Raw genomic sequence first — 144,179 nt, forward strand, 5'->3', positions numbered from 1 at the left:
AAATCCTTTTTGGCCAGCCTCTGGAATTTAGGTCTCCTTCCCACATGCTAAGAACACTGCTATCTGCTTGATGTATCCCCTTGCAGATAACTACCATTTGTATGCATATTTCCTTTGGAGAGTATAGAGTATTTTGGAGTATGCTTAACATAACTGGTATGAAATGGCTGTGTTATTCCATAGCTTGCTTCTTTACTTGGAGTAATATGTTTCGAATTTTCCCTGTTAGTACATATAATCGACTTTATCATTTTAAGCTGTTCCTTAGTATTTTATGGAATAGATATTAAAAATGTATTTTCTCAGAGTCCACAGTCGGAAACATATCCAAATTCTTCACAACAAAACAGAATCAATAAACACCTAGAAGGGGGCGCCTGGGTGGCACAGCGGTTAAGCGTCTGCCTTCAGCTCAGGGCGTGATCCCGGCGTTATGGGATCGAGCCCCACATCAGGCTCCTCTGCTGGGAGCCTGCTTCTTCCTCTCCCACTCCCCCTGCTTGTGTTCCCTCTCTCGCTGGCTGTCTCTATCTCTGTCAAATAAATAAATAAAATCTTTTTTTAAAAAAATAAACACCTAGAAGGATTTTGTCATCTGCTTATTTTTAGAAATTGACAATATTAAATGATTCTGTTCACACTTCAAAAAAAATGTATTTTCTTTCTTTCTTCTTTTTTTTTTTTTTGATGTAGTGTTCCAAAAAAATGTATTTTCTATTCTAGTTTTCGTAGATATTTAGGTTGTTGCCATTTTGTTACAATGCGAAGTATGCCTCATTACAACTGTCAAGTCTGAGCGGGGTTCTAAACAGTCTTGCTTTCTTTTCTGAAGATTTAGTACAGCCAAGTCTAAGTCTCTTCAAGTGATACTTTTTACCCCAAGCCTCTATCAGGTATTTTCCTCAACAAAGTCCATTCTCACTCTAAGAACCATTTTGAGGATAGCTGTTAAAGTAACATTAAAAATTTCCTACCTCATTTTATGTCCTCAGTGCTTGGCACTCATAATAGCAAATAGTTGATACTTGGTAAATATTTTTGTTGATTAAATAAATGATATATTTGGGGCATCAAGAGCATTGCCCTGGGAATGGGAAGAGCTAGACTTTTGTGACTTGGGTTTGTGATCCTCGATGTGGGAAAAATTGCTTCCAGCTTTTTTTCCCTCCTCAGAAATAGGAGGTGGTTGAGCAGGAGGTTTCAAAGGTCTTGCCCATGGCTCTACCTCATGGGCGTTTTGTTTCGTTGTTTTGGTGGTGCTGGTGGTGCTGGTGCAGCTTGGGAGTGCTACGCACCATGCACTTTGTAGATGCTAAAGAGGTATTTGATTATACGGTAGTTTTATTTGATTTTCACAGTATTCAAATGCAGCAAAAATTTTAAATATATGTTTATAAATTTTTCTCAAAGACCGGGATAAAAAGAAAAAGTCAGAACTTGAGGAAATTTGTCATACTAAAAGAACATATTTATGAATCTAGGTATCAGTCCTAAATATTAAAGGCAGAAAATCTAGATCTCTAGGAATCAAAGGGAAAAAATACTTTAGGATCATTTCTGGGCAAATTATTCTATTTATTTAATATAAGGAATCTGTGGTTAAAATCCCATTTTTTTTAAAAAGTGTATTCACATGGGACTTGAGACAATCAATTGTGTTTCTTTATTCTCTTAGACTCATATATCGATTTTGATAAGAAGGTAAGTGTCTACACTGTCTTTTAAAAATCAAATGTCCCTGTCTTATTGCTATACATCAAAAGAATCTATGATACTCTCTGTTTCAAGTAAATTGATTCTTTAAGGATTGCTCTAAAATGCTCCCTGGAGCTGAAGCAGGGGAATCTATAAATATATAAATTTACAAATTTAGATTAATAATCATGAGGGGGAAAAGGGGATTTATATACATACATAAATGACTCATTTTCTAGAAAGCTCTTTCCCACCTTGTTTTGAGAGTAGAGGTCAAAACAGAGGAGGCATGCTTTACATCAATTCTTTTCCTGAAAGGAAAGACTTCAGGAATTTAAAAAACTAACAACTCAAAGATGTACAGGACTCAAAATTCTCATATCGCTGTGTAGCTGGGTAATTTATTTTTATGATCTTAAAATATTTGAACCTCGAGCATGTTAAATATTTTTACTTAAAAGGAACTCAGTTATGATTACTTAAATTACTGTTTTCTTAAAGTCAATATGGCTCTCATTGAATCACTATGGTTTTATTTGAAATTATCTGCTTATAGCTTCCCAAAGGGTATTATTCCTTCATTTTTCTTAGTGTATTCCTATTATTTAATAATATCAGTCTTTGTTTAGGACTTGTTATAAAGAGTAATACGGTAAATGTGCAAACACTCATTACTATGTTATTATTTTCCACTAAATTATTTGACTTTGGTCTTAGGTTCTCAACACTCTTTGAAAATGTTAATTTAATAAACATGTCATAATCTTTACAATTAACTATTGACTTTAGACCTGGGAAACAGAAGGATTCAACTTTTTTTGTGTTAGTACCATGATTTTGTTGCAAATGGAAAAGTATATAATAAGATTGCCTTATTCCTAAGTATTTGAAGCATAGCTACAATTTGTTGAGGGGTTACTATGTGCCAGGGCCAATGTTAAGGTAGGGTAGGCTATCAGGAGACTGAATAGTAAATGAGTGGCTTAAGGAATGTTGAGATTTATTTCTCTCTCAGGTAGGAGTCTGTGCTAGTCATTCTGCTCACAGTCTATATGGTCTTCTAAGGTCTCTCTGGTGCTGTTCCAGGCAGCGGGACCTGGAAATTCAGTGTCAAGGACTGTGTGTGCAAGGTTTATGGTCTAGGCAGTGTCATTTTGCATTTTGATTCCATTGGCTGGGTCTTGGTCACATGGTCAAACCTAGCTGCAAAGGGATCTGGGATATGTAGTCTCTGGGCAGTTATTTCCCAGCTACACCTGCACCATTATGAAAAAAAAGGGGAGCACAGTGGGTGGATTATGCCAGGGTATTTTAGATAATTATCTGATTTAATGAGTACTCTAAAGCAACAGGATTTTCTTGAAAGGATAACCAAAGCTCAGAGGCTAATTACTTATCTAAGGTCATATAGTTTGTGACAGAGTTCTCTATGCCATACAGTGTAACAAAAGCTGGACTATACCCCAATCCTTTGGTTCAATAGATTGTAAATATTCCTCTTCTTCAGCACATCTCTCATATATCCAAAATACCTACCCTATACAAAGAATGAATGATACAGCGTCGCTTGGCTTGGCATCTTCAGGTTCTCAATGCAACCACAGATCTTGCCCCAAAACAGTTAAGAACATTCTACTGTTTTTTAATTTAAGTCAGTTAATTTCATTTCCAATGCATTTGTTATACACCGTTTTGCTGAGTTAGGTTGGCTGAATCCACACCCATTCTTGGCCATCTTCCTTGCTTCCCTCTTTCCTTGCTTCCTTGCTTTACCTCAGAAGCAGAAAGCTGGAATTTTCTAGCTCAGTTTCATCCGGTGGTGGTCACCAGATACAGGCCTACCAATGAAATGGAAAGGCAAGTGTATTCTGAGAATGGCTTCCTTTCACAATTAAAAAGGCAAAGCCTCTCAAGGAGCCGGCTTTGACCTATTGGCCTTATTTTTGCCTGGAACATGGATGTGGTTTCTGGAGGTGAGTTGGCCACCTCACTACCTTGATGGTGAAGGTCTATATGCCAGGGACGCAGAGTGGGAAGATGGAATGCTTCTGCTGGACCCTGATACATCCATCCTGGACGGCTTATCTCTTGCAACCCACATACACTAAATGTCTTATCCCAAAGTCTCTCCCTCCCTTTCTTCATTCTACCCGCTCTGCCCCCCCCCCATGCCCCAACTTCTCTTAGTCTCCTCTTTTCTTCTTTTTTGACTCCAGGTAATAGCAACTTGAGGTCAATCCAGAATTTAGGATTTGCCTCTGTGTTTAAAGTGAAGCAAGTATTTCGGTGGACATGGACCAAAGGGTGGTGGTAGGGAGAGGAAACCCTACCCCATGAGAGAAACGACTCTTCTTTTCCATTTTTTTTCTTTGCAATTCTAGAGATTATATAATCTTTATATATCCAGCCATCTTTATATAATAGTTTCTTGGGAAGGGGTGGGGGCAAATTTTGGCTTTTAAGATCTGGGAAAGGCCATAAAACAGCAAATCTTCCTTCTTGTTGGTAACACATCTTCCTTTCCTCCCTGGACTTTTGTTCATGGCTATTTAATTACCTTGTGGTAAACATGAAAAAACAAAACTCACTCTCTGAGAGGATTTCTGTTAACTTCTAATTTCTAAAGGCCTCAAGTTTCTTGGAAGAGAGCAATTCTTCATGTGAAAAGAATTTGAATTTTAAAAGTGAACTTGATTCCTCTTTTTTTTTTTTTTTTTTTAACTTTCTGTTTATGAAGCCATCCTTAGAAGCCATGTAAGGATACTGGGGTGGAAGACTGAGTGGGAAGAAACAGCTAGAATCCATGGGGTGGGAAATGGTTTCTCTATGCTCTCAAGGCAGTTTGTCCTGGTGTGTTTCTGATGAGACAGAAATCAAACTCCAGGGGAAGGGAAAGGTATGATACTCGGTGCCTCTGCTTTGGTCTGTTACACAATTAGGGATTCCTTGGTTTTGGAGATGGGATCTGGACATTCCATGAGACATACTTCTGGAAAATCCTTTTTGCACCTCTCTGGACACTGTTCCTTTCTTCTAGGCTATCATACAAGAATGTCAAGCCTGGCAAGTATTCAGGCTCTTAACCTCAAGAGACTGATTTCGTCCTTGTCCAAATGTATTGTCAGTTCCTTGACTAAAAAGACCTTCATTCCCTTTAGGGAAGGTGGTTTTCCTTGTGCTCGTCTTGGGGAAGGAGCATGTTTACTAAGATACATAGTACAGAAAATGCTTTCTTATATGTGTACAAAAAGGTATTCTTTATTTTGCATTTCAGATAACACATGCTCAAATTGCTGTGCACAGCTTTTGGATACTGGAATGAAGAGGAATAGGAGAGCATGGGCCATTACAGAGTGTGATAATCACAACCAGGACCACTGTGTGAGCATGCGGGTTGTCCACTGCACAACCCTAGGGGGCGTCATTCATGCACATTTTGAAGTTGATAATGCTCCTTGGAGTTGTGCAACATGGTGGCCCCATAAACACTTCAATAGCATTGACTATAAGTCACGCTATGCTAAGAGTGGTCTATTCCTTCTTCATAATCCTACGAAGTGGATCCTAATATCTTCATTTCACAGGTGAGGAAAATTAGGAGCAAAAGGGTTCAAGGTCAAAAAAGTGGCAGAACTGGAATTTGAAATCAAATGTAGTGTCAGAGTCTGGCCTTGTAATCCTAATACCGAACTGTCCCTGAACTAGTTAGAAGTGGTCCAAGGAAAACATTCTCCGCTCACCCATTCGTCATTCCCAAACAATGTTTTGAGTGATCTGGGCATTCTGCTCAGTGCTGGAGTAAAATGGTTCAGCAACCTCATTTTTGGCCTAGTTTAAACTCAGCAACTTGTCGAATTGTCTTTTCCTAAAGTTTTTAAATAGCTGTACTGTCGTGAATTTCTGAGGTAAAATAATGAGAGGGATAGATAATGAATATATAAAACTTACAATCTCCTGGTGAAAAATGAAAGAGATTTTATGAACCCGACAGGTGAGAAAGGGAACAGCGTGGCTGATTGCTCAGAGTCCTTTGGAGATGCAAGACCGAGGCTGGGATAGTATTCAAAACATTCTAGATATTCTGGGCTGCTGCTTTCTGTGTGACTTTTCTGGATTCCTAAGTGAATACGCATGACTCTTAACCTTCCTCCTTTTCTTCCTCCTCATCCTCTTCTCCTAACACCACCTCTCTTCCCCTTCTCCTCCCCCCTCCCCAGCCGCCTCTCGGTCCATGTATTTTCTCCTTGTTGCCTGAATGGCAACTGAAGAAAATGACGCAAACCTTCCCTACTAGACAGAAACATGTTAATCGAGTAAACTTATTAGGTTTATGGAAAACAACACCAAATGACATATAGAGACAGTTTCCTTCTGAAGGTAGACGTCCAAATTGTGTTTTATAACATACATCGGGTGACCTAAATTCACTCCTTTATGGTCAAATCAGTCAAACATCAGCCAAATGAACTCACAGAGGGAAACGTAGAAAGAGGCAAGAAGCCATCTGTAATCACCGTGTTCCTTGTGTATGAGAGTCTCCGCCAAAGAACTTCTCAGGGAGCGTATTTTCCCCCTGAGGTTGATCTATATTGACTACCACCCATGGGCACTAATTTTTAAGGAGGGGACTGTGGCCTGAAGGAGGCAGGCACAAGGCTGTCCTCTATTTCACTGAAGTACCTTTGCTATGAAAATAGTATTATTGCTGCTTGCCCCTCAGTGGTCTATGCCTTTCAGTATGAATATGGGGAGGCACATAAATTCTATTTAGACCAAGTCCCTTGAAACTGTGACAAGGTAGAAGCAGGGGGCACGGGGAGGCCCATGTTGAATTCTCCCCATGTTCTGGAGTTGTTGTGAGAGGGGGAAAAAAAAAAAAGCTGAAATGGCAGGCCACACCAGGGTGCAAATGTAAGCAATATTTAACCCAGTCTGTTAATAAAGAGCACGGTTTGCTTGCTGGTGCCCCAGTAAGCCATGCCTCATAAGCATTGTGGTTTCCAAAATTATTCCAAGTTAGGCACCGCTACAAGTAAAATATGCTGCTGGCTGTGAAATAATGAGAGGGATAATAAATATATAAAACTTGGAATCTCCTGATGAAAAATGAAAGAGATTTTATGAACCCAACCAGTCAAACGCAGATGAAAAACCCCCAGTGTTCTCACCATGATTAATGCTCTGGCCTTCCATGTGAGCAGCTCAGAGTCAATTTCCTATTCTGATCTCTTGTTCTAGAGGTAGCTATGGTGGGAAGCATTACTGAGATAGTGAGTTCAGCTGGTGTCGCTAAATGTGTGGCTTTCAGGTCTTGGTGAGAGAGAATGGAAGGTCAAAGCCATGGTGTGTCAGCATGTACCCAAGAAAATGGTCATGTATCTCTATCGAACTGGGGGCAAACAGGAGAGGGAACATTTAATGACGTTGAACTCTGGTCTCCCGATGCAGAATGTTCTTGTGAAGGATCCTTCTGTTCCTTACAACCCCGGGGGCAGGTGGTTGAACAGGGCACAGAAGACACCTAACAGGTGAGGAGACAGAGGCTCAGGGAGTCTTGCCCAAGGTCACATGAATGGTAAATGGTGGAGCCTCAAGGAAAAGCCCGATCTTACCACAGCTACGGAATTTCCCTTCATCTCTTCAGTGTTACTGTTTCCCTAACCTGCTGTTACACTCTCTCTCTCTCTCTCTCTCTCTCTCTCTCTCTGTGGGGTATGAACAAACCAGGCATCCTGTCTAAATTAATTTATTTCATGAGATCATTTCTCCACACTCCATTTCACATTGCCTGTGGAGACATAAACCTAGTCTTGAGTAAAAGAATGAGGACTTTGGTCCCTAATTTGGCCCTAAATGTCATGCAGAAAATGTTTTCTTAACTCACTGTGAGCCCTGGAAAGCTTGTTTGCTTGACTTTCAAACACCGCCAGCCGGAGGACACAGCACTCTAAAAGGCTTTATAGAGAAGGCTGAGTACGGATGGAAAATTTATGCCTGGAAGGATGTTACTGTACAGAAAAGATTTGGGGGTACGGAAGGTTTGGTAAAAATTCCTCCTCAGCTGGAAATTCTGGCCCACGGTTTCCAAAACAAGCTTAATTTTGCAGACTTTAGCTTTTATGAATTACCGCGAGGGCTGAAATTGCCTCATGTCAAATTTCTTAAGGAGAGGAATGCCTCTTAATTAATCATTGAGAAAAAAAAAAGAATAAAGCAAGATGAAAATTACATGTTTGTCTTATTCTAGATAAATGTTTTAAGCTCTTTGACCCTGCTGAGCCCACAGAAACATGCCTGTGATACCGAGAAGTAAAATAAATTGCCAGCCCATTATAGTTGCTGGTATCAGACCTGTTTTCATATCTAACAAATGATGTGTGATTAGAGGCCGGCCATTAACATCTTGAGGGAGGATGTTTTAGGAGCTCTTTTTCTCCCTCTCCTGAACATTGGGGTGATGGCTGAATGCCACGGTATTCTGATCTGTCAGGAGCGCCACGCAAGATGTTCTGATGGCTTCTGGGTGTATATTCAGAAGTCCTTGTCTGAAATTCACCTCCCTGTCATCAAGTCTGCTCTCAGGGAGCTGGGAACCAGCCCGCTAGGCAGGCTGCTTTTTGATGTGCAGGAGGACACCCTCTCCCCAATTTTCACATTATACTTTTAGAATAAGACTTAAAAGTCCTCTTTAAAAAGAAGACACGTGAATCTGGAAGTGACGATTAGCTGTTATCACTCATTAATACCCAACGGCATTGTTCCTCAAGCCCAAATGTACATAAGAATCACATAAAGAGCATATAAAGACACAGATCATGACCTCAGTCTCCCACAATTCATTTGGTGGGGAACAGGCAGAGAATTCACATTTTTCTGTTTCCATGTTATGCAGATGTGGCTGGTGGGGGCATCACACTTTGAGAAGCAGCATTCTGGAATGAAGTTTTCAGACTAACCAGTTACCTAATTGAGATGTGAAAGAATGGGCAAGAGGACAGTAGGCAGTGACATGAGAACGAGAATGTGAGAACTTGGGAGTTTGGAAATATTGTTATGGAGGACAAATATAAAATATGTGGGTGACTAGAAGGGCGCTCTGGAAGCCTCCAGGAGAAGGAGGAAGAAGAATAAAGGAGAGCAGATGGAAGAGGACTTTATAAAAAAATGTCCTCTCTTCACACGTTTAGCCAGGGGTCATGCTGGGACTCACAATTGGCACCTATGTCCTTCCTGTTTCCCTCACTTACGCATGGAAGCTCTTGAGAACCTAACCAATCAGCAAGATGTGAATCAACCACGGCTCTTGAATGACTGGGAAATTCTACCTGCATTTAAAACGGAATCTATCCAAACGAATGATGGGGAGACTTTGGTGGGGAGGGGCTGTGGTGGAGGTGGGAGAGGAATTGGACACTGGGTATGGTTTGTATTGGGGCATTGGGATTCTGGATGTTGTTCCTCAGAATTGACCAAAGAAACTGACATGGATCTGCCTAGTGGGGGCTCTTGGTAAACCTTGACTGACCATGTTGCCCAGACTGGCAAAAGTTCAGAGCTGTTCTTTGTTACTTCAGAAATGGAAAGACTGAGAACAACTGCCAAGTCTTTGAAGCGTGTGCCTGTGGGGCTGGCCCTCACAGCTGCTCAAACCTGAAAATAATTAAGTGTTTTACCAGTGCAATGACTCAGCTGGGGTTAGAACCTCACCAGATTGGAGCTTGACTATTTTTACGCATGAATTTTAAAAATAGTTGAGAGGTGTGGCTCCGAATATAATGCATCCAGAAAAACTCATGTCTTCATGTAAGTTTCTGGCAACCCAAATCCCCTGGAACCCTTCACACCCACCAGTCCTATTTCTCAAGAAGCACCCAATTCTTAAGACTTTCCAGATTTCTCCCTGTTCTTCTCTCACCAAAAACTCCATTCTGTGCCTTAACCACACACTAAAATGATATATGACTGTGGTGAGGTAAGTTGATGAATACCATGGTTGACTTTTTCTTGTCATCCATGTCTTAGCTCACTAATTATCTTTTCAGAAAAGCTTCCCCTGACCACCAAACGTAACGAAGTAATTTCTTCATCATCTCACACTCCTTGTTCCCCATCACTCAGGACTCGCTGAAGCGGCCTTATATTCCTATTTACTTACTATTCCCTCCCCACCTTCAACGCAAGCTTCATGTGAGCTGAGATCTTGTTACTCTAGCATGACAGTGGTTACCTATCATTAAGTTACACATTTTATAAAGTGACAGCATTTCCAAGTTTTGTACTAAGGCAAAATGAAGTATGAGTTCCAAGTACACAAACTCTTCTCTTGGTGTAAAATGAGTCCTTTCTCATCTGTTTTAAATCGAAGACCTGCACTGTCCTGTACCTTTCCTGTCCTTTCCTGTTCCAAAAGGATCCGACAAGGGAAATAATAGAAGACAGTGATCATCATCTTCTCTAAGATTTGTGGAGATACCATGTTTTTGCTATTTGCCAGAACTCTCCACTGAGTTTGAGAAAAGAGAAAATCCAACTTTTAAAATTATTTCCCAGTGAGAGTACCTCCCCAAGAATACGGGCCAGAACAGTCATTTACAAAGCATCCTCCTGGGATCAGCAGCATCATTATGACTTATGAATTTTTTAGAAATGCACCACCCCCGACTCAAGGTTTTGTTTGGGCCAGGCTCCAGAGGAGGCTCTGAGGAGAACCCATATTGTCGTCCTTTGAGCTGTTGGTGCCTGCCAGCAGTCCTTGACTTGCAGGTGCATGGCTCTAATCTCTGCCTCTGTGATCTTATGACTCAGATGTTTGGGTGAGGGCAGCAATTTCTGTTGCGACTAGGCCTCCAGGGAATTCTAACACGCTCTGAAGCTTGAGTGCCATTCTCTAGAACCTTGCTCCTCAATATGTGGTCTGAAATCTAGAGGCATCAGTGTCACCTGGGATCTCATTAGACCTGCAGAACCACAGGCACTGCGCCCCACTTATTGAATCAGAATCAACATTTTAACAAGGTCCCCAGGGGATTATCATGAACATTAAAGCTAGAGAAACACTTGATCTATCTAGGCTGATTTGTCCTGGTAATAGATTGTATGAAAAAAATTAAGGTTATAAGGTATTGTGTCTCTTTTATACTATGTTTTGAGAAACTAAGGTTTTCATTTTTTTAAACCAAAACATCTTAAGAATAAGAGCAATCAAAATTTCTTTCTTCCAGTACAGCTATTCTTAAAGTGTGTGCTGCAGATAAATCCTCTGGAGTACTTATTAAAATTCATATTCTGTGACCATACCTCAGTTCTACTAAATTAACAATTATGGAGACATACTTTGGAATCTCCATTTTTAACAAGTATCTTGGTGATTCTTACACACTTTGGTCTAAAAGTCGGTGAAACTAGTCTTAGAGATAGTTTTTCCTCTACTTTTCATCTTCAGATTTCCCCTTGAACATTAACATTTGTTAACATCCTAATGAAGAAACTGGTATGAAAATCAACACTACTGGAAGAAAAACAGTGAGCAGATTTTATTATAAGTTAATAATAAGCTTGTAATTTTAATAACTACAAAGAGTTCCTTAAGGCTATAGTCTCTTCCTCTGATATTTCCAACAATGGCAGATCTAAAGTCAGAAAGGTAACTTTTCTGAGAAACAGAGCAACCCATAAAGGTCTCGGAGAGACCCCAACTTTCTCATGTTATTATTTTTCCCACCAAATTATTTTTCTATCAAGAATATAAAATGTCATGAAAAATTAAAAATGAGATTCAGGAGAACTCATCCCTTCATCCTTGTTCATGCCTTCCCTCCTTCATGTTGTTGAGGATGCGTGAGAGCTGCCAAGACATCCACACTGGTTAACAAATGGCTAATTGACAGTCACCCATCTGTTGGTGTGATTTTGGCTGTTTTCAGATAGAGTCAATGATCATTAGATTTTGTTTCCCCTCATGGGGGAAAGCTGTGACATACTGGTTACCTGACAGTGTTAGAAAGATTTCTGACTTATTGTTTATGTAGACTAAATAAATCTTTCTTTAGGTTAGTGGTCTTATCCTACATCTAGTTTCCATCTGAATCTATCCAGCTGAATTATGTCTACAATGGCAAACAGGGACCGCAATTTCTTTTTTTTTTTTTTTTAAGATTTTATTTATTTATTCGACAGAGATAGAGACAGCCAGCGAGAGAGGGAACACAAGCAGGGGGAGTGGGAGAGGAAGAAGCAGGCTCGTAGCAGAGGAGCCTGATGTGGGGCTCGATCCCACAACGCCGGGATCACGCCCTGAGCCGAAGGCAGACGCTTAACCGCTGTGCCACCCAGGTGCCCCGGGACTGCAATTTCTAATGGTAGTAGTGTATAAATTGTGGTTCATACTTTGAAATATTGCAGAAATAACTGGCAAAATTTGATGATTTGCCTTTCTAAGCTTAAGTAATCCTCTCCCACTCCTCCCAGACATTCTGTGTTTTCTCATCTGCCTTGTGATCTCTATGGTTTATAAAATATACAAAAGCATTTTCAGGGTGAGAGAGGGAAGATGCAAGAGTGATGCTCTCATCTTTTCATGGTTGAAAGCCTTGGCTGTACTTGGCCTAGAGAGAGTAGCCTTGAAGCAGTACATAGCCAGTGACAGCCAGGCTTTAAGGCTTGACATGAATGTAACTTTGCTCTTCAGACAGTATCTCGGCAACTTTAGGGGGGGGATATCAGAGATGTTGTGTGGTGCTATTCTCATTTCTCTTCCCTATCTTTTTGTACTTCACCAATGACCACTCCTTCTCTCTCTGAGGCTGGCCTCTTAAGATTGTGATTCATACGTAGAAATCAGTTTATGTTCTGGTAATTGTCTCTTCTTAGAAATGAACATCTAGCTCTTATCTAAGTGCATAAAGTGATTTGAGTTTATTCAAAACATTTAGGATCATTAATTCTGACCACAAAGTAGGCAAAATATGCCACATTACCATTACATTATTTTATAATTATAGCCACACATCCAACATATTTTATTGAGGACCTATTATGTCCCAGGAACTATGCTAAGTACTAGGTGTATCACACTTAGCAAACAAGATATGGACTTTGTTTCCAAGTAGCTTAGATGCTAATGGCATTGATCAAGTGGTCACATAAATATAAAGCTGTAACATGATGAATAGCAGGCTGCTTCAGAAGAGTTTCTTTGAACAAGTGATATTTGAATTGAGATGTGAAGGAAGGATAAGTGTTATTTAGGAGAGGGGGGGAGGAAGAGCAGCAGTTCAGGGTAGTGTAAGCTCTGGCTGGGATGGAGCCCTCTAGGAACTGAAAAAAGGCTAACATGGCAACAGAGTAGAGTGTGATGGGGAATGTGATAGGAGTGAGGTTGGAGAGACAGACAGGTGATGCACTGTTCAGGGTCTGCACTTCCAGTTGCAGATTTCACTTTGTATCCTAAGATTAATGGGAAGGCATTCAAGTGCTTTAGGTGAGTGATTAGGAGCAAAGACATAGACCTATTTGGGAAACCATATCAGTAATCCAAAAGAAAGATGATAGAAATTTGGTCTACAGTGTTTGTGGTGGATATCATGAAGATAAAGTAGATTTGTAAGACATTTAGGAAGTAATGTTGATGGAGTTTGATAAGGGATTTGATATGGAAAGTGACAAAGAAAGATGGTGCCTTTGTATAGGAAAAATGAATACTATGGAGCACCTAGTTTTGGTGGAGAGGGATCATGAGTTGAAATCTGAAGATGTGGAATTTGAAATGCCTTTAAGATACTTAAGAAATGATGTGAACTGGGCAGATGTCTGCACTGTTTATATAAGTTTGTGTATAATTGGCACTCAAATCGGTGAAAGCAGAAGAATTTACTTAGGGAAATTGCTAGTGTAAGTAGACAAGAGAAATTCTCACCATTTAACAGCAGAGAAGAAGGGATGAGCCAGAAAAGGGGACAGAGAAGAACTAGACAGGGAGGCAGAAGAAAAATCCAGAGAGTACATATTGGAAGTCAAGGGCACAAAATGTTTTGGGAAGGTCCAATAGAGTGAAGCATCCCCAGTAAGGTGATCATTTTAACAGAAGAGATTTGAACATATTTCATGTCAATGAGAAGAAATGAGAAGGACAGGCTGAATACATAAGTCAGAGAAACATAGCAGACAGCAAAAAGTTCCTTAGAAGATAAGAGGGGAAGAGACCCAGAGCTTAGGTTGGTAGTTAGCCTTAGAGAAGATAAAGAACAACTCTGCCATAGCAGAATTTAGCTTATTCCAGAATCATCTGGAAGGCTTGTTAAACACGGATTACTGTCCCACCCTCGCCCAGAGTTTCCGATTTAGAAGTCTGGAGAGGGACCTGAGAACTGGCATGTCTACAACTCCACAGGTTGATGCCGATGATACTGGTCCAGGCACCTCATTTTGCCCTGTGTACAGCAACTAGAGGTCAGGTTGGGTTCAGACATAGGTAGCTTCTTATGTTTTGGTTAACCGTAGATTAGGGAGCTCTTGCTGATAACTTCTGTAATCATTCTGAAGAAGGAGATAAGATCCTTTGCAGACAGTAGCAATGTTGTGGGCTTGAGGAGAGCAGAGAAACTTGAAATACCTTTCAAGCAGAGTAGTAGAGAGAACTGCCCTGCAGTGTTGAAGGTCATCTTGAGATGGGGGGGTCACAAATTCATAGTGATTTCCATCTGCCCTGTTTTGTGGTTTTCTACAACTCAATGTGACTGCTCAGAGGCAGGCCTGGAGAACGTGGATTGTTGGTCATATCTAAGGTTAGCTTGCTGCAAAGGATGTGTGATGGAAATAGGGAGGTACAAGGTACTTGCAAGAGTTCTTACAAGAGTTGTTGAATGACAAACAATGCAATCTAAGCTGAATGCAGGGGAAGAGGAGAAAGGAGAGGCCTGGTGATGTGGGAGAAAGTAGAGGCATCAAAGTAGAAGCATCAATGCTTTGGAGGCTCCAATGAGGTCAACAGGCAGTTTTAGCTGGAGTTATTGTGCAAAGGTGCTGGAAGAATGGAAATTTGTGTTTACACTGTGGGATAAATGAATAAAAAATGATGGAGGTAAAAAATCTAGGGTGAAGATAAAGAGATCTTGTGAGTGAGAAAGAAAGTGATTACAGCTGAGGAGGAACAGGAACTGAGGGCCCAGGATGTTGGGTGGACTCCTGAATATGACAAGTGAAGTAATCAGAATGATGGGGAGACTTGAGTTGGAGAACAAGATGGCGAACGACAGCCAGGGCTTTGATGACTGAGGGAGAAACCTGATGAAAACAGCAAAGACAGAAGTAGAGTGTGAAAAAGATAAATACCACAGGTCTTCGAGGATTTTTTCCATAAAAATTTGAGACTGAGGGGAGCCCTAGTCCGAGAGAAGTGTTCTCACGGGAGCCTCCCAGCCTTCATTTAAGGCCAGTGGCAGAGGGGGGCAGAAGAGCTTGAGAATTTGGGACTGTTTGCTGGCTCTGGAGTCTCGTTCAGAGAGGAAAGCAAAACAGGTACTAACATCTCTTCCTTTGCCCACGTCCGCCTCCTTTTTTTCAACACATCATAGAGGTGTAGGAGGAGTGCATGACTTTCTCTAGTCTACTGTGCTAATAGGTAGTGAAGCCAAGACAAAAAATTGGGTCCTCTGATTTCCAGCCCAATTCTCTTTCTACTCCCTCATCAAGCAGCAAAGCCAAGTTTTCTACGTCTGTGTGTCTTCCAGCCTCTCCAAAGGCATTTGTTGTTTCATTTATTCTGATTAAAGTTTGTGATGACAAAGTTTGGTTTGTTAACTATAAACCCTTTTAATAAATGTTTGCAGTGGCTCTGAATGATTCTTTGAATCTGAGCATCATTTCAAATGAGCAAATTGGAAACCAAGAACTATAATACCTATGAGGCACGTCTTGGAAAGGGAAGGGAAAGGAGAAACAAGGATAATATTTTCCCACTGAGAGTTACTTAAATTCTCCTTATTCTAGGAGCCCATGTGAACACCAGCTTAACGAAGATTTTGATGTCGTCCTCACTCCCTGACCCCCGCCCAAATGGAGAGTAAACCAAATTATAGAGAAAACAGAGGTAACTTAAATATTTTCTTGAAATAATTTATGGCTTTTTTAGAACTATCTCCAAGTGCTAGATTTAAAATATATGCTTTCATTAGCATCAATTTTATTTTACTAAAATGTATTTGGGGAATAATATATCCATGTAAAATTTGGCAGTAGACCTTGCTTTCCATAGCTAAATATCTGGAAGGATCATTAAAATGGAAAATTTTAGAATGGATTTATTCCTGATTTGGATCCTTAAGGCATGTGTATATGTGTAGTGTGTGTTTCCCAAAGCGCTTGTTTTAGTACAGTGCAAACCATCCGTGAAAAGGCTTCTCCTCTTCAAACCATTCTCCATTGATAATTAGCCATGAGTTAACTTGCAATTTGCATACTAACTTGTTCTCCACTTGTCTGAGACACTGATAGAACTCAGCTCTTATTCACAGAAGCATTTGGTGTGTTGGCATTACTGGAATGATTGAGCCGCTTCCACAGGAATACATTACTGTGTGATTATGTTTAACGGGCTCCCGACATCCATCAAACAACACAGCATGTCCCACTTTGAGGCAGAATACTCCAGACAGTGTTTCAAACTTCATTCTCCAACTGGAACAGATATCACAAACTACATTTGATACAAAGGAAGTATTGAGTTGGCAGGATTGCCGAAAAATCCTCTTTAAAGCTTGCTGGGAGAACTGGTAGTCTAACCTTCTGGAAAAGGAATTAGGTTGCTCATTAGAGGTTCAATTCTACACTCATTGTTCCTGTTAGAAGCCACGCTTCTGTCTAGCACGAAGCATGAAAAAGGCGAGAGAAACAGGACAAAGCTTTTAATTGAAAAGCCCTCACTGCTGGGTTTTATTTTAAACTGGTGATTTGGAAGCAATACATATTTTAATTTTATACCTTGCGAAAGTATAGTCGACGCCATTTCAAAGGCTGAACCAAGTGGGTAATTAAAAATTAGCAACTTTGTAAGTGGCAAGATGGTGAGACATAAGAAAAAATCAAGACTATAAAAGATGTAAGAGTTAGTGTGGCATGAGTGTGACACTCAGGAATATTTCTAGGACTTGGTTTGGATTAATTTTATTATTTCTGCAACAAAATGTTGACCCTCACTGTTGAGAACTACTTAAAATTGTATATTGTGTGTATTTATATATATCTTTTGTGGATTTTGTCCAAGGTAATCCTTTAATGAAATGTGACGATAAATTACAAATAAATGCAGAAGGATGAGTGCACCCTCCAATTCTTTAGAATTCTTTTTATCTCTTGTATATCATAAATATGGGATTTAAGAGGGTGAGATCTGAGGTCAAACACACTATATTTCTAATCTCAGCTGAATCTCTTCCTATAGGCAACCTTGACTTTTTTAAGTCTCCAGTTTTTTCATCTGGAAAATGGGGAGAACAAGGACTGCTTTCTCATCTGAATGTTGTGAGGATTGAAATGAAGTAAGTTTAGCATAGTACCCGGCACATAGTTATGTGCTCAAAGTGAATTAGATAAAAATTCCAGATCAGATAGCGATTTAAAAGCATATGATATTGAGTATTTGATTCAGTTTGGGTATAAAATATCTGAGTAGAGAAGCAAGAAGTTCTTTAATAAGCCTATGTTGTGAATGAGTTGGAACGTAGGGGTTTTAACTTGTTAGCTCATTTTCAAATAAAGCCTTTGCAAACAGGACTCCCTGAATAAAACTATTCCCCAAATGAAAAACGACACTCTCTCTACAAACCATATATGGCAGAAGTTACCCAGAAGTGTTGTATAAAGAGATTTACTTTCTGGAGCCTATTCAGCTCTAACTGTGATGCTATTTGGAGGTTGCATTCTCTCTCCTGGGCAATAGTGTTTTCATTTACATAGCATTTGACAGGGCAGTTTTACATACATTAGCTCATATTCTCTTCACACAATTCTTGAAGACATATGGAGCATGTGTGATTATCCTTATTTTGCAGGTGAGGAAAACCAAACTCTGGAGGAGTTAAGTAACTTGGCTTAGGCTTCTGAGCTCCTAAGGAGATAGAACTCACTTTTTGTCACTAGTTCGCAGAGATTTCTGCCCCCCATGTTGCCTCTGCCAACCTCAGAAATGAAAGGGTTCACAGGTAAGCATGAGATCAGAGAAGGGAAGGTGTTTGTTTTGACACTGACTATCTTCCAGGCCCTGTGTTTGGAAGGCATCACAAGAAGGGGACACAAGATAGGCAACTCACCACTTTCCCGCCCCTCTGGACTTTACCTCTATAGAGAAATGTCTCAGAATGGCAGTGGGAAGACTGAACTGGGAATGCTCAGTAGGAAAGAGGGGGCTAGATGAGGCTTCAGCATGGAGAGGCCGAGAACTGGGGTTTGCAGAAGGGGACGCGAGACTGGGGAGAACATGTCTGCCTTACCACGAAGGAACCTCTATGCCTACAATTTTGAGGCATCTGCCATTTGTTAAGGCAGCCAGCAAGTAATAATGACCTGATCCTTCTTGGAGAACTGATTTTTTCCAGGATCATTTGGAGTGAACAAAGTGTTTCAGTAAAATCTTTATCTAACTCTAGAATATAAGAATAACTAACCCAATTAAACAATGAGCAATGATATGAATGGATATTTCTCCTAAGAAGATACACAGATGGCCAAGCATGTGAAAAGAAGCTCAACATCATTAGTCATTAGAAAAATTCAAATCGAAACCCACAATGGGATACCACTTCATACTCACTATGATGGCTAAAAGGAAAAAGACAACAGTAAGCATTGGGGACATGTAGGGAAAATGGAATCCTTAGGCATTGCTAGTAAGAAGGTAAAATGTTGCAACGATTTTGGGAAACAGTTTGGCAGCTCTTCAAAACTTTAAATGTAGAGTTAGGATTTGATCCAGAAATTCTACTTTTTGGTATATACTCAAGAGAGTTGGAAACATATGTCCACACAAAAATTTGTGCATTAATGTTCATAGCAGCATTAATAGTCTGAAACTGTAAACAATCCAAAAGTCCAATCTTGGGTAAATAAAATGTATGTGGTATATCCATTCAATGGAATATTATACAGCCATAAGAAGAAAAGAAGCACTAATACATGCTACAACATGGATGAACTTTGAAAATATTATGCTAAGCAAAAGAAGCAAGTCACAAAAAGACACATGTTGTCTAATTCCATTCATACGAAACGTTCAGAATAGGAAAATCCATAGAGACAGAAAGTAGATTGGTAGTTGTCATGGGTTGGGAAAAGAGGGATGGAAAGTGACCACTAATGGTATGGGATTTCTTTTGGGGAGTGATGAAAATGTTCCAGAATTAGACAGTGGGGACAGTTGCACAACTCTGTGAATGTACTAAAACCACTGAATTACACATTTTAAGTGTGAATTTTATGATGTATGCATTTTTTTTTTTGAGAGAGAGCAAGCGAGAGAATTTTAAGCAGACTCCGCGCTGAGTGGAGAGCCCGACGTAGGGCTCGATCTTATGACTCTGAGATCATGACCTGAGCCAAGATCAAGAGTTGGACACTTAACCGACTGAGCCACCCAGGCGCCCCTTAATTATATCTTAATAAAGAACTCTCATGTAAGATGATGATAATCTCTAATATTTATTAAGGGATAGTACTAGAAACATGCTCTGAGTTTTGTGAATTATCTTATTTCATTCTCCCAAAAACCACAGGGAAATGCACTCATATTATTTTCACCTTACAGAGCAACAAAGTGAGGATTACGAAGACTCCGTAACTGGCGTCGAGTCACACGGTGTTTACCACTGTGCAGTAGAACCTCTGAGAGAAGCATGGCTAGACGTTGAATGATTTCCTGTTTTCTCTATACTGCAGTCACTGGGTTCACCTCCGATGTTTTGGGACCTTTTGGTATTTTGTTCTTTCAGGATTCAGCAATTGGATGCTCTAGTTGCCAGGAAAAGGAGTAGATCGGAGTAGTGGTCCACCCCTCACCATAATAAAGGACTTTGCTGAAGGCTGGCTCCATTCTTTGTTTGTTTGCATGCTGTGTCCTTGGAGCAGCCCTCTGATTTCCCAGTCTAAATGAAAGGCCTGCCATAGGACGCTCTCATTGAACTCTGCATCTCTTCTTATAGCACCTATTACAGCCTGGTGGAGGTTTGGTTAATATCTGCCTTCCTCCCTGGAGATTTGGTTAATATCTGCACCTATTACAGTCTGGTGGAGATTTGGTTAATATCTGCCTTCCTCCCATGATATCCCTCATGATATCAGGGACCATGACTGTTCTGCTCACCACTGTGCACTCAGCGAGCAGCCCTGAGTGCACAGTAGGCACACAAGTATCAGCTGGGTGACTCAGCACCAGTACTGATCAAGAGGATGTCTAGAGTCTTCACACTTCTGTACTGTCTCTTACTGGAGAGGGTCCCTTTTTTGGAAATTGATACATAATTCCTCTGGCTTCTGGATCCAGGGTTTAAATGGTGTAGGAATGCTTCAGAGCCGCGGCTGGCTCGTGCCACTGGAAAGTGACGCATTAGTGGAAAGCGCTGGCTTTGCTTCTAACCTCAGACTTTTCCAAAATGTTTCTTATGTGTTGTGATCCTCCGCTCTGACTGGGATTTTGGCTTTCCCCTCATTTCTTGTCTCCACTCGTCCTTCTCATAGGTCATAAGAGTATTTCCCATTAACTCCTCCAAGATCTGAAACAATTTTACACCTAAAAACCTACCACCACCACTCAAGTAGTTAAACACATATGTTGCCATATTCCCAGTATACGAACAGGTGGAGTACCCCCCCCAAACTTTACCTGCCTCAGGTTATGAAAATAAGTCATGGAGCCCGCGTGAGAAACTACTAGGTTCTAAACCCCCGAAGGCCTCAGGGTTGTATAGTTAAGCTTCCTTGCCATGCCCAGCACAATGCCTGGCACACAGGAAGAGCTCACTGAATATTTCCTGAATGAGAACCCCAAATTCTTGCTGGAGGGACTCACACCCCATTGTGAATCAGCTGGTTCCCCAAATCCCAACGAAGCTCCCCTCAACTAAACTTTCTAAGACATACACATTCTGAGTTGGAGTGTCCAAATTCCAAATGTACCTAACTAAACCCATCAAAACTATCTCCTTCTCTCATCTCTTCATATCACTTATGTTGGCACCACCTTTTTTTGTTATCTACACGCTGCTGAAATTCACCTTGCTTCTCCAATCTCATTATTAGACACAACCAGTGTCAAGTCCTATAGATTCTCCTGTCCCAGTGCCTCTGATTTCATTCGATTCCCACTGCCATCACCTCCATTCCTACTCTCATTACCTTTCAACTAGACCTATTGTACTAACGGTTTCTGACTTTCCCCACCTCTGGGCTCTCCCAATTCTGATAGTGTCGGAATACTATTTCTAGATTAATTTTTCTAATTCTGACATCCTCTTCTCAAAAATGTTCAACAACTCCCTTACACTATTTTGTCCAACTTCACATTCCTTGGAGTGCCAAGTCTTTCAAAAATGATTCCAACTTCCCTTTGCATCCATATTTTTCCCTTCTACGTACACAATTCTTTGGGCAAGCCAAAGGCAACTCCTCAGTATTCCCTGAATATAACTCATTTCCCCTCTCCGTATTATCTGTGACTTCTTCCTTATGCTCAAGTGCCTACATCTTGGCTTGACCATATCAAATGAAAGCTCTTTAGGATTTTTTGATTCCTGCCACCAGATAAAGTCTTACCCCATTTTGACTCCTCTCGAGACCTTTTCATGCCTCTTCTATGGCATATATAGCTTATATTATAGTTTTTAGTGCATGTCATCTCTAATAGACCATGAGGTCAGGGTCCACGACTTATACAACTCTGTACCCTGTACATCAAACTAGTGTTTGTTAAATATTGGGCAACTGTGGAATTAGTTCTCTTTCTTGTATCATGCATTTCTTTCTTTCACACACCAAGAAAACTACTTGTTTCCTTATATTTAACTTGTTATAAAGCTGATAAATCCAACTCAAGGATCTGAAGCTCAATGTTCTGCTCATTCATATACTCCATGTACGTGAAACTGTTTACGAACTTCTTGAAATTGAGTAATACTCGATATTTACAAGATATCAAATTTTGAGGAGGGCATACATATGGTGACTAAAAACTTCACATAGTTATACCTAGTTCCAATTAATTTTTAATAGGAAAACAACAAGAGCAAAACTCAAAGTACAACATTTAAAGGCACAGCGGCGGAGCCAATAAGACTCGTCAGCCTACCCCATGGACTGCAAGTTTCTGGCTCCTGAAAATATTTACAGTTATCTTTTTGGCTGCTTTGGAGTAGCCGTGACTGGCATAAGTGGGATTCTCCTTTCTTGGGGATGAAAAATGAAGTTTGAAAGAATGTTCATTACCACCAGGGTACATGTTGACCAAACTGATTTTTCATCTGCCAAAATGTGTATACTGGCTTCTGTCTCATCTAGAGACCTCTGGAACTAAAAGTAATTGATCAAATTAGCTCTACCATAATCCTCCATTAGTTCTGTTAGAATTGCAGCTTGTTAACTTTAGGCCACTGTTTATTTAAACCATGTGGATGACATCATGGAAACCACCCCCATTTCATCAAAGCATGATGTAGCCTAGGAAAAACAATTTGGTTTCAAACCACTGTAAGATAGGGGTTTTTTCCCCTTTCTTCCCTATATTAAACGATAAGATGCAAAACCTCATTTCTTAGTCATTTGATTTTTACTCCAGCTGGCCCTTTACCAGTAAAATGGAAGCATTTTCATGCCTTCTAGAATCAAGCAAACTGAAGATATCAAACAAGTTTGCTTCAGTCCTGGGAAAGCAGAACTGATGACAGAGTCTGTTATTTTGATTTTCCTCTTATTCTTTGTCTGCCAAGTTCATGTTGCTGTGCCATATAATGGTTTCCTCCACCACCGCCTGGCAGCTCATGCCTACAAAGATACTTCTGCTAGCACTAACCATAGGACTAGTGAGCTATTTTCCTTGGGCTGTGATTATTCTCTTCCTTGGGGTCCATATATTCCTGTATAAGCTCTGATCTGCTTTGATTTGCAAAGTTGGTGCACGTAGGTACCATTCCTACCTCCTGAGGCATGCCAAGTTCGTTGGCTTCTACAGTGTTTCCATCACATACCCAGCAGCAGACTGAAACCACAACTTTCTTTCTTTTTTAATTAAAACATTTAAAAAAATTTAATAGAAATATAGTTGTGATGTAGCAGTTTGCTTCTTACCAAAAGTATTGACATTTATGAAGCCTCATTTTTGACCATTGGTAGCAAACAAATGAATTGATAATATAGAAGGGAATTATTGTTTTAATGGTGGCACCAATATGAGACAGTCCAAAAGGAGAAATGACATACAAATAAGTAAAGAAATCAATAACAAATCTGTGGGCTCTGGAATTCTCTGCCATCTTGGGTGAAAATGGTACGCTATGAGACTGTGGGAATTCATTGAACTAAACTTCTGTAGGTCATCAAGCTTTGTTTCATGTACTGTGAGGGAGTTAAAAATGTATAAATTCACATCTATAAGAAATTGATAATTCAGTTCAACATTTCCAAAACTGTCTTCTTTGGAACACTAGTTCTAAGACATGCTCTGTGAAAAAAGAGGGGCGCCTGGGTGGCTTAGTCAGTTAAGCATCCAACTCTTGATTTCACTCAGGTCCTAATCTCAGGGTTGTGAGATTGACCCCTCATTGGGTTTGTGGTGGGTGTGGAATCTGCTTAAGAAACTCTTTTCTCTCAGGGCACCTGGGTGGCTCAGTCATTAAGCATCTGCCTTCAGCTCAGGTCATGATCCCAGGACCCTGGGATCGAGCCCTGCATCAGGCTCCCTGCTCAGCGGGAAGCCTGCTTCTCCCTCTCGCACACCCCCTGCTTGTGTTCCCTCTCTCAGTGTCTCTCTCTGTCAAATAAATAAATAAAATATTAAAAAAAAAAAGATACTCCTTTCTCTCTCGCCCTCTGCCCCTCCCCTTTTTAAAATACATGCTCTGTGAAAAAAGAATTTCATGTACAAAGGTTAACTTCCCTCTTTGAAAGTCATCACATACTAAAGGCTCTGAGAAATCCTATAGAAAAGAGATATAAAAATTTATTTGTCCTGGAGTTTACCACATTTATTGACCATGAATCACTTTTTTAAAATATAATACCTATAAACAACTCATGGAATACCTTTTGGGAAACTGGCTCAGTAAGTTTGAGCACAGGGCTTATGTACTCTTTCTTTTTTTATTACCCACAGAAATACCCACAGTAAGTTTTTAGAAATACTTGGTTAAATGAGTATATTGCCAAACCCAGGCAGTTAGAGCAGGGGCTCTCAAATTCCGGTCCAGAGACAGGGTCTGCTATCTGCATCGCATGGTGTAGGTGTTATAAACACAAATTCCTGGGCTCTGTTCCTGAAGTTTTTAATTCAGTATGTTTGAGGCTGGGACTAAGAAACTGCATTAAAAATTTCCCAGGTGATACTCAGTCATGACTAGCTCAGGAAACACTGATTAGTATATGGAAAAAAAAAAATGAGGCCAAAGTTGAACATTTGGTGTGTCTTAATTAAGGTTGTCCATTCCATGGTCACAAACTAAATGCTAGCTCTGAAAATATATTTCCTTTGTAATCTATCAAGAATGTGAATTAGGGGCACCTGGGTGGCACAGTTGGGTAAGGGTCAAACTCCTGGTTTTGGCTCAGGTTGTGATCACAGGGTCATGAGACTGAGTCCCAGGTGGGGCTCCGTGCTCAGTGCAGAGTCTGCTTGGGATTCTCTGTCTGTCTCCCTCTCCCTCTGCCCGTCCGCTTGTTCTCTCTCTCTCTCTCTCTCCCTCTCTCTCAAAAATAAATAAATCTTAAAAAAAAAAAAAAAAGAATGTGAATGAACCTGGCCGAGTCCATAGCACTGAGCCTGTAGGTAGGTCAGATTACCTTCACATACACAAAAATATTAAATTTAGCACAAACCCATGATTTTGAAAAATGTGGGCTGGGCCAAGAGAAAATGGAGATAGCATTAGTCATAGTAACTTTATTGTATTTATTGTTTTTATTGTCTTTGGTGTGGCACATAGACCCCTCCTCACCTCCCAGAGTAGTAACTTTATGTATTTAAAGAGAATCATCCCCTTTCCAGTGGACTAATACTGCTGTCAGATGCATTGCTGTTATCTACATTGCTATCTACTGGTAAACCTGGAAAGAGCTAGTGAAAAAGAGATTTGAAATGTTTCTTAAATTGAGAGCTTTATGGACTGCTCTTTAAGATTGTTGCAATCGGGGCGCCTGGGAGGCACAGCGGTTAAGCGTCTGCCTTCGGCTCAGGGTGTGATCCCGGCATTGTGGGATCGAGCCCCACATCAGGATCCTCTGCTATGAGCCTTCTTCTTCCTCTCCCGCTCCCCCTGCTTGTGTTCCCTCTCTCGCTGGCTGTCTCTATCTCTGTCAAATAAATAAATAAAATCTTAAAAAAAAAAAAAAGATTGTTGCAATAATATTGCTGGCCGTATATGTCCTTCCCAGACTATAAGAAAGTGGCTTTTAATATTGGAAAGTTGGCCTGGAAGCCTTACGTGACCATGAACTCCTATCTTGGGTGATACAACGAAGCAGATAATAAACTTTTTTCAACCACTGTAAATATTTCAAATAGTAATAAAAATTTCTGTGAGACCATCAACTTTACAGCGTTCCCCAACGAAAAAGGTTCTGTATAGAAATATGTACTGAAATGGTCTCTTTCTTTTTATAGCACAAATATCTGAGGTCAGTCTGATTTGGTCCTCTTATTAAAAGTTAGTTTATTAATAGCTGCTGTTTCTTGGTTATTTTTCATATATTGCAAATAATCAGAATAAATTAACAGTTTACCTTTTGAAGTAACCAGAAGGAAGATCTTACAGGTGGTCCAACCAGGCAAAATTAAAACGATTTTGATGAGCTTGTAAAGATTATTTCCTGGGACGCCTGAGTGGCTCAGTCAGTTAAGCATCCAACCCTTGATTTTAGTCCAGGTCATGATCTCTGGGTCGTGGGATCCAGTCCATGATGGGCTCTGTGCTCCACAGGAGTCTGCTTGAAATTCTGTCTCTCCCTCACCCTTTGCCCCTCCCCTTCACTCATGCTCATGCATGCATGTTCTCTCTCTCTCTCAAATAAATAAATAAAATCTTTTTAAAAAAAGATTACTCCTCAGGAATAATCAATAAACAATAAACAATCAGGAGCATTATAAGGATAAGAAAACAAAATTTGGTGTGAAAAGAACTCCTCGTCCATCTAACGAACACAGTAATGCAACAGATCCTCAAATAACATCGTACTAGTTTCGTCTAAACGAAACTCTTTAAGGATTGTGGATTATTTTAATATTACAGATAAGACTATAAAACTTTGCAATGGAGCAACTTCTCTAGTCAAAGATGAGTCCGTGGCAAGGAATAGTCTAGGATCTCTGAGGACCTGAATAACATTTGAAAAGTTGGATGGTGATGAATGGATGATATATTTTTTTGTATTTATTACGTTAAAGGGTCCAAGAGCACATGCCTACAAGATGGATATGCCCATGATCTGCTCCCCTCCTACACAAACTAAAACCTTTACCTTCCATCTTGCTTAGCGAGCTTCTGCTTACTGATCCCTCTGACAGTTGCTCACCGGATGACAAGAGAAAGGTCTTTAAGGTACTCTGAACTCAAGCCCCCAACTCAGATACCAACTCTAGGAAGAGGTTCTTATAAAGTGACCTCCAAAATTCACGTCATCATGTTTCACAATTGCTAATAATGTAGAAAAATAACTGTCCTATCCATATGATGGCTTTTCTGTTTTATAATGTCATTTTCAAATGAAAGAAATCCCTCCCTTCTATATATTCTATATATAGTTTTGTGTTAATTTTGTGTTTTTTCGTGTTTTGTGTTAATTCATTTGATCTAGAAAAAAACCTCTGCAAAGTATAATCTATTTCATTCTTTTAAGTAACTCATCCTAGCCCTACAGCACAGGAAAGCTCCCACGGTCACTGCAGAACGACATTTGAAGCAGTATGTACTGAGTGAGTACTATACGCATTTCTCACAGAACTGTACTAGAAGTGCTGGGGAAGGAAAAGAAACATAAATACCTGTCACTATTCTATCATTCCAATTGATTTGTTGTGTTCCACACATCAAGGGAAAGTTAGAAATCGCAATTTAGAAATTGGATGTTTCCAAATAGAGAGAAGGGAATCGTTAAGGTGACAAGTAATAATTGGGAAGTTCGGTATTAGGCAGCCTGACCTGTAGAGTCATGTTTGGTATTCTAGAAACCAGGGAAGAGAATGTAAATATGATCAAATTGAGCTTTCTTTCTTTCTTTCTTTCTTTCTTTCTTTCTTTCTTTCTTTCTTTCTTTCTTTCTTTCTTTCTCTTTCTAAGATTTATTTATTTGAAAGAGAGTCAGCATGAGCAGGAGGGGCAGAGGGAGAGAATCTCAGGCAGACTCCACATTGAGCATGGAGCCCATTTTAGGGCTCAATCAGGACCCGGAGATCATGACCTGAGCCAAAACCAAGAGTCAGATGCTTAACCAACTGAGCCACCCAGGCACACCATGTTGAGCTATTTTTCTAATTGTAAGCATAATAGGTACATTGCAAAAAAGTTAAATGATACAGGAAGATAGAAAAAAATCATACTAAATCTCAATGCTTAGAGATTAAAATGTTCTTATTTTACCGTGTCTCTGAATTTTTTTGTTACGCACATTTATTACACAAAGACGGGACCCAAACTATTTTAAAACTTGGTTTCTCACTTAATAAAATACATTGAATTTTCCTGTTATTAAATATAACTTAGCATAACCATTTTTACCCAACCAAGCCACCCAGGCATCCCTTTGTTTTTTTACTATAACAGTTTTGTTTTTTTTAAAGATTTTATTTATTTCTTTGACAGAGAGAGAGCACGAGCAGGGGGAGCAGTAGGTAGATGGAGAAGCAGGCTCCTCACTGAACAGGGAGCCCGATGTGGGGCTTGATCCCAGGACCCTAGGATCATGACCTGAGCTGAAGGCAGGGCAGGTACTTAACCAACTGAGCCACCCAGGTGTCCCCTAGCATAACCATTTTTAAACAGTTGCTCATTTCATTGTAAAAGAGTGTCATAATTAATCCTGGTGGGGGTTTTTTTTTGTTCTTTTTGCGATTTGGGTTATTTCAAGTTTTTAGGGGCATTACATACAATACTATATGCATATGCATACATGTACACATATAAATATTCATATTTATATGTTTATATTTATATGATACGTGTACCTATACTTTTTTGTTCTTTCATTTGATTATCTCCTTAGGATTAATTCCTGGAGTTGGAATTGTTGCATCAAAGGGTAGGCATATTTACATCTTTTTTTTTTTTTTTTTTTGAGAGAGAGAGAGAGAGAGTGCATATGCATGAGCGGGGAGAGGGGCAGATGGAGAGGGAGAGAGAGAATCTCAAGCAGGCTCCATGCTGATCTCACAGCTCATGACCTGAGCTGAAATCAAGAGTTGGAAGCTTAACCAACTGAGCCACCCAGGCTCTCCTAGACCTTTATTCTTTTCTTTTCTTTTCTTCCCCTCCCCCCCAAGATTATATTTCTAACTGGGGCGCCTGGGTGGCTCAGTCAGTTAAGCATCTTTCTTCAGCTCAGGTCGTGATCCCAGAGCCCTGGGATCAAGCCCCACATTGGGCTCCCTGCTCAGCGGCAAGCCTGCTTCTTCTTCTCCTGCTCCTGCTTGTGGTCTCTCTCTCTGTCAAATAAATCAAATCTTTAAAAAAAAAAAGATTTTATTTCTAAGTAATCTCTACACCCCATGTGGGGCTTGAACTCACAACCCTGAGATCAAGAATCACATGCTCTACTGTCTGAGCCAGCCGGGTGCCCCAGCATGTTTATATCTTGATACAAAACTGTTGATTGTTCTCCATAAAGGTATAGTCATTTAATTTCCTGACTCACAAAATGAGAGTGACTTGTTTTGAGACAACCCACCAATACTTGGTATTATCAAATTTTTTTACTACTTGGGACTTCTCTGGGTAAAAAAATTCTCTCCTCTTTCAAAATTAGATTTTTTTAAGGGGAGCGGGAAGGTTACAAGTAAGATTGAATTTTTTTACATGTTTACCAGTCATTTCTATTCTTTTTTGTGTGTGACTTGCAGGTTCATGGCCTTTGCCCACATGTCTACTGAGATATTTATCTTTTTCCTATAGATTTTAAATTAGTCTTTATATATTCATTATTTAGGTCTTAATTAGTCATATATGTCACATATTCTCCAGTTTGTTTTATAACTTTACTTATGTGTTTTCTTTTCTTTCACACAGGCTTAAAATTTTTTTTTGATTAGCAAAATGTTTCCCCAGGGAGCCCCTAATTGTTGTTATTGTTCTTTCTTGATTCAATTTACAGAGAACAAATCTAATATACGACCACTAATGAAATATGGGAGTGCCTATCTAGGTTGAATAATAAACATATTCAGTATTTTGTAATTGTAAGCAGATGATACTTTCTAAGCATTTAGCCACTGTTTAAAGTTGGAACTAAAATGTCTTTTCCCCCAAGAAATGTGTGTACGTAAGACACACACGCTTTGCACTTTTCTCATTTGTTTTTAATTTAGTATATATATGTGTGTGTATGTGTATATGCATATATACACATATGTATACCTCTACATTTTAGGCACTTGCCAAGAATTAACACCTGGGTCAGAACACAGACACAAAGGTTGAACAATTTGGTTTGGTAAATATTTGCATATATTTACAATATGCACATATAAGGGCTCAGGGTTGCCCGGGAGCATTTGCTGAGCTCACAGAATGTACGAACTTTAGGAAATAACATAAGCCTGACGTGGTTAATAGAAATAGAAGTTTGTTATAAGCGGTTACTACTAACGGAGCTCACATTTGCCCTTCTTTCTAAGTGTCATGAATCTGACCTTTTTATTTTGGTAACTAAAAGGTAGCAGAAAGGACAATCATTCAGCTGTGGACCAATGTATGAAGTTCTGGTGAATGCGTGCCAAAAGCCATTTTCCACGCACCCACTTGCAAAGCAAACAGTGATCTTGTTGCACAGCCTAGCTCCATGTGTTCGGTCAAATTTCCTCTGAAGAAATCACAAAGTGAGCTGCCACCCACAATTCAGGTCGGTTGTATGTTACCTCTGGCTTTTAATGAAAATGTAAAACCCATGGGCCCTATTCTCCCTACTTGGCTCTGTATGTGTAAAGGGTGAGTTGAAGAGAAATAATTAAGGACAGACCTGGAACTTTTGAAAAAAAAAAAAAAAACAACACTAAACTAGGGGTTAACTCAGATGTACTAAGAGTGGTTTAAATTCTCTTTGACCTTGTCTTATAAACACAGCCTGTTTTAGTAACCTTGACGGCTTTGCAAAGTTGACTGGTCCAACAGAGCATCTCCCTGTGAGGTAAGTTTCTAAGCATTCAATCAAACGAGAGACCGAGAGATAGAAGCAATTCTATGTCGAGTATTTGAATTACTACCTCAGGACATGTTATATAGACTCTTTAAAAGAAAAAGGGTTTTCACACTCACATTTCTGATTCAGTTGGGGGCCATACTTTTCTTGCCACATGGACTTTTAGAGACTCTAAGCTCATTTCGATCGCTGGTGCAAGGGTATAATATATTTTAGTAATTTGGCATTTGTTTATTATTATTGTCACTGAATGTGCACGTTTGAAATATATTTTGAGTTAATGAATGCTGTTGTATGGGAGCGAGCCTCTCAGATGCCAACAGGATACACCAAGACCCCACCGTCAATTACAAGTTGAGTAATGGTTTCTGTACTTTATTTATCTTTTTCTTTAAGCAAATTTTTTCTTTTAGCAAATTGAAGGATTTGGGGCAAAATCCTTCAGCATTCTAAGGTATAAACCTTTTGAGGTTATATGCAAGATGCTAGTGATTGGTAAAACATAAAATATAAATAAAATATAACTTTTCTGGTACAGCTTTTATGAAAGATTAGAATAATGCCATTGTCTTTTTACCTTATCATCAATTGATGTTTTGAAGTCTTAAAAACCAAGTATGGTCCTTAAGGTAATAGAATCTGAATTTAAGGAATGTGAAGAAGGGAATGATTCAGCATGACCAATCCCGTGAGTGGTAGGAGATTAGAATGCGTTAGGTTTTCGGTAGTACTTACTGACTTGTGCACAGCAAGGACTATCTGTTTGGTTACTATGTTGAAATTGGATCTCAGGAAGTTTCTGTGAGCACGAATGACATGACACATAATGTATCTAGCACATCACCTTGCTGGCTTCGAGCAGGGGCTCCAGAAACATTCCTCTCTCAAGTTAACAATTCAGGATTCCCCAATATTGGCACAACCACGAATTGCTACTTTCGTTGTACAGATGAGGAAATGGAGTTTTAGTGACGTTAAGGAATTTCTCAATTCACGTATTAAGTGACGGAATTGGAATTTAAACCCAGGCTTGTTGACTCTTGGGCTTAAGCACTGTGACAGTGAACGGTGTTCCTCAGACTTTGGTACCTTTACCTCTGCTAGTATGTATGAAATGATTTTAGCTGGAACACAAATGCAACTTACTTTCGTGGGGCTCGATCTCACAACCCTGAGATCATGACCTGAGCCAAAGGCAGACGCTTAACTGACTGAGCCACCCAGGCGCCCCTGAGCCTGTTTTCAAATCTTTTGGGTAATATATCGGGCGGTAATATTGCTGGGGCTTCTGGCAGCTCTACGTTTAACTTTTTGAGGAATCACCAAACTGTGCACAGTGGCTCTAACATTTTCCATTCCCATCGGCAATGTATGAGAGTTTCAATTTCTCCATATTCTCACCAACACTTGTTATTTTATTTTTTTTTTTATATTTTAGCCACCCTAATGAGTAGGAAGTAGCATACGTATTTATCTTTGTGTATATTTGAAAATACAATTATCACATTAAACTGATGATACGGTTTGTTTTCCATCTTTGGCCATGATAAGATCTCCTAAATATACTTTAAGTAGAAAAAAATGAATCATTTAAAGAAAATAAGTAGATGAATAATGTAGGACGTGAGATGTGGCTGTAGCAAACTTTGGGAAGGTGTGATCTGGGGCAACTTACTGATCTTCTTTGAGCCTCAGTTTATCTGTAACCAAAGGGGGCACTGGATTGTTATGATGATTAAATGGGCGATTGTTCATAAAGTGCTTAAAACGGTGTTCTCAATGTGTGCTAAATACATAGAGAACGTGGTGCCAAATAACTCAAGTTTGAGAAACTCTTGTAGAACTTACAGTAATGCACTTTATTAACAGGGCCTGGCCTCTCATATGGGGGTATTCAGTTAATATTTAAATAAATGGGTGGAGCGAACGGAATTGTGATGTTGAATTTCCCGGTCCATCCTGGGCTTCTACGATAAAAGATGCTATAGTAAGGGAAGATTTTTTCTGAGAATTTTCTGGAGACAGGCTGGCAACCCAGGCACAGGTGAGTGATTTGCTGACATTGGAAAAATCCAAGCGATTTGCCAGCATCAGCCGCCACTCGTGACCTGGGGCTTGCAGAAAGGTTGAAGGACACTTGTCTCTTTTCCTTTTGGATCCTTGGCTTGCTTTTCTTTTCCTTTCTTTCCTCCCTCCCTCCTGCTTTCCTCCTTCCCTTCCTCCTTTTCCCCTTCTCCCTCCTTCCCTCTCTTCCTTTCTAATAATTGTCTAAGTACTTGGTGAGGCTACACTTCATTTCTCCCTCCACAACAGAAAGGCAAATATGCTATGACCAAAAAATGAGGCTATTTCACGGAGCCTTTATGGTGGGATTTGGCCTAGGTATTGTTCTCAGGAAAGATCATGGTTGCAGTCAATAGTAGCCACTTGACCTTTTGGGAAGCGAAACATTATAAACAACTCCCTTCTCTTATCAAATTCACTCTCTCACACTTGAGTGTTAGAATTTAAACATTCGTGGGTCAAATGGCCAAGTCAAAGGGTTGTTCGACATGAGATCAGACATAAAGGACCTAGGTGAGTAGAGCAAGAGAGTTAATAAAGAAAAATATCTCCCTGATATAAAAAAAACACTTTAATTTTCATTTACAGAATTATGAGTGGTGTAATGTTCTCCGCTCAGCAGAGCCACTGTTTTATGCATCTTTACAGTTAATAACTTATTCTAGGTATTAAATCTGTCACATTCCTTTTACTTGTGCCTGAACTGAAGAATTTACAGCAGGAGACCCAGAACTGACCCAGCAATTTGAAAACATAACACAGATACGAATCCAATTATTCTCCATCTAAATGCTGACACTAATGCCCTTACATCGACACGTGACGTGTGAACCAGAACCAGTCCTATTTAGTATTTAACTCATCAGCAAAGCCAATCCGGAAATAAAAGCAAAAGGATTATTTCACACCCACTTGAGGAAGGGTTTCAACCAAAAAAAAAAAAAAAGAGAGAGAGAGAGAGAGAGAGAGAGAAGGATCATGTAAGCCTGTTTTGTGTAATTTAGATACAGACATAAAATGTATTTGCAAAAGCTGCTTAGGAACAAAGTATGTGCTCCCCCCTGGCGTGCTGGTCTTTCCTTTGTACCAACTATTTTGCCATGAAAAAGAAAGAGTTACTTTCACAAGTTCATAAAACAAAACAAATCACTTCTGNAGCAGGAATATCTCAGTGGCTTGCTGCTCTGGCCTGAGGGTTCTTGCCAAAAGCTCCGATCATTTCTGTTTTTATTCTTTGTAAAATCAGCAGCTGGAGCTGCTTAAAATGTTTTCCATATAAAAATGTCACTGGATCAAACAGTGGCCTTCTGAAGGGAATGGGGTGGCCAGGGGAGATGCCTTTGGAAAAAAAAAAATTTCAAAGTTCAGAGGTTGTGGGATAAATAAAAATTACTTTTAATAGGTGTAAAATGAAGTATTTTATTTTATCCCTCTACAATGGGGAGAAAGGGAGATGTTCTAGGACTGGCTGAGAAGGGACAAATATACAAAGATTATAAATTAGTGCTTTGGGCCAGGAGGAAAGGAGCCCTCTTTCTCGTCCTGAGTGTCGAAGGAAGCAAAAGGAATCCGATTAAGAGACACTGCCATCAGGAGAGAGCAGGGCGTGCATCGCTCATACTTAAAACACACTCATGTCCCTTTGCAAAGCTTAAAGTCAAAGCACCGGAAGCAAGCTGGTCGGTTACAAGACCTAGTTACTTCTGTTTGATCAAACCTCCATTCTAAGTGAGGGGAAAAAATAGAACCTTTCTGGGGTATGTTTGACTTTGAATGGATGACATGGTAATGAAGGGACAGATTATCCACCAACCCTCAAGAAAAAATTGCTTAGCCATCTTTTTACATCGCGTGAATTAGACTTTGGCCTTTTATTCCATTACACCTAAGAGAGATTAACTTCCAGTCTTTCGCAGTCACCAAGGGGAGCAAAGCCAACACAATATAAAGCAATCCAGAATCTTCGCAATTTGAAGGAGAAACAGAAGAGAAAGGCTGAAATTCAAAACTCCACACACAGTCGGAACAACCCTCTTCCACCAAACAAATTCTCTATTTGTACATATGCATGTTTTTAAAAATATTTGTATATATGCATATTTTAATCCTTAAAAAATATGATCTGTAAAAACACCAAGATCTTAGCAATGATTACATTTTAGGGGAGCAGCGGAATTAGAGATAGAAAAGGGTGTTTTCGAATATTATTTTCTGTATCTTCCTTCAAACACAGCGCAGAAGGTAATGTAACAAATACATACGTGCCGTTCAGAGTTAAGAATTGTTAGTATTCCGTGTTAGTCTTCTTTCTCCTTTCTGGAGGGGCTATCCCCAAGCTTCCCACGCCACTGGTGCTTTCTAACCCTGGGGTTCGGCAAATTTCCACGGCCCCCGATCCTCCAAGTGAAGGGTGGCTGATTTTCACAGACAGCGCTATGAACAACTGACCTCCCAAATCCCAGCCTCCTGGCACCAGGGAGCCTGTATATTCCACACTGACAAGACGCCTCCCTTGCCTTGCCCTATAAAGAAGCAGAAAGACCGTAGCGTATAGACTCACCCCCTCTCTGTGGGACCGTGGAGAGATGAAGACCCCCGAGGCTTCTCTTCCCGCTCCTGGTTATCTGGAAATGAGTCTTCTCTTTGCTCAGGAGCGCCGGTTTCTTAACCTGTTCCAGGTGATGGCGTAGAATTTGTGTTGAAGCCTTGTGTAGGACAGGTGGTCATCCCAATGAGACTCAACTGGCCGGGATAAGCGCCTAGAACCCACTCTGCAAAACACACAGTGTTCTTCGGTTTTGTATCCTTCTCAAATCCCCTTCCTCCCGTCCCCAGAAGCAACTGCTACTTGAAGTGGATGCGCGCTCACGTTTTCGTACTTCTAGTACATAAGAATATCTTTCCATCTTACGGATGGAATTGCTCCGTGAGTTGTTAAAATTTTACACGAGTGGTTTTATTCTCTCTGGAACTTGCTCTTTTTTTTAGATTTTATTTATTTATTTGAGAGAGAAGCAGAGATAGTGCCAGAGATAGCGATAGAGAGCACAAGCGGGGAGAAGAGGGAGAAGCAGGCTCCCTGCCAGCGGGGAGCCCAATGCGGGACTGGATCGCAGGACCCTGAGATCACGACCTGAGCAGAAGGCAGATGCTTAACCCACTGAACCACCCACGCACCTCATGCAACTTGCTCTTTTATTTAGTCATTGCACGTCTATGATCCGTATCCATGTTGGTTTTGTAGTTCACTAAATCTGAGTATCTTTAATTGAGCAAATTTAATCTGTTGACATGTATTGAGATTATTGATATGATTATTATTGTTGTGGTGGTGGTTGATGTTGGTGCTTTCAAATCCCCTCTCCTTTTTTCACTTTGCTTTCACTTGTTCACTTTTTCTGTCCTGGTTTAATGAATTTTCTTTATCCCGTTTTTAGTCTGCTCTTTTAGAAGTAACCCAAAAGCTGTTTTTAGTGGCTACTCCAAAATTTTAAAGTGTGTACTTCATTGGGCTAGGGTTGTTAATAACATAATCTTACACCATTTTTACTCTGCCTTTCTCCCTCCTGTTGTCCATGTACTGATGTCTAGTATTTTAGTGTCTCTCCTTTTTAGTTGGTATTTATCTACATTTGTCAGCATGTTACCAATTTCCTTGCTCATTACTGTTCTTGTAATCCATCCCTTCAGTTTTTTTTTTTTTTCATATCAAAGGATAATTTTCATACAGGATTTTTTACTGTAGGTCTGTATTAGTCAGGATAAGAGAAAGCAGAACCTGTAGGATGGAGTTATAGAGGAGATAGGGGATGAAGGTGGAATCTACTCTTTATTTACATTAAAGTTGACATTTGAAAAGTTTTAAAAAAGTGTATACATGCATTTAAAAACTTATTCCAGCCTATAGATTTTTATTAAATGTCTATTATGTGCAAAGTACTGACTTAAACTACTAAGTTGGTTAATATGTATGTTACAAACATAAAGTTCTTTTATTTTTATTTTTTTAGAGTGAGGTGGGAAGGGGCAGAGGAAGAGGGAGAGGGAGAGAGAGAATCTGAAGCAGGCTGCCAGCTGCGCACGGAGCCCAACCTGGGTTCAGTCTCACAACCCTGAGATCATTGCCTGAGACGAAATCAAGAGTCAGATGCTTAAATGACTGAGCCATCCAGGCACCCCTATTTATTTTTTTACAAATTTATTTATTTTTTTAAGTAGGCTCCATGCCCAGTGTGGAACCCAGCAGAGGGCTTCAACTCACCACCACCTTGAGATCAAGACCTGAGCTGAAATCAAGAGTTGGATACCTAACTGACTGAGGCACCCAGGGGCCCCTATAAAGTTAACTTTAAATATTACTATTCAAAATAAACCTTTGTGGTCCACACACACACACACACAAAAGCTGTATTTTCAAATTAAGTGTTTCAATGTCCAAAATATCTTCTTTAAAATAAAAGGAATAAATTCTGATAATGCTATTTTCAATGCTCTATCTATCTATCTATCTTACAGAGATCTATATATGGAGACAAGGGGAGATTGATTTTAAGTAATGGCTCACACGACTATGGAGGAAACCCAGGGAAGAGTTATAGTTTGAGTCAGAAGGGCATCTGCTGGCAGAATTCTAGTTCTTTCAGGGAAATTGTTTTCTTTTTGTTTTGTTTTTAGTTCTTTTTTTTTGTTTTGTTTTGTTTTTCTTTAAAGACCTTTAACTGATCGGATAAGGCTCAACCACATTATGAAGAGTCATATGCTCTACTCAAAGTCTACTAATATAAATGTTGTTCTCATCTAAAAAATAGCTTCACAGAAACAGCTAGACTAAATATCGGGGCACCAGGGCTTAGCCAAATTGACACATAACATTAAGTACGGTAGTCTTTACGTAGTATAATCTCTTAATCTTTGAAAATGATTCATTCACTTTTATTCTTGAATAATAGTTTAGCTCTTTATGGAATTCTGATTTGAGAATATTTTTATTCACCTCTGAAGATATAATTCTGTTGTCTTTTATCGCTGCTGAGAAGAATTCTCTGAACCTGCCTGTAGTTCCAAGTCATCTGTCTTCTCTTTTCAGATTTTCACTTTATCTTTGATTTTCTGTAGTTTATCTCTGAGTGTCCAGGTATAGGTTTGTTTTTGTATCTTTCTGGGGATTATCCATGCTCCTTCCATCTGAGACTGCCCTTCCTCAGCTCTAGAAAGTTCTCTGCCTTTATCCAAATTTTGTCTCCCTCATTCTTTATAACTCTCTTTTTAACAGTCTTCTTGAAGTTTCTCATTTACCCTCTTTGTCTTTTAACTTCTTTCTCATATTTTCCATGTATTTATCTCTCTGTGATGCATTACGGCAATTTTCCTCCATTTGTTGGTTTCCTAACTCTTGCTTCCTGTTCTTTCTCTGTGGTTTATTGAATTTTAATTTCAGAGGCCATTTTCTTTTAGTTTCTAGAATGTCATTTTTTTTTTTTTTCAAATCTGCTTTTTCTCTATTAGGTCCTATTCTTGTCTTATAATTTCTATTTCTTTATCTCTCTGAGGATATTTCACATATTTACTTTCTTTTTTTAAAAAAAGATTTTATTTATAAAATATTTGAGAGACAGAGTATGAGCAGGGGGGAGGCGCAGAGGGAGAGGGAGAAGCACACTTCTCGCTGAGCAGGGAGCCTGAAACGTGGTTCAATCCCAGGACCTTGGGATCATGACCTGAACCGAAGGCAGATGCTTCACCCACTGAGCCACCCAGGCACCCTTCACGTACTTCAAGCCTCTTTCAGAACAAACTATTATTTACAGTTTAGAATGTGTTCGCCTTTTTGTTTGTTCTCTCTGCTAGTTCTCCCTCTTGGGGTTTGTTTCCTTGGATGATTTATAATCCTCAACTAGGAGCTCATACCTTTCCTTTAGATTTGCCTCTGCCAAACGTTATGGGCTTCACTGATTCCAAACTAATTTTTATGTTAATTTCTTGGGCACTAAGTGGGTTAAATGAGCACTACATGGGTTGTATGAATGAGAACCCCATACATATGTATAGCACGATGTGGGATTCTGATTTCTCCAAAGTCAATCCTTTTTCTCTCACCATTCTCCGTGTATAGCCAGTTTCTTTTCGTTCTTTTTTTTTTTTTTAAGATTTTATTTATTTATTTGACAGAGACAGCCAGCAAGAGAGGGAACACAAGCAGGGGGAGTGGGAGAGGAAGAAGCAGGCTCCTAGTGGAGGAGCCTGATGTGGGGCTCGATCCCAGAACACCAGGATCACGCCCTGAGCCAAAGGCAGACGCTTAACAACTGCGCCACCCAGGTGCACCATATAGCCAGTTTCTTTACTGTTTTTCTAGAAAGTGATAACAAATTTTCTAGTTCTTGTTTCATGGACTGGGAAGTCAGTCTTCATTCCTAACTTTAAGCAGATGTTTCATTTCCAGCTTCCCATGGGCATGGGCCTAACCCATAAATTCTCTGCCACCTATGGGCTTTGCAGCTCCGGGTTCCTGCCCATACGTGTTCTGATTGTTTCTGGTACTTCTGTTAAGCACCCTCCTTCTGCAACTGCTCGGTCTCTGAGTTCACTCCTGATCAGTTACTTGGAGTACGTGTTGTTTGTCTTAAAATTGACTAAAGAAAACATTTTGCTAAATTGTATCTAGCTTATTTTGCCAAATGGGTTAGCAGTCCACAGTGTATTATTGTTATTTTTTAAGTAGATGATTTAAAAACCACCAGAAGTCAGTTAGAGCACGATCATCCCTTCCTGCTGCCTATTGTTTTGGCTTTGGTCCTGGACCTAGCTCATTTTGTTTTTCTCCCTGGAAAAGGAGGTGACTTTGCAGAGAAGTGGTGTCCAAAAGCAGAGATTAGTGGTTCTGCATTTGAAGGGTTTCTCAAAGCATCTCGACACTTCTAATGCCGGAAGTGGAACCCCCAACATCCTGTTAGTAAACTTCTTTTCTCATCGCCAAGTCAGCTGTTGTTGCATCCAGCTAAGAAGTATGAAACTGACACAACCCATTATTTTTTATACTGAGATAAAAGCGGTTTCACATACACAGTCACATCATAAACATAGTTGGAATATTATAAAAACATAATCCCCATCATCACAGAGGAGTATCTGTATTCCCTCCCGATGCATAAATCCAATGTAAAACTTCTCTCAAATCTCTGTGACTAGAAATTTGCTTCTGCAAAATAGATATTTCATCTGTATTGCTTCTTTTTTTAAAGTAGTAGGTTAATGATAAATATGACAAAAAAGATGATAAGAATTGCATTTTTAGTTACTGGAATCACAAACATTCATCTTTTAGCTATCTTGTCCTCCTTCAAACATTAGTCTCCATGTAATTGCAAACCATTGACAGGAAGTTGACTCTGACTTTATCTTTCTGAGGACTTTCACTATCTTTTATTAACATTATGAGCAAACATTATGTTTTATTTTTAATTATTTGAATACAGTTGACATGCAATGTTACGTGAGTTTCAGAGGTAAGCATAGTGATTTAAGTGCTGTATACCTTACACTATGCTCACCTCAAGTGTCGCCACCATCTGTCACCATATAACACTGTTACAGTATCACTGACTGTAGTCCCTATGCTGTGTCTTTCATCCCCCTGACTTATTTATTCCTTAACTGCAAGCCTCGACCTCCCACCTCCCTCGCCCCCATTCTGTCCATCTTCCTACCCCTCTCCTCTCTGACAACCATCACTTTGTTCTCTGTATTTATGGGTCAGTTTCTGCTTTTTGTTTGTCAAACATTTATTTGATTAGCACTGCCAACTTCCAGGATTTATGAAAAGTGGTTACAGAAAACGGAGAAGAAATAAGAAGATGTATTCACTCAACATTACTTGATTCCGCATTTACTGAGCATCCGCGTGATACAGGAATAGTGCTAGAGAGTGTACTGGGGAGGAGAAGGCTAGCCCCTTGATTCTTGGACCTTACAGTTTCTTAGGGGGAGAGGCAGACCAAACACCAATCAAAAAAAAGAAATCACACAAACAAGTGAAAAATCTTAACCATGTTAAGTGTAATGAAGGAGGGAGCCATGGTGCAACAGGTGTGTGTGATAGGTGAACTTGATCTAGTCAGAGAGGCTGGGAAAGGCTTCTCTAAGGAAGTGACAACTGAGTTGGCAGCTGAAGGATGAATAGGAGCTTACCAAACCAGGAAAAATGGTTAAGCAGGTACCTGGTGGGGAAGCCATCGATGAATGGGAACATGCTCAACTCAGGAGCTGAAAGAACCTGAAAATGTCTGGAACCAAGAACATGAACCTGCAGTGAGACGGCGCTTGAGAAGTAGTCAGGATCAAGCTGTGGGAAGGAGCTGTGGATTTTTCTGAAGAGCTATAGAAAATGACTCAGATGTGTAAACCCTTTAACGTGTGTGCACGTGCACCGCGAAAAGCACGGGGAAGGGACTGATGGGGGCAAAAGTGGGTGCAGGGAGAAGATTCGAGAGGCTACTCTAGTAGCGAATGCACTTGACTACTTATTTTAGACTAGGGTGTCACATAACTACCAACTTGGCTTAAAAGAAAGTTCATGCCTCCCAACTCAGGGTTGTAGGCTCTTTTAACCAATCCAGTTGTTTTACAGGGTGCGGACTCAAGCACACAGGCTCAGCCAGAGCATGGGGTCGAATGGAAGTTCTGCTGGTTCTGCTCCATCTCACCCAGGGACACCCAGTTACCTCCTTGAATTAGGCTGTCTCTGCTGCCTGTCTTCACCTGTTAACAACCACACACGAGGCTCTTTTATTGTCCTGTGGAGACCTTGCACTGGTTTGACACTGTTTTACATTCAACTTCACATCTATGAAGGGGAATGCTCACCAGCCAGTTCACCCGTCATTGTTCTAAAGGACCACAGAGGTTTTGTCATCAATGAATGAATGGATGAACTCTGCGAGTGGGTAAGATCATACTTCTGTCCCCCGAGACACTATTGGTTCTAAGATCCATCAGCATGATCTATACTACTAAGGGAAAAAAATGCTGCCTATTAAACGATGATGTTACTTTCTAATTACTTAGAATTTTACTATTACACTTACTGCGAGGGCTTTTAGGTGTATTTACGCTCTTAGATCTCTTTCCCAGTTCCTCTAGCATTGACAGTATAATTTCGAGGCACGTTACAGAATCCTTGGTCTTTGTCAAGACTATTTGACAAGACTTGGTTTTGCATTTTATCTTTTAAGTCACATGACACGGTCACATCAGCTTTTTCTCCCTGTATAAAATTTCTTTGCTCTAGTCTCAGGATTTATTAGTTTCTCTTATATACATTACTTGCCCCTTGACAGTCCTTTTGTGCTTATCTTGAATAAAAGGAATCACAGTTTCATGTACCTGGGGTGACCATCCTTTCCTAGCTCCTCTATTCTCAAGAAAGGAGAATTTTGGTCATTCCTCCAATGGCAATTATTCACTTCACTAACATCTCTGCTCTGCTTCTGTGTCGTTCCTGTTTATAATAACTTTGTTTCAAAGCTGAATCAGGGTGTGATCTTTGTGAAGGTATTTTATTTTCTTTAAAGATTTTTATTTATTGAGAGAGAGAGTGAGCACAAGTGGTGGGGGAGGAGAGGGAGAAGCAGACCATCCCCTCCCCGCTGAGCAGGGGACCCGATGGGGGACTCGATCTCAGGACCCTGGGATCATGACCTGAGCTGAAGGCAGACGCTTAACCAACTGAGTCACCCAGGTGCTCCAAATTTTTGAAGATATTTTAAAGTTCATATGAGCAGTCTCAGCGGTGCACATACTTCATGGGAGGTGCTGATAACATGAACAGCAATGACCACGTCTGTGCAGGCACGGGTAATGACCACTGTCATGGCTGCCACCTGGCCAACAGGGATTTTAAGATCTCAGTGATTTTTTTAAGTTAATAAACATACATGTTAGAAAATTCTTAGGTGGACAGCAAAATTGAGCCTTAGGTACAGAGTTCCCATATACCTGCTGGCCTCATACATGCTCAGCTTCCCCCGCTGATGACACGGATATTTGTTATGGTTGGTAAACCCGTCATTATCATGCCATTATCACCCAAAGTCCGAAGTTCACATTAGGGTTTATGGTTGGTATTGTACATTCTCTGGGTTTGGGCAAATACATACTGGCATGTATCCACCACTATAATCCCCATAATCTTGTCCAGAATAGTTTCATGCCTCACCATTCTCCATGTTCTACCTATTCATCCTTCCTTACTCCCCAACCCCTGACAACCGCTAATCTTTTTACTGTCTCTTTATTTTTGCTTTTTCCAGAATGATATAGTTGGAATCATATAGTATGCAGTCTTTTCAGACTGGCTTCTTCCAGTTAGTAATATGCATTTACATTTTCTCCATGTCCTTTTATGGCTCCATAGCTCACTTCCTTTTAGAGCTGAATAATAGTCCATTATTTGGATGTCCACAGTTTATGTATCCACTTGCCTATTGAAGGACATCATGGTTGCTTCTAGGTTTTGATGATTATAAATAAAGTTGCCGCAAACATTTGTGTACAGGTTTTTGTGTGAATATAAGTTTTTGATTCATTTGGATAAATACCAAGGAACTTGATTGCCGGAACTTATGATAAGAGTATGTTTAGTTCTGTAAGCAAACATCAGACTGTCTTCCAAATGGCTGTACCATTTTGCATTCCCACCAGCAATGAATGAGAATTAGAATTTCTGTTGCTTTATATCATTGTCAGCATTTGGTGTTGTCAGTGTTCTGGATTGTGGCCATTCTAATGGGTGTGTAGTAGTATCTCGTTGTTTTACTCTGCAATTCCCTAATGATAAACAATGTTGAAAATATTTTCATATACTCATTTGCCATCTGAGTATTCTTTGGTGAGTTGTCAGTTAAGGTTTTTGGCCCATTTTTTAATTGTATTGTTCATCTTCACATTGTTGAGTTTTAGGAGTTCTCTGTATATTTTGGATAATAGTTCTTTATCACTGTCTTCTGCAAATATTGTCTCCCAGTCTGTGGCTTGTCTTATTATTCTCTTGAAGATCCTGCTGATCTTAAGACATAATTTCAGATATGTAACAATGTGAAAAGAATGTGCATTCCTAGAATCAATTGAGTATAGTAGTTAATGCAAAAATCTTAATTACCAAGAAGCGGCGCTCAGATTTTGGTTTATCATGGAAAATAGAAGATACAAGGCTGAGTACCATAGCAATTTGACCCCCAAAAGCAGAAGTCTGGCAGGATGAATGAAATTGAGTAGGAAGAAAATAGGAATAAACATAAAATCCTATACTTAGGTATCAATAAAACAGAACAACTGTAACAGTATAAACTAAAGTAGAATTGATTTAGCAAGCATTTGGTCATATTAAAAATTGCCTGTAAGTTCAACAATGTGAGGTGAGTCCAAGAAAAAAAAGATACATAGAAGAGTTGCCTCTTATGTGGTTATCAGAAGTCACAAAAAGACAGCATTTTCACTGAGTCAAAGATAACTTGAAACTCCATAATTTCCCATGAAGAACAGCAACGTATTTAGGTGCAAAGGCTAAGCAACAACAAAAAATACATATCTTTAAACTCTTGAACCGCACTCAGCCCATACTCCAAGAAGTATTAAATTTATGACCCACGAGTGTCCTGATTCCTGTTTCTCATCTCATCTTTACTCGGGGGCATGTGTTTGCTGGGTGGGGAGTATCCCTTTGTACTTATTTTTGCTGAAATGTGTAGTAATATTAGTGTAAGTTAAATGTCTTTATGATATAGTTTCACTGTAATCTTGGACTTGATTAATAGAAGAATAATTTGCACAGGGCAGGTGAGGGTCCTACACTCTACTATGCGGGACTTTCTACGTCTGGGACATTCTGTCCAATCCTATGGGACACATTTACAAGGCATTGCTGACAAACATGTAGAGGGCACTGTTAATAACAAGGAAATGTCCTGATGACACAATTCCTTGCTCTATTAAGAAGAGGGAAACTTAGCTTGGGGAAGGGAGCTTGAAAGCTCTCTTCGAATACGTGAAGAGCTGTCATGTTGAAGATGGATTAGATTCCCCCTGAAGTCAACACAATTCTCCACGCGTGGTCAACTAGTATGGAGCTCCGTGGCAAGAGAACTTCCCTTTTTCTTGGAGACTGCAAGTATAACCAAGGGTTGCTGTTGCTTTAGTAGCAGAGATAGCACATGATTGACTCCTGTTATACTTTCAATCAACGTGAAGTCCAGTTCTTTCCCCCAAATCTGTGCTTAGAACAGATCACCCTAATTCTGCGCATGCAGAGTTAAATTCTGGACCTTAGTGATAAGCTTTACACTTTTCCTTATCAAATGAAAATTTATTAGCTTTGCTCTTCGCATTCAGTTTATGGAGGATTATTTGGGTAACACTAATTGTCTGAATTTGCTCTTCTGTTTAGCTTTTTGTAATCCACAAATAAGAGTTGATTGTTCTGCACTTTATCCAAGATGTTAAAGAAAAATGCTGGATAAGATGGGAACAAGTGTAAATTACTGAAAGATTCAACTCAAAGCTCCCTCTAACTTGATACAATTCATAAATCAATGCTATTCTTCATAGTTTTCCCACTAGGATGTCAGAAAATTAAGATATACCATCTTTATGGCTTTTCTTTAAAAACAGGTGAATAGTATGATTGGAAAATGAAATTAGCTTTGCTTATTATGAATTATTCTTAGAGCAATCATGCTGCCTGACAGTAATCATTTCCTAAATGCTTCCAAGTTACTTAAATATCTTAAAACTGTCTTCTCTTGCTGGAGATCACTGTCAAATGAGGTTTATAATTTTAAATTTCTGGAATATATCTTTATCCTCCTTTTGAAAATGGGTACCTTCTTCTATTACCTACTCTTCTGGCTTTCCTCTCATTTTCCAGGATTCCTCCAAAATCTCTGACAGACTTTGCATGAACACAACTGCGGGATCTTTCTGTTACCATAGCTGTGATTTGTCTGAGCTTAGGCGCCCAAACTTAATCAAAGTAACATGATGATGACCATGATCATTCATGGGGGTTCATTGGCAGAGTCCGTGTGTAAAATGAAAATTGAGTAGAGCCAGGGGTCCTCCTGACATCCCTTCAACTGCCCATACAGGACATGATCTTGGTATACAATCCTGTGTGTATGTGATCTGAGTAGATACACAGCATAATATAGTTCACTGTAATGTACATACGCGTAACATATATAGTAATTTATGGTGTAAAGTTAAGACCATTGATGAAAACTACAGTGCACACGCCATGAGGACACACAGGACAGAGACTCGCTGAAGAGAAACAAGCTCAGGGGTTTCCTATTTGGCAGAATTCAATGAATGAATGTGAAAGAAATTTGCAATTTTTCTGACTCTGAGTCCCTATACTTGTACTCCCATGAATGAAATGCCCCTTAATGCCTTCTCAGTATAGCTTACCCTGTAGTTTGGGCTTATTTCTCCCTCAAGCATGCCTTATTTTGCTCTGGGGGAATGGCGTCCCCCTCCCCCCCAAATCTCAAAGGGTAGAAAGTCAGAAAATTTGGTAACTAACCCTGAGTCAGAAAAGAATCCTGCCTGTCATTTGTAGCGGATTTCATTTTCCGCTGTATTTCCCCTTAAATCTCTTAAGAATTATTACACAAAGGCTTCACCATTCGCGTATCATGTTTGTGTCTTCTTGACATCACCTAACCTGTTATTCATGCTCCAAATCCTTTCTATGAAAAGAAATTCCATCCCACCAGAAGATAACATGAAAGAAGATCCTGGATCCCCAATTTCTTAAGGTGCCTGGTGGTAGGCATAAGTGATATAAAAAAAATCCTGACATTTTGTTCATAGGAAAAAAACCAAATGCTAGAAACTTAACACACAGATTCAGAGCGAGAGAGCCTCATATCCAAAGTTACCTATTTGGGCAAAGAAATGTGAAACCTTGAGAGACTGTACAGATCATTCAGATACGTATTTTCTCATCACCCCGCTCCCCACTCAAGCCACTGAGACTATAGTCTTTGAAAGCAAAGCAAACCTGTTTGCATTTTCTCTGTTTGCTCACCCAATTCTTATGCAAACACAAAACAAAGAACGTGGTCTGCCTCCCTTGAGCACTGTCCCTGAGACACAGAACGATATTATTATATAGAACAAAACACGGAGAGGGCTGGTGAACACTACACCGACCTCAGTGTTGTCTTGAGACCTATTTGATCTCCTTTGGTAAATAAGATACAGTGAAACAAAGGCCAGTTTTATTGGGAGGTGGGGGGACAGGGTGGCTGCAGAGGAGGGGAGCAGTGTGGGTACACCATCACTTTCAAGGGTCAATACAGCGGGAAAGAGGCGATAGAGAAAAACCCGCTGTGAGCTATTTCATTTTTGTGATTCTTTAACAATTTACAAAAGCAATGGCACGTAAATGAAGTTTTCTTCTCTTTGGGGAATCATAAATAAAATAGTGGTGTAATCAAAGGACAGAAGAAAAAGGAGACTTCAGGTATTTAATTCTTATTTACCTGTTTCTCCATTATGTATGACTCCTGGGCAGGCGGGAAGGTTACAGAAGACAGTAACTCAGCCTGCCCTGCCTGCCAGAGCCTTCCACATTCTGAGCCTGCTGCCCTAATTTACCGCTTTCGAGCTACCAGAGGGCTGTGAAAGGGTCTTCAGGAAAAAAAAAAAGTGGTGAGGCTTCCACCGGATTTACTCTCAGAGCTTGCTCATCTCTCTGATGGATAGTGCTTTCCACAGTTTAGATCAGCATTGTCTCCAGAGACCCCGTGCTTCTGCGTGGGAGAACTTCTAGAAGCTTCCACCAAGGTGAAGGCTGAGAGTCAGGAATGGGGACAGTGCTTCACCTGGCCTCCCTGCAACCGAGAGGTGTGAGAAGCATCGAGTCAACCCGCTGAGCGTGGAGAGGCCTCTCTTCTCCCACCTCCTGTGCTGGGATCCTGTCTGCATCGCCGACAGTTTCTCTCAGCCTATAACCCCTCGGGCTCCAGTCAATGCAGAATGAATGTTCTGTGCTGGTGTTTTAGCAGCATGCACTGAACACTCTAAGGAAGAACATAATGTGGTGAAAAGGAACGATTAGGCAGTAGATTCCGCGGAAAAGGACAGATGACTGACACTGGGATATATCTAGAAACTAGAGAAGGACAAGCGCTCGCTGGAGGTTGTGAGTCCCACTCTTGCGAAGTGCAAATCTGGATTCTTCCCCATCTGAAAACAGCCCATTACTCTTCCATGCAGTCTTTCTGAAATGCCTCAGAAATGAACTTCCCAGCATTTCTCTCCACAGAATCTTTCCGAATAAACATACCACACTGAGAAATCATAATTTATGTTTTTGTCTTTGAGCCCTTAATGCTTTGATTGAAAAGCAATGATAGCTTATTGGGTACATTATTGCTAAAGGTCCTAAGACTTTTCAGTGATGTTAGCAATACATTTTCAAACCATAATTTGGTATGTTTTGTTAAAATCATACGCAATATTTTAAGACTCTCATATTTTCTAATGCTCTATTACGTAACATATTTTTTTAAGATTGATCTATTTATTTGAGAGAGCGAGCGTACATGAGTGAGAGTCACAGATGGAGAGGGAGAGAGAGTATCAAGCAGACTCCCTGTGGAGTATGGAGCCCGATGTGGGGTTCGATCTCGCAACCCTGAGGTCACGACCTGAGCCCAAACCAAGAGTCGGTCGCTCAACCACCTGCACCACCCAGGTGCCCCTCAGTATGACTTAAGATCTTGTTACGTCAGAAGAGTTTTATCTTTTCATAAGTCATCACTCTTGAGGTAACACAGAGCACAGAAGAATCGTCACTTGCCTGAGATAATTCAGTGTAGAGAGAAGTCTGAAAAGTATGTTTCAGCATTAAAACTAAGGCATGAATACGGATCAATGAAAGAATTTGTAAGAATGTACAGGGCTTTGAAAGCCATGGTCTTGTCATTTGCTTTAATCACAATGATGAGAAAAAGTGATCACGAATCTCGTGGTCCAAGTTACATCACATCAACCATATAATGCCCCAAGTCTTGGGGAGAACAAGAGCATACAGTAATGGGCATGCAGGGTAATCTCCACACAAAATCAAGAAGAAATTTGTCTGAGTAAAAATGGCATGAGTTTTCTGTCCACATAAAATAGAAATTATTTATATAATTCTTACTCTGTACTTAGAATTATCGGTCTCCTTTACCCGGAAGGAGAGCTAGGAAGAAACTCTACCTAACACAATTGTGATTAGACAAAGTAACAGCTATCTGAATCTGAATTTAGCAGATTGGTTGTTAGTACTGTGGGACTGGGACCCCTCAGGCTGGGGCTCACGTGAGACAAGTGAGGCAGCAAGGGAGCAAAGTTCAAGGACATTGGCAGGGCGCCCAGAGTGCCTGTGACCCTGAGTTTTCTCCCTCCCCTCAGTCCCAGCCGTGCAGAGAAAGATCAGTTCTATGCATTAAGTGCATTATACGTGAAGACTGATGGTATGTCAGAGATATGAAAAGTAAAACAGGGCATTGCCATGGAAATCAATTATTCTGTATTATCTTGCCCTCGTGTCAAATTTCTTTCTCCACCATGTCAAAAAAAAAAAAAAAAAACTCAGGTCAAAGAAAGAAAACATTTGAGAAAAACAAAACAATGTTGTTTTGGGAGAGGGGTTGCAGAACTAATGATTGAAAAAGGAATTTATAAAATGGCTGTTTAAACTTTGTTCCAAAGGACTAGGTTTTTTTTTGTTTTTGTTTTGTTGTTGTTGTTTTTTCTTGTGAATATTTCCCTAATGGTCGCATATTATGGGTGGAGAGCAATATCGTAGGTAGAAACCTTCCATATCTACTCTGCTTTATAAGCAGATCCGTTCCTTAAAAAAATGATTTTTGGAGAAATTAAAAATTTCTCCCCTAATGTCATACAAGGTTGGGATATGAATTGACCAAGTATCTCTTCAATGTCTTTCCATGGGTCTAAGAGGGAAAAAGTCAGCTATGGATTATTTAATAGTGGAAGGTTGATGGAAAATCTTTGAGGACCTTCTGAAGGTGAAAAAAATGTTTTCTTGCAAAATGGCAGGTTTTGCAGTGACCCACTGCACCCACAGCTTTACGTGGGACTCTATCGGCACAAATGACCTCCAGCCGTAAATTCTCTCTCGTCAGCACGCTTGCCACACTGTCCCTGGAGTACAGAGGATGCAGGCCCAAGTTTACCGATGCTCTTAGCATTTTCCTTTCCTTTCCTTTGCCTTCTTTATTCTTTCCTTGGGGCTATCCTTACCCTTAAACCAAGGATAGTCTCCTTTTCTTGGGAGCAGTAAACATGTTTGCTTTTTGTTTTTTTTTTAAGTTTTAGCCCCAGTTCAGTTAGAAAAGTTATCTCTAGTACTTTCTTTCTTTTTTTTTTCTTTAAAGATTTTATTTATTTATTCAACAGAGATAGAGACAGCCAGCGAGAGAGGGAACACAAGCAGGGGGAGTGGGAGAGGAAGAAGCAGGCTCCTAGCGGAGGAGCCTGATGTGGGGCTCGATCCCAGAACGCCGGGATCACGCCCTGAGCTGAAGGCAGATGCTTAACTGCTGTGCCACCCAGGCGCCCCTCTAGTACTTTCTTAAAATAAGTAATAAGCTGGCGATTGCAAACAATTTCAGGCCACTTTCTTGAGTATCACTTCGCCAATTTCCTTTTTCAGGCGGTTTACAAAGATTTTCTGCTTGCTACCAAGCCAGGTACAACTAGCTTTGACTCGCCCTACTTCAGCAAGCCCAAGGCAAATGACAAACACTGCCACTACGTATAAGCAAACTGTTTCAATGTCAAAGGTTCACTGCAAAGGGGAAGCGATGTGCTGATGGCAGCAATAATTCACACTTCCAAGGACGCTTGCCATCTCTCCTCTGCAGACAGATTTCTTCGGAGCCACCGGCGGAAGCCTCCCAGGGAGACGCAGCTTTATTCCCTCATGGCAGACAGGAGGAGGACGCTGTGCGGAGGCTCATGCCACCTGGCAGCGACGGTCGCACAGACTGCTGGAGAGGCACACATTGGAACCCAAGCCTCATAGAGGGCAGCCGTGACAGTCGCATATTTCAAAAGCGTTCCACAGATTTCACCAAGGGGTCTTTAGAAGAATTAGAAAGTCTCCCTGGGTTTCACCGACTTTTAATTAAGTGTGAACACCTCTTCTTTGAAAATCAAAGTGCCATTTGCCTATTTCAGGTATCTGAAGTCAGACAGGAGCTTGCAGCCCGATTTGCAAAGATCTGCCATTGTTGATGCTATTTTCGAATGGAATAGAATAAGCTGCTATTGATAGGGGGCTTTTTGTAAAGAAGCAAAAAGGAAAACAAAACTCAAAACCTGGGCGCTTGGGCGCTTCACAACTGAAGGAAAATGTAAGTTCGATGATACTACCTTTGAAGACATTCACGGCCAGGATCAGCTTTTTTAAATCACTTAATCTTAGCAGCCAATTAGACTATTCCTTGTGTACTGACCACGATGTTAGCAAATGAAAGGGTAATGGAGGAGTATGGCTTTTGGAATCCCACAGGAAAAAGTGAGAACTATCCATCTTTGCTGTTAACTTTAGCGGTGCTGTTCCAGAGAAGGTTTTTGGACCCAGGTTGATCTGCAATTGAGAAAGACCAGTGGGGGCGGTGGGGGCGGGGTGCTTAGGTGGCTCAGTCCTTTGGGTGTCCAACTCTTGATTTTGGCTCAGGTCATGGTCTCAGGGTCCTGGGATCAAGCCCCATGTTGGGCTCCATGCTCAGTGGGGACTATGCTTGAGATTCTCTCTCTCCTTCTCCCTCTGCTCCTGTGCACGCTCTCTCAAATAAATAAAAATAAATAAATAAATAAATAAATAAATAAATAAATCTTTAGGGGGAAAAAAAAAGACCAGTGGGGATGGGGCTTCTGGCCATAGAATCCCAGATGGTGCAAAAACTTGAAGTATCCAGTCTCTCTTTCAGCCTCCATGTAAGTATCTCTGAAAGATGAACGTCTCGTAGGAGCTCTGAGGCTTATTGGGGTAAGAATTGCTATCCCTTTGCTCCAGTAACTTTGTTTTTGCCACAGAAGGATCCAGGTCTTTGAAACCTGAAGTTTACGGATTTGGGGGCCTTCTTGAAGCAAAATAGTACAACATTATGAATAAAAAATTAAGTCCAGGGCCTTGTGGTCGTGAAGCTTATGCTTCATTACCTTCTCAGTCAGTCCTCCTGAGGGTCTTGCACAAATGTACAAGCCCCACTTCTGACCTATGGTGCAGTGGGCTGGACCAATGTTTTCGTTACTGAGAATGAGAACAGGGCTTTTTCTGCATGAGATTCCTAGGGGTGGCAGGGAAGCAATATGGCTCCTTCACCATGGGACTAAGGTCTGAAGCCAACTGAGTCAACTTTGAGGGAAATGCAGAGGAGCTGGTCAGACAGGACCAGGTTGACTAGAGGGGCACCTGGGTGGCTCAGTAGCTTAAGTGTCCTACTCTTGATTTTGGCTCAGGTCGTGAGTTCGAGCCCCATATCAGACTCTTTGCTGGTCATGGAGTCTGCTTGAGATTCTCCCTCTCCCATTGCCCCACCCCTGCCACTCTTGCACTCTCTCTCTGTCTCAAATAAAAAAAAAAGAATCTTAAAAAAAAAGAATAGATGACTAGAATTTTATTCCTTGCCTTAGTCTCTACAAAATGCAGAATTTGAAAAGGCTGCAAAGCCAAAGAAACAAATGGATCTGAAAGGACATCTGACTCTTTTCAAATCAGCTGTCTGATTTTCCTGCGCACCAACCAGCCACCCCAATCTGAAAGGGCAATTCCCACTTTTAGCTATAAGGCTGTGAACTGAGTTTGAAGCAGATTGTTAAACGTGATCATTACAGGTTGACAGCATATCTGTAACTGCTCCAGTGACCACCGCCAGAGAATGCATGCTCCACACAAGGACCATGAGGGCCTAGCATCAGGCGAGGGGGTCAGTTTCCCGGTGGGTGATGCCAAATCCGTGCAGGGCATGGTATGGTCCTAATCAACTCAAAATCACCAGATCTGGAGTTCTCAGCTAAAGTGGACTCATGGTTCAAAAATGGTGGAAATCTCCCCCAGAACTGGGAGATAGAGAGGACATGAAACTCCAGGCAGGAAGGGGTCAGTACCAGGGTATCATGTCTAGGAATTGGAGTCCTATTCATCAGCATTTAACCTGGTCTTTGATGGCTCCATGGAATTTGCTGGGCTGTTTTCATTCCTTTCTTCCACACTCTTGTCCCTTTGCTTCCTGTTAGGGGGCCCTTTAACACAAATCTCTCTAAATCTCTGGCTTTCTCTTATGATATAAATACGCAGTGAAATAGGTGCCTGAGTATTCCTTTCCTTCAGTATGTTTTTCTAGAAGAATACAACCCCGTGAGGGTGGTATCATTGCTCTGAACATGATTCACTAAGTATTTCATTACTTGAGAGTAGACATGGCCAATACACATTGGCCAGACTTAAAAATAGGACTAGGGCCATATGGGTGGTAAGGGAAATTAAATTAACACTCTTATAATTGTAGAATGCTGTGAGGAGTAAGGCCGGCTGATGTCAGAAGCTGGCCAGTGCTGAGATGATCCAGCAATCTATGAATGCTAACCAGCCCTGGAAGAGTACAAGGAACAAAGTTGCACTTCGCCAAAATGAAGGACTGGAATTAGGACCAGGGAAGACAAGAGAGGGACAAGGTCACTCTGCACCTGTAGGATCCCGCTTAGCTCACAGAATTGTTGTGAGGATTAGTTGAGATTATCTGTAGGGATTCTTTCTTAATTGAGGTATAATGGACATACATTCTTAGTTTCAGGTATAAAATATGCATAGTGACTGATATTAGATGTTATGAATGCCACTTATAAACTATAAGTCCTTATTTAAAATTTAAACATTGTAACTGTCTGAAGCTGAGACATGTTTAAAGGGTTCTGAGGAGAAGGTCAGGGGAAGAAATGTCCTTGCACTTGAATCCCATTGTGATACTGATTTCTTCAAGCAAAAGTTGCCTTGTCTCTGGACAGGGTCAATGAGGAAACTTCTGTTGTGGGTGGCAGGTGGATTTCGGTGATGAACAAGGTGCATTAAGCAGTGAGTTCCACAATTTGCTTGAACGTGGATCTCACATATGGGTTGCATATGATGAATTCTTTGATCCCTTTCAAGTAGATACCGAGGACTCAGAGAAGATATTTTACTAATAGAGGGCTGAGCATATATTTGTTGAACAAATGAATATACATTTGCAGTCCTGTCTGTCCTAACCTTTAAGTATGGAGTAGTCACAAAGAAGTTCAAATAATTAAAAGCAAGCAAAATTATTTCCCTAAAGAGTGGATTTCTCCCCAGGGAAAGACTGTCATATGAACCTTAGCTTGGCTGAGGTAAAGAACATAGAAAGGGCTTTGATGTCATCCCTCTACTTACCCACAATCTATCCACTCAATAAACATTCACTGAGTGACTGCTACATCCCAGGCTCTGAGCAAAACTTGGGAAATACAAAGATGAATGAGGCATGATTCCTATCCTTTGTTATCCTCACAAAATACCTAGCTTTTGTTGTTGTTGTTTTAAAGATTTTTATTTATTTGAGAGCGAGAGAGAGAGAGCATAAGCAGAGGGAGAGGGAGAAGCAGACTCCCCACTGAGTGTGGAGTCCGACATGGGGCTCAAACCCAGGACCCTGAGATCATGACCTGAGCCACAATTAAGAGCTAGCTGCTTAACCAACTGAGCCACCCAGGCACCCCCACAAAGTACCTACTGTTCCTGTGACCTTCACCACCGCCGTGGTCGTGGAAAGGAACATGTAAGTTACTATGTGAGCACAGAGTAACCAGACGTCTCACAATGCCAGACCCCGTAAAGGCTGTCAGCTATTGTCTGATGCAATAGACACACTTAACAGGGTGTTAATTAATGATGCCACATGTGATCGAAGGTTTGACTTCAGATGTGAGCTTCGCTGCAAAGAGAAAATGTAGTCACGTCACACATGCACATACACAAACATACACATGGTGTGAGAACGGGTGGGGCCAAAACAGAGAGAAACAGAATATGTCTTGTACATTCCTCCTCTTCCTTTCGATCTAAGAGTCGACAGTAGAGAGAGCTAGCGAGTGAGGCTCTGTTCCCTTCACAAGACTGCTCAAGCAGCACCGCATATCCCATTAAAAGGATCTTCAATTCTGCTCTGAGCACACTGGTCTACCTCTAAATGGGCATACAAGTTTCACATGGGGTAGGCATTTCATTGTTTATACCATGTAGCTTCACTCTGTTCTGTGGACTTAGTGTCTACCAGCTGTCTCAAAACTGTACCCAGCAAGCTAGGGTGTGCGTGCGCGCGCGATGTAGCTTCACTCTGTTCTATGGACTTAGTGTCTACCAGCTGTCTCAAAACTACCAAGCAAGCTAGGGTGTGCGCGCGCGCGCGATGTAGCTTCACTCTGTTCTGTGGACTTAGTGTCTACCAGCTGTCTCAAAACTGTACCAAGCAAGCTAGGGTGTGTGCGTGCGCGCGCGATGTAGCTTCACTCTGTTCTATGGACTTAGTGTCTACCAGCTGTCTCAAAACTGTACCAAGCAAGCTAGGGTGTGCGCGCGCGCGCGATGTAGCTTCACTCTGTTCTATGGACTTAGTGTCTACCAGCTGTCTCAAAACTGTACCAAGCAAGCTAGGGTGTGCGCGCGCGCGCGATGTAGCTTCACTCTGTTCTATGGACTTAGTGTCTACCAGCTGTCTCAAAACTGTACCAAGCAAGCTAGGGTGTGCGTGCGCGCGCGATGTAGCTTCACTCTGTTCTATGGACTTAGTGTCTACCAGCTGTCTCAAAACTGTACCAAGCAAGCTAGGGTGTGCGCGCGCGCGCGATGTAGCTTCACTCTGTTCTATGGACTTAGTGTCTACCAGCTGTCTCAAAACTGTACCAAGCAAGCTAGGGTGTGTGCGTGCGCGCGCGCGATGTAGCTTCACTCTGTTCTATGGACTTAGTGTCTACCAGCTGTCTCAAAACTGTACCCAGCAAGCTAGGGTGTGCGCGCGCGCGCGATGTAGCTTCACTCTGTTCTATGGACTTAGTGTCTACCAGCTGTCTCAAAACTGTACCAAGCAAGCTAGGGTGTGTGCGTGCGTGCGCGTGCGTGTGTGTGTGTGTGTGTGTGTGTGTGTTGGGAGGTAGGTAGGTGGATCGATGGATAGATAAGGATTTTTTTTTTTTTTAATGCCACAGATGGTGTGCCACTGGCTCTTGAAATCAACTTAGGGGGTTAAAACCAGAAATTAAAAAATCAAATAGAATAAAATGAAAAAAAAAACCTAATATATAGTGCATATTGTAAGTTTCATTTTTTGTGTGTGTGAAATTTTTTTTTTTCAGTTTTAGGACTCTGGGTGTGTGTGTGTGTGTGTGTGTGTGTGTGCATGCACTGGATTGCGATATAATGTATTTCTTACTTGGTCAAGATAAAAACAAATTGAAAGCCCCCGGTGTTGAAACCTCCTGGTAAATTCCCCAGCACAGGTCTGAGGTTTGACTGCCTGGTATCTGGCCTCATAGCATGCGGCTGCAGGCTGTAAGCTGAGCAGATGTAATAGGATATGTGAGCTGGAAGTCATGTAATTGGGGCTATGCAAACATCTTAATCACAACCTGTGAGCCCTTGAAGATTATGATTAGAAATTCTAGAATTTTCCAATGAGAGTAGGATGGCCATGGCTTTTTGAAATGATATTTTAATCAGGGACTGAAATGTGTGAATAGTAACGCATAGGTCCTTTGACTCAGTTTCTCCTTTGCTGTCTTGTGGTGGGGCAGATGGGTTCTGAGAGCCTGACATCCAGCTACACAGGAGGCCTTCACGAGTCACTCAACAGCAAAACTCTGCAAGAGCTAACTTTCCATCTGGCCTATGCTCTCATCCCAGTCACTCCCAGCTTAATGCAGTGGACTGAAGTTACACTCTTGGTGGGTGAGTTGGAGTGGAGACAAAGGGGGTGATGATGTACCAGCTCCTTTCACGCGCTTTCCTGACTTCAAAGAAGTGGGTTCACTCAGAGGACCCAACCAAAAAACCTTTATTTTCTAGCTTAGCTGTTACCACTGTGTGCTCATAAGACTTTTTATTGTTGTTAGAGACTAGGATACTCGATTATATCCTAGCAAACAAGACATGAAATGAAAAGCAAAAAGGTAAAAGAGAGAATTTGGGGTACCTGGCTGGCTCAGTCGGTAGGGCATGTGACTCTTGATCTCAGGGTCCTGAGTTCAAGCCCCATCTTGGGTGTAGAGATTACTTAAAAATAAAATCTTAGGGATGCCTGGGTGGCTCAGTTGTTAAGCGTCTGCCTTTGGCTCAGGTCATGATCCCAGGATCCTGGGATTGAGCCCCGCGTAGGGCTCCCTGCTCAATGGGAGGCCTGCTTCTCCCTCTCCCACTCCCCCTGCTGGTGTTCCCTCTCTCACTGTGTCTCTTTATGTCCAATAAATAAATAAAATCTTTAAAAAAATAAAATAAAATCTTAAATAAACAAATAAAAATAAAAGAGAGAAGTTAATGTCAATCTCTCACCCACTTCCCCCAGCAGTGTTTGCTCTGAAGAAAGGCAGAAATCTTTTCGTACATGCACTCAGAGCACATACCTTTTAGTAACTGACTATTCTAGAGCCTTTAAGAGACTCTCAGACTCTCTCCCATTATTATGCCTTCCTGTGCTATGTCATGTAAGCATTTCAAACATGCTTTAATAAAGTAAGATTTGATAGATCTAAAAATGACTTCTTTTTCCTCTTTCTGCCACTGTCTTCCAAGGCACCCCCATAGCACGCTGAACTATTAGATTACTCAAAAGTGCTGAGTGTAGCTGGAGTAGTTCAAATGCAAGGTCTCTGTAGAAATTATGGGAATATGAGATGCCATTGAGCAGAAATGGAATACTTCGTGAGTGCTTCGTGTAGGGGAGTTTCCTTTTATAGTTACAAATGTGATGCGTGCATTTCAGCACCTCTGTCTTTCTTGACTTGCTACCCCTAGCATGGTGCCTGACATTTAATAATTGTTTGACGAATGAATGTTTCATCAATTCCCAAAGAAAAGCATATTCCGATTATACAACGTCTGTTAAAATAAAAACGATTACAACCTAAATAAGCCACGATGTAATGAGAAGATCAGCGACGTCTTCATTTTGGGTACATCCCACAAGTAATGAAGATTTGAGAGTGCGTTGATGGGATGTGATTTGTCCTTTTTTTCTCTCCCATTTTTAAAGAATATAGCTTTTCAAGATGGAACAAATCATAGAGAGAAAAGAAAATAAATGACCTAGCCAAAGAAATGAAGCTTTAACTTGTTAATAATTAGTGTGTGTGTATGTGTGTGTGAGAAAGGGTGAGAAAAAAAATTCAACAAACGGCTAAAAGCAGAAAGAAATCCAAAGAAAGACAATGTCTCATTTACATGCAGCTGTGAGAGCAGATATTTGTTATTGGATTCGTGGAATGAGAATTGCAGGTCCTGTTTATTTACATTTGTTCTCCGTTTGAAAGACAGCCCAAGAGGTAAAATAAAATGAGAGCGTCTCAAATGCCTTCTAAATTTCCCCTTAAATTGAATTTCTTGTTTTATCAGGGAACAATACTTGCACTGATGTTAGCCAGACAACTAAAAGGTCAGCAAGTTCCCCTGGTTGCCTTTTGTCAAGGGTTTTTGACTTGTCTGTGAATAAAGATCTCCCAGGAGGAAGGCAGACCTGAATTTCCTGTCATCTGGAAGACAGCAATGAATTTGAAAATGTTACAAAAAGCATAAGGGACTTGAGGCACACCTTCCGACCCACTGCAGATGCCAATCGCTGCACATGTAAACATGTACACAGAAATGTTTTGGATTTGTTCTGTCAACTTTGGGTTGTGAAAACAAATTGTTCTGTAGCAGCCCACCTTGAATACAGAATGAACCCGCGGGTTTTCTGTTGGTGGTGTTGTTACCGCCCGGCGCCTGATGTGAACGCACAGGTCTCTCCGCTCGCTCACAGCGCAGGAAGCCTGCTCTGCTGGGAGCCCGGGGAATTAGGACTCACAGAGCCCCATGTTCACGACCATGGCGCTCTGACTTGAATCTCTTCGGATCTTCGTGTATTTTTCAGGGTCTGAGATTTCCCTATGTGTGGTCACAGCTAAGTCCTCGCTAGCCTCTAGACAAAAATAAATGAATCCCCCTGGATAAGCGTTAGTCATTCTTTGAAGTAAGTTGAAAATTTCTTTTTTCTCCAAGAGAGTCCCAAGAAGGATAGCACCCTCTTGCTTTCCTTAGGAAAGTTTGTTTTAGAAAAGGTAAAGGGATTTTTTTTTTTTAAGATTTTGTTTTTAAGTAATCTCTACATCCAATCTGGGGCTCGAACTCAAATAACCCCAAGATCAGGTGACCCCCCCCCCTTTTAAAAAAGATTTTATGTAAGAGGACATTTTTTTTTTTTTTTACACTTTTTTTGCCCAGGAATTTATTCCTGTCTGCCTTGAGCCCCATTTAGGTGTCTGGAAGTACCAGCTGGGGAAGATAAGGCCGAGGGTTATGCATTTTCCTTTGGGCTCTTGAGAAAGCGCACTCATTTCCTGCATTAATTCTATATAATCACCAGTGGATTAAAGAGAACTTTATTTCAAATGTCACTGGTCAACACATATGTCTCCGCACTGTTAAAAAACAAAATTCAACTGGGTAAATTTGGAGATCTAACCAGCTTTATTAGCCAATATAAGACTCAGGCAGCATCCCATCTATCAAGTGGAGGGGAGCTCCAAGAAGCTGTACGAAATGGAAGGCTTTAATAGAAGCAAGGCAGGGCAAGAAAATTATTAGCAAAAGAAAAGGATTGTTCCAGGCAGGGTCACCTTCCCTTAGGGGAAAGAGCAGGGGGTCTTATCATGCAGATGACCTCATCTTCCTCTGGGGAATGGAGAGAGCCCATGTGACAGATTACCTCACTGGTGCTTATCAGAAAATTCCTGACTGACTGGTTAAGACTATATTTCTGGGGGAGGTTGAAACTGCATCTAGATTAGATATTAAACCCCTGTTTGGAGACTTAGCTTAAGTGCCGCCATTTTGGGCCTGTGATTTTCTTCTTAACAACAATCATTTGGACAATATTTATTGAGTGCCTTCATATAAGAGTAGCTGAACAGGTGCTATAGAAAATAAAAGCAACAATAACAACAACTAGAATGATAACTAGAACAATTTGTGAACCGTGTACTGAGCAATGCGCTAAGTACTTTATATGGAGTCTCTTTCAAATCTCAGAGAAACCCTAGGAAAGGGATTTCCTAGGAGGACATTGAAGCTCAGAGAGGTGGAGTCTATGCTCCCTGGTTACACAGTTAGAAAGAAATGAAGCTGTGATTTGAACCTAGGACATCCTTAAACAAATTCCTCCTTGATTAGTAAACAGTTTTACTGCAAAGAAAGATACAGCAATTTCAAGTCCATGGTTTCTCAGGGGTAATAACATGTTTTATCACAGGGCTGCCAAGAAGAGTGAGCTATACTGTGTATTACTGGGTGGTGTGAAGATTCAATATTACAAACAGGCTTCAATTCCTCCCTTCTTTTGGTTAATAGTTAGTTGGGTTTTGTTTTTTTGTTTTTTTATTATTTTGTTTTACAATTTCAGTAAAAGCTTCTCTGGGTATTTTCAGGAAGAACCAACAAAGTAAGGACACAGAAATGGCCAAGGAATTTTAAAAATGCAGCAATGATGGAATTATTTAGCTGGATCATGAAATATATTATAAAGGTATGATCTTTCAATATTTACTGTTAATCCAAGATTGGACTAATCCATAAACTCAGAAACAGCCCCAGGAACAAATAAAATTTCAGTGTTTGAGAAGTGTGACGTTTCAAATCAACAAAGGAATATTTAGTGAATGTGCTGAAACCATTGCTTCACTGATTGGGAAAAAAAAAATCAAATTAAATATTTACCTCACACTCTAGGCTAAATGAATTCCACACGATTTAAGAAGTAATTTGCTTCAGTAATATTTTATAACATTCTGTGTGCAGGATTTTTATGTCTTTCAATATGTCTATTTCCAGGTATCTAGGAATTTTTTGGTGCTAATACATATGGTATCCTAAATTTGTAAAAAATTTTCTAACTGCTTGTTCCTGGTCTATATGAATAAAATTGCATTTTGTATATTGATCTTGTATCCAGTGACCTTGTAAACCTAATTCTTTTTTTTTTTAAAGATTTATTTATTTTTTTGAGAGCGAGAGAGCGGGGGGGTGGGGGGGTGGAGGGAGAGAGAGAGAGGGAGAATCTTCAAGCAGATTCCCCACTGAGCACAGAGCCTGACACAGGGCTCCATCCCAGGACCTTGTGATCACGACCTGAGCCAAAATCAAGAGTCCAACGCTTAACCGATTGAGCCCCCCAGGCACCCCTAAACCTACTTCTTAATTAAAGTAGTTTCTCTTTAAGCTTGTTATTTTTCATATTCACAAATATATTAAGGAAGTTCTACTTCTAGCTTGCTAACAATTTTATATAAATAAGGGTTTTTCTGTACCTGCTCAGATGCTTATATTACTTGTCTCCTCCATTCTATTAATACGATGAATTACACAGATAGACTTTCAAATTTTATTTATTTTTTATTTTTTTTTAAGTTTTATTTTTAAGTAATCACTACACCCAACGTGGGGCTTGAACTTAACCTCAAGATCAAGAGTCGCATGCTCTACCCACTGAACCAGGCAGATCCCTTGATTTTCAAATTTTAAACCAACTTCGCACTCCTGAAATAAACTTAGTTTGGTTATAGTGTATTGTATTAACCTTCTTATGTATCACTGGATTCAGTTTGCTGATATCTTGTTTAAGACTTTTGTGTCTATGTTATTAGTAAGATGGGCTTACAATTATCCTTTCTTGTAATGTTCTTGTCAAATTTTATAGAATAAAAATGAGTTAGAAAGTATTCCCTCCATTTTAATTCCCTGGAAGTTTGTGCAAGAATGACATTATTTATTTTTTTAAATATTTGAAATAATTCACCAATAGAAGTTCTCTGGACCAAAGTTTTGTTATGAGGGTTTTTAAATTTTTTTTTAAAGATTTATATATTTATTAAGAGAGAGCGCACACAAGTATGGGGAGGGGCAGTGGGAGAGGAAGAGAGAGAATCTCAAGCAGATTCTCCACTGGGTACGGATCCCAATGTGGGGCTTGACATGGGGCTCCATTCCAATACCCATGAGATCATGACCTGAGCTGAAATCACAAGTTGGATGATTAAGCAACTGAGTGACCCAGGTGCCCCAGGTACAAAGGTTTTAAATTACAATCTAATTTTAAATAATTATAGGACTGTTCATATATTCTATTTCTCCTTATACCAGTATACATATGTTATTCTTTCCTAGGAATTTGTCCATTTCATCTAAATTTATAATTTATTGGCATAGTATTTATAATATCCCCTTATAATTTTTCTTAAATAAAATTTTATTTTAGAATAGTTTGGATTTACAACAAAGTTGCAAAGATAGTACAAAGAGTTCCCATAATATTTCATACTCTCACTTCCTCTATTAATAACATTGTATGTTATTATGGCACATTTGTCACAACTAATGAACCAATATTGATCTGTTTTAATTAACTAAACTCCATGTTTTATTTGGATTTCATTAGTTTTTGCCTAATGTCTTTTTTTCCATTCCCAAATCTCATCCAGAGTTATCTACATTACATTCAGTTGTCTTATTCCACATACTCAGACTTCCCTTGTTTTTGATGACCTTGAACATTTCAAGGAGTGCTGGTCAGATATTTTGTAGAATGTCCCCCACTTTGGATTTTCTAATGTTGTTCTCATGGTTAAACTGTGGTTATATTTTTGGGGGGAGGAAGACCGGAGAAGTGAAGTATCATCCTCATCACATCATATCAAGTCACACACTAGCTACTTATAATTTTTATAATATCTGCAGTATATGTAGTAATGTCCCCCTTTTTTGGTAAAGATTTATTTATTTATTTGAGTGGGGGAGGGGCAGAGGAAAGAGAGAGGGAGAGAATCCCAAGCAGTCTCCCTTCAGTGCGCCAAGTGCACCTCGGGGGCTTAATCTCACGACCCTGAGATCGTGACCTGTGCTGAAATCACGAGTTGGATGCTTGGGGCGCCTGGGTGGCACAGCGGTTAAGCGTCTGCCTTCAGCTCAGGGCGTGATCCCGGCGTTATGGGATCGAGTCCCACATCAGGCTCCTCTGCTGGGAGCCTGCTTCTTCCTCTCCCACTCCCCCTGCTTGTGTTCCCTCTCTCGCTGGCTGCCTCTATCTCTGTCGAATAAATAAATAAAATCTTAAAAAAAAAAAAAAAAGAGTTGGATGCTTAACTGACTGAGCCACCCAGGTGCCCCATAATGTCTCCCTTTTCCTTCTTGATATTGGTTATTTATTTCTCTCATTTTTTTCTTGATGGTTTTGATAGGATTATTTTTTTGAATTTTATGTCTTTTCAAAGAACTGACTTGGTTTTGAAGATTCCCTCTATTGTATATTTGTTTTATATTTTATTTATTTACTTGTTTTTATTATTTTCTTCCTTTTTCCTGCTTTTGGGTTTAACTTCCTGCTCTTTCTCTAACTTCTTGAGAATATTCCTTAGGTATTTAACATTCGCTTTTCCTTTTTCCTGCTATTTTTAACATTCTAAATAAAAGGCTACACATTTTTTGGCAATGTGTTAGCTGCATCTACAAGTTTTGATATGATGTTTTATTACCATTCATTTAAAAATATCTGATTTCCCTTGTGATTTCCTCTTTGAATTGGTAATTTAGAAGCTATTTTCCTTCTTACTGAAATGTATGGGGATTGAAATGTTTTTGGTTATAGATTTCTACCTTAATTCTGCTATATTTAGACAACATATTCTGTAAGATTTAAATACTTTGGAATTCATTGAGAGTTGTTTAATGGGCTAACATATGGTCAATATTAGTCAATGTTCCATGCACATTTGCCAGGAGTAGAGCTCTCATTACCAGCTATCTGCTTTAAATGCACTGCAGACCATCCCTCTACTGGCCTTTTGTGGTTGTTAAAACTCTAGCTTGTTCCCTGAGCTCCCAAGGCTTAGGCCCCACTAGAGTCTTCTTTCTGTCGGATATCGTCCCTTGGCCTCCACAGCATCTGTTAAAATCACTGTATTCCTTTTTCATGCCTAGTATCCTAGATCCCACTTTTTCTTAAACCTCAGATATTTATGAAAAAAATGTTTTCTGTTCTACTCCGTGCAGAATTTCTATGTTCTTTTAGTGCAGTAGCTTCTCTGCTACACTGCTGCAAACTCCGCTTCCTCCCCTCCATGAAAACATATTGTCTTGTAGGCAAATATTGATTTAGGCGGAATTCTGAATATGTGGGGTCAGACGGAAGTCTCACCATACATATAAAGGGAATGAATGTCACTTCTTCTAAAATGCTTGGGTGTTGGGGCTCGGTTGGTGGCTCAGTTGGTTAAGGGTCTGCCTTCGGCTCAGGGCACAATCCCAGGACCCTGAGATCGAGCCCCACATCGAGCTCCCTGCTCAGCGGGGAGTCTGCTTTTCCCTCTCCCTCTCCCCACTCATTTGTGATCTCTGTTGCTATCTCTGCCTGTCTCTCTCTCTCTCTCTCAAATAAATAAATACAATCTTAAAAAAAAAAAATAAAATGTTTGGGCACTAACAAATGTAAACATCAGCCTTTAAAAATGGAAGATGCACACTCATCAGAGGAAAGGAATTTTCTTGGCAAAAGAAGAGCTTTGACCCTTCACGAGGTAGATAAATATGAAACGAAGAACTGCCACCTCCAATGGGAACTTGGATTGGAAATGGGAATTTGATTCATTTCACCTTAGTGAATGTGAAGGAAAACACAAAAGGATCCTAATGTCAACACAATTCTAAATTGACAGCTGCAAGTTTGAAATGAAACTGTGTCTTTTTTTTTGAGTTAGCAAGTGTTCTTCTTTCATGTATACCAGGAAAGTATATTTCCCTAAAGGAAAGAAAAATATGTAATCAAAAAAGCTACAAAGGACAGGTGCTCAAACAGGTCTACATTTCAAAGTAAATGTGACGCAGTGATAACACCATGGTTATTCCTACAGGGTTTGAAAAGTACTGTGCTAAGTGCTCTACCTGGGTTATCTTATTCCTTTCTCACAGCAACCCTGAGGTTCTTACCACAGTAAGATGTTAAATGGGAACATACAGTACATACTAAGACATAAGAGGTGCTACCTTCCCGAGGAGGGTGTAAAAGGCAAAGGAAGATTGAGAACCAGGAGCAGCTAGGCTATGATTCCTTGTTCCTCTTCAAAGAGGAAGAACATAGATCTTCTCTTACCTTCAGTTTCATGAGAGGGTTTTAAGAAAGCCCCTGGAGAGCTCATGATGTGTCTCTAGGAGTTGGGAGGGTAGAGTGAAGTGCTGTCTGACCAAAGCTTGAGGAATCTAAGGGCAAAATCTGTGACTAGTGCCTGAGATGGCCAAGACACAGGGGGACTAGGCATGTGCCCACCACTGGTGGGCAGCAAGAATGCCTGAGCGAGGTTCTGGACCAGACGTGGGCCAGGTGGAGAAAAAGCTGGACTAAAGCTCCTCAATGTCTTGTTTAAGAAGACTGCCTGAAAAAGCACGGGGGTCCCAGTGGTCTGCAGGGAGTGAGATGCTGAAAAAAAAAAATGGCCTGAGGCAGAGCTCATTTGGAGGTATGATCACATGCTCTCAATGGGGACCTCAGAAGACATGAAAGTGTCCAAGAGAATACAGGTCAGTTTTAAAAATTTTTTAAAGGTCATCTTTTAAATATGTGCTGGGCTGATATTCAGAGACCATGAAGGCATCTCATCATGAGACAGTCAAGAAAGAACTTTTGTGTTCCTCTTTCTAATCTCTTCTTCTAGTACCCAAATGACATTGGAGTCAAAGCCAATGCTTGCTGGGACGGGGAAGAGAGGGAAAAGTATACATCAGAGAACAAGAAGAGAACCAGGTCCTTAACAAGTACACTATAGGAAGTTTTCAGAAGACCAGGTTCTGTACCTGCAGATCCCTGGGAACGTATCATCTCTTCACAGTGCACACACCCACACAAGGGTGCTGCCTCCTGACTGTTGCATGGGCCCATCTCATGTGAGGGGATCATCCAGTTTGGGTGGAATGCAAACATCCTTTTGCAGACTCAGAGGTTGCAGTGTTGATCTATGGCAATCATTTGAACCACTTGTTCATTCCCATGCTACATGAGCCCTTGGCACGGGTCTACACCCACAGGATATCCAGTGCACTCAATATTTATGGGTTGTCTACCATATTAGACAATGAGGCTCAACAGACAAATAACAGTTTCTGAACTCAAGGAGCTTACCATCTGATAGAAGAGGCAGATATACATATGGTGCAGGGTGATAAGAGCTAATGGGGCAGATAAAAGTTGTAGGACAAGGGAGAAAATGGGTCACATTATGGGGGAATTTCAAGTAATCTTTTCTATGATGTATCTTTAAGCATGCAAGGGAACTTATGAGGAAGAGGGACTTTCAAAGAGGGCTGTGTGGTATATGGTCACAGAGTGTGGAACCGTCAAGACATCAAGCATGTTGATCTGGCTATACCACTGGGCGCTGGCGTGGAATTGCTGGCAGATGAAACTGGAATCTGGCAGGAACAGATCATGGAACACCATGAACCATGGTTTGAACTTCTCACTATAGATGTTAGAAAGCCACAGTTACAAGGTTTCAAGTAGGGGGTATTATTTTATCAGATACAAGCTTTAGGAAAGTAGTTCTGGTGGTAGGATGGTTTGGGGGGTGGCCACACCAAAGTTATACCCATCCTAAGTATGTGGAAGTCAGATGGGAAATTCAGAGGGTTCATTTTTTCCTACCTCAATTCTAATCATGATGGAAGGACCATAGAGATTAGCCCAGCAATTCCTGGTACGCTGTTGTATTTCAGGTATAAATCTCTAGGCTACTTCTACAATTGCTCCAGCTTTGACTGTGGCTTTTGGGAATTATCTGAATGCAGTTAAGTAGCCAAGCTGAGTGTGCTAGATGATTGTTCAAAGATCTTCTAGGGTTATCAAATGAGATGAATTATGCTAGGGACTAACCCATAGGTCATAACTTTTTTTGAGCATAGATTCATTTCAGAGCCCCTGAAAATTGCATGTGTGTGTGTGTGTGTGCACTCATACAAAATTTTTCTTATGTTTTCAGGGGTTCATGGGCCCACTTTATCTATCGATCTCTTAGGGAACTATGGTACAGGATGCCCATTCTATAACCACTCAATAAACTGTAGGCTAAAATCTTGAGTTGGTGATCAGGCTCCAAATGGTTGAATGTCTCACTTCACCTAGGATCTTCTACGGTTCACCAGGAGTCTCCTGGCAGGCTGGAGAGAGAAGAGTGGCAGGGCTTTATGTCTGGGAGATTTTTGTCAACTGCCATCAGCTTTAAAAGTGTCAGTATTACCTGCTTGACTGTTTTCCTCCAACTTTGGAGACACAGTGGTAGGGGTAGACCTGAGCTGGGTTGAGAGCTTCCAAGGAAAGGCTATGAACTCTGGGAGTAAATGCACAAGTGAAGGCTCGTCCTCTGTGGCTAAGGTGGCAATACCAGTCATGATAGCTTACTGATGTGGAGCTCCTGAGGGACATTTTTTTCTAACTTCTAACAATGCTGGCCTTGAGGACCGTCTCTGTACAAGTCAAGCCAATGGAGTTCACGCACTCTTTATTTTCTCATTTCATTATCACCAAACTTTTTATAGTCCCAAATACATATTATTGGACTCATAAAAGAGCAATGGTGAACAGAAAAGTAGAAAAGAAAATATGTCTAATCTCACGTTACTTCCTGCCTATTATCTGAGACCCATGGGCCACTGGAAACTCTACTTGAAGTGTCTTGCTGAGTTACTCTGTAACTTAAATTTAATATGTGTGCATTTTTGGCACAGTAATTGTTTTAGTAAGTATTTTTGGCACCTTGGTTTTGGCACTTCAAAACGCAACTCTTAGACCTTCACAGTTTTGCAAAGACTGCTTTCCCAATATACTAGCTTTCTGTGGTTGCCTAAGAAATCCAGACGCAATGAGCTTTTTTTAAACTAATGCAATGGCCCCAAGACTGATACTAGGTATACACGTGCTTTAGAAAATATCTAGCATCAATATAGTACACACTTGTGTTCTTGAGGACAAAGCAAAACTGTGTTTCTTTAAGCATACAGGTGCATGTCTCTTACGTCTCCAAAGGTCACATATAAAGAGAAACTGTTAAAAACAATCCTGCCATCTTGGCAAATAATAACAATGACAAGAACAACAAAAAGAATCCTGCCAGCATGTAATCTTATCTGCTAGGGTAGCTAGATTTATTATATTAATATGTGCTGAGACTTTAAAAAAAGCGATCTATAAACTGGCCAGACTTGATTTTATCATGGTGCGACTATAGAGAAATACACGACATGGCTCTCAGAAATGTGGGTCTCTTTTAATCAGGACCCAATGTGGACTAGACCTTATCAAGACTATGAGGCTGACAGACATTATCTATTCCTTGTTTATTTATTTTTTGAGAGTGAACTGAAGTCAGCTTGGCCAAAGAATGGGAAGACCCCCCAAAGCCATGTTGATTTCCGTACAATGAAGATTGCTTGAGACCCACTGTGTTCAGCAGCGTGATATACCTTGTTATTGTGAAATACCACAGCCCGAGTCCCTTCACTTTTTAAGTTTTCATTTTATAAAGAAATGCTGTTTTGCACTCATCCTGGACATAGAGCTTTGCCTGGCTACATCCTGAATCTTACTTAAAACTCAGTGCAGGCATTGCTTCCTCTAGGAAGGTATCTTTTTTTTTTCTCACTGACGTAGAGTTGCCACACAATGTTACGTTAGCTTCAGATGTACAGCATTGTGACTGGACAAGACCGTATGTTATGCCACGCTCACCGCAAGGGTAACTACCATGGGTCGTGGTACAACTTTATTAGAATATCATTAACTGTGTTCCCTATGCTGTGCCTTTCATCCCAGTGACTCTTCAGTCCGTAACTGGAAGGCCGTATTTCCCACTCCCCTCCCCCACATGGCTCGTCCTCCCACTCCCTTCCCCTCTGGCAACCATCAATTTGCTCTCTGTATTTATGGGTCTGTTTCTGCCTTAGAAAATCATCTTTGATGGTCTTTGGGACAAGCATTTTTGGTGTGTCATGAAGAGTGCACAGGCAGTAAATTCAACAGGTACCACAGTAGGAAAGGATGGTGCGTCCTGAATAAGATGTAGTTCTGGTCAAAAGTATTATATATTTCCGTTAAGTTTTCTGCTTCTACAGAGCATTCAATATTACTCCTTAATGGAAGTGCCGTAAAATTAAGTGCAAAACTTCATACTCTCTAAAAAGACATTGGAGGAAGAATACAACCTTTGAGGACAGACTGCTTGGGCGTGATCCTTGACTCTTGTTAAAAGCTGCATGACCTTGGCCAATCTGCTAAACATCTCTTAGCCTTATTTTCTTCACTTATAAAACAGGAGGGTAAAAACAAATAGCAACAACAACAAACCAGGAGGGACAGTACTTACTTCGTAGGTTCACTGTGACTATTCAAGGCAATAATATGTATACAATTGTGCTCTTACTATTCCTACCATTTTCACTACTGGCTGCCTAGGCCAGCATGTCTCCTCTCTTCTGACTGAACTTCGGGGTTTCTCCTGAAGCTCAATTTAAAGGGACCACCTACTCATTCAGAAAAGAACTATTTTTTAGGCTGAAGTGTGTTAGCATTCAGAACATACTCCCTTTCAATGACACGGAAGAAATGAGCCACAGAGCAGTAAGCTCTGGTGATGGGTGTGACCTCTACCTCCGTCTGAAGGAGCTGAGGGCAGTGTAGATTTCTTCCTTTGCACCATAAGCTGAAGAGTTGAAAATGGCATGCCTAGCTGGGTGCCCAGGAGTGAAGGGCAGTATAACAACCACTGAGCACCTTTCACAGCAGGGCCCTGGGAGGGGAGATTGATGGTCAAGTTGGACGTGCCCTCAGCACCGAGCAGAACCAGAGCAGAAGAAAAAATGAAAAAGAAAAGGTGCTTTGGTGGGTCTAGGTCAAAGGGGGGGAGGTCCCTGGGACCCACCATGTGGGGCCTGCTGTTGAGAAAAAGAATGTTCTAGTCCAGTGCCCTCAGCAGGTTGTAGGAATGAGCACAAGGAACCCAAACTAGGAGACTGCTCTACCTTCCTTCCTGGGAAGTAAACACTACCCAAGGGAGGAAAACTTCATCCATCAAGGAACTCACAAGAATTCTGTTTGCTTTGTTCCTAGGCAGCAAATTCAGGAAGAAAACATACGCCAACGGTTGCTTTCTGAAGCCAGAAATTCCACTCAAAAGAGTTTGGGCTAAGACAAATGTAAATGTAATAATGTGTACACTGAAATTCATTTAGGCTGAAAAAAATGAGCTATTTACTCATTCTTCACAGAGCAGCAAAAATATTAAAAATATAACTCAGACTGTACCACCTCCCCACATAAAGCCCCTCCAATGGCTTCTTACTGCATTTCAAGTAAAAGTAAACAGCCAAACTCATGAACCTGAACTATGTGGACTGAGGAAAAAATGTCGCCTCTCTATCCAGCCTCATCTGGTACAAATTCCCACCACAGGACACTTCTGGTCCTTCACATCACCAGCTGTTTCTTGCCCCAAAGGTTTGGCACTGGATGTTTCCCAAGGTCTCTGAGTGGCCATGTCTTTTTTTCAGGTTCCAGTTTCAGTATTACTTACTCAGAGTGACTTGTATATCTCAACTCAAGTCGTCTACCCTGCCTTCCCTGACTCTCCGTTTTGTCATTTCGATCTTAAAACTTGACAATCTATGACCTCCTTCTTGGCTTATGGACATATATTCCCCCTTGCCCCCCACCCCCATCATACACACTTACAATTAAGTTCCAGGGAAGCAAGAATTTTATTATCGTAGTCACTACTGTCTCCTGTATCTAGAACATACTTTGCACATAGTAAGTATTCAGTGAATATCGGTACAATGATTGAACATGTTATTATGAGGTTTCAGAAAATACTGGCCTCCTAAAATAAGGTAAGAGCATAGAAAAAGCAGAGGAGTGAGAAGCTATAAGACTGGAAACGCTAGAGGCAAACTCCATTTTATGTTTTTCTTCAAGACTGGCCCCATATACTTTTATCAGGCCACAATGGAATAGAAGCTTTGTGTATAGAAACCTTCGCTGTTGCTGCTTGGCTGAAAAACTCCATTTCATGGCTCTCTTTCTCCCAAAATAGCATGTGTGGATGCCGTATTAATAAAGGCAAAACCTGTATGCAGCCCTTACGATGGGCCCAACACTAACAGAAAGGCTGTGTGTGGATTAAATTATCTGTCTTTACAATAAGCCTAGAAAGTAGGGAATGTTATTTCCCCCATTTCGCAGAAGTGAAAACTGAGGCATAACAAGTTCAACTATCACCCAAGGTCATATAGACACAGAACAGCAGAGCAGAGATTAGAACCCAGGGAGTCCTGCCCTTTACCCCTGTGAGGTACCAGTGTTTGGTTCCTTGTTTAGACTTCTACTTGAAGAACTCGGAGAAACAGTTATTTGCTACCCTTCAGGTACACAGCATCTTCTTTTCATTTATTTCTGCAGGTCTAATCAGCTATTTGAGTTACTAAACCATTTCTTCACGTCTGTGGATTTGAAAGCCCATTTCAATGATGACAACAACTTTTAGGTGTGTTCTTTAATTGGGGAAATGAGAGCAGCAGGTCCTTGACTGTCTGTTCTCTGAATCCATGCTGTCAACACGAGATAGCTAGTGTCAGTGGACTGAGCATGGAGATGGCAGGCTCAAAGTGACTCAGGTTGTAAATTCAATATTTGCTTTTCTGGAACTATTTGCCATATTTTTGTCCTCCCACCTGTTTGATCTAAATATGGAGACCCGGTGAATGAAACTGTTGATAAATAGAGTAAACGGCTAACGTGAAGAAATGCTTCTTATTCTCAGAGAGGATAAAATACCCTCACAGGGAAAGAGAAAGCGAGAGTTGGACCAAAATTCTGAATTCAAGCAGAAAAAGGCTGAATCTACGTCTTGTCTTTTGTTTTTAGAATGCAGAAACCGGGTCTTATTTTCTTATAGGGGCTGTTCAGCAATTATTCATAGCAGATATCCTTCACATTTGACAATTTCCTCTTAAGCCCCCGATCCTCTGACCCATCTGTAATTCTCATGGTTGGAAACCGTGCTTGTGCATGGAATCAGACTGCCACACCCTCGCTGTGTGACCTCGGGCAAGTGACTTACTGGTCTGGACCAAGAATTCCCAGCTGTAAAGTAAGGCTAACAGGGGCCCTGTGGGAGTGTTGAGGGGAAGTAAATAACGTCACTGCAAGGACAGGGTATGGTGGCGGGCACATCTGAGACGGCACCTCTCATTCCTGTCCCCGAGTTCATGCTTCCCCGTCTGTGCACCCATGGGCCACCACACCTATGGGCCTTTAAGTGTCAGGTTCCCCCAGTGATTACATAACAACATTAAACTTCATCATTAAGAAGGCAGCCTTGCAGAGCTGGCCTTGAGAAATTTTCCCCGAGCCCTGATTTTGAAGAAAAGTGTAAAAATGTCCATTTCCCCACGGGTTACAGAATGATAAGGTTCCCCCCGCCTTTTATCTTTTCAGTTAGTTATTTCAGCATATCACAGCATTAAAATGCTTCCGTGGAAAAGGTCACTCTTGCTCCAATCAAAACATCTCTTTGCTGTTGTGTTCCCAGAGGTGCAAACAGGAACAACAATCAATAAGAGAAGTTCGTGGAACGTTCTGACTTACCTTTGAGGAATCGCCATTAGGTCAACATATTTTGCTGTGGTTTTATAACCAATAATTTCTCTCATCATAGCATTTCCTAATCACTGGGTTAGAATAAGTGCCGTTGCCATAGTAGGGCTCCGTCAGGAACTTTAAGATGTTTTCCAGAATTCTGACCTTAACATTTTCTTTCCATTTGGGCTTTTTTTTTTTTTTTTTTTTTTGGATAATGCAAGGAAAATAGTTCCCTGTGTTTCAGACGAAAGGGATAAAACATTTTCTGCTCTGAGATCCGCCACAAAGTAATTAAAAATTGCTAACCCGTATTTGTCCTTCTGTATTTTTAACTTTTAAATGTTTAGTTATTTCAACTACGCATCTGAGGCATGAAGATAGCTTCATGAGTACAATCCCTCCTGATTTTGAGTAGTGCCTTTTTCCAGGGTTCAAAACGACGAGTGCGTATAACCTCTACATACTTCCTGTCCCACTGAGAAATAAAGATAGGTTACAGCACCTTCTTTTGAAGTAGAAGAAAATAGTGAAGATTTTTCGGAAGAGAGCTACTCCGGAAATTTATCAGCGTGTAAAGCATAGGGCTGTTATTAGGACTCCTTTCTTAGTCTGTGAGTCTGCATGCAAAGCTCTGTGAAATCCCTCAGGTGGAAGGAGGTCATGCTGCTGGGATCCCAAATGGGAAAATGTACAATTACATTTGATATTTTAAGCATGGCAACTTTAGAGAGTTCTTGGAAGCTTTATCAAGAGAATGTGACTCTTAGAAGTTCACTTATGAGCCATGATGGATGTGAAAAAGGCCTATAAATAACACTGGCAAATTTCAAGCAAGACTTACAGATGAACTCAGAAAAAGTACTCACATATCTCTTATTGTCGGGAGCTCAGAAATTACCTATCGGCATGAGGTCCACATATATGTGGTCGAGTTTGAAGTCCACTGACATTTGTTTTAGGTAAGATTTTTTAAAAAATTTTATTTCTTTTTAAAGATTTTATTTATTTCTTTAGAGAGAGCCAGCAGGGGTAGGGGCAGAGGGAGAGAAAGAATCTCAAGCAGACTCCATGCTGAGCACGGAGCCAGATACAGGGTTCAATCCCATGACCATGACATCATGGCCCAAACGGAAATGAAGAGTGGGCCGCTTAACCGAGTCACCCAGGCGCCCCATAGGTAAAATTTTTTTAAAAGGGATTTTTTTTATGTGATATTTTTTTAAAAGATTTATTAATTTGAGAGAGAGAGAGCGAGAGCGCGTGTGTGTGCAGAAGTCGGGGGAGGAGGAAAGGAAGAGGGAGAGAGAGAATCCGTAGGCAGAATCCCCACAGAATGTAGAGTCCAACCCAGGGCTTAGTCCTAGGACCCTGCGATCATGACCTGAGCTGAAACCAGGAGTCAGGTGCTCAACCAACTGAGCCACTCAGGCACCCCATTCGTGTGATATTTGATACACACAGAAGCATATATGTAAACCATAAGGCATAGTCATAGAATAAGCACTAGTACATCTACTGCTCAACTGAGGACTACGAGAATTGGTAATACGCTACTGTTACTACGGTACTCCTCCTATATCTGCACCAACTCCAATACTTCCTCAGATTTAGTTTTTGCGTGATTTTGAGCTTTACAAGAATAGCATCATTATATTTATACATATCTCTGTGTATCTATATACCACATACATACTGACTTATTTTTTTATTCCTTGTTATGTTTTTAATATGGTGCTTGCATGAAGATAGGATTTATTTAGTTTCCCTGCTTTGTAATCATCTCTTGTGGGAAGAGACTGCAGTTTACTTATTCGTTCTCCTGTGAGTAGACACCTGGATCATTTTGCTTTGGCTATTACAAACGGCGCTAAGATGATCCTTGTATAGTTCTTTGGATGCACATGGGCAACAAGGTCTCATGGTATTATACCCGGGAGTGGAATTGGGTATATCCATGAGGTATGCAGGGTTTGGATGATATATGATATGAAAGTAACGTCAAATTATTTTATAGGACCCTGTACCAATGTGCTGTATTGCCACCTGGGGTCTGGGGGTGCTGTGGAAACCTGCTTTGGAATTCACTTGGAACAGCTTTCTTTTGACACTTTACTCACATCCTATGACTGATAGAACAACTTCTCTCTCATGTGCTTTCTTGTCCTAAGTGAGCAGAGCGGGGAGGCCTTTTAGAGAAAGGATATAAAATCCAGGATATTACAAAGAAGGTAAGGCTCCTTTGAATCCAGCCACTTGGGCCCACGTCAAGATCCCTCACATAGCACCTTGGGGCAGAGAAACCATGCACAAGTCTTTGAGGAACACATAGGTGCCCAGGAGAGTCGTGATGGACATGTTTTCACTGTTTTCTTCTCGGGTTGCTGTCAGGCTTGCCTTCTAGGTTGTTCCAGGGGACAAAAGCCACGCATCAACATCACAATTGTCCTAGCTCCTATGCACCCTGCCTAAAAAAAAAAAAAAAAAAATCCAGAGCCAAATCCTAGATGTGTCTAGGAATCTACCTTACCTTTGTATTATCTTCATTCCTTAAGTGTCTTCGTAGAATTGCTTCTTCTCAAGATAAGAGGCATGTGTTTAATCCAGTCAAAACCTATTAGGACAGAGTTGAAACCTTGATTGAAATTGGATTCATTTATGCCCATGTGAAACATGGCAAACAGCGACCCATAATAAATTTTCCTGTCCTTAACTGAATGAAAATAGGTTTTTATAATTGAATTTCTTTGATGTTTCTCACATTTGCATCCTAGGGAAAATGGAAAGATTTATTATAGGTTTGATATGAATTGCCCATCTGTAAGAAATCTTTTAATAACAGAGGTTTCTACCATGACTGGAAGGATGGAATGATAAGAATGGCTCTGTCAGCTGTCCTTTATGATGAATTTGGTTGAGAAAAGAGATGTTGTTTTTGTATTAAGATGGTATTGGTGGAAATTCAAAGAAATCTATGGAAGATAGAGTGACTTTTTGGACCAAAAGGTCTGAATCATTAGATTTAGTGGATCTAGGGGTACACGGTGGGTGGGTAGAACCCAGAATTTCTCCACCTCCCTTGGAAACCTCTCCAGATGTTTCATATGAGCTCAAAGACTGAAGTTTTCAGCTATAACTATAAACCTCATGACAAGTCAGCTAGAGTATCTGCCACCTCTCTTGTCATTTTTCATAATGCCTGCACCTGGGAGGCACTCAATATGTATTTGTGGAAATAAAAGATTAGTGTAGTTGACTGACCCACCCTTATCCTGCCGCTACCGTGAACTATGATGGAAAGTTAAAGAAAAAGACAGTGATCAAATGTCTGCCGAGTTTTATACACAGTCTTCTCTGGGGTTTCACAAATCAAACTTATCTGAATCTGGTAATAATGAACACAAGAAAAACAAGAGCGGGCATTTATTTAGTGCTTATGAATGTTGTAGATACTGGGTCATACACTCAGTATTTAATCCTCGTAACAGGCCTACAGTAGAAATCTCCTTGTTTCCATTTTATAGATGAGTAAACCGAGACTCCAGAAGCAAACGGCAGAGACAGTGATGGGACACAGATCTAACTCACTGTGCAGAACAGCCTCCCATGAAAAACATCAACAAATCCTTCCCACTATTGGCTTATGAATGACTTGTAAAGGGAATTTGGGGGAAATTAAATACACGCTTTTGATTCCAAGCAAAGACTCTCTCATGTATTTTATACAGCACACGGGAGCTTTGGTGCAAGTTAACACGGTCCCGCTGATATATACAGACATGAGAAATACACATCAACTTGGATTTATTGTCAGAAATACACAGAGAAACTCTGAACACTCAGGGGAGAATGCGACACTTTGGCTGTGTGCTGGTGAAAACCGCATTGTCTGGATCAGCCATCTCTGAAACAGGTTTAAATTACACTGTCCACATCTATGCTGGGATGGAATGGTGCCATCTGGCTGATGGCTGACAGCTCTCTGTGCAGAGCCGGGGACTGGGTCCAGCACAGGGATTTAGTAACGCAGGGACCAGGTTTTCTCTAATAGAAGAACTCATGGGCCATCCATCTCCTTTTCGAAGTTTTCCCTCCATGAAAAAGACACAACAAAGCACAACTCCCTACAATTCTTTTATGACCCCCCCATCTCGACGATTCATATATTCTTTTCTCTTTTTAAAACAGTTAATCTCTTGCTGGTTGAACCAATATCCCATACTTTTCTAGTGTTGATTCGGTGTGCACATCTTCCTGAGACAAGCCTGATCTTCGTGGGGATAGAAGTAGCTACAGGTTCCATTGCTGTTTGGCTCTGACTAGAGTAGATTTTCTAGAGGTCATTCCTTCCCACCATAATTGCTTTAAGGGTTTAACACACACTGGCTCTTACCTTTGCCCCATAAGACCCCATATCCCGAAAGGCTAGGCATTTGTACCCCCAGCCTCCCATCGGTTCCACGTCTCCTATTGGGGACCAGTAAATGGCAAAGGACAGGTACGGTGTAATTCTACCCTGCAGTGAAATTTAGCTCACTCTCTTGAAAATAGTCATACTATTTTGGGATTTTACAGTAAACAAAACCCAGACAGCAGACCAGAGGGGCCATTTATGAGTTATAAAATTGCCTGGGTGAGATAAGGCGGCTCATAAATGATTCAGTGAAGTGCTCAGGATAAATCTTGCTTCTCATGCACACGAATCCAAGGAAGCTTCTGTGATGTTCTTAGCCACAGATCATGTAAGAGTGGAGCACACGTCACATTAAGAACCTGACATGGCATTAGAGTGCTATAAAATGTTCAATTAAACATGGCAACTGCAGGACAAATGGTACCCTGGATACAGTTCTTTGTTTGCCTTTAAGAACTTTAATGCGTGTTATTTATTGAGGGCAGAGAACATAAGGATAGCGAAGTGACAGGCTCCAACCCATCTGAAAATATTTGTGTTTGTGTCAAGACAAATAATAAATGGGGCTGCCTCAGGATCTTAGCCTTTTCAAAAGATGGACAGAGTTGCGTTTGGTGGATTGCACCTTACGGAATTAGAGCCAACTTAAGGAAAACTGCTCCAGCATCTGTCTTCTTTCAACCTGAGTGTCAAGAGGAAGAAAGACTGGGGCCTGGGGGGGGGCAAGGGGGGGCGGCCGGGGAGGTAATGGGGGAGGGGATGGGAGAGGAGCGGGCGAGGTGGGGTAGGGGAGGAGACAGAAACGAGCAGGGACAGCTTGCATGTTTTAAACCCTCAAGATAAGCTGTCGCTTAGAACCTTGACGGCTCCAGAACTTGACACACGCATTTGCCCTCTGGGGGATCTTTCTTGCTGCTCTGCGGGCAGATTACAGCCACTGAGCTGTGACGCCCCGGCACTTGCCTGACCTGATATAATGGGCAGCTATTTACTGCAAACAAGGTAGATGGAAGAACATAGGCTTAAATGATGCTCTGGTGTAAGCAGGAATCCACTGGGATCCCTTGCAAACCAGTCAATCTTCTGGGTTTCCCCCCCCTTCCCTTCTTCTAGGTGGGGACTATTTATTTCTTTCCCTCAGGACCTAACCACAGAGGCTGGACTCTGAGCAATGCCCCTCTTCCCTCCAAGCCCCCTGCCTCCCACTCAAGATCAATAGAGTGGGTTAAAGAAGCAATTGCATGACAATAAATAAAAAAGAAAACTAAGTTTAGATACTACCACTTCCAAACTGACTATTTTCTGGGCTTGTTTTTATCTATTACTAAGAAAAAAAAAAAGAAGAAGAAGAAGAAGAAGAAGAGAGAACAGCCCCAGGAGGCCTCCTGGTTAGGCTGTCAGATCGCTTCAATGAGAAACCCAATCAGACTTGATTTGTGAAGAGTGTCAAAAGCTGTAGTGAATCATGCAAGCTGAAGGCTCCTCATGCGTGTTTCTGAAGTTCGTGGATGTTTATTTTTCCTGCATCTAGGAACACACATTTGTGCTCGACATTTTCTGATCAAGGGGAACCATCAAAACGGGAAGCCTTGGGTAGCGAATGTGAGTGAACGCACAACCAGAGGGGACTGGCAGTTTTTGCTTCTGTCTCCTGGATCTGAGCCCATTGAGGTAGAGGAAATTATCTACAAAGTCTTTCTTCCGTGGCTTCTTGCTTTTCAAAGAGCCAAAGGGATTTTATTTCGGGTATAGAATTTATTTCCTGTTAAGTGAGCTAAGGCATGCAGGTACCTACAAAAAAAATCTCAAGGTCAGCGATGTTGGGCTTGTCAAGGTCATGGCGCCAGGAGTGCACATTGGGGTCCAGGTTTTCCAGCTTCCAAATTGGTCTCTTTCTCCCCCGGACTGAAAAAAGAGAAGGCAAATCCCTCTCTTGAATCTTATAAAGATTTAAATGGCACAAAGAAGTTTAAAAATCCTTAGTTTGGTCTCAGCCCCCAGAGACTTAGTGCATACCCTTCTGTCTGTGAATTTCCTTACATAATATAAGAAGCTCAAACCAAGAGTCTCTGTTCCTTGGATGTCTGCCATGAATGGAAGCCAGGTTCCTAATGGAAACCAATACTGATGTTTTTTTCTTGTAAGTAAAGCCTACATTAGCTGTAAAGGAGAGAGACGCTCGACAATTTTATATCAGATCGTAAGAGCTGTGTTGGACCTTTACACTGTGTGAAGTTTAAGGCCATACTTGGTTTCCAAACAATCTCATCGACCAAGAAAACTCATTGCAGCTCTCCTTATTTGTTCTTCTGGGTACTTCGACAAAACTTTGATGTCATTTAATGATTACTTACGATAAAGAGGAACAAGAGTGAAACAGACACTTGAAATCCACAGATAACTTCTACCTCTCGATTCATTTCATTCTTCCCAACGCGTCTTTCCCCAGAACTGTTTCGTGACAATGAAATTTTTTTGCTTCAGAATCACCTGCGGCTCCATCTCCTGTGGACATCCGTGCAGGCCGGAGGCAGGGGATCAAACAGGTTTTCCTTTCCTTTTCTTCTTTGAAACATTTCTCTGTGGCTGATTTCTTCCTGCAAACTTCAGCCGAGCTCTTGGAAGGCTGGGCATGGTTTTGCACATTGCGAGCACAATGGTCAATTCTGTTTCTTTTCTTTTCTTTTTTTAGGCTGCCAAGAGTGATCTCATGTTTTGGGCGACTTTCATATTTTCAAATAAATTATTTCCAAGACTCTTATTCTCCTATCTGCTCTGAGAAATTCCACTCTTGGCCGTGAGAGTGTTCTGTCAACTCAGAGTGCATTTTTGCAGCTACAGTTTTGCCCTGGAGCAAGGGAATAAAGAAGACAGTGTTTGGGCTCCCTCCTAGGAACGGAAAATGGGGGTTTCATTCCTCCCACCCCCAATTAAAACTTGTGGAACAATTGTGTGTTAAATTAGAATGGTAACTCTATGAAGAACATGGCATGTGTTTCATGGAAAGATACAGCTGGAGGCTATTTTCTTCTCTGCTGACAAAAAAGTTTATCCTCAGTGAGAACAATAAATGGGACTTCTATACCAACGACTAGTAGCCAAGGCAGGTGTCCCAGGTTTGTGTGGCATTCCGCCTTTCTGCTAGCTTCTCAATGTGTGTGTGTGATTTATTTCATGGGGATAGGAAATGAACAAGGTGTAGAGGGAGAGTTTGGGGTTTATAAGGCTGTCTGGATGAACAGCAATGAGCCACCTGTGTTATCCGCCGGCCCACGCTGACTACCCTGTGTTTATAAATATGGTTGATGTTTTAAAAATCTGTGGCAAAGCAGTTTTCCCCAACGTGAACATTACTGACTTCTGAAGCCAGACAGAGTTCTACGTGGGAACTATTGTAGATTTGGTCCCAGATGACTGCAATAAGGTGAACATTGCAAGTGTGAGTCGAATGAATATTTTGACTCTTCAGTGCACAGAAAAGGCATGCTCATCCTATCCTGTAGTCTAGTAAGTGTGCAACAGCATGATGTCAAAAAAAAGTACATCCGTCAATTAAGAATACTTTATTGCTAAAAAATGCCCCAATCGTCATCTGAACTCTCAGTGAGTTATCTTTTTGCTGAATTAAGATCTTGCCTCGATGTTGGTGGCTACTGACCCACCACGGTGGTGGCTGCTGAAGGCTGGGGCGGCTGTGGCAACCTCTTAAAGGAGCACAATGACGTTTGCTGCGTTGATTGACTCTTCTTTTTGGGAACGATTTCTCTGTAGCATGTGATGCTGTTCAATAGCATTTTACCTACACTAGGACTTCTTTCAAAATTGGAGTCAATCCTTTCAAAACTTGCCACTCCTTTACCAACTAAGTGTACGTCATGTTCTAAACCCTTTGTTGTCATTTCAACAATCTTCATGGCATCTTCCCCAGGAGTAGATTCCATCTCAAGGCACTACTTGCTTTGCTCATCCATAAGAAGCAACTTATCCGTTCAAGTTTTATCATGAGATGGTAGCAATTCAGTCCCCTCCTCAGGATCCACTTCTACTTCTAGTTCTCCTGCTGTTTCTACCACATCTGCAGTGACTTCCTCCACTGAGGCCCTGAACCCCTCAAAGTCATTCATGAGGATGGGAATCAACTTCTTCCAAACTCTTATGAATGTTGACATTTTGACCTTTTCCCATCAATCATGGATTTTTTAACAGCATCTAGAATGGTGAATCCTTTCCAGAAGGTTATCAATTTCCTGAGCCAGTGGCTGCCCCAATTTAGCATAATTCTTAAGGGTCCTAGGATTTTCAGAAATGGTAAACGAGCTGCAAAGTCACCGGCTCGCTTTAGCCCCTAAAAGAGAGTCAGCCTGCCCTTTGAAGCCAAGAGACCAACTTCTCCTCTCTAGCTACACAAGTACTAGGTGGCATCTTCCTCCAGTATGAGGCTGCTTTTTCTACGTTGAAGATCTGTTGCTTGCTGCGGCCACCTTCATGAACGATCGTAGCTAGATCGTCTGAATAACTTACTGCAGCTTCTGCATTCGAGAATTTGCTGCCTCCCCTCCCACTTTTGTGTTACGGAGACAGTTTCTTTTCTTAACCCTCATGAAGCAACCTCTGTGAGCGTCAAATTTTTCTTCTGCAGCCTCCTCACCTCTTCCAGACTTCACAGAATTGAAGAGAGAGTTAGGGCCTTGCTCTGGATTAGTCTTTGGCTTAAGGGAATGCTGTGGCTGGTTTGATATTCTCTCCAGAATGCTGAAATTCCCTCCCTATCAGCAATATGGCTGTTTGACTTTCTTATCATTCATGTGTTCGCTGGACTAACATTTTTAATTTCCCTCCAGAACTTTCCCTTTGCCTTCACAACGTGGCTAACTATGCGATACAAGAGGCCTAGCTCTTGGCCTGTCTTGGAATTTGACATGCCTTCCTCACTAAGCTTAATCATTTCTAGCTTTTGATTTAAAGTGAGAGATGTGTAACTCTTTCTTTCACTTGAACACTTAGAGGCCACTGTCAGGGTATTCAGTGGCTTAATTTCAATACTGTTGTGTCTCAGGGAATAGGGAGGCTGAGGAGAGAGGGAGAGTGAGAGAAATGGGGGACTAGCTGGTCTGTGGAACAGTCATAACACACACCACAGTTTTTGGTTAAGTTTGCCAGCTCATATGGGTGTGGTTCATGGGGCCCCAAAATATTTATAGTAACATCAAAGATCATTGAGCACCACAACAAACATAGCAAGGATGAAAAGTTTGAAATAGTGGGAGAATTGCCAAATGTGAGACAGATGCTGTTGGAAAAAGGGTACCAATAGATTTGCTCCACACACGGTGGCTACGAACCTCCCATGTGTAAAAAAACGCAGTATTTGTGAAGTACAACAAAGCAAAGCACGATGACACAAGGCATGCATCTAATTCTTTGTCGTGGGGTGCTCTCCTGTATGTTGTAGGAAACTTTGCAGCATACCTGGCTTCTACTCACCAGGTGCCAGCCCCCCCACAGACACACTAGCTGGGAATCAAACCATCTCCAGACATTGCCAAATATCCCCCAGGGTCAGGGCAGGGGGGTGGGTGGGCAAAATTACCCTCAACTGGGAACCACTGAAGTCAAGTAATATAGTACATGTCCTTTAAGAGTCCCTCTTCCTGGCAGACTGGCACCGAGTTGCTTTTACAAAAAAGTTCTGACGCCGCTCTGTCAGCCAAGGAGGTGTGCCACTCAGATCTCCCTTCTAGAGAGAACCTGCTGGCGGGAGGTCCAGCTGCTACTACAGTTATGCTGAGGCCATGTTCTCCCCACTGCTGCTCTCAGCTAAGGATTCAGCACAACAGGGACACTGGGGCTGGGTCGTTTGTGTCCCACACCTCAAATGGACAATGTCTTCCCAAGACCCCCACGACCTGGCTGCGTGGGAATCTGAGGCTCTTCCCTCCTCCTCCTCTTTCCTTCACCCTCTCCTCTCCCAGGTACCAGAAGGGCACCATGATCTGGGGATCCCACAGCCTTCACCTACTCCTTCTCCCCTCTGTATTTCAAGGGTAACACCCCTGATAAATCTCTTGCATTTCTAATTTGGTCTTGGATTTGCCTTCTGGATCACCAGACCTGACATGGTCCCCATGATGTTTGTGAAGTCTTGGCTCACTTGCTGTTTCCCACCTGAAATTGTACCTCCGGTAGGGTCTTTGCAAAAGCGGTTTCTTCCTTATGAAGTGTGCTTTTCATTGCTCTTTGCTTAGCTTTTTCCTGACTTGAGGCTTAGATGAAATGTTATGTCCTTCATGAAGGCTTTTCTGATGCAGAGCCTAAAACTGCCACCAGGCAGTGTCCCTCATGTCACCCACTTTGATTTTCGTCCCAGAATTTGTTGTTGATTGTGTACACGTATGTGTGTGTGTGTGTTTCCCTCCTTTAGAATAGGCTCTTTGCAGATGGGGACTAGGTGTACCGTGTTCAACACTGCATTTCTAGTTTCTGCTACGGTACCCGAAACGGCAGAAGGACGCTAGACTCTCAAGCTCTGGCTTTTGGTCCCTTTCTTTTACAAAATCGGTCATGAAATGATGATGTCAAACTGGCTGGTTCTCCCTGGGTTGGAGGGCATTCCCAGCCTATTTCTTTATCAAAGATTTAGATTTGTAATCATGCACTTGTTGTGAGCACAAACTTTCACAGCATGGATGGACAAGAGGGATGTACCAAACACACTTCCTGCCAGGACATATATAGGAATTAAGAAGTTATACAGCGAAATCCTCACGGAACAGTAAGTAGGCAATTGTAGCTATGGTGCGGGCAAGAGGGGAGGTGGAAAGGAGCGTGTGAAGGACAAAGGATGAATCAAGTAAAGAGCTGATCCTTGGCCCTTTGGGCAGCTCCCAGGCCAGAAATATTATTTATTTATATTACAAGTGAAGAGAAAGCCAGGTATGTGGAGGGTTTGGGACATATGCAGGGACCCGAGATAGGCTTATCTATGGACACTGAGCTATGCTTCTGATTTTCTTTCCCTTTTTCTTTTTCTTTTTCTTTTCTTTTCTTTTCTCTTTTGGCATTAGCACGGATTTTTATAGCAGTAGTGAGAAGGAATCCTATGTAATTCGATGAAAATCACATAGTAGAGTCTGAGCTTTGATTAATTACAGAAAATAGAAAATTCTCAGTTGCTTTAAGGAAGTGACCATTTTCCTCTGGCTCAGTGTAAATCAGTGTGGCATGGGTTGGCCTGAACCAATGAGGAGGGTGTCAGATGATCTGGACAAAGTTAGTGACAGAAGGGGACTCACAGCATCTCCCTTGCCCATATATAATGTGGCTTTGGAGTTGATATAACTGCCCTGTTGTTGTAGCTATTCATTACTTGTGTCCATTTTGTGTATGTGTATGCACACGTATGTGACCGATAGGATGAAGAAGTGACAGCGTCCAAGCTAAGCCTTGGCCTTGTTCTCTTAGGACTCCTGCCTTCACCAGGTGAACAAGGCCTCCAGCCCAACCTCTAGATTGAGAGCTCTCCTGAGCCCCAGTCCAACCAGCCCATTGTTCAAACCAAGGCCACAGAGATTTGAGAGAGCCCAGCCAAAATCACTAGACCCATCTACCTAACTGGCCTATGATGCTGTGAGTACAACAGAGATCACCTAGGCCCGGCCCAGACCCACAGAACCATACCCCTGACCTACAGACTTGTAAACAATGGTGGTTGGCAAAGGGTCATTGTTTCAGCCACTAAATATTTGGGGGTGGTTTGTTATGTAGCAACAGCTAACTTATCATTATTCCAGTGTACTCTGTCACACTTGCGGTCTTGTCGGGGAGATCGGATGAACACACTCAATGGTAATTCTAACCAGAAAGGAGAAAGGAATTAGAGTAGGCTGGGTAACAAAAGGATACATCAACAAGAAAGGGATTTGGGTGGACCCTAATGGCCTGCAGGTTCTAAGTAGGTACGAGAATGTTCCAAGCAGAGGAAAAACCCATGTAAATGTGGGCAGATGGGAAGGAATACATAGCGTGGGTGGTGGACAGGGATGAGTTAGGCTTCCCTGGAATGGATGGCTTCTGAACACTGGACTGGAATGAAAGGTAGGGTGTGTGGAGGTGAACAAATGAAACTTGACCAAGCATATCCATGGGACACCATGTGGCTTGCTGCCAAAGGTGTGTTATAGATTGAACCTCTGTTGAAAGTGTTTTTCTGATAATTCAGTCTCCTTCTGAAATGTCTTATCAAGCAGACTTGTGAACTGTCAGTTCCATACTCTCTAGTTGGAGGATATGGAGGAGGTCAAGCCCCGTGCATCACGCTAACTCGTCGCCAAGGGAGGCATGGCTCTTCACCCTGGGAGGATCCCTGGCACTGGGATCACATTCATGTTCATTTTCAGGACTTAATTGCAAGTCACAGATGACTTTCATGCCTTCACATTTTGCTTCTTGTAGGTATTCAAAGAGGACAGTGGGCAGAGCTGCTGCTGCTAACAAGCAGTTTCTCTCCAAGGTCTGGGACTGTCACTGTCCACTGCCCCTGCTCCTCTTTGTGTCATTGTTGTCATCACAGCCAAAGTGCCAGCAATCAGTGATGGCCAAGGCTTGTTCCTCTGCTAGGAGATCCTTTCTAGAAGGGTCTTGGGAACAAGGATTCCAGAAAAAGTCTCGCTCCTTATCCTATTTCTTAAAAACAAAAAGGATTTTTGCTCCTCAGTGGTATGGAGAACACATCCAAGATGGCGTCGTGTCGCTGCAGTAAAATCGCACCCCTCTGGCAAATTTCTTCATTGTCCAATTAATCTGAATCTTTTTCCAAATTGAAATGAAGGCGCAAAGTCAAAGCTGCCTAATGATAAGGGTTCATTTCACTTCGAATGGAAACAGTGGATACATTGCTAGCCAGGATTCTCCTGGCCACTGAGAGCATGCATGCTCCGGCTCCTTTTCAATCTCTGCTCTTGGTCTAGCCTCAGGCTACAGCAGGTGTTTTTAGGACACTGTAGGAGAGGTGGCCTCCAGACTGCTACTTGGAAAACCTATTACCACTAGTCTAGAGCTCAAAAACAAAAACAGCAAAAGGTCAATAAGGAAGGGAGAGCTTGGGAGAGGACAACATACCTACATAGTACCGTTACTTTAAAGCTGTTGGCTTCAGTGGGGTCCAGCTCCTGTCTACCCTGTCCATAGCTCACTTGGCTCCTACCATAAGCCAAGGTGTCAGCCATCTTTACTTCTTGGGTGTCAGCCATCTTTACTCCCTGGGTGTCAGCCATCCTGGCTTAGTTGAGTTCCTAGAATTGAAGTCATCCCTCTTGCCATGTGTTGGCAGGTACAGTTTTCCAGTTAAAAACTCCCATAGGACCACTTACCTCTCCCACAGAGCACTTGCCTCATTGAAACTTGTTTTAAATTTACTTGCGTTTTCTCATCTGATTAATGCTTGTGTCTTATACTAGACTGAACGATCTAGAAAGGCAGAGATGCCCTTTTTCCCCCTAATGGTTATACCCCCCAGTACCTGGCACAGAGCAGGTACTCAATAAACATGGGACATAATGAGTAAATGGATGCATGCATGAATGAATGATTTCATGGATTTTCTCTGAGAAATATCATGAAATACCCACTATGACTAGACCCTCTAGGTATTTCTCCTGTATACTTGCCATGACCACCTACTGATGCCTGAAAAAATAGGACGACTATCTGGGTTTGTTCTGGAAAACTGAGTTTTGTTTTTTGCTCTCTAAATTTTACAATATTGAATGATGCCATCCAACATTTAAATGCCAAACAACAGACGTTATGGAAGGCACCTGATGGATGAATTCCATCAACTAATGGAATTAAACATTTTAAGTAAGTGGATTTTCAGAGTGTGAGTGAAAACACACTTCCACTGTGCATTTAGGATAAACTCAGACAACTCAAGGTGATTTACACATGGGAGATGATCCAAGCAAGAGTTAAGCTGATAGCGCACAACTCCACGTATCACAAATGAACACAGAATATTCTTGCAACCTTCAGGAAAGACTTCTGCAGACAATAAAAAGGACTCCTTCCTCTGCATCTCCCTTTTTTAGTATTCAAGATCCTGTCTGAAAAGCTCTATCCATGAGAAGTCAAAGTAATTTCAGCCCTGGCACGGGCTCGCGAAGCCATGTGGCCCTACTCTAACGCATCATTGCCACTGTCACGGACTCTGAGAAATGAGCATCCTGAAACCTAGAGCTCCCCTTGCCTGAATAATTTGGCAGTACTAGTCCCAGGGTGCCCCAAAGCCTCGCACGTAAGCACTTGGGACTTTAAGAAAACTCTTACAGCTGCTCTGGAGAAATGAATAAAGAAAACAGGGGCAGTAGGAGTAGGGGCATAGATGTTAAGTTCAAAATTTTGAATTTGGCTTTGACTAAATGCTCATCTGCGATGTAGCCTTGGCACCCTTCCCCAGCCAACTCAACGCTCTGCCTCGGTCAGGTGCGTACTGCAGGTAAGCTGCTGTCTTCTTTCTTCTTTTGTTCTCTCTGGCTACTGTTCATTCCTTGCACAAACAAGTGCTTATGCTAATAGCAAGATACACCTCAACCTTAAAAAGGGTGCTGTGATCAGTATCCATCATCTTTCCAAGTGCCTTGTCACTACATCAATTAATACAATTGAGCAAAAAATGTCACGGCCGGGTGGAAAAACCTTTTCACAGCCTTTCAGGGGGAAGTTTACTTCCAGCTTTTTCCCCTTGCATTAGTTCCTGTCATCTACAAAACAACAGAACCCAGTGGTGTCAATTATATTTGATTGACTGAGTAAAGCACACACACAAATAAGCGAAAACAATGGACACAAAAATCTATATATGACTCCCCTTGTCAGAGAGAACGCTTGTCTTCTCCATTTTCATGCGGCACGGTGTCCTGCTGCTCCTGGCTTAAATGTTTCCTTCAGCCCCCAAACTATCACCAATTAAGTTAGCAGGGTCTTCAAAGGTGTCAAACGACTCCCTAGGCAATCGGCTCTAACTGCTGTTCGATAAATGAGGTCTAATTTATCAGTTTAACTTCACTTCTAAAAACCTAATGCTTCACAGTGCTGGGCGCTATCCACCTAAGGGCTCTGCCACAACCGGCTGTGTGGGCAAAAGTTATGGCACGTCTCCTCCCAACTGCACGTTGCGTTGGGTGCATATTTTTTCTCCTTTTCCTAAGGTCACTGTGCCCTATCCGACTTTGTACCTTTTTGCACATATCACCTTGCACACACGCACATGCAAAACCCCCACGGGCCAACATAAAACCTGAATGGGCTTATCTTTGGTGTTGGCACGTTGAATAACGGGTAAGGAGAAGCAGAACCCTTTTTTTATGTTACGCCTTTGTGTTGTCGCTATGTAGAGAGACTCACATTTTTAAAAAACTCCAGGAGGTGAACTTTGGCAGCAGAACAGGAAATTAATACAAAGGCTCTTGTTCTTAAGTAAACCGAACAGGTACAGATGTGGCAAAAGGACTATTTAAGTGGAAAATCTTATAAATAAATGGGCCAGAAATTTTAATTAACAGCTCATGAGTGAAAATCATTCAAATCCATCGATGAGAAAAAAAGCTGTAATTTAAAGCTCAAACATACTAATCACATAAGAATGGCTCATAATTAATTTATCTCAATACCAAATAAAGACAATGAGCAAGACAGATTAAAATACATTTCTTGATGGATATGGACAGAGACTTAACTGGAGACTTTAAGGTTATGTACATATCCTTATATAGGTACATGTACATATCTGTCCTTATATATGTGCCTGTATATATCCGTCCTCATATAGGTGTATGTACATATATCCTTACATATGTGCAAGTGTGTATATATATATATCTTTATATCCGTGTGCATATATATCCTTATTTAGGTGAACATACGTAACCTTATATAGAAGTGCATGTAAATCCTCATATAGGTGCATATGTGTGTATATATCCTTATATAGGTATGTGCATATATATGTATTATTATATAGGTGCCTATATATCTTTAGATGTGTGCATATATCATATATATATATATATATCCTTATATGTATGTGTATGTATATCCTTATTTATGTGTAGGCATGTATGTATGTCTATATAAATCTTTATAAGAATCTGGGTTTATTTGTGGAGTAAAGCTATATATAAAATTTGGGCTCAGGTAAATGGGCAGTACCATGTACTATATTGAGAAAGTGTGACTGAATATATAGCAACTGTGGAGATGTTTTCATTTTAATGGGAAGACATGATATTTGCAAATATTCCTAAATCTGCAGCTCTATCCCAGGTAAGGGATAACTGAAATTTGGATAAAAATAACATTTTTAAGTAAATTTATATTATTCTGGAGTCTTGGCATTTTTCCATGATCCTAAAATATTTCTTAAAGACAACGCCCATGATATATACCGGGGGCAAATTTTTATAATTAATAGGCTTTCTTTGCTGCCTCTGTGAGCACATTAATTTTCCCCTAATCCACCTGAGGAATCCATCTGCCTAGAGGAAGATTACGATTTGGTTACAAAAAGAAAGGCAGTAGAGATATATATTCTTCACCTCCTGACATGCACAGAATTTTCTAGCAGGAAGAATAACCATATCAACCAGCTTAGGATGGTAGTTCATCAATTTTGTTTGTTTGTTTGTTTCCCCTTTAGCATATCAAAAACCAGGAGGCTCCAGCTCAGAGTTCTCCCATGGCATAGACAAGATTCGACCTCCCAGGACCTTACAGTAGTATACACAGGAGAAGACAAGGAAGAGTTCCTCCCTCACAATCCCCTTACCCCCTTCTCCTGCCCCCTCTCCACTCCTGGTTAGAGAAATGGTCAAAGCAAGAAAATTTGATAAGAGAGCGAGCAAACATTTTGACCAGGACAGGGGACAGTGTGCAAGATAAGAATGTAACAGCAAGGGAAGAGGGCAGCCAACATACAGATTAGGCTGGGTGGGGCAGCATGGTCTGCTGGATTTAGTTTTCTCAAGCTATCCTCACTTTCCAACTGCAGTTCCATGCCAGTCCCACTCCTACCATGCAGAAGTCTCTGGCTGCTCCAGACTATAGAGATTCCCACTCCCACCTATGACCTCCAACTCCTCTTGCTGTTCTCGTCAACATCACATAGCATGGGCTTGGTTGCGGCCATTTGCTTTAGACCTGAATCTCTAGTTAGCTTGTTAATTTATGGATTAACAAAGATTGGTTTGACTCCAGACTCTGCCACTTGTTAGCTGTGAAATGGTAAACCCGGTTCCTCACCTCAACATTGGGATACTACTCATCCCATAGAGCTGTTTACAGTATCGGGAATCAATTTCTGTAATAAGCTTAACCCACGAACTGATATTTTCCCTGTCAAAAATATTTGATGGCCGCTCAACAACCCAGAGGAAAAGAAGTCCAAAAACATAAACATGAGAGGTCTAGCCCCTGCCTACCTCTCCAGCACCATCTGCCTGCTTCTCCTCAGAAAACTAAACTTCAGGTATATTACATTGCTCATATGTCTGTGAATATGACATGCTTATGTCCTGCTTTCATTCCTTTACTGTTCTGTTCCCTCTGTCTAGAAAATCCTTTAAGAAAATCCTCTATGTGAGGCACCTGGGTGGCGCAGTCAATTAAGTGTCTGCCTTCGACTTAGGTCATGATCCTGGGGTCCTGAAATCAAGTCCCACATCGGGCTCCCTGCTCAGTGGGGATCCGGCTTCTCTCTTCCCCCTCTGCCCCTCCCCAGGTATGTGCTCCCTCACGCTTGCACTTTCTTTCTTTCTCTCTCGCTCACTCTCTCTCAAATAAATCAATAAAATCTTAAAAAAAAAAAAAAAAGAAAACCCTCTATGAAATTGCAGCCTCCCCAAGAGAGAATAGATCCTCTTTTATGGAAACATTTCTGTAGCCCTTAAATGCTTCATAGAACTTGATCACATTACTGTTAGTTACATGCCTTGTTCTGGTAGGTTGTGACCTCTTGGAGGGCAGAGACAATGTCTTCCTTATCTCTGCATCTTGAGTACACAGTATCTGGCACATTGATTTTCAGTAAACATTGTTTGATAAATAGTCATTCCCCACAGCTAGAATAACCAGGGCGGAGAAAGTTCCTAGTAAGTATTTGATGGACAGGCAGGTAATCCTTTTCATTAAACTTGCAGCTGAGCTGTGTAATCAAGAGGGACATAATTGGACACTTTTTTTTAATCGTACACTTTAACAGCTCAGATTTCAATTTCTGAGTATTTACCCTCTATCAGTATTTCAAATATTTCAAGGATGTGTACCTCATTCCTCCATAGATCAAATGACACTATTTGAATTAATTCTTTTAGGAGACCGTTAATTAACCAAATAGGTTGTTCATTTGGAATTCCGATTTAGTGTCAACATTAATAATTTTTTGGTTGTTGGTGCTATAGTTTTCTGCATCCTCTGTGTAAGGACAGAGTGGCTATTGGTTAGCATTGGACGAGGAACGGCAAAGCACAATGACACAGCTGTTACCCATTTTTACACCTGTATCCAGCGACTTGATGTCATATCTTCCTTTTCATGAAAGGGAGTGCAGCTAACGGATGGAATTTTAAGCAAATGGCTGTCCTCAGAAATATTCTGCACATTTAATAGCATGTCCCTGTTACAAGGCCAGAAAAACCCAGCTAGAAATGATCATGATGGAACTAGGCTAGAGGAGGACCATGTTGACATTAGAGATTTTTGTAGGACACAGTAGGGTGTAAAGCAAGAGCTCAGCTTTAAGGTCAAGCCTCCATTCTTTCTATGGTAGAAGAAATGGGCAGGCCCAAGCCTGGAGGGATTTAGAACTGCACAGACCTTCAGGCAAAGATGCTAGCCCAGAAGAGCATGGCTTAGACTTGACCTACAGAAACCAACTCGGCGCCTATCAGAGATGGAGAGACGGAGCAGAGATTCCCCAACCTTAATATGCCTGCAAATACTGTGTGGATCTTGTTAAAACACAGACTGTGATTCGATACTGGGTGAGGCCCGAGACAGTGTACCTCTAACAAGTTCCCCAAAATGCAGATGATGCCAATGTTCTTTTGAGGGACAAGATGATAAAACCCTCGCTGTGGGTTGGGAAAACCTGATTTACCCAATTTGCCTTAATTCAAAAGGCAAAGTGAGGATCAGAAAGTCAGAAGTGCTAAGAATCTTCAAAGAGGCTCTTGGCAGTTCTAGACTTGTTCAGGGAATTGGAATCATCTCTTTTTTTTTTTTTTTTTTTAAATGTCAAGGGAAGGGGGTATTCGAGGAGAGAACTTACCGCAGTTTCTTTCTGGTTTATATGCCAGTAGGATACACCTTATATGGCCCTTTAACAAAGACTAGATTCTCCCAGACCAGGAATCAGAATACGCAGGGGAGAATATGCATATTTATGCACATTCATAGACAATTCCGATCATCAGGAAGCCCCACCTGAGTAGGGATGCCTGGAGCTGATGCCTTGGTCCCGATGCTGGGAAAGAAGGGTTGGGGTGAGCGAGTGAAGGGCAGCCTTGGGTTGTAGTATTTTTAAATTTTACTTTATGCCCACTTTCATTTAATGCCTGCAAATAATTATTGCAACACTTGGATTTTATCGGATTTTAAGACTGAGGATGGCCTGTTTCAGCTTCCTTTAGTGCTTGGTTGGCGTTAAGTGTGAGCATGCGCATGCTATAACCTCCCTGGTGACCATGCGCATGCTATAACCTCGCCTGGATCTTATTTGGGGTTCTAGCCAGAGGACACTGGAACTTTCTCATTTATAGCTTCAGGGAAGAATCTGAAAACTTAGAAGTTACCACCACATCAGAACTCTTTGAGGAGGAAACAACGGATCCAAAGACGTCCAAGGCAAAAGCATGGAGCGTCTTGTTTGTTTCTTACCTGCGATTCCCATTGAGTCCGGAGGCTGGTTTCCTGGGTCATAATTGAAGCCTAATTGAATCAAAGAAAAAAGAAAAGCCCATCACTCTGAGGAGCTCATGTGAACTGAGGCTAAGTTGGGATCCAGGAGGCATTTTTCTCAGGACTTCTCCTTATAAAGCCATTACTCAATTTTTCACATTAAAAGACATCCCCTAGACAGTCTCAGCAGAGACAGGAGAAGACGAAGAAAAATGACACTGCATTTCTCGAAGAAAACAAAACCCAATTCCAAATGCTGCCCATCAGCTCAAGCCATTCATCTTCTCTGCACTTTCCTGTCATCCGATTTTATTGCCATCAAAAATCCACCAGGCAGGGATATACCTCTTGAGTGATCTGGCCAGTAGTGGAGATCCAATTGCTGACCAGTGATTCTAGACTCTTAGCCTCTTAATAAAACTGAAGGAAAGGGAGGATCCAAAGAACTGGCAAATTAGGAGAAAGGTCACCAGGTGCTTACTGAAGCAAACAGAAAGAGTAGATGGGGCAGGGAAAAGAAATAGGTGAATTGCTCAAAGATCGAAATATTTACATTTCTACGCCAAGATGCGATGTGTTTTGGATATGACATTTTACTGCTTCGGTTGCAAGTCAGGTGAAAACTCAAACCAACAGAACATACAAAACCCCTACTTGTCAATCCAGTAAATTGAAGGCAATGTCTACTCTGTGTTCTCATCTTTAAAATGAGAACTCCGAGGGTAGTCTCAAGGATTAAACCAGGGATAGAGAGCACGTAGCATGGTGCCTGGCTCAGCATAGGTACTCAGCCATTGTTTGCTATGACCGAAGCCATCCAGAAGGATTGCTTCAATGCACACAAATAATTAGCAAAGATGAATTTAAATCACAAACTTTCTTGGTATTATAAAGTGTAATTATGCACAACTCAGATATATTCATACATTTTTAGGATCTAGGAAGAGAAATTGTAAACCTGTAGACAAGTATTCTCAATTTGTATTGAGCACAAGTTACTTCATGGAGTTTCAACTCAAAATGCATTGTGTCCACTCATGTCATGCCCTGTGTGTGACACAGGTTAGAAAACTAAGACGAACTATATAGTGGGATACAAACAAAGAAAAAGGTATGTGTAAGAGGAGAGAGGACCATTGAGAAGGGGTGTCTTATTCAGGCATTTCTTAGAAGAGAGAAAACTTAAGCTGAGTAAAGTCTTGACAGGAAAAAAAACCATAGGGCTGAAGAATCAGCATGTGGAAAACCCAGGAGCATAAAATGCACAATGCGTTCCAGGAAGCAAAGTAATTGAGAATGGCCGGTGGAGAGGCTGCATGTGGGTTTAACACTGGAGAAGTGGGGGGCCGTGGGATCCTGCGGTAGTGGGATTCCTGAACCATGCAACGGTGCTTGAAGCCTTTAAGTCTCAGAAAGGACCGTTCAGGCTTCTATTTCAGTAAGATCACCTGGCTGCAGTGTGCAGGGTGCGTGGGTGGTAGCAGTCTCTGGTATGAGAATTTAGTTCCGTATCTGTGAACTGCCATTCATCTGTATTGTGGCTCAACATAATATAATCAGAGTGAGTGTTTCTGAGTTGATTCTTCAGCAATGTAGTCAAAGACTTCCACACAGTCTGTGTAAATTCAGCTAGGAGACAAAGACATAGTGTCTGGGTGGGAGATGGCAGAAAGTCTTACCCGATATGCTCTTTTCTCTGAGATGTAGGTAGGGAGGTTGTTCATTAGCAGTGAGGCAGGTGGAGTTTGGGTTCTAATTTCAGGGTTCAAATGTCTGATTAGGTCACTGAATTAATCACACCAGGAAAATGTTCTACCATTCATGTAAGAGAATTATGGAGGATTTCAGGGCCCATTATCATCTGGGTTATTCTTGGGTCATCTGAGGACACCTTGAACCCCAAGACCTTTAGGAAGACCCTGGGGGTTCCCTAATCCTGAAGTGGACTGCACAACAGTGACCATGCCAAGGGCCCACTTCAGCAATAAGTTGAATCATATTAAATTGCTGATGTTGACAGACTATTAACTTCAAAACTGGCAGTTCTAGGCACCTCAGTGAGTTAAGTGGCTGCCTTTGGCTCAGGTCATGATCTCAGGGTCCTGGGATCGATTCCTGCCTCGAGCTCCCTGCTCAGCGGGGACTCTGCTTCTCCCTCTCCCTCTGTCCTTCTCCCATGTGCACTTGCATGCACATGTGTTCTCTCTCTCACAAATAAATAAATAAAATCTTTTTTAAAAACCTGGCAGTTTTATATGGTTCAACCTAATAACGTTTTATACATAGTAAGGGCCTCAATATTTTGAAAAATGAGAGATGGCAGCAGCCCACCTTGTCAGCTGGGGGGAGCAGAGGGTTTCTGTCAGAGGCCCCTATTCTGAGACTGGTAGAGACATGTCTTCTGACAAAGATTCTTTCCTCCACTAGACTCTCATCAGACTCCTCTGAGCTCTCTTCAACTAGGCTTCAACTAATGGACTTCCATGTTCGCCTCTATATTGTCCAATTTTAGTAAGAATCCTGCTAAGTCAAGGTAGGCAGAATCTCATGCCTTTGATATCTGATCACCTTGGTTATTGGACGAGGTTCTTCATTCCCCAACATCCCCATGCTGACGTGTGATCATCCTGACCTACCTTCAGCACGATCCTGTTCAGTCAATTTAATCAGAAACTCTTCTTACTTCTGATGTTTCCTTAATGATTTCCCATCTACTGACCCCCATCCTGCTCCTTGACTATAAATTCTCACTTCTTGTTGTATCTGGAGTTGAGCCCAACCTCTCTACCCTATTGCAAGGCCACACTGCAGTGGTCCCTACACCTATCCTGATAATCTCACTAAGTAGTCTGCCTTACTTCTGAGTGTCATGAATAATTCTTCTTCAACACTGCTAACCATGGAGAAAAGCAGCCCAGCCCAGGCAGTGGCTGCTGCCAACCCCACAGTCCCCCGTGAGAATCACATGCTCCTGGTTAATTGCTTTCTGCTGTTGACTCTTACTTACCCTCCTCAATGTGGGATGTAGACCCAGCCAATGTTCATGGACCTCCTGCCTGCCCTCAGCTGGACCCTCTTAGGTCTGGATGCAAAGCCCTAGTTTTTGTCAAGTCGGGACCAAATTCATTCTGCCTCCGATCTCAGTTCCACAGTTGACTACAAGCCTCTCAGGTCATCTGTTTTTTCCCAGACTCTCAGCCTTTCAAACTTCTGCCCTTCCCTCCAGATACCCATGTTCCTTCCCTGTCCTCTCTCCCAGACCCTTTTAGTGGGCTCTGGGGAACTCCCTTTCAGATGAGTCATCTTGCAAGTGGACAGACAAGTCAGTTAGTTTGAAGCAACCTTACCATGGCTATAAATCCAAGCTGTGTTTCCCAACCCAGCTTGATTAGAAATTACTCTGATATTTGAGGTCTATTTCTTTTAAGATTGCATTTTTAAGTAATCTATTTACCCAATGTGGGGCTCAAACTCAATACTTCGAGGTCAAGAGTCACCTGCTCTACCAAGTGAGCCAGCCAGGCACTCCTGAGGTCTATTTCTGAGTCTGGTTCCTCTGGTAGGAGAAGAGTTAAACCCAGCACCTCCATGATGCCAACACGAAGGGTTAGTGCATTGGACATGGCCTCACCTCCTGCCATATTCTATCCTAAAACCCCCTCAGACTTCCCTTCTTGTTCTGTGTAAAGTCCGTGGTATATCATTCTCTTAATTCTTAGTTAAGGAAAGATTAAATCTAGGACTTCTATTTCTCCCTCATGTGGGAAAGAGAAAAATAGACAATCAGAGACACACATGGTGGCTGAAAAGTCCTTTTTTCTTCCAGAGCCTTGTAGTTTTAGATACTATTCTCCATCTTCACACCATCTACTTGATGATGGGTGGTTTCACAATTTCCTGAGGTATTGTCTTTCCGTTAAATACCAGGCACTGCAGCCAAGCCTGACTTTCTTCCTTCCCAATGGTCTCTCTACTTCCAAAGCAGTTTGTGGCTAAGTCAGAGATCACCTTCCAGAATGATGAGAAAAGTAGGAGTGCAACTTAAATTGGTTTGGGGCCCAAAGGTCTCAACGTCTAGAGTTCCTAAAACTCTCTGTGGTTGAAAATTGTGCTCATTGCAAATCATTGCCAAGACATATAAACTTTTCAAATGAAAAGTTCTAGGAAGCCTATGGATGGGTCACAGGGAATGGATCTGCCCATATTCTGGCCAAAGACCTCTCTCTAATGCTATCGCAAAGCCAGCATACCTTAAATGGATCCCTTCTACTATTAGTGAAGTATGAGACAAAGCACACACCAGTGGAGTAACACTCTGTCCCTAGTTCATACTTTGTCAGCTCTGTAAAAAACTGGGGGCTCTCTTGGGCACAATGCCACCTAGAAAGCTGTGAATGGAAAGTGGGTCACTTCATAGTCTCTGTCCCTTCTTTGTCTTGCTTCCAATCTACTGCTGGTCCTGGTACAGAATTTAGGTCACTAGAAATCTTATCTGTTGCAGACAGGGCTAGCTGTTTATAAAAATTCATGCTCTTCTTGTATTCCCAACTACAACTCCTTCACCAGACTCTTTGGGAGTTGGACGTGGCCATGAACTTGCCTGCCACACAAATGAGAAGCAATGCTGTTTGCTTCTGGGCCATGGCTTTCTAAGAGAGCCTGTGTTTCCTGCAGTCTTTCCCCTTCTTCACTGGCTGGATGGGCTGGATGCAACTGACGGCAAGGCCGTAGGGGTAGGCAGGGCCACAGAAGGGAGTCCCTGAGCCACTGTGTGCAGAACTCCAGTATCTAAAATCACCTGCTTCGATTTTTCCATGAACAAAAGATATACTTGTATTATATTTGCCCCTGCACATGTTTGTCTATGTAACCTGGCCTACTTAAATTCATTCAATATGGTCACCACATTCACTTAACTCCTTATAAAGGTTTTAAAAGATCTCTTATATTTATTCAAGAAGATTTTGCCCAGCTTGAAAGCAAACACTGGCCCATCTGTGCAGGGCTTTTCAAGACTCCAGCTCTTGCCAGGTCAGCGCTGCCATTCGCAGGGCTTGTGCTAGAGTCTAATCTGTATGAACATGCTCATTTGGAAAGCTCAGATCTCACTCTCCGTTTTATAGTCCTTGTTTCAAATGTGCTCACTTGTTCCTGAGTCAATGTTGCTGAACCTGTTTAGTCTGTGTCACCCCACCCTGAAGGGGAAGATATTTGTGTGACCATGGCGCCCACTATCTTTTATAGATCTGGCCTCCTCAGCCCAAAGCGGAGTGTGTGTAAAGTCCTCATTTTTGTCCATTGCCTAATTACCATCTGTGATTTCTATTTGACCTGGTGAATTCTGGGGGATGGGAGAAGGGAGGAATGGAAAGCTGTGAAACCCAAATTAGGGTCCCCTTTATTCAACTTGACAGGCCATGGAGACTTTTTGCCACATCTTCATGGTAACACCAGACCTTTTTACTTGGAACATGGGCTACGTTAGTGCATGTGTCCCTAATGACAACGAAATCTACAAAGCCCTTTGTAGCTTACATGATTTTATTTAATCTTCACAACAACCCTGGGAGAGAGTAAGGAGGGTATTATGATTCTGGGATTCCATTTGAAGAAACCGAGGTGCAAAGAAAATGTGCCTTAGGAACGCTGACCGTCACACAGGTGGCCTGTGTCCATGTCCTTTGTTTTGCACATTACACGATCCAGTGATTCCCAGCCTCCAAGGGCACCATTCACATTTCCATCCCGTGGCATCGTTTTCCCTGAGATGGAGCACCTGTATGAGCTGACTTCCAAGGTTCCTTCAGATTCCACCTTTTATGACTCCATTCGGCTCTCCGCTTTCACAGAAAAAAGTTTCTAGGTGTCCATGATGCTGAAGGCCTCGGGTTTTTCTCTTCTGAGAATTCTGTCTTCACAACGTTGAAAAGGCTTCAAGTTTTATTTCCGGAAGAGTCCCTTCTTCATATCTCTTCCCTCAACATTGATTTCATGCCCTTAAATACATTATGTTTGAAGCTGTGATTTGGCCCGGCAATCAAGCCAGGAACGAAGTTAATCTCAGCCCATTACACTACTAATGCTTATCTTCACCTCAGGATGTTTTCCAAAGTACTTAGAAGTCATTATGCCTTATAGGACCTAGCGGTTTGCTAAGTTTCCACTTTGTTTAAAATTAGTGTGACCATACAATTTATTATCTTAACTGGGATACTTTTAGTGGGAACGGAGGCTCTGTTAATAATTACACTAGGACAAGTGGCATTAACTGGGACTATCCCAATCAAACGGGCACATATCTTAGATGCCCCATGAAAAGGTATCCTTTGGTGGGGAGAGGGGTGAGCTCCAGCTTTATAGTCTAACACCTGTACCACCTCACCCCACCTCCAGCTTATTTTCTACTTTAACACCCAATTCATTTTTTCTCCTGTATCTTATCACAATGTATAAGAACACATTTATTTCCAGACTTTAAAAGTATCTGAATTCCTCACTCAACTTTTTTATTCCATAAGGCAGGATCTGACACTGAGCACAGCATTCAACACACATTAGATTCTCAATAAATGCTCGTTGGACGAAGGAATGAAGAAGCCTACCACCCAGAGGCATCTCACTGATGATTCGACAAGGTCCCCAAGTAAGTAAAGGTTTTGCAAAGGAAACAAAAAGCCCGAGACAAGACTACTTTGGTAGAATTCAGACCTAAACACAGTTGCTTTGTATGTTTGCTCTCTGGGGCTAAATCCCACCCTTTTCCTGGCCAATGGCACAGGAATAGATTTAGTGCTGGGAAACATTTAAATTTAATGGCATTCCAAAATATATTAATAGTGAATGAAAAGGTGTAATGAAGGTATTTTTTTTTTTCCTTCAAGTGAAATGGAGCCAAAGAGTGGTTTTCTGGTTGCTCTGGGAGCCCACAGGGGGCAGAGCTTTGGGTCTAGAACAAAGGCTTGGGGGGCCATTCATCACCTGCACATGATCAGCAACAAAATTCTATCAGATCACTAAATTGGTAAGGTTTTAGAGAACTGACTCATGTGAATCAGACTCAGAAGAGAGTAATAAATGGGCTGGAATGCCAGTCTTCCACATTTACAAAGAAAATGAGGCCAAGCATCTAGAAGACTCATGTCTGCTGGTCAGCATGATCTCCCCCGTGGAGCAATGTGAATTAATGCCCAAAGGCTGCTGAGGAATCTGGACTCTGGGGAGGTGGTTGCACGGACTTAATGCCATTGGAATTCCGCTTTGAGAGTCTGGAGCGCTCAGGTTCTCTAGGGATGTAGATAATGTCGGGTGCTTAGAGTCACCTTAGAGAAATACATCCGTTCTTTAGAGAACCCACCTTCTGTGTAGAACTGGATAAGCATGAATGATCATACTTTTAATGGGTGATATTAAGTTGTCATAATACACACAATAAACTATGAGGAGATTTTTAAGATTTTAAATGGGATAAGAAATTAGAAAATAAGAAAGAAAGAAATTAGAAATATGGGATTCAAGGAGGAAAAAGAAGAGGGGAGGGAAATAACCTGATATTTGCATGGAAAATAGAGTCTGCGAAATCCTGCATGCTGGATGGAGGAAGATTGTAAATCTGAGCGTGAAATTTCCAGTAGCCAGGATGGAGAAAAAATGGATCGATTCTTTCTCTCTGGGTTCCATTTATCATCTCCTCATGCCTGTCATGTTACCAAATAACTGGGTAATTAAGTTATATCCTGGTTTCAAAGATTAGATAGGACGGGAAGACTACCTACTTTTTCCAGGTGCGGATTTACGTATCATCTCATTGGGATACTTCCACATATGGATGACATATGGTGTCAAACATAGGGTGTTTGTTTCTTACGCTTATTTCCAAACTCTGTAGGGTGTGTCCTATTTCGAAACAGAGCACTGTGTACTGACTCCAATGTAGCACTGAATAATAATCATAAAGACATGGTGTATTCTTAGGTTAAGTATGATCAACCAAGCTTTCTAATACAGAAATCACAGTTGTTTTTTTTTTTTTTTTTTAAAGAAAGCAACACTTTTATCCCCCTGACACATATATATTATGGCCCACTATAATTGAGGCAATACCTTGACTTATTTCCCTTTGGCATGATGAGGAAATGAAATCCCTTCCATATTTGGCCAATACTTTATGTTCCTTCTTATAACATGACATGGACTACCAGAAAATATTATTTGGCTACAGAGTAGTGATTCTTAACCGACACCTCCTCTATTATCCACCATCTTCCAGCCAGACAGGGTCACTGCTGGGATGCCGGGCACGTGTCACAGTCCTCAGGTGTACTGTGATCACAACTGGGTTGGAGATCACTGCCATAGAGAACGCTATTTGAGCAAAAACTGAAATTTTTCATAATGAAGTCACCTTAACTTAGCCATTAGCTGGGACATGGTTATGGTTTTGTTTTAGTGAGCTTGTTGTTAGAGCCATATTTATTTTATTGTGACCTAAACTATGTTGGAAAAGAGAATTACTAAAAATTCACATTTGTCCAAACTTTAAGATACTGAGTTTTATAGCTGTATATACATACATGTACACACAAAGAACACAAGAAAATCCAGCAGCAGAAAACTCTTAAGGCAGGAACATATTTTTAAAACATTGTAATAGGTTGTATAGAAGGTGACATATTGCTAACTTCCCTAGACAAGGAAAGATAACAGCCTTCATGGTGCTCAGGGACTGCATTCAATTAAGCATCCAATAATTCCATCCCTCATTAGAGATAATCAGCATCTAGAAACCAGATTGATAGATGTTTCTAAAATTTTGGCTATAATTACCTAGAAGAAATTATACTGGAATTAAGAGAAAAATCATAAAGAAATTATTTAGTAAAACATTCACGACCAGCTTACATGTAAAAATAGTTCTTTCCTCCTACCTCACTCCGAGCTTAGGTCTTACTTATATATCAGGGTATATATATTTTTTTGGCTCTAAAACATACTCTTACTGGAGGCAAAATATAAAAAATCATATTTATAAAAATATAATAAAATCACGGGCCAAAATAGATTTTTATAAGTTTAATATCCTGATTTAGCAAATGATACTACAGCTTGGAAGGGATAGAACTTGAAATTCAAATCTTTGAACATTAAGCTCTGAACTAATCTGTTATATGGCTACAAAGGAGTGTGTGTGTGTGTGCGTGTGTGTGTATTTTCCTAGAACCGGGGTCTTTGTCAGATTCTCACAAGGTCTGTAACTTTCAAAAGATTAAGATTTATTATTTTACAGGCTAATTTGGAGCTTTGTATACAGCCACGGGGTTGATAGGATAAGATAAGAGCAGGACAAATATAATTAAAACTTCAGAGGCTTAGCTTACTAGTAACAGAGACAGATGTGTATTGTATTAAAAAGAAAGCCCAAAGCAGACTTAGAAAATAAGACTTAACAAAAAGTCCTCGGTTATAATTTCATTAAGCCCAAACAGGAAATTAGGGAATGAGAATTAACTGCAGAACTTCCTAGATTCGGAGCAAAGAACTGTAGGGTTTCTTATAGTCTGGAATGTCTCAGTTCATGACAATGCTCTGCATTACTCCTGTTTTGATTGGGATTTGCAAGCACCTTTAGAGCATCTGGGTAGATATTAGGAAATCAGGACCTCGGAAACCTGTCAAATTACTATCTGCTTCAGAGTCTCATTTGAAACTGTTTGGAACTCAAAACTCTGCAAATTTATTGGCCTCTAATTTATGCACCATGGAGTAGGACTACCATTTTCAAAAGCATTTCTGTCAGTGAAGAGTTCCAGTGGCTACTGTGTTCTGCAGGTGCACCATCTGGCCTTGCTGATGCAATAAGCAAGAGGAATTTGGTGTCATAGGAATTAGGCCTGAAGTATGAACTATGTCTTTGATTCGTGGACTCATATCCCCATCCTATATTTCTCTTAGATGTAAGTGGGATTAATTAGATAAAAACTAAGCATGATTTGGGCACTAAGTACTAGTATACTAATTCTATAATGAGATGAGGCCGAGTTGAGACTAGAATTCCACATGTTGGCCCTTGTACGGGTTCCATGTCCTCATGGTTGCCATGTTCGTACTCACAGATACAAGGGGCTCCAAAGAGATTGATGTGTCACCGTTCACAGTAAAGGAAAGCATCGGGTCATCTGTTGGTTGATTATATGGGGCCCAGCCCTCCACACAGCAATTTGTGGGCCCCAATGACACTATCAATTCAAATCAGTTTCCACAACTGAGACTTCTCTTTCTAGTTCATAGGAATCCTGCAAGTTACACCTTGCTTTCCCTGCTGGGCTTCCCTTTCTAGGGAGTTAAAGTAGACCTTCTAGGAGAATAAGAAAAGCCAAGATCTGCCATGGAAAATACGACTTAAAGAAAACGAGAAGGTGGCGGAAACCATCACCTGTATACATCTATATGCATATGCATTACCTGTGTGTGAATTGTATGGCTATATAACACACAAACATATGATTTATTAAGTGATTATTTTTCATTAAAAGGGAAGTCAACTTTTAGTTCTAATTCTTTCTCATTGTATGGTTTTTTTTTTTAAGATTTTATTTTTTAAGTAATGTCTAAACCAACCACGAGGCTCAAACTCACAACCCCAAGATCAAGTATCACATTCTCTTCCGACTGAACCAGCTAGGCACGCATTCATCATATAGTTTCAATTCCAGCATTTCTGAAGGATTTCTTTGTTCATTATGTATTATAAAGGTAACATTGAAAATGGTATTTAGCAAAATGTGTGCTTTAATCAAACTCATTATATTATCCAATATATTAATAAGCTATGTAAGAGCTACACATATATAGAGCAATAAACCAAAAAAAAAGTTTTATCTTCAAAATTTTAAACAAACATTTTCTTTTGCTTCTGGCTGGAGTCTCACCTGCCCCAGGTGAGAACTGTCCTGTTCGTTACAGAACCACATAGCAGGCCATGAATAGCAATGCAAAGAAAAAGATGCTATTGTTAAGGAAATAGGCTTTGTGTTATGAATTTATATGGGTTACAAAATTTTATGTGATTTTTTTTAAGGTTCTGTAGTGAAAAAAAAAAAGACACACTGAGTTTGTGTCCCTTATATACTGTAGATTTATGGCATAAAATTAATGAGGAGGCACTGAAATCATGATGGGTGCTAAGGGGTCTATTAAAGCTTAGATAACTAAATTCAATTTCCTGTTAGAAGCACATCAAAACAATTACAGTTTCCTACAAAAACATGTAATATCATGCAATATCATTTCATGCCTCAATGGATAACAGAAGGTCTGAGTTTAGGTTACTCTCTATAGTAGATAGGATTACCTCTTTCTAAAAAAGCAGAACACACAGGAAAGTTTATCATCCTTCTTAGCAAACAGACTAACTGAAGACTGAATTCAAGGTCCCTTTGGTGACAAAATAGAGAATATGTTTAGATGTAACTTAAACAGGACCTTCCTCCCACCTGGCTAATGATCTTTAATCTTTATGCTTTTATAGTAACTGGTTTATAAAGAGTCACTAACCCTTGGTCTTACATTTACAAAACTGGTTAAGGACTAGCCCAGTGCTTTGCAATGTTAAAATATTTAAGTCTTCCAAAGTTGCTCATTAAATACTGTGATGACTTGGGGCTATATAGTTTTACGTACAATTTTAACCCCAGCAGACTCAAAATATCCAGGCTTACACTTTTTGTTTTTTACATTCTCTGTCTTAGAGGAACCCCACAGAGTAAATCCTCAGGTGATACTGGCATTTGTGGTACAAAATCTGCCATTATAACCCTGGCTCACCTCGTGGAAGCCCAGACTCAACTGAAGGGCCATTACAAAGGAGTTATACAAGGGCTTCCTGTTGTTGCTGTGACAAATTACAACTTTGGCAGCTGAGAGCAGCACAAACTTATTATTTTACAATTCTGGGAGGCGGAGGTCCAAAATGGGTTTCGCTTGGCTAAAATCAAGGTGTAGACAGGGTTGCTGTTGCTTTTGAAAGCTCGAGGGGAGGATGCATTCTCTTGCCTTTCAGTCTTATAGGGGTTTCCTGGTTTCTTGGCTTATAGCCTCATAAGCTGTGTCTTATCCTCAAAGCTAAAAACACAGCATCTTCACTTCTCTGACTCATACTGCCCTACCTCTCTCTCATTTTTAAGGACGCATGTGATTACACAGAGCCCACCTAGAAAATCCACGATAATCTTTCCATTGCGAGACCCTTATTTTTTTTTTTTTAAGATTTTATTTATTTCTTCGTGTTCAAAATCATTAGCCATCAAGGAAATTCAAATCAAAACCACACTGAGATACCACCTTACGCCAGTTAGAATGGCAAAAATAGACAAGGCAAGAAACAACAATTGTTGGAGAGGATGTGGAGAAAGGGGATCCCTCCTACATTGTTGGTGGGAATGCAAGTTGGTACAGCCACTCTGGAAAACAGTGTGGAGGTCCCTTAAAAAGTTAAAAATTGAGCTACCCTATGATCCAGCCATTGCACTACTGGGTATTTACCCCAAAGATACAGACGTAGTGAAGAGAAGGGCCATATGTACCCCAATGTTCATAGCAGCAATGTCCACAATAGCTAAATTGTGGAAGGAGCCGAGATGCCCTTCAACAGATGACTGGATTAAGAAGTTGTGGTCCATATATACAATGGAATATTACTCAGCTATCAGAAAGAATGAGTTCTCAACATTTGCTGCAACATGGATGGCACTGGAGGAGATAATGCTAAGTGAAATAAGTCAAGCAGAGAAAGACAACTATCATATGATTTCTCTCATCTATGGAACATAAGAACTAGGATGATCGGTAGGGGAAGAAAGGGATAAAGAAAGGGGGGGTAATCAGAAGGGGGAATGAAACATGAGAGACTATGGACTATGAGAAACAAACTGAGGACTTCAGAGGGGAGGGGGGTGGGGGAATGGGATAGACCGGTGATGGGTAGTAAGGAGGGCACGTATTGCATGGTGCACTGGGTGTTATACACAACTAATGAATCATCGAGCCTTACATCGGAAACCGGGGATGTACTGTATGGTGACTAACATAATATAATAAAAAATCATTAAAAAAAAAAAAAAAAAAAAAGATTTTATTTATTTCTTCGACAGAGATAGAGACAGCCAGCGAGAGAGGGAACACAAGCAGGGGGAGTGGGAGAGGAAGAAACAGGCTCACAGTGGAGGAGCCTGATGTGGGGCTCGATCCCGTAACGCCGGGATCACGCCCTGAGCCGAAGGCAAACGCTTAACCGCTGTGCCACCCAGGCGCCCCTACGAGACCCTTATTTTAATCATATCTACAAAATCCCTTTTGCCAGGTTAGGTAATAGTCGCTGGTTCTAGAGATTAGGACATGCATGTTTTTTGGGAAGGTCATTGTTCAACTATCACAGGAAGGTTGATAACATTATCATCTTTAAAATTAAAATACATTTATATTTAATTATAAAAATAATATAGAAACATTCACTTATATAAAAGACTATAGATAATTAAAGTTCCTCTCTTCACTTTTTAGTCTCTTTTTTTTTCTTTCTTTCTTTCAGTCCTTTAGGATTTTGATATAATTACTTTGGGATTAAAAATGAGTTCCCTACTAACATTAGTATCTTTACAAAATTTAGTCTTCCCATCTGGAACATAGTTTATTATTCTGTTTTTTTCAGATCTTATTTTAAAATCTCAGAAAAGTTCTATACTTTTTTTGAGGTTTTTTTAGTTTGTTATCAGATACTGTTGTTGACGAATATGATGAATGTAGTTATTTTTTAAATTGCATCTTCTAAAGGATTATCACTGAATTATAGGAAAACTATTGCTTTTTTTGGTATATTATTTCAGTACCTAGCCATCTCGACAAACTCTTTAGGTTCTAAATGTTAAATATATTTTCTTAGCTGTTTTACAGAGCCAAAGAATTTATTTGAATGATGAGAATTTTACCATTAACCATAATGTACCAGAACTAGATTCTTTAATAAATACATTTAAGTCTAAATTTACCTCTGGGTCCCATATTAGCTGCATCTCATAAGTTTTGATATACAGTATAAGATTATTATTCAGTTCTTAAAATTGCAGTCTACATTTTTTTTATTGTGCTAAGAACAGATAACATGAGACCTACCTTCTTAATTTTTAAGTGTATGGTACAGTGCTGTTAACTATAAGCACGATACTGTACAGCATATTTCTAGAATATATTCTTGTATAACTGAAACTACAGCTGTTGAACAGCAATTCTCCAATTCCACCTTCCCTCAGCCCTTGGCAACCACTGTCCTACTTTCTGCTTTTATGAGTCTGACTATTTTAGAAATCTCATAGAAGTGGAATCATATAGTATTTTCCCTTCTGTGACTAGCTTATTTCATTTAACGTAATAGGTTCAAGGTTCATCCACGTTGCCACATATAGTAAGACATTTCTTTTTTATGGCTGAATAATATTCCACTGTATGTATACAACACATTTTCTTTATCCATTATTGGACATTTGGGGTGTTTCCACACCTTGGCTATTGTGTATAATGCTGCAATGAACATGGGCGTGTGAAGATCTCTTTGAGATTCTGATTTCAATTCTTTTGGATGAATACCCTAAAGTGGATTGCTGGATCTTATGGTAATTCATTTTTAATTTTTTGAGGAGCCTCCATACTATAGCAGCTGAAATTCCCATCAACAGTGTGCACGGATTCCAATTTCTCCACATCCTTGTCAACAATTATCTTTCTTTCTTTGTTAATGGCCATCCTAATATTTCATTGTGCTTTTGATTTGCATTTCACTGATGGTTAGTGATGTTGAGCAATTTTTTCCCCTATATACTTGTTGGCCGTTTGTATGTCTTCTTTTGAGAGATGTCTGTTTAAGTCCTTTGCCCATTTTTCATTTGGGTTCTTTGGGGTTTTTGTTGTTGTTGTCATTGAGTTGTAGGAGATCCTTATCTATTTTGGATATTAACCCCTTACCAGACTCATGGTTTGCAAATATTATCTCCTACCCCACAGGTTGTCTTCTCGCTCTGTTGATGGTTTCCTTTGCAGAGCAGAAGGTTTTTAGTCTGATGTAGTCCTGCTTGTCTGTTTCTGTGTTTACATTTATGATTACTTCTTCCAGGCCCTCTGGGGCTCTTCTGCTAGAAACAGGTGGTGACACTGAAACGATCGAAGATACTATCACTATCCAGCAATTGCTGTGTCTTGGACTAGGTCTTTGTCCTCCGACCTGCTCAGGTGCAGCTCCAGATGGGGCACTATGGCATCTCCAGCTTCCTTTGCCTCTTCAGATGAGCCCCATTATGCCCCCTGGTTTTAGGGAGTAAGCCTAGTTTGGGCCACATGGAAAACTTTTAGTTTCCAGGACCTCACCAGAGCTGAACTTCTAGCTGTCTCTATCTGATTTTTGATTTAGACACCAGGAAGCCTGCTGTGTTTCTGCTGTATGGAGTTATAAATATTGTTTGTAATCTTGCTGGTGTTACTTTTTTTTCCTATTTGTTGTATCTATCCATTGGAGCTGAGAGGTTATATTAAGGTATGACTTTCCTCTCTGCTTCTCTTGGTCAGAGCCTGTGCTTCCGGTATACCTGGGTGGCTCTCCTGCACACGATGTCATCATTATTCTGGATGTTCAGAGGTCCTTGTTTTTGTTGTTGTTGTTGTTGTTTTCAGAGGAAGACATGCTCTTGTTCTGAATGGCTGACTCGCTACCACCATTTCTAAATGTAGTTCTTTCTGCTGTTCTGGGATCTTGCTCTATCTAATTACCTTCTGATCTTTGAACTCTTTCTCTGCTACCTTCCTTTCTGAATGAAAACACGTTAAGGCTTCCTTTTCATAAGAACAAACAAACAACACAAAACAACAAATATTCCTTTCATTTACTCTGCTACTCCCTTGAAAGATAATGGCTCTTTATTTCCCTTTAGTGTTTAAACATTTTGGAAGATAGAATATTACACATTAGCTAAGTCTCGTGTTTCCTTCCCATCACATTTTGCTGCTTGCAATCTGGCTTCTGTTTTTACTACTGAAAGCAGATTGCCTCCTCAAAAGTCATTAATAAACCCTTATAGACCAAATACAATGGGTGTTTTCGGTTTCCATCTTTCTTACCTTCCCTGTAGCATACCAAGTTGCTGGCTACCCCTCATGGCTTTTACCTCTTCCCTGTTTTGTGTATCTTCCCTCATAATATTTTGCCTAATCTTTAGTGACTTTCTCCCTTGACATCTTCATTTGCTCCCATTTTCACCTTTTTAACAGAAGATCTCAAAAATTTCTGGTAAGCAAGTGGTTCGTATGTTTTTAGAGGAAGTGAGTTGCCTTGGAAAAAGTTTTAGAGCCAGAAAGATCCTACTTCTCTGCCACCAATCAATGTTCTCACTGTAAAGCGTGGCTAAGAATATGTGCTGGTGGGCTGTTGTCACAATTAAATGAGATAATATATAAAAGTGTTCAGCATATTGCAGGCACTGGATTGGAGCTCAAAATGTTAGTTCATTTTTTTTGACTTCCTTATACAAAGAGGCAGACCTTAAATTCAGTAAGCTCAAAATGTCCAGTCCCATATTGTCTATACCCTATCTCTAGTATTTCCTCCTCTCTGCTAGACATCTAAGCTAGGTGTCTCAATAGCTCCTCAAGTTCAGTGTCCCTAGGTGAATTTATTATCCTCCCCAAAATCTTTGCCTTTATCTGAAGTTATGAATAGTAACCATGGCAACCTTCTTCTGGGGTGTGATTTGAGTTGAGTCCCTTACATAATTTGGTCGTGATTCTATACCCACAATACATTGTGTACACATTTATTATTTTACTTCTAGGAATCACTATCCTAGTTTAGAGCTTTATAGCCCTTTTCAAGGCTACTGCAATAGATTCCTATCTACTTTCATTTCAAGCCTGTTGCTAGATGTACTTCTTGAAGCACTGCTTGAAATTCTCTCCCTTATGTAAAAATCTTCAGATGCTTCCTATCCTTTCCTAAATAAACCTCAGGAGTCCTTTTAGGTTGGCATTCAAGGCTCTTGACAAGTGTGGCCCAACATTGCTTTCAGAGTTAATATTCTCCAATGTCTCACTCAGGGGTTATGCATCCAATTTGCATGTGTGTGTGTGCATGTGTGTGTGCATGTGCTTTGTTTTTAAGCAGTGGTCCCACTTTTTCAAAGCTAAATCATAATGTAGGGACCTCCCCCCCACCCCCCCACCCCAATATGAACTGGTCAAACTAGGTGGGAATCTTGCTCCAGTCTCAACCAATTTTACCCTCATGCTCTTGGTGGCTCCCTGGTCACTTCCTGGAGTGACAAACACTTTGAGTCCTGGCACAGCCAGTGTACCCCTTCATTCCCCGGAAATGTCTCAAACTTTTAATCCCCTGGGCCATTACTCCAACTATTGCTTTTGCCTTCAAAGGGCTGCTGAAATCATACCCATCCTATGAGACCCATCTCAGCTGTGGAATTTCCCCCAATTATTTTAGTCCAGTGGGATCTTCATCTCTGCCTCCAACATACTGTTAGTATGCAGCCTAATGACACTTTATTTTATTTTTTAAAAGATTTTATTTATTTATTTGACAGAGAGAGACAACCACCGAGAGAGGGAACACAAGCAGGGGGAGTGGGAGAGGAAGAAGCAGGCTCCCAGTGGAAGAGCCTGATGTGGGGCTCGATCCCAGAACGCTTGGATCACGCCCTGAGCCGAAGGCAGACGCTTAACGACTGCGCCACCCAGGCGCCCCTCTAATGGCACTTTAGATTGTGCTTCATACTATAGTCATTTATGTTTACATCTGACTTTCTATCATAGATCATAATTTCCCTGAGGCTAAGAAGTTTTATTCATTTTTAATTTCTTTTTAGACAGAGAGAAAGAGTGAGAATGTGAGCAGGTTTGGGGGGAGGAGGGGGCAGAGGGAGAGTGAAAGAGAATCCCAAGCAGACTCTATGCTCAGCACGGAGCCCCATGTGGGGCTAATCTCACAACCCTGCAATCATGACCAGAGCCAAAATCAAGAGTCCAATGCTCAACTGACCGAGTCCCACAGGCACTCTATGGAAGTTTTAAATTTTTTTTTATTTTAAATTTAAATTTAAGTTTTAAATGTAAAAAATTTAAAAATTTAAATTTTAAACTCCTTTGACTATTCCTTTCATACAAAACGGTTTGATAGAGAGGATACTCAATGAAACATTTGTATGATAAGTTTGTATGTATTGCTTACAACTTTGAAATTCCTTGAGACTAAAGAACACCATGATAATCGTACTTCTAATAACTTCATATTTATTATAGCTGGAAATATACATGTATGTATATATACACACATATATAAATATACATAGATATGTATAAGTATATATATGGATATAAAAATATCTGAGTAATATCAGAGAATATATAAAAATTTCAGAAGGAATTATTCATTTCTAACACAGTTCACAATTAGACTTACCTTTAAAAGAAAAATTTTCACCTGGAAAAATAAGGAATAAAACCCAAAGCAATACCCTACTTCCATAGGTTCATCAATGGCTCCATTTTTGTTTAAGTAGCCAGTTGGCTCGTGCGTCCAAGGGCCTGTGGGTGGTGCTTTTGTTTTGGTGAGTCAGCAGTGCTACGTTCTACACTCAGAGGACACAGTTGCTCCTAATTATGAAGAGTGTTGATATTTCCTAAGAAGTCCCAGACAGTTTGTGGTATTCTGATTCTCTGTGGTCACAAAGGCTTCTTCAGAGCAAAAACTTAGAGCCTTGTTAACTGCTATTTGAAAATCACTTTCAGTAATATGTTTAATCACATCTCTACCTTAAGAATTAACTTTTGCTCTTTTTTAAAAAATGCAATCAATGTTGTGCTGCTTTTTAATGCACAACCCATAGTTATTTTTGCATCATGTAATACAAATAACTTGGCTTGCCACCAAAAAATATCGTTTTGAGGAACCCGAGGTGCTCATCTTTGATTTTCTCATTTTCCCTCCCAATACATAAATGAAAATGAGTTCAAAGTGGCTGCCTGAATTCCCAAAGTCTCTCAGAAAAAAATGAAATCTTCTTTTCCCAGACCACAGTGTGGTGAAATAAATTAGTATAATGATTTATGTTTACTGTTTTAGTCAATTCTGATAGAGATTATAGAGACAAAATGACAAACTGCCTTAGTGGTAAACTTAAATCATGTCAGCCAATCTTTAGTTTTTCCTTACCCTAATTGCTCCTCGTGTTCATTTATCTTCCCAGACAATCTTTGGAAGAAATACTAGTTCAATCAGTGCGTGTGCAAACCACCTGAGATAAAAAAAGTTTAGTCTAATTTGTCTCCCTGCATTGTAATGCCTCTAGTAAACAAATCTTGGTTTGAAGGAGACTAAAGAAATCTGAATAATTATGGTGCAAAATGCTCTCTCTTTGCATTTCTAAAGATACCATTCATATACGTTCCTCTGTCTCCTCCTCCCTCCATACTTCGTTTCCTTGTGTCTTTGAAAACACTGACAATTTCCAAATTAGAACCAAGAATTGCATGCAATATTTTTATTCACACAGTTCAGGACCTGTTCAATACAAAAGTAAAAGGTATAGATCTTTTAAAGGAAAATATCCCTCCATATTCTATCTATACTGCAAAAGAATATATTGAGAAGTGACTTTTAGATGGATAATGCAGAGATTTGTGTTTAAAATGGAGATAAAACCTCTAGCTACACAGAGGAAGATTGGAGGCGTGTAACCTTTCAGGTGATGAGAACAGGGTTAAGAGATTCTGTTCTTCGTTCACCAGCAAAACTTTAGAACGGGCACACTATGTGCCCCAAATGCCTAGGTAATCCAGGAAAATTGGCTTGTATCAATTCTCTCTGTGGTTTTATTGAAGAGTTTTTGTTGAAGAGAAAGTCATCTCCATGTTAGAAAACCTATCAAACCAGGGCAATTATGATTACAGTCTTTTAACTTTTTTCTCCCAACACAGGATGGATCTGACTTCTCTGACTTCTCCCTGGATCTATCAGAGAGAAGATTCTAAATCTGAGCTGTTAAGTGATGCCAAGGACAAGCTGGGTGCCCTTGTCAACAAGAGTAGGGTAGAAGTGAGCAGCAGAGCCAGCAGCCCCCTGTACTCTTGCCTGAATAAGAAGAAAGACCATGAAGGGCCTTGATGTCTGTGGAATCACAGTGTTCACTTGGAGGCCCACCACACACGTGTCTGATGGGACACCTTAGGAGCTTCAGATGAGGGTCCCTTGTCAGGCCATGAGTATCCCTCAAACCCACAAGATGGATCTTCATGCTTGTCATGAGGCGTTAGACCTAAGGGGTCTTAGGAACCAACTCTAAAATGACAGACATGAATATAATGGAGACACTGTGATCCAGAAAAGGTAAGGGACTTCTTAATATCATACGGGAAAGAAGGTGGAGAGCTCGGATGGGGACATGGGTCCTACAAAACCAAGAGGACTGCCTAGACTCTATAGACCTACCCTCAATATAGAATAAAAATGAAGCAAATCAAAGAAACATATTTAAGAAAGAGAGAGCTTAAAATGTTAAAGCAAACTTGAGTCTTTCCTGGTTAGAAGAGTCGCTTCTATGCCAACGTACTTGGACTTGGGCACCTAACAAGCTTTGAGTCTTGTCTTTTAGAAGAGTGACAAAGTGATTAATTAACCACTGTCCACAGGTCACTGTGCTAGGAGCTATGCAGAGAACACAGTAGACCACCACCTGACCCCAGGAAGCTCACATGCTGCTGGATGAGATGGGCGGGCAAATGACCTTCCGCAGGGTGAAGGTCATCAATCAAGAGCATAACCACAGGTTATTCGTAGCTCAAGAAATATCATGAGAGAATAGACTACTCGGATATGAAACTTCTCTTCATTAGTGGATCTTAACTGTGGAGGGGGAAAAAAAGAATGGTGTCTCTATGGGTGAACAACACAGCTGGGTTGAGGTGTTGCAATTCAAGTGACAGTCAAGTTATACGCGTGCAGTCCTGGCCTTCCTCTTCCATACTCAAAAGAGAAAATAATGTGCAATTTGTACAGACGAGAAACAAGCAGACCCATAGTTTTCTTGTACTTTGCAGGTCAAGTGACCAATTTAATATACAGGTAATAGTGTTACCATATTTCCCCTCTGTGCGACTTTGTTGCAGGGAGAGGCATGTGCCTGCCAGGGCAGCGATTATGGAGGAGCTCCCATTGATCAAGTACTACTGTGTTGCCACGCGTTGTCATGGGCACTCTGATGTATTTTATCTCATGTCCTCATCATAGCAGTCCTATAAATAATGGTGACTATCCCCATTTTACAGATGAGAAAATTGGATTTTAGAGAGGGTAAGTAATGTGCCCGAGATCCCATAGGTAACAAATTGCAGAACCAAAATTTTAACCAGATCTGAAGACCCCGGTATCCATGCTCTTCTTGATCCCACTGCTAAAGTGTGATGCTTCGGAAAACAGAAAAGGAAATGAGTCATTTTAATCATAGGGAAAGAAGACCCTTCACAAAAGAGGAGTACATTTTGGCAGTCAGAGGCCAGGAGAAGGAAGGGACAAGGGAACGGTGTGGCCCCCAGAAGCACACACATGATGACTGACCACGCTCCTATTTTTTTCTTTCTCTACCAACACCCCCTGTGCTACCTGAGAATACTGTGAACAAAGGTGGATTGGAACTCCTTCTGCAAGTTCCAGCAAGAGGGAAGTGTGAGGGGGAAGTTTGGAGTTAGAATCCACATTTGTGTGCAAGCTAAGGTCTTTGGCAGTGAACATACTATGTAGTTGTGCTGGACTACTGGGAGACAGGGAGAGAGGAGCCTGGGATCTTTACACAGGCAATGCGTGCTCCCGATGACCACGTTAAGATGGCAATTTATGCTTGTTTGCTACTTCGGTAACAAAGTATTTCTATTACAGGGAAACAGCTTCAATATTTAATAAGGAACGTCGGCTTTCACGGAAAACCCCATCAACAACAACAAAAAGAACAAAACAACAAAAAATCATGAACAAGGAAAGGTTCTGAGAGCAAAGTATTTGGTATCAGACAACACTCACAAACTATTTTTGGGAGCTCTCTCTGTTTAGATGCAAAATATTTTTTTGTAATTAAGAAATTAAAGAGAAAGATAAGAGAATCTTGACTTCTGTATGAGTGAGGACATAACTCATGCCCAGCCTTTGAATTCTTATCACTTTTCCTATGATCCTCATTTATCATGGTCATCTAAGTGCTTATCTGGCCTGCAAGAGGTAAGACATCAAAAAGCACCAGTAATCTCGAGCCCTTGAAGAAACCACGGTATTGGGCATGACCCTTCAAAAGGCATCCTCATCAAACAGAAGCTATGTCAACTCTCTCGCATGGCAAGAGGTTATAATGCTAAAGATTAAAGACTTGATGTTACCAGGAAAATAGGAGAAGCTACATTTAAAAAAAGAATGAGATAAATTCCCCCCCCCTTTTTTTTTCTGAATTCTTTTCATGATTGTTCTCTGCAATTCTCTTTATACGGAATTGCTTGGCAATAGTTTTCCGAAGGCAAAGGCGTAAGGGAAAATATGTTGTCAAAAACTTAAAGAATTATTTATTTGTGTCATTTTATCCAGGATCTTACAGCCTATCTGCCTGGCTGTGATGCTAAACTTCAAAGACACCAGAATGAGAAGGGACCAGGGAACTGGCTGGGAGAAAAGGAGTGGATGGAGGATTCAACATGGCATCACTGGGCACGTCGTAATAAAATTTTACAGCTTCAAACCAGTCCTGACATCACAGAAACCAACAGGGTAAGTAGCTGCAATTCTCAGCTTTTATTTTGGGGAGGACTTACCTGAGGCTATCTGTGCGTAATCCAGACAGACAGTGAGTAGATAGTCATTGAGTACATTTGACCACATTTGAGCTGTTGTGAGCAAGGGAATGTCCAGTGGCATCCCTCAAGAAGTGCAGTGGGGCCCACAGGTTTATCCCTAGCTTTGGCTCCAAGCAGAGATGATAAAATCTTTGTTCTTTTCACTGGCCTATGGAGGAACTCTTATCCTGCAGTGAGAGACGGTGGGCACAGCCTCACAGATGGGAATGCTGCAGATTGGCGTTTGCAGAACACACTGGAAGGAAGCTTAGCCTTCTGTGGAAAAGGGCTGTAGGAGCTATGTATTCACTAAGCGCACAAGCAGGATAAATAATATAAAACAAGATGCAGGAAGACAAAACCTTGGATGCAAAGGAAGATCGGACTGAATCAGAATGACCCAGAATTATCCACTAGTCATACTAGGCAAAGGTCCCTTGGTGGGCTCTTTAGCGCAGAGGAAAAGGAATCTTGTATCAGCATTTCTCTCTCTTTCTTAGAACATGAGGTTCACAACCAAGACCTGTGAACCCTGAAGTTTCTCGGGTGGCCTCAGCTGGACCAGAAACCTTTAAAATTGTTTGAAAAATTTGTGATGGTGTATAAATGTGCGTTTTTGTTTTTGTTTTAGTAATTCTCAGATGTGTCCAGAATGCAAAAAAAAAAAAAAAAAAAAAAAGGCTGAGTACTGCCTTCATTCTTATTGTATATGCAGGTAAGTGCATTGCTCTTATGCAGGATGGACGTGCCCTAACTCAGTAAGTCATTCTCAACACATCCTTCTATTGTCTTAGTTTCCACAGTCTTTCATTCCAAGACTTCTCTAAGTTTTTCCACATTGCTACATGAAGTAGGGCAGATGCTGCCTTCTTACGGGTACCAGTGGTTTGATTCTGAGTGTGTACAAAGCCAAGTAAGCAGCCACCTTCCAGAACTGACGGGATGAGGTTCTGTTCCGTCTGGATATGAATAATTATAGAGAAAGGCTGCAAACTCAGATGTCTACAGGGGCCAACCGCTTATAGAAGTTCAAGCCATAAGATGATAAAATGCAGTGAAAAGCCATCCTTTCTCTTGGGAGACTGTGAGGAACTAAGAAACATAGGTCAGAGGAACCACAACTCAGTTCCGGTGAACAATTATCGTAATGGATCGCATGTCCAATATATTGCCAGATCTTCCAGATTTCTAAGAAAATCTAGAGATCTGCATTTTTCACAAAAATTTCTGTTATATCAAGGATATCCAGAAAAAGCACCAATAATGTACGGATCTTTACTTGATGCGAGACTGAGCTATAAATCTTAGTTTTAGGTAACATGGATTAAATGCCTTAAAGTCTTCTGAAATGTTATCTTAAAGATTTATGAAACTCAAAATATTTAAATGTAAAATGCTAGTATGTAAGAATAGGTAGGCAATTGGAAGCTCCTTCCCCTTTGAAGTTGTGGCTGATCAGGGTTTCCACATGTATAGAATGTCACTAGGAAGAAGCCCAAGAAGAATGGATGTCCTTCAGGTGTTTGGGGGAGACGTGAACTTGATGCATGTAGTCTGCAGTGGACAGATGTCACTTGTGTTGTTACTAATTCTGAAGAGTTGCTGATATTTTAGAAAGGAAATGTTACTGCATATGGTTAAGAAATGAGGTAGCAAAGAAGCAAGACAAAGGGCAATGAAAGTTTATGGAGCCCAAGCTGCAGGTCCGTTCCCTCCCTCCTGAGACAAGGAGAGCTGGTCATGAGTCAGAGCAGCGGCAGCCAGGCATGGAGGGCTCGTGACCTGGTGGATAGGAAAGCCTGGGCTACTTGTTTCAACAAGAGAGATGCCTCTACTAAACGGGAAGGTTGACTTTGTAGTTTGCCCTGGGACTCATACCAAGATAGGAGACTCAGATATACCAAACCTGATTCAGTCACACCCATGAGACACTGACTCTCACAAGCCCAGTAGCTAATGGGCAATGTTGGATGAGAGCCCTAAGGGATCACATGAGGTTTACATTCAGTTCTTGCAGAAATTCAATGCTTACCAAAAGGGCTGATTTCACAGTTGGCTAACTTGTAATCCCTTTGCTTTAGTTCCAGCCACAAGAGTCAAAGGGCGTTTAGTATGTTCTAAAAGGCTTCTCTTTATGGAGGGAAATAGGGTATTATTTTATATGCATTAGATCTCGATTCTTTATATATATATACTTCGATATATACAAATGTACATATATATACATATATGTATATACTTATATATATTATTTATATTTATTTATATATAAATTTATATATATGTACAGTTGACACACACTGTTACATTATGATGTTTCAGGTGTACAATAGTGATTCAACAAATCTGTATTTTATGCTATGTTTTCCAACTGTCACCATTCAATGCTATTACAATACCATTGACTATATTCCCTATGCTGTACCTTTTATCCCCATGATTTATTCACTCCATAACTAGAGGCCTGTATCTCCCACTCTTCTTCACCCATTTTGTCCATCCCGCCATCCACCTCCCCCTGGCAACCATCAGTTTGTTCTCTGTATTTATGAGTCTGTTTCCACTTTTTTTGTTTTCTTTTTTAGATGCCACTTACAATCTTTCTCTGTCTGATGTATTTCACTTAGCACAATACCCTCTAGGTCCATCTATGGTTTTGCAAATGGCAGGGTTTCATTCTTTTTAATGGCTGAATAATATTCCATCATATGTGTGTTTGTCTATCTATCTATCTATCTATCTATCTATCTATCTATCTATCTATCATATCTTTATCAATAGAAGCTTGGGTTGCTTCCATATCTTGGCTATTGTAAGTAATGTTGCAGTAAATCTAAGGGTGAAGGTATCTTTTTGGATTAATATTTTCATTTTCCTTATGGAAATACCCAGTAGAATTACTGGGTCGTATGGTACTTCTATTTTTAATTTTTTGAGGAAACTCTGTACTGTTTGCCACAGAGGCTGCACATCCCCACCAACAGTGCATCAGGGATCCTTGTCCTCCACATCTTGGGTTTTAGGCCTCTATCCTTAAGGACACTCACAGGTGTCCATTGTGAGGGCCAGCCTAAGAGAAGGATACTCTTTAAGACTACTATGGACTACTATGAAATAATCAAATGCAACTATTTGAAAAGCTATTTAAAAGCTCACCATCAATTTTAACTGCTCTTTTTCTTAAAGATTTTATTTATTTATTTGAGAGAGAGGGAAAGATAGCGAGAGAGAGCATGAGCCGGGGGGAGAGGGAGAAGCAGACTCCTCGCTGGGCAGGGAAACCAATGTGGGGATCAATTCTAGGGTCCTGGAATCATGACCTGAGCTGAAGGCAGACAATTAACCAAGTGAGCCACCCAGGCGTCCCAATTTTAGCTGCTTTATAAGCAAAACTAAGCTGGAACATAGGCAACCCCATTAGTTTATTCTCTATTAATTTAGCTGTTATCACTTCAAACTCCAGTGTAGGTTTCAAGTTTTCATACATTTCTTTCTGTCCTATCAAGATGTGATAGCCAGACAAAATCTTTCTAATAGTAACGTTCATATTTTATTTGACCCACAATGGCTTTTTGCCTAAAATTTGTATCTTCTTAGGAGTCTCAAGTTATTTAAAAAAAAAAAAAAGATCATTTATTTTGTGCCCCTTTAACAGGGAAATGGTTTGGAATGTTCATTTCTTATCAACCTAAAGTTAACAGAGTGACTCAGAGTGGCCTCATCGCCAGCCACTAACAGTGATGATGTACAAGGTTGGAGACAATTTGAATTGAATCTTTGGGCTTTTAGGATTTGCTGTTGACTTGTCACTGGAGAAGCTTCTAGGAGACTTTGGTTATGGTGCTGGTATCTGGTCAAAAAGATAATATCCCATATGGGCGGGGGGCTAATGTGAGACAAGTGACCTCCAGCCTCATAGACAAGGAGACACCTGCCTTGACCTCTAATAGTGTCAGATCTTGCTCACTCTGATGGTCTTTTGGATATATCATATACCCCAGTTATTCAATCAAACACTAATGTATGTGTTGTTCTGAAGGTGTTTTGTAAATGTGCTTAAAGTCCATAATCAGTTGACTGTAAGAAAGTCTCCTAGTTAATCTGGTTGTGCCTGATTCAATCAATTGAAAGATCTCAAAAGCAGAGCTGAGGCTTTCCTGAAGCAGGAGAAAATCCCTCTATGGCCAGCCCTTGTCAGAGTGAACCTTCTTTTTTTTTTTTTTTTTTTTTTTTAAAGATTTTATTTATTTATTTGACAGAGATAGAGACAGCTAGCGAGAGAGGGAACATAAGCAGGGGGAGTGGGAGAGGAAGAAGCAAGCTCATAGCAGAGGAGCCTGATGTGGGGCTCGATCCCATAACGCCGGGATCACGCCCTGAGCCGAAGGCAGATGCTTAACCGCTGTGCCACCCAGGTGCCCCCAGAGTGACCCCTCTTGATGACTTGCCCCGTGGATTTTCATCTTGTCTAGTTAGCCTTGACCACTGCATAAACTAGCTCCTTGTAATAAATGTCTCTCTTCCTTTTTAAAAAAAGATTGTATTTATTTCTTTATTTGAGTGAGACAGTGTGCGCATAAGCAGGGGGAGTGGGAGAGGGAGAGGGAGCAGCAAGCTCCCCACTGAGCAGTGGGCCCAATGTAGGGCTGGACCCCAGGACGCTGGGATCACGACCTAAGCCGAAGGCAGATGCTTAACCGACTGAGCCACCCAGGTGCCCCAAATGTCTCTCTTTTAAAAAATAGCATTTTATTTTATCTTATTATCATTATTATCATTTAAGTAGGCTCCACGCCCAACATGGGGCTTGAACTCACAACCCTAAGACCGAGAGTTGCGTGTTCTACCGACTGAGGCAGCCAGGTGCCCCATACATCTCTTAATATAGTATCCTACTGGTTCTACTTTTCTGACTGAACTTTGACTGATACAGTCACCCACTGACCAGCCTCCTCTTGGACCATGTATCCTCAGTCTCATTTTTCATAAACCTGTTTTAGCCCACACAACTTTTAAAAAACAAATTAGTTTCACACTATTACTTTCAAACAAGATATAAATGCCTTTAAAAAAATACATACTTCCATAAACTTTTAGTAGAGTCAATACCTATTTGAATTTTTCTGCCTAGCGATGTATCTGTTTGTACCATCTAATGTTTCGTTTTGTTTATATTTATTTTTTCATTTGTTTTCCTCCTTTTTTTCTGCATTTAATTGAACTGTTAAAATTTTTCAATATTTCTGCTACTGTTCTTTTTTTAAAGATTTATTTATTTTAGAGAGAGAGACAGAGTGCATGAGCCAGGGAGGGACACAGGGAGAGAAGCAGACTCCCTGCTGAGCACAGAGGACATGGGGCTTGACATGACCTGAGCTGAAATCAAGAGTTGGAGGCTCAACTGATAAAGCCACCCAGGTGCCCCTTCTACTGTTTTCCTTTGCTGGTTTCAAACCTATACAATGCATCCACATTCTTTTAGTGGTCACTACTATTTTATAGCCATATTTATTTATATTTTTAGTAATAAAACATCAAGTTATTCCATAACTCTTCCCAAAGATGCCATAAAACTTATCAGGTTTAAGTCAAACAACCCCAAACAAAATATTGTTTCTTTTAGAGCTTTAGTTTCACTCTTCTTCTATATTCTAAAATTTATTTTGACTAATTTTTATAGTAGATTGTTCATTCTTTTCTTGACCATTTCTGTATATTAGATGCAAGAGAGTCTATGAACCTAAGGAGCCATCTTGACCTTGAATTTACTTTCCCTTGTTATTATAAATTTTCAATATCTGATATGATCTTAGCAAATTAAAATTTTTAAGAGCTGTCGTACACTGTTTAACCTAGAGATACTCTAAAATTTCCCAAAACACAACCCAAACACGAGGAAACTAAACTGTAAGAGTAATTCATTACATTTTCCATGGGGCCTCTTGTCCCTTTTCATGAATTTCTAGAATCTTGTGCCATCGAATAAGAAAAGAATAATAAGGCATCCACACATGCCTTCAAAATATCTGGAAGCAAAGGTTAACCTCTAGTGGTATTAGATAAAAATTTAATATAACTTACATACATATGGAGTTACGGATTATGCAGTGCAAAAGAGCATTTAAGATTCCAAAAAGAAGCCTTAAACTTTTTTTAGACACATAAAATTGCTCTTTAATTAAGAGTCAAATTTTTACGCTCCTACTAATTAAGCCAATGTTGTTATTGAGAAAGACTGTGGACCTCGATCCATCGACTCACACAAAGTAATAGCCATTATTACACTGAATCCAAACCTTCTGGGAAAGCAGAACACAAACCCTGAACTTAAATAAGATTCAGAGTTGTTCTAAAAATGCTGTAAGTCAATATTTAATCAATCAGAACAAATGTGTTTTTGTATAAAAATTTAAACACACAGAATGAACACCTTGAGACACTTTTGGAATATATAAAAGCAAAGAATTTCCAAATAAACACAGTCTTCGCTTATGAGTAAAGCCCTCCGTTGTTGTGGGCTACAGAATAGCAGCGCAGTATAGACAAAGCGTGATAGGGCCATAGATCACAGTAATAACATTTGCAATAAACAATAACAGAACAAAGCAGACATCTATAAGAATCCCACGAGGAATTTACGTTATCCATAATTTTTCTTTACATTTGAGAAACTATGGCAGGAAAGGCCATTACATTCAATGGCACCAATTAATTTCTGCAACTTTTAATGACATCTTTCTGAGTAAAAACCTCACATAATGCCCTGGGCACATGATTGATAGCAGCTTATGTTTGATTTGTACTGGATTCCTGATTTTTTTTAGTATTTTTAAAGAGTCCCTCTGCAGCCAATCAAGCAATCAACATGAAATACTCAGATTCTCTCTTGAAAAGTACAAGAAGAAAGAAAAGACAATGTGGCTTCTTTCCTGGGCCAAGAGCTGACTGGTGATGTTATTTAAGTAGTTTTGTGGATGATGGATCACAGAGAATTTTATTCCGAGAGAAAATGATAGTCAAAGAAACCCATTTAATGGTTGTTCCATTCAGGATATCAGAGTATATAACACTACTCTTAAATATGGGTTTGCAATACAGAATTCCCCTTTATTGAACTTCCTAAGCTTGAGCAGAAAGTGTTTCTTTATATCCTAGAAAATATCCAGAGTTTCTAATATCAGTGAAAGGATTTAAACTCAACAAATAGGACCACACAAGAACTCACATATGTTTTTAGTGGGTCCGAACACAGGAAATGAATCCTTGATGAGCATGGGGTTTGGAGGGAGCCTCTTTTCATTAACCATAAAAATTCCAGTCAAAATTTGGTTGCGTGGTTTAAAAAATAAACTTGCAGCCTAAGATAGTGTGTCTATCTGTGGTGTGCTGGTAAGTGCAAGGGTCCTACCCTCAAGGTAGGTACTACCGAGAAGGGCCTTCCGAATGGAAAACAGAAGCCTAGAGACAGGCTACATTTCATGTGTGCAAGCAATACCCTACAAAGGAAAAATGGCCCCACAGAGACCAAATCCTGCTCAGAACCATTTACTGGTGATGACCATGAGGAGAGTATGGAGTGTCTAGGAAGGATAGACCTTGAATTAATTCCATAAATATTCATTGTCTATTTTAGTCTAGATACTAAGACAAGTTTAGAAGGGCCCCAGGTGGGTGGCAGAGTTGAGATTATCTAGCTTACTTCCAAATCCTAGTTTGTTAACACTTATATTTTAGTACATCATGAAAATAAACAAGAATAAATAAGAATTAAAGAATAAGCAAGAACATAAACAGGAATGAACAAGACATTGGAGTTCATGGTTTAGTGGATTAAGATGAAAATTCGTAAAAAAATTTCCTATTAATTGGTGGTTTAGATATTAATCCAATTTTAATCATAGATTAAATTTAATTGATCAGATTTTAATCATATCAAAAGATCATAGTTCTCATACAAGGGCTCTATTTAACTGTTAGCAGACTTATGTTCAAAGGTAAAGAAGAATAATGCCTAGGTACTCAGGGAATGAAATGCATCCCAGCCTTTAAATTCTTACAACTTTGCTATGATTTTCCATGGTTCTCAGTATGTTCTTTAACTGAAAATTCCAGATAACCCAGAAATCATCCAAACTCCATAAGCTCTGCTGAGAAATAGGGTTTTGGATGACAGAGAGTAAGAGGAAAGATAATAAAATTCAGATTCTTCCATTATTATCAACATTGTCATCAAACGGTTCTGTGGTTTTATACCAAAGCAAACCATGGGCTATGCTCTGATGTGTGTCTTACGTGATCTCTTTTTCCACAGAAAGCTACATACAATGCAATAATTTCTTTTTAATGAATGGACTCATTCAGTTTTACTTTCTACATTGCTTTGACCTATAAGATTGCTGCTTCTTTACTTCTCAAATATTATTCCTGTAGATAACTACTGAGGATTATCCCATATTAAGTGGGGAGGGGCCCAGAACTGGAAGTGACCCCAGAGGCAATCAACTCAAATACCCCCATTTTACAAATCCAGAAATTGAAGCTTTGAAAGTACTTGCCTGAGACCACTGGGAACGTCAGTGGCAAAGCCAGGAGAGAAACGTAATGACCATAGTCCTAGTAAAATGCAGTGGCGTGCCCTGATCACTCTTTGTAACATCAAAATCAGGGGAAACAACACCTAAGGCATTGTACTGTGCTCCTCAAAACACTCCACGAGGCTTGTCAGAGACAAGGAATATTCCTTTGCCTCCCCTCTCAAGAAGACACAAACTTAACCTTGCCCAGAAAGATCAAGGTCACACTTAAAATTATTCCCCTAAGTGTAAGTGCAAGTATTCTGAACAGTCGATATTGGTCATTGTCATTCCCCTTAGCAGAGACTGAGAGTTATGCATTGCCATGTACCTGTCCTCCCTGTGAAGCAAAATGTACCCACAGTGTATTTGAAAAGTCTGTTTCTTATTCTGCTAAAGAAAGCAGGAGAAATGGGAAAGGAGCATGGAGAAAACCAAATAAGAAAAGAAGCGAAAGGGGGAAAGATGATAGGGCAAAGAGAGATGTCTAACTTAGCCTTGGGCTACCACTTCACACTCATTAGGATGGCGATTATAAAATCAAACAGGGGGCTGGTTGGTGGGCATGTGGCTCTTGATCTTGGGGTTGTAAGTTCAAGCCCCACTTGGGTGAAGAGATTATTTAAGAATAAAATCTTTTTTTAAAAATGCATTTAAAAATGAATAAAATAAAGTAAAGCAGAAAATGACAAGGTTCGTGAGGATTTGGAGAAATTGGAACGTTTGAGCACTTCAGTGGGAGTATAGAATGGTGTTGCATCCGTGGAAAACTTGATGGTGATTCTCAGAAGTACACAGAGAATTAGGATATGATCCAGCAAATGCGCTTCTTGCTGTATACCCAAAAGAAGTGGAAGAAGGGACTTGAAGAGATATTTGTACACCTATTTTCACTGTAGCATTATTCACAATAGCCAAAACAGAGGGGCAACCCAAATGTCCATTGACGGATGAATGGATAAAACAAATATGACACACACATAAAATAGGATACTACTCAGCCTAGAAAAAGAAGGAAATTCTTGGGGTGTCTGACTGGCTCAGTTGGTTGAACATTCCACTCTTAATTTCAGCTCAAGTCATGATCGCAGGGTTGTGACATCGAGCCCCATGTCGGGCTCCACGCTCAGCTGGGAGTCTGCTTGAGATTCTCTCTCTCCCCCTCCCTCTGCCCCCCACCCCAGTACACACACCTTTTCTCTCTCTCTCTCAAATAAATAAATATTTAAAAGAAAAGAGAAAAGAAGTACTGGGGAAATTTATGAAAAATGTAAATGACCCTCATACTTCATATCCACTTAAAAAAAATCTTTCTGAAGTAATATTCATTATTTTCAGCAAAGGCAATTCTTTTTATTTCCAAAAGAAGCAACTGTTTTTCAGTGACAAGTAGTTATTGAAACAAGTTGGTGATTCCACTTTCTTTCCCCATCTTCAGTGTTTAGAGACAGGTAAACAAGTGCACTCTTTTTAACTTATAAAAGGCATCAAGGACTTCCGAAGTATATATTCCATGGAGCCTAAGTATTTTTTTCCTTGTGCAGTATGATATTCGCTTTCATCACTTCTATTTGAAAATAAGTAACCAAGTATTTACTTTTGCAATACTCTTTCTGATCGATCCAAAGGCAGCAGGAATGAAATATTTGTTCTCTCTACTCCTTTACAGTTAGTTCTTCTTTAATTACAGGAAACTCTCATTATAAATATGCTCAGTGTTATCGGGCAGCATCGGCTCTTGGATACTTAGCTTGGCAGCCAAGATTATTTTAGTCTTTACAGCTCCTACCTTGCAAGGACGTTCCAACTTCTCCCATATTCTTTTAGAGATTGGGTAAATGGCCAAACTGCAAAGGATCATAGTTTATTCAGTGATAGAACAGCTTCCTGTGAGCACAGATAATATGAAGCAACTAATTTAAGATACTTAAAGTGGTATTCATTTTTATTGGCAAAATATGTGGTATCTTGAGATGAATGTGTGCTTAATCACCATCACAAGAATGTCATGTTATTATTACTCCTTGAGATTTCAGGAAGCTGTTACTGTATGCTAGATCATTTATGATGTTGTGGCACAAATGGCCAACAGATATGGTTCTTGCTCCCCTAGGATCCTACCGTTTATCAGAGGCACTCCATGGATTGACCCTGATTAACTTACTTTACAGAATTTTGTGCTTGGGATGGTTCAAGAGAAGTTCTGCCCCTCAATGCTGCCAGAAAATGCATCCTTTCTAATATATCTCTATCTCTTGTAGGGTGAGGACCGCACAACTTAGTATCTATATTAACATGACTTTAGGATCCCATTGTTATCAAGAACATAATTTTGCTATTTCAAGAGTCTCTTGCACAAGTAAATAACTTCAAATTTATTACAGAAATTTCCCAAAAAGATCCATCAAGTCTTCAACTGAAAACATCAACAGGCAGTTCACAATCTCAAGACTCCTTAAGCTTTTGCTTCAAAATGCTTGCCATTCCTAGCACTCTCAAACTATGATACAATAATCCTTACCTGGTCCTACTCAAGTCCTGGCTTTGAAGAACTGGCTTTGAACCCAGACTTCAAAATTCTGATAAACCAGAACTTGCCCTTCCCTCAAGTCTGTGGTATTCACAGCAGCCAAAAGATGAGACGGCAACAACTCAAACTCAAATGTCTATCAATGGAGAAACAGAATGTGGTATATCCACACACTGAAATATGATTCAGCCATAAAAAAAAAAAAAAAAGATCGGAGTACTGATACACGCTGTAGTGTGCGAAACCTCAAAAAGATTATGCTCAGTGAAAGAAGCCAGACACTACAGGTTACACATCGTATGTTTCCACTTACATGAACTATCCATAACAGGTGAAGCTATAGATAAAGAAGACAGATAAGTGGCTGCTGGGGATTTGAGGTAGCAGTAGGGGTACAGGTAGCAACCGCTTAATAGTTAAGGGCTTTCCTATGGGGGTGATACAAATATTTTGGAGGTAGATAAAGGCAATGGTTGCACAGTGTTGCGAATTTATGAGATGCTATGTGATTGCACACTTGAAAACGGCTGACTTTATGTTACGTGAATTTCACCTCAAGTAATACGATTTTTTAAGTCTGTGGAGTCATGTTCTTTCTTAGCTTGATAAGGATTCAACTGTCTTGCCTTATTGACAGGTTGTTCTACTGATATTTGGGGAGCCAGCAATTGATAGCTATAATCTAAACCAGAGCCTTTTTTGGGTTTTGAAAATAGATCACAATCCCCTTGGTTGGGACCATCAATGACTTTCAAATTCAGCATGTTTAATTCTTGTACGTCTCATCTTCTTATACTTCAGTGATCTTCAAGATGCCATTCATTTTAAGGCACTCTGACTTGTAAATTCTAACCCTGTTTGGTTAGTGCTACATTTCTATGGCACAGTTTTTCATTATGACTTCTCAATCCTTAAAAACTTTGTAGTGTGTGTGTGTATATATATGTACACACACACACACTTTTTGGGTTGTTTTTGCTTGTTTGCAACATTTGAAAAAACCGTTAATTTTTTTAAGTCTAATTTCTTATGTTAAAAGCATAGAGACTCTCTCAAGACATCTTAAACCAGGAGATCTGTTGCGAGGACCTTACATTCAGTCGAACAGGAAAAGCGCTGGAATGGCTGCCACGGGGCCTGGGCTAGGCTCTGCTTCCCTTAGTGCAAGTGTGAGAGGTGTGAGTGTTTAGGAAATAGTCCCCATCCCTGTCTTACTTGTCCGGGTTTTTTGTTTTGTTTTGTTTTGTTGTTGTTTTCTACGCAGATATCCTTCTCCTGACACTTATTCCATTTTTTCCCCCTGATGGCTTCTCAATTTAATCAAAGTATAACACAGCCAGAAATGAGTTATCAGCATGAGGATGCCCATGTCCCAGGGTTGGCTGTTTTGTTGTCCATTTCTTCCCATCCTGCAGAATATACTCTGATCTAAACATGTTCTAAGTCACGGATAATTCGTATAAGTGTGTGTCTGCTTTGTTCAAAGACAACTGTTTCATCCTAAAGCCCCAAATCACTAGATTTATCTTCGACAATTACTGGGCTTTGATCACTCTGGAATTGGTGGTGTCATGTGGTATGTAGCTGTCCTTTTCCAGGGCACTTCCCTTATCAGGATACATGTCTGTTGATTTGTGGGAAGCTGGCTGTTTTTCGTTCCTGACAAACTCCAGTGATTAAAATGTAGTGCTTGCTCTTGTCCCCCTGATAAAGGTGACAGCTGCAGAGTTTCCAGTGCTGGTGGATGGCGTCCATGCAGATTGCTTTTTAATGAAAGCAATATATTATCGTACCTAGAGACCCCGAAGCCTTACCTTGTTAATGTATTCTGGTTTGGCACCACATTTATCTGTAAATTAGTTGTATTAAACACACTCCTTACTATTTATCCAGCTTTTAAAGAGTTTTTCTAGCAGGAGGATTTTGCCCCCTTTCTTCACCTCAAGTATTGTTATGCCCAGTGACAACCCTACCCATATTTTTAAAGTGGACTTTTGAATAAAACATTCCCAGGAGGCAAAAATATTACTACCACGATACTCAATAACTTGATAATCCTTCTCTACACTTAGCCATAAAAATACAAGAGAAGATGGAATTCATTAGAGAACCAGCCTTGCAGGTGAGTCTCCTAAAAATGTGCTATAATTCTGGAATCAAAGCCCACTACATAAACCAAAAGAGGAAGTCCATTTAAAATTGAGATCGTTACTTAGGATATAATTAACTCAATGTCAATAAAAACAGAATAAAAAAATAACATTGAGACTGTAGACATTCAAAGGTTGATATTATGGGAACCCTCTAAGCCACACAGAGAAAAAGAAAAAGAAAATCCTGTCATACATTAAAAGTCAAATAATCCCCCAACATGCAACTCTTTGTTATCGCCATATCTCACAGGGGGTGTATATAACTGCATCAGGTCTACTGCAAATGATCACAATTCTGTGGGAAGTGAATGGCATCTATTGTCCTTTTGGATGAAGACTCCACAGTGAGGTGCAAACTTCACGCTGTGGCTTTGGAAAAAGTTACAACACCCAGGCGTTGTAATGACCCATGAACTGAAATTGGAAACAAACAACTATTTTGCTGAACGTGTCCTCTCTGACCTAAACCCAATATTAAACTTTTTACAGAACTATAAATCAAATCCATTAAAAACAAAAAACCCAGTGAACCACTCTGAACTAAATCCAAACCTACATATTTTCTAAAACAACTGAACTGTAACAAAACTAAAACATCAAAATATTCTCCAACCTGAATCGATATTTCATTTGGTGCAAGTCTCGGAACCGTATTTTCTATTTCAAGACAGGATTATTGTTAAGTGTTAACCAGCACTTTCAAGAGGAAATACAGAAGGGAAGTTAAGGCCATAGTTAGCACTGAGGCTGAATAAGAAAAACATGTAGTAAGATGTGTGAAAAACACCCATTTTATAAAATATTGAGCTGAACACACAATCATTTAAGGAGAATCCCAGAAAAAAATTGCTGAGAAGAAGCCAATACAATAATCAAATTTGTGAACAATGGAGACGATATGGAGGGATCAATGAGGATCACCTTTAGGAAGTGGTCAATTCAATGCAGAGTGAACTGATTCCATGGTGTGGTAGAGGAACCCAGCAAGAAATTACACATTAAGTACTGCTGACATCAACTTATGTTTTAGATTCCAGGGAATTATAGTCATTCTTGTTAGAGTTTTCCTTATTTACTGACTACTTTTGTTGATTATGAATTGTAGAGAAATAAATAGTGAAGGGAAAATAATTTTAGAGTAATCCTTGGTCTGTATGAATAAGAAAGTACAAAATCCAAAAGTGGAGTATTTGAATTTTTAAGGTATTCTAGACAGGTAAAAATGTGGATGATTTTCAAAACAAATTTATGTTTCAGAAAAGATTCTCCAACACCCAAACTTTTGTAGATTGTCCTTTCATGGTGTAAAAACATGAATGTCTGTAAAAATAACTGAAATTAATTTTCTCACTATATTTAACCAGGCTTTGGCATATACATATGAAAGTATGCGTGCACACGCGTGCACACACACACATTTATATAGAAATGTCTAGCTTTTCATGAATGGAATATCATCAGGAAAACGATCACAGGACAGAGAACCCGTAGATCCATGATTTTTCCAAGTAAAAGGAAACCAGGGTCCTCAATAAGGATACTAACATATTCAATCTATCTATCACTTAGGGCTGTGATGCAAAGCTAGAAGGTTGACATCTGCTCAGAATACTTATAAAATATTAAGATGATTCTCCATTTCTGGAAATTTCTCTTAAAGAAATAATCATGAACATGAGATTTACTCACAAGGATTATCTACAATCACTATGTGGTAGAAACTATTAACTAATCACCAAACCCATTTCCTCATCTTCCAAGGCACAATGCCTAATGCACACTTCCCAGGCTCCCCTGTAGTCAGAAGTGACCATCTGATTAAGTCCTACCCAATGGAATGTGAACAGAAGTGATACGTGATGTGTGTCACTTCCAGTCTCACTGGTGATTGTTTATGCTCNTTCCCTTTCCATGTTGACCTTGAAAGCCACATGTTAAAGATGGTGGAGTCTTAATATGGAAGGATACTGCATCCCTGAATCACTATTTGAAGGTGATCAGAAACACTGGTTTGGACTGTACATGAACAATAAAAAAGCAATCAACCAATAAGTATGAAATCTATGGAGATTTCAGGGGTTTATCTGGAATAGTGTTACCTTAATATATATCATTTTTAATAAGAGCAAAAAATTGGAGACAGTCTGAATACCTAACAAAGTTGTAATGACTATTTTATTTAGTGATCATTGATAATTTTCATTTTCTTCCTTGAATGGTTCTGGATAATCTCCATTTTCTACAATTCATACATAAAACATTTTAATTAATACATAAAATTTATAATATTGATTTTATAAAAATCAAATTAAATGTGTATAGTGATGGTATATGGTATTGACAGCATCCAGAGTGAGAGTTTTAATAGAAGGAGAACATATTTTTATGCCCATAACATGCTGTAAGTAGTTGGGAAGAAGAAAATAAATTTTTAATTTTTCTCACAGCTTAATTTGACATCATTCAATGGAAAATTTGTGATTTTAAGTGGAAAAAATGTTATTGGTTGACTCCTGCATACATATTATTAAAAGTCTGTCTGTGTGTGTGTTATCTAATAGAAATCAAATCAAGATTTGACCAAGCAGATGACCCTGGGATGAATGGACTCTTAGTATTCCTAGAAATCATATTGAATGGGAGCCTAACTGCTGTGGAAAACATAAAGTATCATTAGGTGACTAATATAAGTATAGAAGAGCATGTTGAATTTTCTTTTATATTCACTAACTTTTATTTTAGGTATCAATTATGTTGTTATTACCCCTTTTCATGATTGTCATTATCTATATTACATAATCAGTTTTAGCATGTTCTCTTTTATTCACATAATATGGGTATCTTTTAAAAAATTTTTAAAAAGATTTTATGTATTTATTTGAGAGACAGAACGAGCATGAGCAGGGCAGGTGGTGGGGGGGGGGAAGAGGCAGAGGAAGAAGCAGACTTCCTGCTGAGCAGGGAGCCTGAGGTAGGGCTTGATCCCAGGACCTTGAGATCATGAATGAACCACCCAGGCGCCCCTAGAATGTGCTACCTTCATTGACTCTTACATAATCAGCTTAACCAGAATATCCATGTCCTCTCTGCACTGAAAAACCAACATGCTGATTGAAGTTCATTTCATATGGAATGCATGAAGTTAGGAGGCTATATTCCAATACCTTTGCATATTTCCAGAACTAACAGTTGAGCTGTATGCTTATTGAGGGCTGTTGGGTCTGAGATTTGATTTTTACTCTACTTACAAGCTAATAAATCAGCCTGCTATTAATTCATAGATGCTAACACAAGACAAAAGACTCTTGGGTCAAGACAAAGCACTATATTACTCATGGTGTAGCAAGCAACAGGAACATCAGCATATTTGCAGGAGTTCCTCTTGCTTCCAAGCATCACCAGACCAATGTGATAGACTACACATGCAGTCAGTTTGTGTTAAAGTCGGTAGAGTTGGGGAATCTACTTGTTTTATAGCAAGCAGTAAGCAAACATCCTCTGTGTCTGGGGAGAGATGTTATCTCATCTCCCAATGTCGCTGCAAAAACAACCCTGAGCAATGATCTGAATGGAAAAGCAGTCAAAGTCTTTTGGTCTTGGCAAAGTAGTTTTAAAACACTGCCCTCAGATACAGTGCGAGGGAGATAGTTATGAAATACTGGTAAATACCGTGTACAAATCTAGCTGGCTCTTACACTAAGATGACATCACAAATTTTAAAAGCTCTCACTGCATTTTATAGAAACTGGACATAGAAATCGCAGATCATGCATTCTGGTTGGTGGAATACAGTCAACAAAGAATTGCAATTAGTACAGATACACTCGAAGTAATGGCGTTAAGTGAAAAGACTGGCAAATAAATGCATGTTTGTGTCTTAAGTTAAAAAATATATTTAAGAAGGGTACGTACAGGCATACCTTGGTGATACTGTAGGTTCAGTTCCAGATGATTGAAATACAGTGAATATTGCAATAAAGAAAGTCAAAGAAATTTTTTGGTTTCCCAGGGCATATAAAAGTTGTGTTCACACTGGAGTTTAGTAAGTGTACAATAGCATTTTGTCTAAAAAAACAATGTACATACCTTAATTTTAAAAAACTTTATTGCTAAAAAGTGCTCTCCTCTGAGGTTTTAGTGAATCGCAATCACTGATCACAGATCACCAAAACAAATACAATAATAATAAAAAGATTCAAAGCATTGTGACAACTACAAAAATGTGACACAAGACATAAAGGGACCAAATGCTGTCAGAAACATGGCTGTGATAGACCTGCATGACACAGAGTCATCACAAACCTTCAATTTGTAAAAAACGCAGGGTCTGTGAAGCACAGTCAAGTGAAATGCAATAAAACAAGGTCTGCCTACCTAAGTGTTTTCGACTCAGTCAGTTGCTTTAAACCCCCCCCTTTCCGATTAATTATAGTTCCAACTATTCTACTGCTCTTCCTTTTCAAGAGTTGTTTATTATCAAATGATACCTACTGATGGCCTCTGGCCTCACTTGTGGTAAAGAACTCCTTGTGTATTTCAAAGAATGTGTCTAAGCAAAGAGTGTGATAGTTAGACAATGCTCACATTACTCACTTTTCTAAGGGATTTCCTTTCAGAAACCATTTTTCCTCTCTCAGAAAACATGCACCTTTCAGGTTGTTGCAGGTAACGGCAAACCTAGCTACCTTAGGAGCTAGTTTCCAGTTTATGAATCACTCACGAGAAGACATGTGCTGATAACCAGACAATTTCCAGATAGAAGATCCAATGCAAATTAAAAAGAAAGAAGGGGTCTTACTGGCTACACTATGTATCCTAATGCAATTATTTACAAGATGTTTTTCCAGAACTTTTCATGAATCACCAGCTGCTGGTTTTCCCTTGGACAGATGATATCAAGGTTCACACCTATCCTGCATGGGGCTTGAAGCCTGGGACTGAGAAAAGGGGATGTGGATGGCCACAGGTAAAGACACAAAAGCCACAGCCATCAGTATTATTACATTTTACGAGCACCTCAACTGTGGCAGAGTATTTTTATTTTATAAGCCTAGAGGTCCCCGAATGGGGCAGCAGGCCCATAACCACAGTGACCCGTTCACACTAATCAAGTTCAAAGCCTTTAAAACTTACTCGAGTGTACAACATCACAGTGATTGGGAAAGAGCTTACTCTCGATGCTTATGGAAAACAAATTGTGTTGAAAATATTGCGACCCGATCTAGGTTTGACAAATTAGGGCTTTGACCTGACTTTCTATGACATCAAGAGATATTAGGACATAAAAGAGCTTGCTTCGTGAGAAAAAAGTTTTGGCTGTGACTTTTTCCAACAATTACAGAGTCCCACAAAACATAGGCAAGCAGATCCCTGAAAACCCTGAGGAGCCCTTTTATCCTGTGTGCCCGTAACCCCAGTTCTCGCTTTCTGAACTGCTAAACTGCTGGGACGCTTCCCTCCTTCACCTCTGTTTTGGGCTCAGTTCCTGTTGCACCCAGATAATGTGATTGACAAAAATGACCTCCTGATGCAAGAGAAGCGAAAAATTTCCAGATTTAGATTACTGGGGAAAAGAAGGAGATTATCAAAGATCTAAATAATGCAACTGATAGCAACATATCCTAGTAAATCATGCAAACCCAGCTAAATGAGATTGCACCGTCCATATACAATTACACTGTTTGGCTCCCATGACAGCCTTTAAATGTGACATGTTATTTGACATGTTTGCAATTAGAGCTGAGAAAAAAAAATCAATTTTTTTCTATTCCACTTAAAATAAAAAATGTACTGTTTTCCAATGAAATGTACCTTTTTTTAATTCAAGACAGACAAAAAAGGTAATACCAGAACAAACATATCACAGCTGCATTATGAAGATAGACATTTAAAGTCCAATTTTATTAGATTTTATGAAAGGGCAGAACCTAGAAGTAATTACCAGCATGTTGTATTTACTTTCACATCATTATCCTTATTCACTTTGCCCCTAGACTTGAACAGGCATTGAAGCACACAGTAACTGGCGGTCCTGGGTGAGCTTCTGAAAAGGCTGTGGGAACTGTGTTTTTATCAACTCCAATAGGGGGCATGTTCCTCCTTCCAGCAACCCAAGACCCACTAGAGGACCAGGGAAAGCTGCCCTTTCTCCCTCCACCTTCTGCTTTCCCTCAGTGTTGGTTTCAAACCACTCTGAATAAGCCATACATGTTGGATATGGATATGAGAAGGTGAGATTCTTAACTGAATGAAATGTTTCCAACTTCTTCTTCCTTTTCATTGCCCCTTACTGCTTCTTGTATCCTCTGAAGATCTAGAATCAACATTTGGTATTTTTTCTCTTTCAAGGAGACATTTTAACCTTCAGCATACTTTGCCCCATCATTAAGTATCACATAAATAATAGTAATAATAACAATAATAAGAGAAATAATAGTAATGATAAACATTATTTGTGTAGTTTCTATGCACCAGGCACTGTTCTAAGTGATTTGTAGTAACTGTCTCAGCTGAGCAAGCAAACTACAGTTGTTATTACCATCATCAATAAATATATCTGCCATTATCAATAGATTAAGGGCTCCCAGCAATCATTCTGAAGTAAATCATTGTAATTCTTGTTAGTTACTTTAACATAAATAGGGGGCTTATGATATTTACACTGAGATGAATTTTAGAAAAACAAAATCAAGCATTGTGATAGGCAGAATAATGCCCTCCTCCAAGATATCCACATCCTAATTCCCAAAACCATTGAAGGTTACCTTATATGGCAAAAAGGACATTGCAGGTGTGATTAAGTTAAGACTCTTGAGTTAGGACAGTTGTTCTGGATTAAAAGAGCTAGTGGGGCTGTCAGAATGGGAGAAAATGGAAGATGTTAGACTGCTGGTTTTGAAAATGGAGGAAGGTAGGTAACCTCCATAAGCTGGAAAAGGCAAAGGAACAAATCCTCTATAGCCTCTGGAAGAAACACGGCCCTGCTAACACCTTGATTTTAGCCCAGTGAAACTCATTTTGGAATGGTGACCCCTGGAAGAGTAAGATAATAAATGGGTTTCTTTCAGTGACTACATCTGTGGTAATTGGTTATAGCAGCAAGAGGATACTAATACGTATAAGAATCCCGACACACTGTGCTATTATATGGTATGAAAAAACGTGGGGCCCCAGAGGAGGGCCCTAGAGGAGTCAGAGAGTCTCTTCAGAGAAGGTCCCTCTGCAAGAGCTGGTCAGGTTAGTAAGAGCACCATAAACAAAAGATTGTTCTCACTTCTGACACCAACTTTAAGGTCAGGGAGTTCCTAAAACCACTCTGTCTTAATAATCCTGGAGAAGGACGCACAGAACTCACCGAGAGCTACTACACCCATCGTTGCAGTTTATTACAAGGAAAGAATACGGATTAAAATCAGCCGAGGGAGGGCGGGTTGTGGGCAAGTCCCCAAGGCAGATAGTCTATAGTTTTCTCCCTGTTGACTTGGGGACAACCTCACTTTGCTGACATTGATATATGACCAAATCGAAGTGTAGCATGGAGCATTGCCAAACAGGGCTGTTCACCCAAGACTTGGTAGTTTTAGTTGGGACTCCATCCTGTAGTCATGACTAATTAACTGATTGCTCACATGGTTAACCTCTGTTTCCAAGTCAACCGATACCACTTCACTCAAAATCTCCACTTACCTTCTATTATTGGTCTTTCTGGCCAGTACCCCACTCTAAATACTATCTACTGTGGACAGCCCCCATCCTAAGTCACAGTGTTAGCCTATCTAGCATGACCGAAAACCCCCAGGCAAACCAAGACACTACTAATAGCACTTACAAGAGCCCAGAGATTTCCTCTGAGAACCTGAGGGCAAAGACCATACCTTTTCTTTGGGCAAGGCTAAATTCCTCATAACATGCACACCAAGCTGTGTTTAAAGCATGAGTGGGAACGTTCCCAATGGAGCAAAAGAAAGGGAGAGAAGAGCATCCAAGACATAGAAAACAGCATGAACATGGGTACAAATGTTTGTGGCATTTCTAAAAAATACCACAGACTGGGAGGCTTAAATAATTTTTTTCCTCACATTTCTGGAACCTGGGAAGTTCAAGATCAAGGTGCTGGCAAATTCAATTCTTGATGAGGGCCTTTTTCCTCACTTGCAGACAGCAACCTTCTTGCTCTGCCCTCACATGGTGGAGAGAACAAGCTCTGATGTACCTTCTTCCTCAAAAGAGGGCATTAAGCCCATCATGGGGCCCCATCCTTATGACCTCACCTAAACCTAATTACCTCCGAAGGGCCCCACCTTGTAGTACCATCACACCGGGGGTTAGGGCTTCCACATACGGATTTGGGGAGGGACGCAAACATCCAGACCATAACACTCAGCATTTTCCTCTATTTAGTTGAGATGGACCCATGGGGGCTTCCCATATAAAGGCATAACATTATTTGCATTTGCTTTTTACAACAGACTCGTTTCTATTCAAAAGGTAATTTGAAGGTTTCTTTCTTTCTTTTCCTTTCCTTTCTTCTTTCCCTTTCTGTCTCCCTCCCTCTTCCTTCCTTCTTTCTTTCCTTCCTTCCTGATTGATTGATTTATTTTAGAGAGGAAGAGTGGGAGAGAGAGGCAAAGGGAGAGGGAGAGAGAGAATCCTAAGCAGACTCCACACTCAGCGAAGAGCCCGATGCGGGGCTGGATCCCACAACCCTGAAATCATGACCTGAGCTGAAATCAAGAGTTTGATACTCAACTGCCTGAGCCACCCAGCCATGCCGAAGGTACCTTTTAATTGATAAAATTATACTATGTGCTTCCCATGGTAAGGAAGGACTGTAGGATTTCAATGCCTGAGAATATGACTTGGATATCTGTGTGATATTGTGTATGTATATCTTATTTCTAATTTTAACCTGTTAAATGGGAAGAGCAATGATTTTTTTTTTTTTTTTTTTTTGAGGAGGCTTACTTCACAGAGTTTTTGGAGGACCAAGGAATACTGAGTTAGTTATATGCAATTGTACATGTTACTTTTCATCTACAGGACACAAAACATTGCTTTCATTTCCTGGGAGCTTTGTGGCCCTGTGGGATGCGTTCAAGGACCCCTTAGTTAGAAAGAACTATTCCCCGAAGAGCCTCTGGGGAAACAAAAAAATCCGAAACCTGGGGCTTATATTCTCAGGGACCTCACAATCTAGTTAAGGAGATAAGTTACATGGGCACAAAGATGACCCCAGAAATAAGTTGCTTGACTTAGCAGATAAAAATACAAGATTTTTAAGTTAAATGTGAATTTCTGATAAACAGTGAAAGATTGTCTTGAGATAAGTGTATCCTCAATGCTGCCTGGGACATTCTTATACTTAAAAATTACTTACTGGTCATCTGAAATTCAAATTTCATGACGTATCCCCTAGTTTACTTGGCAATCCTACTCATAGGTCAAATGTGCAAATGAACTCTCCTGGGACTCAAAGGAGGGCACGTGTGGGTAGGCTTCCCAGGAAGCCAATTGAGGCAGAGCTGGGAGGACAAAGGTTTCAGGCACAGAGGTCTGTGTGCAGGGCTGGATGGGGAAGCCATTATACAATGACACGGACCTGGCCAAGTCTTTGCCAGCTCATGGGAAGCTACACATAGAGTGCCCATTAGAGGAGTCCACGGAGGGTAGAAACAGTGAGGCTTTTTGTACCAATTTCTCATTCTCTTCTCATCTCCCACTTGAAGCAGCTTCCTTCTTTGGCAGTCACTGATGCCCCAAAAAACTAGAATGAACATGTTACTGCCACCCAACATGGATAACTGATCAAATCCTCTACCTTTGCACATGGGCATTCTACGGTTTCATTCAATATAATCACAGAAAAATGTTTAGAAAAACGGATTAAAACTCAGGTGTATGTGACAAGACATAAAGTCTAATCTCACTTTGTTAAAGCGTGTATTGTAGCCCACGTTTATACACACATAGGCACACACACACACACACACACCCACGGCAGGGAGATGGAGAGAGGAGAGAGAGGGAGGAAGAGAGAGAGAGAGAGAAAGGGAGAGAGAAGCTGACAGGACATGCACTAAAATATTAACAATAATTATCTCTGAGTGGTGGGACGATGGGAGATGTTCATTGTGCTTGTAGGGTCAATATTTTCTAAAATTTGTACAATGAGTTAGTGTTATTTTTGCCTTATGGAGGCCAAGTCATACTTTTTTTCCCCCCAAAGCCACTAGGACACTTCTTGGCCTTTCTTTCCCTTCCTGCAAGAATTAAATATTTTTTCTATGCACTATATTTAAAGCATCATTGGAAGCCGTAGGAAAGGATGTCACCCCTTACTTCTTTTTAGTGGAAAAGGTGATCTAAGCAGTTTCCTGGGATTCTCCTTTCTAGAACCCTACACATCATCATAGTGACACCAGGCACTCCTGATAAATGCTGGTAGTCAGGAGAGAAATGATCTTTGTTTTTCCCTTCCTGTAGAAGAGGGGAAGAAACAGCAGCTTCCCATTACTACCTTCTGTCTTCTTCTTACATTTCATCTCTTCTTCCTTCTGGGGAGCAAAAGCATCACTTCACTATTAAAATACCTTGTCCTCATTAAGAAAGCTTTCAGATTAAAGAGCTGGATGTGGAGTTGAAGAGGTTATGACAATTTTATTTATCGGGGATGTGGATGGTTGGTTCACAAAATACCAACACTTCTACATTCGCCTTAAAGCTATGCTGGTTTTCTTGGGCCACATAAATGACTGCCTTCAGCAACATTAGAGGAAGGAATTAAATACTCTTGAGAAAAGAGAGAAAATAAGGTCTTATTGACTTTGGATGTTTGAGGTTACTTCTTTGAATACTGTGAATCCTGTGACATTTTTTTTTCTCACTTTAGTCAGAAGACATAAGACACAGTGCAAAGAAAGAAGGAAGAAAATGCCTAATTCATTCATGAAGGATATTTTCACTGGAATGATCAGTAGAACAAAAACTGAAGATCTTTTAAAAGCCAAAAAAATCTTTTTCCCTGGAGAAGAAGGGCTGTCTTCCTAGGGGTCCAAAGAGAAAGTTCTCAACCTGCCTACTTCTGATTCTCTACTCTAACAGGGGTGACAACTGGAGAAGACACTGGGAAGGCTTCCTGCCAGAAGGAATTACTTGTCTGAGTCTTGGAAGGCAAGGAAGAGGGGGATAAACAAAGGACAGCAGAAGGGGCAAGTGTGCAGAAAGGTCCTGCTGCAGTATAGGAGTCCTTGGTGAGTTTGGGGAACCAGAAATGGGTTGATATTGCTGGAGGGTAAAGACGGGTTTGCCAGAATGATGGTCATGAGAGCAGAGGTAGAGGGGGAGCTGATGTTGATGGCTTGACACAGCAAATTAAGGCATTTGGGGAGCCAGTAAAGGGTTTTCAGCAAAAGGTTGTTTTAATCCAATTTGAATTTTAGAAAATGACCCTGACAGCAGTTTAGGGCACGGGTTTGAGGCTCAGGGTGGGTGGAGAGGGGGAAGCCAGAACAAGGAGAGAGACAGGAACCTAATTTGATGGCCTGATCTAAGGCCATGGGCATAAAAAGAGGTGTGTCCCAGATACGTTTAGAAGGCAAAATTGGAATAACTAGATCACAGTTAAGTGGGCTGAGATGAGGGTTCTGTGTGATGAGGTGGGGTAGGGTGCTGGATTGACTCCCAAGGTCCGGGCTCAAGTGACAGAGGGATAACGGCCTTAGTCACTAAGGTAAAGAATAAAGGCAAGGCAGATTTGGAGGACAGGAAAGATGATGATTTGGGTTTTGGACAGTCTGAGTTTTTAATATGAGGTAGACTGTACTTTCCAGACATGATTCCAGACATGACACGAAACCTTATGTTTCGTATCACACGCTCTTATTACAACATGACTTTGATATGCCCACCGCCAAGAGATGGGGTCTATGTTCCTTCTCTCCCCCCTGCTGCCTGCCAAACCTGGTTGGGACTTGGTGACTGCCATGACAAATATAGAATATGATGGAGATGACACCATGTGACTTAGAAGGCTGTATCATAAAAATTGCACACATGTCTACTTGGCCCTTTTGGGAGGGGCCAGAATGTTACTCTCAGAATGTTGCTGCCATATTGTGAGGAAGTCCAAACCAGCACCAGGTGGAGACACCCCATGGAGATGCAGGTTTTCCAGCAACAGCCCCACTGAGGTTCCAAGCAACATGCACATCAACGATCACACATGTGAGTGAAGGCATATCCAGATGATTTTAGGCCCATACGATCAAGTTATCTGAACCTTGAACCATCCCAGCTGAGGTGTCTGACACGGCACATCAGAGATCAGTCATCCCTCTTATATCCCCTTGGAAGTCCTGGCCCAAAGATTCTGTGAACACAGTAAAATGGTTGTTTTACACCACTCCATTTTCAGGTGGTTTGCTACATTGCAACCGTATATGGAATAGAATGGACAGGAGATATTCATACGAATGTGTCCAATGTGGATCTGGGTGCGTGTACTGGAACTCCCAGTTTAGTTCAAGGCTGGAAAGCCTGAACTGGTCACCTTTGGCATAAGATTATAACTGAAAACACAAATGTAGGTGACATCCCAGAAAGTGTCATAAGTAAGAAGAGAGGCAGGAAAGATCTGGAATCTGAGAGTGCACTTACGGAGGATCTAGAAGAAAAGAAGCACTCAGAAGGAGCTAAGAATAATATTGGTCAGGGTTTAGACAGGAAGCTAGAAATAACTAGAAGTATTTAAAATGGAGATTCAGGTGTTTACCAAAGCATTGGAAGGGCTAGGCATCTGATAGTAACTTCCAGAGTCAGAGAACTGCTGCCACCACCCAGGGGACAGGGACCATTGGCAACCTCACAGAGCCACATAAGCACTGAGCTGATGAGAGCTAGGGGGGTGTGGAGGCTGTTCTCTGCAGCCCACACCTCTGTTGCCACTGCTGGGGGAAAAGAATAATTTCCACTTTCCAAATCCAACACAATGCATCTTACTACATGCAGAGCAAAGATTTTACCCAAAACCCCAATGCAAAGGAATAGAAAGAAACGTATCCCAGGCTACTCCTGGTAGAGAGCCTCTAAGGGGGGTGAAAATGAATGCTTATGACAAAACCCAACCGAACTGAGCCAGGAGACAGCCCTATGACTTTCCAAAGACATGGGGTAGCTTGAGGCGTGAAGAGAGCCCACTTTTGAAGCCAAGCCAGGCAGTGAAATGGAGCAGAATGGCTGTGGAATTGGGAGTCCAACAATCTTGAGTTCACATCCCCATTCAGTCACTTACCACGGGGTTCACCACTTCCCCAGGCTTCCATGTCCCCAACTGTCCAACAGGGAAACTAGACAAACACTGCAGTGTTGTTGGGAGAACAGAGAATAGTACATGTTGGGGGCTGAGCACAAAATGGAACCCGGAGGCAGTTGTCAATGGAGGCTTGTGTTATTCCTAAGGCGGCAAGTGCGGTGTGACGTAATCTAGCAGTGGGAAGGTCCTTGTCTATATTTCGGGGGAGGGTTCCATCCACCTCAACAGATGAAAGGCAATACCTTGGTGAAGCAGAAACTTCCCGAATGGCATTTTGTCAGATTTTATTCAAGAGCCCTTGGTTTAACACTACTCCTTCAGAGATCTTTCGATAAAAGGTGGCTTCTATCCCCTTAGAGAATTAGCAGAGCTGACTCCACTCCTCCCTACACCTTGTTCTGATCCTAGGTGGGGCTCCCTTAGCCTCCTACAGCTTGTGAATGCCAGTCTGTCCCCAATCCCACCTGCAGTATTTCCAGGGTAAGTTAGAGTCCAAAAGATGCTACAGTCAAACTACAGTGTGTAAGATCTAAGAATGCTTCGCATAGTGTAATGGAAAGATCACAGCTGGATTGTGACCCAGGTGACGCTACTTCTGAGCTGGGCTGCCACAGCTACATCTCAAACCTCTCTGAGCCTCAGGGGTCCTTATGTCATAGCAAAGATGGACTCACTCCCTTGCAGGGCGGCTGCGAAGATGCAATGAAATCAGCAATTGATGATAGCCAGGCGCTGTGCCTAAATGCTTTACATACATCACTTCGTTTAATCCCCAGGGTAACCCCATGAGGCTTTGTTATCCCTAGCCCGGAGATAAGGAACCTGAAATTTAAAGAGATTAAGTAATTTGCCCCAAATCGCACAGATGCAAAAATGCTGCAGGGGCAGGATGTGAACCCCTGCCCATGGAAGGGCCCAGCATGGGGTCTGGCATGCAGGAAGTACTCAGGAAATGGAAAATGGTATTTTTTACTGGTCCAGCGCACCCCTTCATTTGACAGACCCCAAACTGATTCACAGAGACTTACCAAGAGTGCAGGGCTAGGGTTGTATCTTATATATCGTGTATCTTCTGATTAAAGTCCGGTGCTTTTTACGTTAACCTAAGCTGTCCTTCCCCGCTATCAAATCCCGCTCTCCAGACTGTAAGGTAACTGGGAAGGGCTGGCGATGAAAGGATACATGTGCATGCCAACAGCGCTCTCTGCTGGCCTCTGCGGGAACTGCATGGGACCCGCGGGCAGTTGACTAAGGAAAGGTTTATGACCATCACCTAACTGTCTCAGCTGGACTATGTTGTCCTCCTTGCTTTTTTAAATCTGAATTTTTTTATTTTTATGGGAACCCTTGTGTCTTTAAGTCTTTTATTTTATTTTACTAGAAATTCATCGTTGGTCTTTGAAAACCCTGTAATCCTGCCCAGAATGGGAATGACCCAATCTTAGGGAGTTCTGTGATTTTCCTCTAAGATTCTAGCACGCTCTTGCTGCCCCTTACTGACAATCACTACTTTGGTGAGTACTCCAACCAATGCCATTCGTTTCAGGTGTGCTGGTGAATGAGCAAATATCAGGAGCATAAGCCTTGCAAAGATAGGTTTTTGGCGAAGCTCTCTCTCGTCTCAACACTGCACAAATCCCCTGGGAGAACCAATACGCGCCTACAACACTACATTTGACTCCAGCTTTGGGTTTGTCCTCCTGTGTCCACCAAGCTAAACGAATGTTCAGGAATATATTCTGTAATGAAAAAACCCAGAATCTTTTGGCATCTGATTCCGGAGGTCAAACAGATGATATTCAATGACCACTACATTTTCAGTTCCTAATATTCGGAGCAAATGCTGGTGTTTCTACTTGATGAACACACTGACAGTCAAACCCCTGCTCTTGCTGAGAGTTTAAGGAGACATAATAAGTTATTTGCATTGCATGGGGCTTGCCACTCAGAAAGCAATTAATACAGAATTGCTAGAACAAACA

Source organism: Ursus maritimus, unplaced genomic scaffold, assembly GCF_017311325.1.
Source record: "Ursus maritimus isolate PB19 unplaced genomic scaffold, ASM1731132v1 scaffold_5, whole genome shotgun sequence".
NCBI classification, from domain to species: domain Eukaryota; kingdom Metazoa; phylum Chordata; class Mammalia; order Carnivora; family Ursidae; genus Ursus; species Ursus maritimus.